We start from the raw sequence: 144,179 nt of genomic DNA on the forward strand, positions 1-144,179 counted from the left end.
TTTTAATGTTTTTGGCATTGTTCTGTTTTGTTGACAGTTTTTTTGTTTTGTTTTGTTTTGTTTTCTGCATAGAGGCAGCTAGTGGTGTGGTAGAGCATTAGGTAGAGCACTGGGTCTGGAGTCAGGAAAATCTGAATTCAGATCTTACTTCAGACACCTTACTACTTATGTGACCCTGGATAATTCACTTAACCTCTGCCTATCTTTGTAAAATGGAGATGATAATAGTACCTATCTTTCATTGTTATTGTGAGGATCAAATAAGATGATACTTGTAAAGGAAACATCATGATTCCTGGCACATAGTAGTTGATATTCATCTATGTACACATTTCTCATTCATTCTCTCTCTCTCTCTCTCTCTCTCTCTCTCTCTCTCTCCTTCTGTAATCATTTCATTTTAATTACTGTAACTAATTATTGTAATTAATATGGTTTACCTAATATTATATAGTTTACCTAATATTGAATAAAAGTCTGAATTCCTAGTATAAATGCAATGTTATAATTTTTAAAATATATTGTGGTTTCCTCTTTACCTACATTTGATTTTTTTCAGAAATGTTGGTCTATATGGTCTGTAATTTGTAGTTTTTTTTGCTCTACCTGTGCCTAGTTTAAACATCAGTATCAAATCTGTCTCATAGAAGAAGAGGTGTAAGATCCCTTCCTTTTCTATATTTACAAAAAATATATTCAGTGTTAGAATTAATTGTTCTTTGAACATTTGATAGATTCCACAGGTAAATCTACCTAGTCTTTGGGAGTTTCTTGTCATCTCTATTTCCATGTTATGATTGTGGGTTATTTACATTATCTATTTCTTGTTCTGTTATTCTTTTCTGGTTTATCACTTGCTTTGCTGGTCTCTGGCTAAGAACTTATATTCAGATTGTGTACAAGCCAGCTTAAGGAAGAAATTGCAGACTGCATTTGGACCAAAAATAGTAACAAAGACATAATAAAATCATAGAAAACTATAGCTAACTTATATATAGTAATTCAAGATTTTCAAATGATCTTGCACATAGTTTCATTTGATTGGAGGATAAGGGTCTTTAGAGAGTCATCTATGCTAACTTCATTTTATGGTTTTTTTATCTTTTGTTATCAAAGAAGACCAAAATGACATCATTATGTTTGAGACAAATTATTGTGGTTGATCAGTCCAATATGAACATGGAATGCTCCATCACAAGTCAGGTACAAATAGTCCATGTGAACACCTGGGGTCAGTACTCTAAACTTATGTATCTTATGTTTCTTTTGAGCTGCTTCAATTCTGTTCTTCTGATAGAGCTCAGCACCTCACTGTTGAGGGCATGCCATGCTAGGTGGTCCTGTGCCAGTGTCTCCCATGCTGCACAATCAATTCCAAAGTTCTTAAGAGAGACCTTTAGGGTGTCCCGTATGGCTTCTTCTGACCCCCTGGTGAGTGCTTGCACTGTGTGAATTCTACATACATTTTCTGGTAAGGCACTTTTTTTGTTTTTTGTTTTTATTTTTTGTTTTTGTTTTTAGATTTTTCAAGGCAATGGGGTTAAGTGGCTTGCCCAAGGCTGCATGGCTAGGTAATTATTAAATGTCTGAGGCCGGTTTTGAACTCAGGTACTCCTGACTCCAATGCCAGTGCTCTATCCACTGAGCCACCTAGCCGCCCAGGTAAGGTACTTCTAACAATATGACCACTCCATTGTTGCAATCTCTGTAGTAATGTTGGAATGCTAGGCAGTTTAACTCAAGAAAGCACCTCAGTGTCTAGTATCTTCTCCTGTGAAGTAATCTTCAGAATCTTCATTTTATACATGAGGAACAAGTCCCAGAAAGTTAAGAAATGTGCCTGAGAAAAACAGGACTAGAACTCGAATTTCCTGACTTTTGTCTTATTTTCCATTATACTAGATTTCATGATGATCAATGAGTTACCTGTACCTGAAGGCACAGGCTGAGTTAGTTGTCTGCAGCCCTATACTTCTAAGGGCATCACAAATCTGTTATTGCACTATCTTGGGTGACTGAATGCTATTTGTCACTCTAAGAAGTTGGATCACTAACTACTTGGTAACCACTTAGGGGTTGTGTAATTATTTGGCATGCCAGTGTTTATACTTTATTATCAGAATTAACCAAAAAAATCACTCCATCAACCAAGAAAGGCAAGGAACCACCACCCAAAGAATCTAGAAAAAGTATCAACCTGTCAATCCTTTCTGTGTCTTGGCTGGGTGAAGTTTCTTGTGTTGAATCAAATTAAGCCACAGGCTCCACACCTGATGGTAACCCTTCCATCAATTCTCTTAAGTTTCAGTTTAGGAAACAGCACTAAAATATATGGGCATATACGAAATATAAAAAAAAAAGTTATTTAGAGGGGGGGCTAGCAATCAAGGGGAGGAATGAATCAGGAAAAGCTTTGTATAGAACAGCTCAGTCTCTTGTGTCAAAATGCACTTCTTAGGCAATCTGGTGAATGTAATTTTTAAGTGCCTAAAATAAAATACACAGATTACAGAGATGAGCAAAAGTAGTGCAAATAAAGATGTAATTTTCCCTCTAAGTTCATAGACTCCCTGAAGTCTGTCAATGGATTTTTGGTCTATGGATTACAGGTAAAGAGTCTTCTATACAGAGTAGAGCCTGAGTTGAATTTTGAAGAAAACAGGAATCTTAAAGATAGAGGCAAGAATTTCAAAGGAATTTCTTTGCAAAGGAGAGTTACATACAATATGGTAGAAAGATAGTTTGGAATTTTAAATACCAAACAGTGAAACATATTTTATCTTAGAAGCAATAAAAATCCAAATATAAACTCCAAGAAATTATTAGTTCATAAATTCATTCGTTAATTTTTCCCCTTCCCCATTGTGAATAAAGTCACTAATTTGAAAATCTTCATCTACCCCCTAAATACTGTATTCTTTTGCCTTCTATTTATCACTATTCAGATGACAAGTCTTTACAGTTCCCTTTCTTTTTTTTTACTCCCAACCCTTTTGGTTTTTCTTGCTAGAAGCTATATTTTCAAAATTGTTCAGTAGCCCACTTATTTCAAAAACTCATTTCACTTCACTCGTCATTTATTAATGGGACTGTTTTCATTTTGGTGTTTCTTATCCCCTAGATAAATCTGAGAAAATGTTTCAGAATTCCTGTGGGTATTATTATTTCACAGTTCTTTTTTCCCTTTTTACCACAGTATTAGGATTCTTCCCTGCTTTTCTATTTCTAGCAAAGTCCTTTTTTCCCCCACTATTAATTCTCTGAAAAATCCCTTGTCAAGCTATTCTAGTTGCCTTTTTCCCCCTGGCAGATGAATTATACTCTGTTGCTACTTAACTCTAAGGTGTTTGAGGATAATCTAATCTTGCTCTATTTATCAGCCCACACATTCCTATAGCTTAGATCATCGAAAGGCTCAGACACAATTGTGAGTGTGATATTTTCCCTCGGTTTATAATTTTTTAAGTTCATTAATTGTGGAGAGTATGCTTGCTTATCCTTGCACAATATTTTTTGCCTTTGATTTCCAGTGTGCACATAGTGTCACAGAATAATAGACAAAAAATGGAGAAAAGACATTTAATATTATGTGGAGAGCGTTGACTTAGTGGAAAGAACTTCTTTGGGCAAAGTTGATTATATATATATATATATATATAATCTATAGATATAGATGTATATGTTTTTATATGTGCATATCTATAGATAAATGTATATGTATATATACAAAATTAAAATTAAATATTTCCCAAATCCATGTAAAATTTTTAGAATTTTTTTAATATTTTGATTTTTCAAATTCTCTTGCTGACTCCTGCCCTTCCCTCTTTCTTGAGAAGGTATGCAATTTGATAACAATTATACATGTAAAGCCCTAAAAAATTCCATATTAGCTATCTTGTAAAAGAAAACCCAAGAAAAATAAGTTTGAAAAGTATAATTCAGTTTACATTTGAAGTTTATCAGTTCTTTCTCTGGATGGCATTTTTTATAATGGGTCCCTTGGAATTGTCTTGGATCATTGTCTTGAACAGAGTGGCTAAGTCTATAACAATTGAGCTTTCATACAATACTGTCTTTACTGGGTACAATGTTGTCCTAGTTCTGTTCATCTCACTTTACATGAGTTTGTATAAATCTTCCCAGGTTTTTCTGAAACATCTTGTTTTATCATTTCTTATAGTACAATAAAATTCCATCACAATTATATATCACAACTTGTTCAGTCATTTCTCAACTGTTGAATGTCCCCTAAGTTTCCAGTTCATTGACATCACAAAAAAGCTAATGTAAATATTTTTGTACAAATAGATACCTTTCCCTTTTATTTGATCTCTTTGGCATACAGACCTAGTAGAAATATAGCTGGGTCAAAGGGTATGCATAGTTTTATAGCCCTTTGGACATAGGTTCAAATTGTTTTCCTGAATGGTTGAACTGGTTCACAACTCTATCAGCAAAATTTTGCAAAAGCAAAATACAAAACAAAACAGATTACTACAGCCATTTACTACTATGGATTATGTGCCTAGTCTATTCCACTGATCCACCACTCTATTTCTTAGGCAGTACTAGATTATTTTCATGATTACCACTTTATAATACAGTTTGAGATCTGGTACTGCTAGACTACCTTCCTTCACATTTTTTAAATTGATTCCCTTGATATTCTTGACCTTTAGTTTTTCCAGATTAACATTGTTGTTATTTTTTTCTAGCTTTGTAAAGTAATTCTTTACAATAGTTTGATTGGAATAGCACTGAATAAGTAAACTAACAAAAGTAGAATTGTCATTGTTTTTTTCTATTGACTCCACCTACCCACAAGCAATAATTAATTCTTCAGCTGTTTAGATCTGTCTTTGTGTGAAAAGTGTTTTGCAATTGTGTTCATATGGATCCTGGGTTTGTCATGACAGTCTCACAAGTATTTTATATTGTCTGAATTTATTTTAAATTGAATTTCTCTTTCTATCTCTTGCTGCTTGGGTTTAAAGTTTTAACATTACAAAAAAAATAACAGTCACAATTTGAAAATTGGAAGGGACCTCAATGGCCATTTCATCTAACACCTTTTCAAAACAAATACTCACAACAGCATCTCAGACAGGTGGTTTTTTCAGGCTCTTCTTGAAGACTTCCAAGAAGGGGAAACCTATTATCTCTTGAGGTTAACTATTCCACTTTAGCACAGTTCTAATTGTTAAAAACTTTTTTCTGCCATCAAGTCTGCATCTTCCTCTTTGTAACGTCTATCCATTGCTCCTATTTCTACTCTCTGAGACTCAACAGAACAAGTGTAATTTGCCTTGTATATCCTTTAATACTTGAAGACAGCTATCTTGTGCCCTTTGAGTTCTCTTTTCTATGGATAAAATATGTCAAGCTTTTTCAACTGATCCTTATTTGTCTTGGAATCAAGGCCCTTCACCATTCTAGACACTCCCCTAGACATTCTACAGCTTATTTTTATCCTTCCCAAACTATGGCTTCTTGTACTGAACACAATAGTAGATACAACTTCTACTTATGCATGCTTGCCTAATTTTATAATTCTGAAGTTGATTTTCCTAAATATAATACTTTATATTTATCAATATTGATTATTATTAGGCTCAACTCAATATTAAAATATGTCAGGATCCTGTTGGACACTGATTGCTATCTAGCATTTTAGTTATCCCTTTTAGCTTTGTGTCCTCTGTATATCTTAATCCAAGTCAAAGATAAAAATGTTAAACAACACAAAGCCCAATACTGATCACTGTGTTACTCCTCTGGAAATCCTGTCACATTGATATTGAACCATTAGAAGCTATTTGGAGTCCAGCCATCAGATTATTTCCTAATCCAGTGCTTCTCAAAGTGTGATCCAAGAACCTTTGGAGGTTACTTCTTAAAGTCAAAACCATTTTCATTTGACTTCTTGAAGTCAAAACCATTTTCAAAATGTCCTAATTTCCAACATGTTAAATTTTGATAGATATGAACTACATAAATCAAGGTTCTTTTGGATTGGTGCACTTTAATTTTTAGAGTGAAAAAGGAACCTGAGAGCAAAAAATTTTGAGAATTATTGATCTGACCCAAACTCCCCTTCCCCATAAGAATAATATGAGATACTTTATCAAAAGCTTAGTTAAAATTTCAAAAAACTAGACAGTCTTCTCCTCATCTTCAAATTTACCTAATCTTGTCAAGAAAAGGAAATTATATTAAACTGATATGATGTATTCTTGATAAATCCACATTGACCTTTTTTTTTGTTTGTTTTTTGCAAGGCAATGGGGTTAAAGTGCTCTATCCAAGATCACACAGCTAGGTAATTATTAAGTGTCTGAGATCATATTTGAACTCAGGTCCTCCTGACTCTGGGGCCAATGCTCTATCCACTGTACCACCTAGCTGCCCCTACATTGACTCTTTAAAATCATTGATTCCCTATCTAAATGTTTGACAATTCTCTTTTAAATGATCCATCCTAGAATTTTTCCAGATTCGACATCGAGGAAATTGGCCTATTTGTGAACTCTTTCCAGGAGTTGAACTCAGGTCTCCTGACAATAAATCCTAAAGTCTTTTTGTAATACTTCTATGCCTCTCTATGTAAATGAAATTATGTGAACACACATATGAACCAGTGTGTGCATATGTATGTATATGTTCATGTACTGTATTGGGAATCTCTGTGGGCTACAAAATATAATTAAATCTACAAAGAAGTATAATCGGCAGCCACCCACACCCTGTGATTTGAAGGATACAGAAATGTCTTCCAGTTTCCATAATATTCTTTGCTTCTAGATGCTGGGGCCTGAAATTTCTACTAGTAGAGACTTTTGGTCCATATTACAAAAACCAGATCTTAGTTCAAAAGGCCATAGCTTAAATATATGCTATAAGAGCTCACTAGTTCTTATTAGTACTGTCTTAATGATCATAAAGTTTACCAATTTTTCAGAAAGATAGTTACAATTACTGACTCTTTTTTTTCTTCTGTTCAAATTGTGAGAAAGAAGGAACCTGGAAGAGGTGTAATGGCATCATGGAGTAGGTGCTCAGGGTTCTATGAAATCCGACTGATATGATTCATGATCTCTAACATGAAATCATTATGATTCAACCCTCTGACATTCCATTTGCCCAAGACTTTGGATATTAGCCTCTGGAAATGCCAAGCTTTATAAATAGATAACTTTCAAACATCATAAAGAGAATGTCAATAGCCTTTGATTGATAGTCACTCCTCTTCTTGGGCTATAAAGGTTCAGTTAGTAGTTATGGTGAAATTGGCTTTTGGGGGTGTGTGGAGTGATTGAACCAAGTTTAGGGGAAGAGTTCAGTATTACACTTTGGTTAGTGGTATGAATCAGAGAGAAAGAATGAAGAAAGAATGGGGGACTGTGTCAAAATTGAGGGAAAGTAAATCAAGACATTTTTGAGTGGTGTTATATTTAGTTGTAGATCACTGGAAGTTTGTGGGTAATACTGGGTGTAATTTAGGGGGTTGGAGATGGTAAGAGGCAAGGTAGAACACAGAGATAATTGTCCCCAACCTATACCTAACCAATGAGATTGAATGGACATACCTGTTGGCAATGATGCTAATCCTTGAAGATATCATCTCTAATAGGTAGAGTTCTGAGTTACTAACATTCTCTACTCAGCAAAGTGAGAGAACTTTGGGTACAAAAGAACCTTGTGATGATAGTGAATTTGAGGTCAGTGAGAGTAGGAGTCTCTGGATGGCACGGGGTAGGAAAAGCCACAACAGATTCCTACAACTACACTTCTCTGCCACACATAGGTTTGTTGGCATCCTGTTCTTTCTCATTTAAGGATATTCAACTCTATTAAATCAGTAAAGTAGTTCATCCTTCATACATGGCATATAAGTCCTACTTCTCCCAGTATTAATGGCTCTCTCTCTCTCTCTCTCTCTCTCTGTATCTCTGTGTGTGTGTGTGTGTGTGTGTGTGTGTTGGCTGTAGATAGTCCCAAGGTGGAAGGAAGCCTAATGCTTTTGTCAGGGCTATGGGCAAAAACTCATCCCTCGTGATTTTCTGTTTATAGGAACAATAAAACAATCTCACCACGGTGACCTACCTGTTCAAAAGTATTTCCTAGTAATTTTCCATAGAGACACATTTGATTAATTCCCACACCCAAAGTTTCACTTAAGCTATTCAAGTTTGGGAAGTTTGAAGAATAAAGACAAAGTAACATCTACTTTAAATTGACTACTGGGTTCTTTAAATGACAACTTTCTCTCTAGTAGAAGAACACTCATAAAAAGGGGATTAAAGACTTAAGAGCCCTTTGCCTCACTGCTACTCAGTGTTCCTATTTTGGCCTATTTCAGAGAAATGAAGCCAGATAATGTGAGTAACTAAATCTTAAGCAATATTTCTAGACTACTTACTAAGAAGAACCAAAACTGTGGTTATATAGTGAAGAAAATGAAGTAAAACTGGCTTATGCCTAAAGGCACCTGTTTGAGGGAGAGAAATTACTAAATTTGCAAAGGAATGTTGATTAAATTAGAGTCAAGGAAGAGGAATACCCAGGTTGGTATAAATTCTTTGAGCTTGGTGGCTCCACACTTTGCCTTCACCACATAGCTGATTGCTATACTGACTTTCCTTTCCACTCCATAGAAAGTGAAAAAAGGCCAAGCCCAAAGCAGCCTGAGGCACCCACTCATAACATGCACTGACTCACACTCCTTCAACTTTCACAAAGTCTCACGACCCTTTACTCATGGTTTCTGACTCATACTGCTAATCACTCCAAGCACAACACTAACTTTCCATCCACACTGTTTTGAACACCAAGGACTTTAAATCCAAAGAGTCAATTTTTATCAGAACTGCCTACTTCATTTTTATATGTAGCCCAGGGAGAGATGATAGCTACCAATTTAGGTAGACACCATTGAAGGACTATGAATTGACTCCAGAATTAATTAAAGACATAGATTTAATTAGGAATTTTCACTTCTGAACCAAGAAGTAAAATGAGTACTTTCAGATTGTGGCAAGTATGAAAGACCCTGGGAATGTGACACAGTGTGAGGAGAGAAGAGAAACTCATACTTTGGTGCTTATCTGGCAGCTCTCAATCTAATACAATCCATTAAGCATTTATTGAATAATAAATATGTGCAAAACATGACACTTAGGTTCTAGGAATGTAAAGACAACAACAACAATGATCATCAGTTCTTGCCCTTATGTAGCTAACATTGTATTGGAGTATGCAATATATACACAAAGAAGTATAGATATAATATTGAGGAAGAAGAGAACACTAGCAACTGGAAGGGTTACGCTAGATGACACTGAACTGAGACTTTAAGTAGCAAGTGACTCTGAGAAATGGAAATGAGGAGGAGGGCATCTCAGACATGGAAGAAAAACCTGCACAAAGGTGAGAGACAGAATGGCAGATTTGGGGAAGAACAAGTAGGCTGGTTTGGCTAAAATATAGAGTGTATTAAGGATAATCTGGAAAGGTAGGAGGAAGGTAGATTATGAAGGCTTTAAACACCAAGAAGAGAAGCTTGTACTTTGTCATGAAGACAATAGGAAAAAGTGAATTAAGAAAGGAAAGAAAGAAAAAAAAGGTATCAGGAACTCAAAAAGATTAAAAAGATTAAAGGAATTAAATGATATAGAAAAACTTTAACAATCAGGAGTCAGGAAGGAGGAAGATGATACATGGGCTAAATCCTCTATAAGGGCAGTTAACTGGAAATGGGGATGGGGAGAACTTTGGAACAGATTAGCAACAAAATAGTGCAAGCCACTCATAAGGACAAAGTACACACCTTAAAAAAAGAAAATTTAAAAAATCAATGCACAAGAAATAAATGGAGGAAAATGCAAGTCTAATAATAAAAACATTAAATGTGAATAGATAAAACAGAAGAGTGGCAGATTTTTTTAGCTTTATAATTTGCTGTATACTAGAAATACATTTACAAATTAAAGAATGAAAATGAGAATCTGGAGCAAAATTTATTATGCATCTGATAATTCCAAAAAAGCTGGAGTTAGACTTTATAAAAATAGTGAAGTCATGGTGGTAGAGTAGAGGCAGGACTCATCCCAGCTCTCTCCCAAACCATGCCGAGTATCTTTAAATAATGACTCTAAACAAATTCTAGAGTGGCAGATCCTACAAAAAGATGGAGTGAAGCAATTTTCCAACCCAAGGCAACTTGGAAGATAGGTGAAGGGTCTTTGCCTTAGGGTAAGAGAGAGGGCAGTGTAGTAAGGGCTAGGCTTGCATGGACCAGCCCCAGCAATCCAGGAACAGGCAGAGGGGCAGCTGGGTCAGTGGCAGCAGTGGCAGGTTGCACACCTCTTAGCCTAGAGATTACTAAAGGCAATTACCAGGAACAGGCCTTGGGCAACACTGAATCAGCATCTGCAACTACTTCTGGAGCTCTTGGACCAGAAAGAGTAAATGGGTCAAAAGATTACCAAAAGATTGGTATCACTGAGTCAAGACTGCTGCTTTGCCCATATTTGGATTTGGGTAGCAGTCTGGTCTCAGTTTCAGGAAGAAGAGGAACAATAGCACAACAAAATTTACTGCCACTGAGGAGTGGGGGAACTTCCTCACAATTCCAGGACAAAAAGGTTGTGGTCACCCAAAGACCAGAGCACAGGCCAGGAGAGTTGTAAAATCCTCTCCTTAGATTATACCCCACCTTGGAAGAACTGAAAACATGCTTGTCCCTAGAAGTATCTCTGAAAACAGCTGCAAAAAAAAAACTTAAAAAGCTTGGGACAGTTCATCTTCCATTCTGGAAAGCAGAGCCCTACTTTAACAAATAGTTAAAATCAAGTCATAGACTGGGGAAATTAGTAAACAACAGAAGAAAAAAAATCTGACCATAAAAAGTTGGTGTTATGGTGATAAGGAAAATCAAAACACGCTTTCAGATAACAAAGTCAGAGTTTCTATATCCAAAATGTTCAAGAAAAATATGAATTTGTCTCAGGTCATGGAAGAGCTCAAAAAGGATTTGAAAATCAAGTAAGAGAGGTAGAGGAAAAATTGGGAAGAGAAATGATTTATATGGGAAAATTATGAAAACAGAGTCAGCAGCTTGGTGAAGGAGACACAAAAAATACTAAAGAAACTAAAATCTTAAAAATCAGACTGGAGAGATTGCCAAGGACAATTTGGAACATCAATAGGAAAAGTCTCTCTCACCAGGGTGAGAGTGGAGCACAGTCCAGTGCAGACCAGGACCTGGCAGACCAGGAACCACTGAATCTGTAGCTACCGCTTCCCAAGTGCTTAGCCCACTGATGATAGGAGGGCTGGGGATTGGAGGAGATTTAGAGAGGTATCTTTGCTATCACTGAAGCAGGACTTTATTGCATTATCCATTCTCAGATCTGGGACATAGTCTTGAGTACCATTCCCAGGAAAAGGAGAAGCACAACAGAGCTTACTGGTGTAGTGGAGCAGGTACTCTCCTCATAGTTACAGGGTGGAAAGCAACTTAGTGAAGAAGACACAAAAAAAACTACTGAAGAAAATAATATCCTAAAAACCAGACTGGACCAAATGGAAAAAGAGGCACAAGCCAATGAGGAAAAGAATACTTTTAAAAGCAGAATTGGCCATATAGAAGAGGATTTACAAAAGGTTATTGAAGAAAATAATTCCTTAAAATATAGAATCAAACAAAGGGAAACTGATAACTTTATGAGAAATCAAGAAACAATAAAACAAAATCAAAAGAATGAAAAACTAGAAGAAAATATGAAATATCTTGTTAGAAAAACAACTGATCTAGAAAATAGATCCAGTAGAGATAATTTTTTTAAATTTAAAATTTTTTTATTTTTTATTTTTTTGCAAGGCAATGGGGTTAAGTGGCTTACCCAAGGCCACACAGCTAGGTAATTATTAAGTGTCTGAGGCCATATTTGAACTCAGGTACTCCTGACTCCAGGGCCGGTGCTTTATCCACTGCACCACCTAGCTGCCCCACAGTAGAGATAATTTTAAAATGATTGGATTGTAATGGCTAAATGGCACAGTGAATAGAGCACTGGCCCTAGAGTCAGGAGTACCTGAGTTCAAATCTGGACTCAGACACTTAATTACCTAGCTGTGTGGCCTTGGGAAAGTCACTTAACCCCAATGCCTTGCAAAAAAAAAAAAACTAAAAAAAAATGATTGGATTACTAAAAGTCACAATTAAAAAAAGAGCCTAGACATCATCTTTTAAGAAATTGTCAAGGAAAACTGCCCTGATATTCTAATAGCAGAGGGTAAAATAGAAATTGAAAGAATCTACTATTCACTTCCTGAAAGAGATTCCAAAATGAAAACTGTCAGGAATATTATTTCAGAGCTCCCAGATCAAGGAGAAAATAGTGTAAGCAGTCAGAAACAATTCAGTTATCATGGAGCCACACACAGTCAGGATTGCATAAGATATAGCAGTTTCTACATTAAGGGATCATAGAGCTTGGAATATGAAATTTTGGAAGGCAACAGAGAAGTGATGTCTGAATACAGATTGAAGCAAACATTTTTCTTTATTTTTATTGAGATTTTTATTTTGGGGTAAGGTGGGGAGGGTCTCTGTTTACTTTCACATCATGACTATTATGGAAATGTTTTGTATGACTACACATTTTTCTTTTTTTTTAATTATATAAATATTTTATTTGTTTTCCAATTATGTATAACAGTAGTTTCTACCTATCATTTTTTTTGTTTGTTTGTTTGTTTTTAGGTTTTCGCAAGGCAAATGGGGTTAAGTGGCTTGCCCAAGGCCACACAGTTAGGTAATTATTAAGTGTCTGAGACCGGATTTGAACCCAGGTACTCCTGACTCCAAGGCCAGTGCTTTATCCGCTACGCCACCTAGCCGCCCCTCTACCTATCATTTTTAAGTAAGGTTTTGAATTTTACACTTTTTCCCTCAACCATCCCTTCTCTTCCCCCACCCCCATAGAAGGCAATCTGATAATCTTTACATTATTTCCATGTTATGCATTGATCGAAATTGAATGTTGAGAGAAAAAAACAACATATCCTTGAGGAAAAGATAAAATATTAGAGATAGTAAAATTATGTAGTACATAAGCAAACTTTCTAAAAGAAATTGAAAGTAATAGTCTTTGGTCTTTGTTTAAACTGCACAGTTCTTTCTCTGGATACAGATGGCCTTCATTCTCTCTCACAGATATCCTAAAATTGTCCCTGATTATTGCACTGATGGAATGAGTAAGTCCATTAAGGTTGATCATCACCCCCATGTTGCTATTAGGGTATATAATGTTCTTCCGGTTCTGCTCATCTCATTCGGCATTGGTTCATGCAATGACTACACATTTTTAACCATATTAATTAACTTGCTTTCTCAATGGGGGTTGGGGTAGGATGGGAAGAAGAGGGAGAATTTTGAACTCAAAGTTTTTAAAATGAATTTCAATATAACCAGAGGAAAATAAAATAAAATATATAAAAGTTTTTTTAAAGGAGGGGTTATAATCATAAAATCATATAAAGCAAAAATGAAAAAGTTCCACAAAATGAAGAGAATAAACAGAGAAATTAGGCCACGTTCAAAGGTACCAAGGCAATTAATATCAGTACTAAATTAGTATTATATATATATATATATATATATCATTTGCATAGCATCTAAATTCATAAAGGAAAAGTTAAGTGAATTGCAGAAAATATGTAACACCATATAGCACAAAATAGTAATCATAGAAGATTTTAATGTTCCTTTCTCAGAGTTAATTAATCCTAACAAAATGATGTCATAGGAAAATATATAACAAAACAACCTGTTGGAGAGATTGTATCTGAAAGACATTGCATTTTCTGAACAGGAATATTAAAGACCATATAAATTTTTCAGCAAAGGTATTTTCACAAAAATATACTTTGTGGTAGGGAACAATTTTTTAAAAAAGCAAAAACAAAACCTAGGCACTTATTTTATTGGTCATATCACAAAATAAAAATAATAATACATGACTATAAGCAAATTATACCAATAGAGATGGAAAAATAATAATGACATCCTGAATAAGTGGATCAAAGAACAGTCATAGAACAAAGTCATAAAAACAATGACAAAATCAAAGAGAATGATATGATAAAACAGCATATTCAGGGGCAGCTAGGTGGTGCAGTGGATAGAGCTCCGGTCCTGGAGTCAGGAGTTCCCGAGTTCAGATCCGGCCTCAGACACTTAATTACCTAGCTGGGTGGCCTTGGGCAAGCCACTTAACTTCATTGCCTTGCAAAAACTAAAAAAAAAAAAAAAGAAAACAAACAACCCCCACCCCCAGCATATTCACATTTATAATATGGTTATAGAAGTCATTGCAGGGAGTGTCTCAAAAAACTTATAATAATTAGCAAAATAGGAAAGGGAAAAATAATTAACTGAGCATATATTTTAAATGTTAGTAAATCAACAAAATGAGACAAAAAATAAGCAAAAAAAGAGGGTATCTTGAAAAATTAGTGGAGAAATAGACAAAATAAAAAGACAATAGAAATGATAAAATTAAATCCAGTTCCTTGAAAATATTACCTACATTAATATATATTTAATCTATTTTTAAAAAGAGAGGAAAATAAAATTACCAAAATAAAAGTCAAATGTGAAATAAAAAAATAGTGAAGAAAAAGATCAGAACTTACGGAAGCAAAGAAAGAGAAGTTACTCAGGGAGTGGCTAGGTGGATAATGCACCGGCCCTGGAGTCAGGAGTACCTGGGTTCAAATCCGACCTCAGACACTTAATAATTACCTAGCTGTGTGGCCTTGGGCAAGCCACTTAACCCCGTTTGCCTTGCAAAAACCTAAAAAAAAAAGTTACTCAGGAAGGTCAATGATTATTGTCATTACTCTTTGATCTTTTTTGAGATGAAAAACTTTATCTTAGAAACTCACATCATTTCCATTTATAGAAGGATGCAGGGGGTGGCTAGGTGGAGCAGTGGATAGAGCACCAGCCCTGGAATCAGGAGGACCTGAGTTCAAATCTGACCTCAGATACTTAATAATTGTCTAACTACGTGACCTTGGGCAAGTCACTTAACCCTATTGCTTTGCAAAAAAAAATTTAAAATAAAGAAGGATGCATGCTTCTCTTTGCTGTAGTTCTCTCTCTTAAACTGTTTTCACTTCTGGTATCTTAGTTGATAAACAGCCAGTTCTAATTTGTTCTTATAATAATAAATTTCTACATTAAGGCTGAAATATGGATTAGTTCATTTTCAAGGCTAATGCTAAGAGAAGCAAGCAATTGCTTCTGCAGGATTTTTATTACTTAGTTTCTTGAGAGGTTGCTTTCTTAAAGGAACTTCCCTCTAGTCAATGTGTCCTATGTATTCCTTTATTCAGATTTCTACTGTTCTGGATTTTTTTTTATACCTTTATGTCAATAAGAGAATATTTCTTTTTTGTTTCATTTTAATTCAACTTCTTTCTTTTTTTATTCTTTCTTTTCCTCCCTCCCTCCTTCCTTCCTTCTTTCCTTCCTTTCCTCCCTCCCTTCTCCCTCCCTTCTTCCTTCCTTCTTTCTTTTCTTTTTCTTTCTTTCTTTCTTTCTTTCTTTCTTTCTTTCTTTCTTTCTTTCTTTCTTTCTTTCTTTCTTTCTCTCTCTCTCTCTCTCTTTCTTTCTTTCTTTCTTCTTTCTTTCTGGTTATTCTGTTCAATTTGGTACTGAAAGACTTCTGAAGAGCATTTCTTTTTGATTTGGTTCTGTGGCAATAAGAGTTTTCAAAGTAGATTCCTTTCCTGTTGTTTCTCTTAATTTTTATTGAATTTGTCAGATCTTTGGCTACCATTTCAGTTGTAAGTTGTGAGTAAGGTTCACAGTCCTCTTTGATGAAGAGATTCTTGAACTAGGAAGGCCATTGATAATGTTATTGATAAAATAGTGGATCTTGTCCAATTCATTGAGTTTCTCTTTAGTGAAGTGGATTATGGATTAAAAGGTCCCATTTTGGCAGAGAAGCCTTTCTTATGGCTAATAGATTGACTTCAGCAGGCAACTCCCTAGATTCACTTGTGTGAAATAATTCTGTGAACTAACTGAAAGAGAAACTCCCACTTTGATAGTATTTTTTGTTTTGTTTCGTTTTGTTTTTTGGTGGAGAGTGAGAGGGGAGATCTTCCATGGGTTGCACTGTGGCCATTTTATTAGTGAACTTAAAAGAAAAATAAAACTGTACTTGGCTGCTCCCCTAAATTCACATGCAAACAAACCTTTCTAACCTTTCAGAAGTAGCTAAAACTAAAGTAAGCTGTAATCTCCAGCTGCTTATTTGGAACAAAGAATAAGTGTTCAGCCAGCTTAAAAAGTTTGAATTTTTGTGAAATCCTAAACAATTATAACTAGCCCTGAGGGGGAAAAAAGCCAAACCCTGCCAGAATTGATACTGGAATACTGAAGCTATCTAAAATCTGGCATGGATCTTAGAAGAGGAATATTTTCTGTGTGAATGATTTTGTGAGACTAAAAGCATCCTGTCTTGTCTTTCATTTGTGTTTGTGTGTGTTATAATTAATCACTTCCAGGCAGCTAGGTGGCACAGTTCAAAAATCTTTCCTCAGACATTTAGCTGTGTGACCCCGGACTAGTCATTTAATCCTGTTTGCCTCAGTTTACTCATCTGTAAAATGAGCTGGAGAAGGAAATGGCAAACCACTCCAGTATCTTTGCTAAGAAAATCCCTATAGGGGTCAGAAAGAGTCAGAAATGACTGAAAAACAACAGGCAATCATTTCGGTGAGAATGAGGAAAGAAACCAGCATTGATTCTAAGTACACATTATATGCCAAGAAGCATTTTACAAGTATTTTGATCTTCACAACATTTCTCTCCCTTTCCTCCAGTTATAGTAGTTGTCAAAAGTTTTTTTAAAATTATTTCTTGAAATATGGATTTCTAGCTATTTTTTAATGGGTAATGATTTTTAGGAAATTCAGTGATCCTTGTTATTTCTTCATGACCTGTTTTCCAGCTCAGTGGTTTACTCTTTCTTTCTTTCTTTCTTTCTTTCTTTCTTTCTTTCTTTCTTTCTTTCTTTCTTTCTTTCTTCCTTCCTTCCTTCCTTCTTCCTTCCTCTCCTTCTTCCTTCCTTCCTTCCTTCCTTCCTTCCTTCCTTCCTTCCTTCTTCCTTCTTTTCTTTCTTTCTTTCTTTCTTTCTTTCTTTCTTTCTTTCTTTCTTTTTGTTTTTTGCAAGCCAATGGGATTAAGTGACCCTCCCAAGGTCAAACAGTAAGTACTAAGGATCTGGGGCCAAATGTGAACTCAGGTCCTCCTGTGCTCTATCCACTTGGACACCTAGCTGCTCCTTGCTTTTCTTTTTCTTGAGGTTGGGAGAGGAATGGAATGGAATAATCATTTAAATATGCCTCCTATGTGCTAAGCATTTTTACAAATATCCTCTTATTTGATCCTCATAACAACCCCATTGAGGTAGGTGCTATTATTGTCTTCATTTTACAGTTGAGGAAACTGAGATAGACGAGGTTAAGTGACTTGCCCAGAACCATCTAGGAACTAAATTTCTGAGGTCACATTTGAACTCAAGTTGTCCTGAATCTAGATCTACTGTTCTAAACTCTGAGCTCTCAAGCTGGAAAGAACAGTAATTTATCTTGTAGCAAGACTGAATTGGCTTTTGGGGATTAATCCATAGATCATGCTCAAGTTGCCCTTTCTGGCTCTAATCTATTTTTTGGGATTTTGGAAACTGTTTCCAGTCTTGTAGGGACCCAGAACAAAAAGGACTTTGATTCTTGGATATGATCCCTCTCCCACCCAGTGGAAGCAGACTTGTTCTTGGCTTCTCCTCTCCTGTGTGTACTCTGAATCTAGATTTCTTGTGAAGGGGGAGGGATTGACTATGTTTTTTTCTCCCAACTCCAATGCCACTCCAATGCCACTCCCCTGGCATGTACTCAGGTGGGTAAGCTAGTGCCTGGGACCATGGGAATATTTTCCACTTTATAGTTCATTTCCTGAAAAGGTGAGTTGTTTTGTTCTCAAGGAGGATAGTTCTAGTCTTAGAGGTGACTTTTAGAGCTCAAGAATTGTAGAGGTTCTGAAACTTACTGAATTAAAACTAACTAGTGGTCTGGGGAGGAATTCCCGGCAAACATTCTAACACACTTGCAGAAGACAATTCCCAATTGGTTTACTATGGTTACAAGATTAGCAGTATCTGGTTTTAAAACAGTAACTCCCATAAGAACTAGGGAAGAAAGAAAAAAACAGACAAAAAGAGAAAACATTCCATTTGTTCCACTGTGTAGTTATCTTTCTTTATGTGTGAATGATTTTGTGAGACTGTTGGCTCGAGCCTGGCTGCTTTACAAGACTGCGTAAAAGTTGTTTGGGCAACTGATTCTAGGTGAAATATAAAATGGATACTGGGAATTCTAAAAATTGCTGTATGTTCTGATAAAGTTGAAATATCAGCTTGACAGGAAATTGTAACAGGATTACTATGCTATCAAATCCTATTTTTTTTAAACTTGTGTTTCCATGAATGCACACTTGTGATCCTTATGATTTAGCATTCTTTCGCGTGCAGGAATACATTCTTTGACCCTTGCTGGATTCAAAGTGTGCTCCAAGCATGCTTTTATCCTCCCCCCCCCCCCACCTCTTTCTCTTTCTGTCTCTGTCTCTCTCTCTCTCTCTCTCTCTCTCTCTCTCTCTCTCTCTCTCTCTCTCTCTCTCTCTCTCTCTTAAATAAAACTATATTCAAAAATCATAGATATAAATATGGTCTAACCAGGGTTGTAAGAGTGGATGTAAATGAGCCAGAGTGTGATAAAAAGTAATCCTTGTCTCCCATTAGAAGACAGACTCTAGGGGCGGCTAGGTGGCGTAGTGGATAAAGCACCGGCCCTGGAGTCAGGTCAAATCCAGTCTCAGACACTTAATAATTACCTAGCTGTGTGGCCTTGGGCAAGCCACTTAACCCCATCTGCCTTGCAAAAACCTTAAAAAAAAAAAGACAGACTCTAATGAAATCAGGATGAACCTAGAATGAACCATTTTCTCGGAGCCAATCATTTTGGAATAAGGGTTAGTAAGAAGTGAGTGGGATAATTTCTGGTGAAGTCCTCTCAGGGTTAAAAGAAGTATTTATGTTAAGAAAAACCTTGCATTCCAAGGGACCCAAGACATCTTGCTTTTGCAATAAGACTATTTAGCTAACTGAGGCAATCATGAGAATCCTACTTTTTCCAGTCAAAACAGTTATGAAGCTTATCAGAACCTCTAAACTAAGAGGGTCTGGTCCCACCATTTGGTGAAATACATATTTTGAAAATATTACATCCATTTCTTTGCATCTATTGCTGGGGTAGATTTTCCATGAATAAGTTGTACCTCTGTAAACCCAGCCTATGGGTAGAAGGAGAAGGGGGGTTAGGGTGGGAAATTGTGGCCAGAATCTATATAAACCAAATTTGCTGGGCTTTCAGCACTGTCTTGGTGTGCCTGGGAATCCACCCTTTTCTACAGAAAAGTAAAAAAAAATTCTTTTGCTCAGACCTAGTTTCTGAGAATGTCTTTTAGGGTTAAAATTATCCCATATGGAAGAAATAAAGGAAAAATTCTTTTTCCTGGATTTATCACATAAAATAATAATTGGAACTGATTTAAAAAAAATAAGAATTCTCAAATTCACTTGACTGGGAGTAGAATCCTATCTAGACAGAAATCATTTTTCTTTCAGTCTAAGCCATGACAAAAAGCAGAGATAAAGAAAAATAATTGCACAGTGGAATGAATGGAATGTTTTCTCTGTCTTTTTGTCTGTTTTTTCTCTCTTCCCTTGTTCTTATGGGATTTATTGTTTCAAAACCAGATATTGCTAATCTTGTAACCACAAAAAATTAAACATAATATTAAATGTTGTGGTTTGAAGTATCTGGGCCTTAATTTTAAATTGAAAAATCAAGCAACCTTGAGAAAAAATGTATACTTCATCTTATGTATTCTCAATTTAGGATTAAAAAATAACTCAGCTAAGTTTGGAATATTACATTTTCTTTAAAAATGATTCTGTAAATATTTGGAACCCCAGCAGGCCATGAGTTTTTGTAGCTCCATTAAGGAGTGAGGGAAAGAGAACTACTTGAAGGTTAGTCAACTTATCAAACCCTATCTATGTCTGAGGAAATACCTGTGAAAATTTCCTTTAAGAACCTTCTCCCCCAACTTATCAACCTCTATCAGAATGTGAATGGAAAGAAGCTTTTGTGAATTTTAACCTAAACATAGACATGATAATTAGAAAATTTGATTAAAGTTTCAATTTTATATATTATTATCAAAAGTGTTGGGTTTTTAAAGTTTTAGCATTTAAATGAATCTCTTTGAATAATTTCCCACTATACAATGAGGCTTCTATATGTCAGAGCCACCAGATGGGGGGTGAGGGACTACTGGTTCCTTAGAGACTTACTTGGAAACAGTACAGCTCTTAAAGATTGAGAATATTTGGAATATAATGAAATTGTAAGAAATGTGATTTATGCAATATTTAAATGATTTATTAGGTACTTATCTGCCTTTAATTATACTGACTACTGATATATTTTTGGAATTATGCATGATTATGCTTAAATGTGGGGAGGGAAAAGCTATCTAATGTGAAGTGAAGACCATTCAAAATAACTTATGTAGCCTCAATATTATTAACTTTATTCTGAAGTCTTTTCTTAAATTCTCTACATAATACATGAAATAACCAACTCTTCAGAAACATTTAAGACAAAAACTCAATTATATGACCACCAAACTGCATTTATTGCTTCGGCTATTTGAACTCTAATATTGAACTCTAATATGAAATTATATTGAAATCTAATTAACATTAACTTTATCAAACTGTGAACACAGTCTCCTATGTCAATATAAGAATAGAACTGTGAGAAACAAATTGTCCTTTGCAACTAAGTACAGATCTATTAAATGGTTTCTGGATGATATCAATCAATCAACCAAAAAAATATCAGCTAGTATTTATGTAATGCTTACTATGTGCCAGGCATTGGCACATATATTTAAATATTATTGAAGCGTACAATGGTAAAATTTGACTGCATTTTTAATCTTTCCTACTAAACCTAAATGAAGTTGAATAAAGATAACTTTATCTTCCATTTGGGAAGATTGAGACGTAAGATGAAAAAAACTCTTTCCTGAGCTCTGGTCATACTCTGGAGGAGTTAGCATTAGAAACTTACAATTGTTTATTTCAAAATAGATGTCCCAAAGACATCTGCAACCCAATATTTCCAAAGCAGAACTCCTTATCTTTTCCCTAACTTCTTACCTCTCCAATTTTCAAACTTCCCTACTTCTATCCACTGAGATTTGTAACCTCAGAGTTATTCTTGACTCCCTATTCATCTTCACCCCACATATCCAAGTAGCTGTCAAATTTAGTTATCAGCAATGTCTCATATCTATCCCCTTTTCTCTACTCATACAATCAATCCTCCAGTTCAGGTCCTCATAACATTCTTACCTGAACTATTGCAAAAACTGCCTAATTGGTCGCCCTTTCCCAAGTCCCTGCCCATTTCAATTCAACCTCTATATAACTGTCAAAATGATTTTCCTGAAGTACAGGTCTGACCATGTTGCTTCATCTACCTAGCAAATTTCAACAAGCCCCTGTTGGCTCTAGGATTAAATGTTGCATGATGTCTCTTTTTAGTTTTTAAAGTCCTTTACATCCTGGCCCCAATCTGCTTTATCAACCATATTTATATTATTTCCCTTCCCACACTGTTTCCTCACATGACACTACTCTACGTCCTTTTACTTTGGCTTTGAACCTACTATAATCTGTGTCTGGAATGCGCTTCTACTTCATTTCTCTTTCTTAGAATTCCTGGTTTCCTTAAAAACTCTGCTCAAGTAAAACTTTTTTAAAAAGGGATCCTATATAAAAATGTACTTGACTTGGGTTCCAAGATTCCCCAGAGACAGATTTCAGGGAATTCATGTAATTGAATGAAATAAAAATGACATCTTTATTATACCTCTAAATGAAATTTAGTATTTCTTTGAACTATTTAATGGTTTAGAACTTTTTTTAATCTTATGGTTATAGATATATTGGATTGCTTCCTTTGAGAACTACTTTTCACCATTTATTGATTGACAAGTGGCTCCCATTTATAATTTTGAATCAGTTCATTATTTATCTTGCAAATAAGAGCTATATCTGAGAAATTCCTTAAGGTCTGTAAAAAACATCATCCCCCAAAAGGCAAAGGGGTCTGTGATGGCATACACAGAAAAATGGTGAAAAAGACTTGGTACACAATAAAACCTTTCCTGTTCCCCTCCAACTTCTACTGCATTCCTTCCAAATCAAGCCAGTTTTTATTTTCTATGTATATACACGTTGTTTCCTCTGAATAGAATATAAGTTCCTTGAAGACAGAATGTCATCTTCTGGTCATATAATGCTGAGAAACAAGGTGAAATAATGAAATAATAACTTTGGCATGTTGTATGTAATATGAAATGGTGAGTGGTGATAAAACACTGAAGGAAAATATGTCAAAAGCATTTAAAATACCTTGTATTAGCTCAATAGGAATGAAAGAAGTTTTCAGTGTTCTATTATGTATTGTGTTGGAGTTGTAAAACAATTCCAATTCCTTGCACTATTAATATTAAAACAATAACTATAGCCTACTTTAAATTGTTAGCAGTGAGTTTTATTATGTGAAATAACTTGGGACTGTAAAATTTGGTTTATTATTTGTGTTTTTAACTTTGATCCTTGTAAATATCTTTTTACTGACTTGTCAGCTATCTGCCAAGCATGTTTGCAGCTCCCACAGTGTAGCGCTTCCCAAGGTTAAGTTATTGCCAGGTGGATAGAGAATTTTAGAAATTGGATTAAACAATCCTGTGAAATCAGTGACATGATCATTTTACTCCATTTCCCCATTGTTTTGCTTCTTCCCACTGAATGGGAAAGCTGTTAGATCATGGGACCTGGCTTTTATACCCCTATTTAATATGAAGTTAAAAAAATAGGTGTTTTAAACTTTCTGTCCTTTTCTTAAGAGCAATCAAAACTGAGAAAAAAATTTGGAAGCATTCTATTTTTTTCTTTTGGCCATATAATTATTTTTTTTTTCTAACTACATGCAAAGATAGTTTACAACAATCATTTCTTTGTAAAGTTTTGAGTTTCACATTTTTCTCCCTTCCTGTCTTCCCTCCACTCTGCCCCTGACAGAGACAATCAATAGAAGTGATACATGTATAACTATGTTAGATATTTTCATATTAATTATGTTATGAAAGAAGATTCAGAACAAAAAGGATAAAAAGCAAGAGGGAAAACCCTAAAACATGAAACAAATTAATAAAATTAAAAATAGTAAGCTTTGATCAGCATTCAAACTTTAAAGTTCCTTCTTTAAATATGCATGGTATTTTCCATCACAAGACTTTTAGAACTTTTATTATTGTACTCCTGGGATAAGCAAATCCAACATAGTTTATCATCTCACAATGTTGCTGTTATTGTGTATAATGTTCTTCTCACTTCTGTTCACTTCACTCAGCATCAGTTCATGCTAGTCTTTCCAGGCTTTTCCTGATATCCTGCCCTTCAGGATTTCTTAGAGAATAATAGTTCTCCATTATATTCATATACCACAATTTGTTCAGTCATTTCCTAATTGATATATATTCCCTTAATTTGCAATTCTTGGCCATTACAAGAGCAACTGTAAATATTTTTGTACACATGGGTTTTTACTATTTTTCATGATCTATTTGTGATACAGACCTAGTTGTGGTTTTGCTGAATCAAAGGATGCTCATAGTTTTATTGCTCTTTGGGCATAGTTTCAAATTGCTCTCCAGAAAAGTTGGATCAAGAACTGAGAAAGTATTGCTTCAACATGCTTTATGGGAAGTCAATCAGCAACTTTCAGACTCATATCTGACAAACCAATGTTATATTATAATGATGATGATGATGATGATGATGATGATGATGATGATGATGATGTTGATGATGATATTGCTAATGCTTATAGCTAACACAGATAAATCTAACTTTAAGTTACTAAATACTTCCCTTCTATTATTTTATTCTCAAAACAATCCTGGGAAACAGAAATGAAACAAAATCAATAAGTAGTTATTAGTTGTCTACTCTATCCCATATATGTCTTGCTTACACATAGTTGTTTGCATATTACAACAGGGTTAAGTGACTTGCCTAAAGTCACACAGCCAAATTGAGGGTACAGCACTGACCTTGGAATCAGGAGGATGGGAATTTGAATCCAGCCTCAAAAATTGAGTAGCTGAGTGACCTTTGTCAAGTCACTTAACCCTGATTACCTTACATCCAGAACTATCTAATTCCCATTTGGCCACTGGACCAGATGACTCAGAGGAAAAAGTGAGGTTGATGACTTAGTACAGCATCCTCTCACTCAAATCCAATTCATGTATTTGTCATGGCATCACTTCCCTGTTATCATGGTCTTTGAGAATGAAGGACAAAAATTACTCTATTATAATGTAAGCTCTTTGATCTTAGGGACTGACTTTTCTTTGTATCCCAGTGCTTAGTGGTTGCTTAATAAATACATATTGGGGACAGCTAGGTTGCACAGTGGATAGAGCACTGGCCCTGGAGTCAGGAGTACCTGAGTTCAAATACGGTCTCAGACACTTAATAATTACCTAGCTAAGTACCTAGCCACTTAACCCCATTTGCCTTGCAAAAACCTAAAAGAAAAAATAAATACATACACACATACATACATACATATTGACTGACTAGGGATCCAGACAGTACCTGTAGGTAAAGAACAGTCCCTGCTTTAAAGAAAATCACAGACTAGTGGAAGTCACAACTTGTCAAAAACTATGCACAAACAAGATATATAGACAGGACAAATTGGAGATAACCTCAAAGGGAAGCTACTAGAATTAAGGGGGATTGGGAAAGGCTTGTTGCTTAAGGTGGAATTCTAGCTGAGACCTGAAGGAAATCAGGGAAGGTAGAAGGCAGAAGGAGGGTTTAGACTCAGATTTCCTTAATTTCAAGTTGAGTTTTCTATTTACAACATTGCCAATCTGCTTCAGTCACTTTCTACCTTTATGACATGCAGTGTCACTCTGTATTCCTAAATCCATGGTGTGAGAACACAGAAGTGAAATAACTTTCTCATAAGAGTTGATCTTTTTTTATTTGTTGTAGGGACCAAGATTTAAGTGATCACCTATGCTTAAAGATATTAATGCATGGAATGGTATGTACTCCATTAAAAGAATATTGTGCCATGATAAATATTTCCCCAAGAAAAAAATTAGATCCTTAAATCCTGTCCTGATTCCAGGGCACGTTTACCTCATCCTTCCTTCAGAATTATACTTTACAAATTATGTGCATGATAAACAAAGAGGATAGGGGTGTTTGTGATTATGGCTAGAACATAGAGAGAACTATAGTTGCCATAAATTTCTTTTTTTAAGCCCCAGATAATATTCAGCTGCCCTACCAATGAAATAGATTCAAAGACCATCAAAAGTAACTTCAGGAGGATTTTTTGCAAACATGTGGACTGATTTTTTCTAATGCTAGATGTTCCTCTAAATTTGTTTGAAATGGTTTCCTATTATTTAGGATGAATGGAAACTTTCCCATGAAAGAAAGCTGATATAATTAAAGTTACTACAAGGCTTTTCAAGGAATTTACTCACTTATTTGGCATTCCTCCTGTTCACCAGTACCACAGAGGCAACCATTTAATAGAACAAATTGTCAGAGAAATTGCAATACCTTGCAGATTCGACAGCATTCTTGCTGCCTACAAAACCCTGAGTCTGCAGGGTCAGTAGAATGGTAAGATGGAATTCTTAAGAATAAGGGAGTTAAATTTTGTGCTGAGGATGGACTTAAGTGATCTTATGCTTTCATTTCCTCCATGTGTATGGGGAATGCTCTGAACAGGAAGCATTACCCAACACCATATGAGTCTCTCTTGGCATCTTGTACCAAACAGAGCCCCAATTTACATATGACCCTTGCATTAATCATGCTCAGGCGCTAATAAATGTATGCAGTCTCTTCAACAGGTGTCAAATGCTCTATTTTGACTGCCTGATATCCTTCTGTTACAACTTCTAACTGGAAGATTAGATCCATCAAAAGGAAAGAATGATGATCAATTGTTCCAGAGGCATTTATCCCAGATACTGCTCACCACCAATTTTGTGATTTCATCCACAGTAATGAGACTCAAACTGAAAAAGGTCTTCCAAAACTGTTTAGGGGAAAAGGAAAAGAACCTCTAAGTTCTAATATGTTTACAGCAGTTCTCTTTGTGGTAGCAAAGAAATGGAAAGTGCAGGGATGCCTATCAATTGGGGAATGACTAGACAACTTCAGCTATATGATTGTGATGGAATACTACTGGGTTATAAGAAATGATGAACTCAATGGTCTTAGAAAAACATGGGAAATTTGCACAAATTAATGAAGAGTGAAATGAGCAGAACAATATCATACACAGTAATAGTAATATTGTTTTAAGAATGGCTGACTGAATAAATCATTTTGACTATTATCAATATTAAAATTAACAATAAAGGACATATGAAGAAAGAGTCTATCTTTATCCAAAGAAAGAAATGATAAATAGAAATATATTTAGAATAATTATACACATACACACATGTCTATATCTATTTCTGTCTAGTGGTATCCATTGAAGGGAGAAGGATAAAAAGAAAACAGAAATTTATATAACTATTATATATTTTAAAAGGATATAAAATTGGACATGATAAGATTTGCATCTTCATGTTCATCTTTTTATTATACTGTGTTATGGAAATGCTCTTTTTATTCAATAAATTAAAAATAAAATAAATAAATTAGAACTCAATAGCTCTGCCTCCTGTTCTGCAGTCTAAGAAAAGACACCTTAAAAAGAGCTTACTCTCTGGGACCTTTTGCTCCTGTACTACATGGACATCACAGACATGATCTAGACCTATTCTCCAGATTTCCTGGCCTCATCAAGAATAAAGCTGTATTCATTTGTCTCTTCCCATTGTTCCATGCTTTTCCAAGTGATGGACCAGAAGTTGTCATCCCTTGTCCATTGTTACCATCTAGTTATTACTTTTACTCATATTTTGAGAATCTTCAGTATTGCTTTAGCATTTTTAGAGCTGTCCAAGATACATAACAATGAATGAAGCTAAAGGAATTACAAAATGGGGAGTCAGTAAGCAAGAAAAAAGGCACAGAGTATACAGACTATCACCCCTCTTTGATGTGAGGGGAGATCTTAGAAATTGGCCTATATTCCAGTCAAAGTGAGGAGGTATGTTTTCTTTTGTTACACTTCTCTTAAATCCTCCCCACATATGATCTTATTTCTAGGCCTACAATCTTATTTTGGCTAATAATTAAAAAGGTTTATAGAAAAGGTTTAAAGGCAGGTTAGTCCATTTGCAAAACTAATGTTAATAGAAGGTAGCTATTGTCCCTGAGGAGTATGTAAGATTAGGTCAGATCCTGTAAGGTAAGAAAGGAGTGCTTTCTTAAAGCAGTTTTCCTAGGGTGCATATGTTTCTGTTTATTCTGTGTTCCTTAAAGTATTTATGAAAAGATGTCACAAGCTATTAAGCAAAATTGCATGTCAGCAAAATAGATTTACTTATTTATTTTAAGTTTTTTTGCAAGGTAATGGAGTTAAGTGGCTTGCCCAAAGCCACACAGCTAGGTAATAATTTTTATTAAGTGTCTGAGGTCAAATTTGAACTCAGGTACTCCTGACTCCATAGCTGGTGCTCTATCCAATGTAGCACTTAGCTGACCCTAACAAAATAGAGTTTTAAAGAAATGAAAGATTATCAACAAAATATAAAAATCTCTCAAATTATTAGAATATGAAATAAAGATCTTAGCCCAATCCCAGAAAATGAAATTGAACAAGCTATAATGGAACTGTAAAAGGAAATATATATATATATATATATATATATTATAGAATGATATCAGTAATGAATTTTGAGGTTAAAAATATGAATAAAATTGTACAAAAAGTATTCATTATGACTAAGCCGAAATTATACAAGGGTTGCAAGAAAAATGATTATTATACTTAATCATACTAAAATGCAAACACCCTAAACCACATTACTATATCAATAAATGGGCAACAAATTATAATATCAACAAAATATAATATTCATATGTATTAAAAATTCCACAAAGCATAAGTAAAAAAGATCATTTTAATGTGGTAAAATATACATCTAATACTAAAAGCAAGCATTATTTGCCATGGGGAAACATTAGAAGTTTTCTCAATAATTATAGGAATAAAATAAGGATACTCCCCCATCCCATCAGCAGTTGATATTATTTAGGAATAATAATGAGAGTGATAAGGGGAGAGAAATAAATTTTGGGCAAAAACAATGACCATCAGAAGGTACAATTATCCCTATTTGCAGGTAAAATGAGTTTCCTTATAAAACTCCAGAGGATTAGTAAAGAAATTAGTTTTTAAAATTGACAGTTTCATTAAAGTAGCAAAATGCAAAATAAGTTCAAAGTAATCATCACTATTTCTATAAAACAATGACAAGGGGTGGATAGAGCACTAGTCCTGGAGTCAGGAGAACCTGAGTTCAAATCCGACCTTAGACACTTAATAATTACCTAGCTGTGTGGCCTTGGGCAAGCCACTTAACTCCATTGCCTTGCAAAAAACCAAAATGAAATGAAATGAAATGAAATAAAAGAAAAGAAATACTAGAATGAGAAATCCTATTAAAATAGTAATAAATGAATAAATTGGGGTGTCAATCTACCAAAACATAGTCATGATTATATAAATATAATTATAAGACATTCTTTATGGAAATAAAGGAATAGAGATGAGATCTGTGACTATTGGTGTTGTGAACTGACATGGAAAATTACTTTACCAATTTAATTTAGTGCATTTGCTTCAATTTATTGTCTTAGAGGGTCTCCCAAAGCCTTGAGAGATTAAGTGATTTGCCAAAGATCATACTACTAGTATGTTTCAAGGGTTAGATTTTTCTGGTTGTAAGGTTGACTCTCTTCTATGCCATATTACCCCATCAAGAATAGTAATTAGTTGGATGGGATATTTTTTGCTTATGATTGGGATATACTTGCTATAATATAATTATGATTTCATTTATAGATTTATTGCTATGTTGCTCAACCACTAAGTGGGTGTTTCATTGATCCATATAAAATAATAACTAAAATTCATTTGGAGAAATGAAATACTATCAGACTTCAAATTATATTATGAAATAGTAATCATCCAAACTATTTGAAATTAATTAAAAATAGAAAAGAAAATTAGTGAGACAGAGTAGATAAGCAAAAATCAGAAAAAATAGAACTGTATTAGCCAGTCTTCAACTAACCTGAGAAAATCACCATCTTGAGGAGGAAATCTCTATCTGTTTCTCTTTTTTATATAAAGTTGGAAAGCACTTTGGTAAACTTGGGTTCAGATCAGAAGCTTATACCATATATCACTGTAAGTGTCAAATGGATTGTAGGATCATAGATTTATAATGAAAATATAACTTAGAGGTTATCTGGTGCAATCCCTTCATTTTATAGATCAGGAAAACAAGGCTTAGATAGGTTGAATGTCTTGTTTATCCTCACATAGGTAATAACAGAGGCAGGATATGATCACAGGTACTCTAACTCCAAGTACTCTTTCTACTGAATCACATAACCTTCAATACTCAACTTAAATATTAAAGGTCACATCATAAAAATAAAATTATGGAAATTAATGGAGATCTTTTCCATAACTCTGCTAGAGGGAAAATTCTTACTCAAAGAATGAAGGCAATCACAAATTAAAATTTCCAAATTCTTTTGCATAAGAAAGCAAAATCTGTGCAACCAGGATACAAAAAAAACCCAAGATACATCCTAACAGCAACATGGGAATGATGTTCAACCTTGAAGGACTTGCTCATTCCATCAGTGCAGCAATTGGGAACAATTTTGGGCTGTCTGCAAAGGAGAGTACCATCTGTATCCAGATGAGGAGCCAGATATCTTATTGTCTGATCTTGTTACCTCTTAGACTTCTCTTCTCTTTAAGAATATGATTTCTCTCTCATCACACTCAATTTGGATCAAGGTACAACATGGAAACAAAGTAAAGACTGACAGAGTGCTTTCTGGGGGGGGGAGGGAAGCAAGATTGGGGGAAAATTGTAAAACTCAAATAATATCTTTAATAAAAATAAATAAAAAACAAGATAAAAAGGCAAGTGTTGATTAAGGGAAATGGCTTTCATCAAACATCACTGTTAGGTTTGCTTTCCAAGGCATATAGGGAATTAACAGAAATGTGTAAAACCAAGAATTATTTCTTAGTGGGTAAGTGGTCCAAAGACATGAAGAAACAGTTCTCAAGAATTGCAAAATATTAGCAAATATATGAAAAATTGCTCCAAATCATTAATAAGATAAATGCAAACTAAAAACACCTCTGAACATTTAGCCTTATATTCTGGAAATTGGCACATAAGATAAAGAATTAAAGCCGTCAGTTTTGTAGGGGCTGTGGGAAGTCAGGAACATTAGTCTACTTTTGAAAGAACTGTGAATCAGTTTAACTATTATAGAAAGTAATTAGACATTATGCTAAAATAATGACTAAATTGTACATTTTCTCTGACCCAAATACCCCACTGCTAAGCAAGGCATTCAAAGGCAGTAAGAAATGTCTTACATATACCAAAATCTTCACTGCAGCACTTTTTTTATTATAACAATGAACAAAGTAGATATCCAATAATTGGGGAATGCCTAAACTAAATTTGGGTTATAATGTAATGTAATATTCCTTCTCTCTAAGGAGGACATAAAGTTCTACTCTGATGATTCATCAAAGTGTGGAGGTGACCCTGAGTTTTCAAAGGATATAATAGTGAAGAATAAATTTTGACAGATTCTGTGAAACTATAACGTTTTCAAGAATGGTACCAGCAACTGTATGAGTCTTTTTTACCCTCCTAAGAAATGTCCTACCTAAATATGAAAAGGATTATCACTAGTACATGATTATTTTGTCTTGGTGATTATTTTTTTTATCAATAGTAGCTTGTTTCACACACACACACACACACACACACACACACACACACACACACACAGACACACACACAAAGTGCAAAATGACCCTTAATTGTATGTGGCTCTTTCAAAATTCTGAAGTTCTGATCAACTTCAAATTCTGAAGTGACAGAATTGATAGGGAAAAGAGGCAATTTTTAAACCATCTTCTAACTGTAATTTAATCACTGATATTGTGCATGTGATACTTTGTCCAATGGCCAATGAGTGGACATATTTCTGGATGAGCTGATTCACATTAATACTGATATTCTTGATGTAATTAAAGCCAGAATAAAAACCAAAGTTGCAAAAAAACCAAACAAACCCAAAAACCCAAAGTTGCAGTTGAATAGAAAAACTGGCTCTCAGGAAAAGAATTTGGTAAAGTGGATTTTAATGTATGACAAGAGGCATCAAAAATATTATTTCATTGACAATTGGGTTATCATAAATATTTGCAAAAAAGGCAACCAAGGGGCAGCTAGGTGGTGCAGTGGATAGAGCCCCCCCCCCCCCCCCCCCCCCCCCCCCCCCCCCCCCCCGCTCTGGAGTCAGGAGTACCTGAGTTCAAATGCAGCCTCAGACACTTAATAATTACCTAGCTGTATGGCCTTGGCCAAGCCACTTAACTTCATTTGCCTTGCAAAAAAAAAAAAACTAAAAAAAAAAGATCACCAAGCCAATGATTGTAGCTTATTCATCAACACTTGTTCCTAAGGATAAAAAGATAGAGAAATTTTGTGAAGATATTCCAAATAAAATTGACATGCACATTGTTCCATGGTGATTTCAATGCAAAAGAGGGGAAAAAATAAGAATTGGAGAAACATTTGGGTAACTTGGTTCAGGAAGAAGGCTTGTGAGGTCAAAGGTTTTTAGATTTATAGAGAAAACTCACATATTTATATAATGAGTCCTATTTCTGAGATAGATTGTTTTATAATGGATATGGCAAACACCAAATCACATTAAAAAAGAAATAGATAATATTTTAACAGAAAAGTCTTATTATAGTATGTTATTTTGGAATTAGTTGTCTTTATATACTTAGATCATCAATTCATAAGAGCTAAAATCGGAATTAAAAGAAACAAGAAAGTAATGAGGAACATATGATATACAATCAAAATAGCTATATTATGTTCAATGTAAACAAGTGATAATAAAAATAGAAAACATAAATTTGATTGACATTGATCATAATTAGATGTGGATCTTTAACTAATGTAATTTAATTTGTAAAATAAAAGTCTACAAAAAAAGACCAGAAATCACCTTAGTCAGCTAACTTAATTGCAAAGTAGAGAGAATAAGATTCCAAATGTAACAGTGGATTAGATTATAGACTTGATTTTAAAATTTTGTGAAGAAAAATGATAGATAATTATGAGCAACATCACCTCATAAAGCAGAGGGTAATGAAGGGTAAAAACAATGTAAAGAAAGCTTGACTATGCCAACTTGTCCCAAGGACATTCAAATATAAAAATGGAATGGGAACAATAAATGGAAGAAAATTGGAAAAAATTTATTAAGATTACCATAACAAACTCCTTTCTCCATCAAGAACAATTTAATCATCACTGTTTTGCAAGCCACAAAATTTATAAGGTCATTAAGGGATCAATATACAAAGTATTTGAAGGAAGAGAAAAAACTAAAGGCATGTTACCTTATTAATACTGAAAAAAAGTAACTGAGAGGACATTAATAACCACTAACCTTTAGGCTTACTCTCTCATATATACAAATCTTTATGAGCCATATAGTCATAAATCAGGGACATATTTGATAAGGTTATTAGTGGGTAATAAGCTTTAGTAAATGACATTCAGCAGTGGACCACCTATTTACAATTTCACTATTTACTGAAAGAGTAAAGTTCCAATTATGCTTCTTTTTTGTTTATTATGGAAAACATTTGATTCAGTAGAACAACATCGTGCCTTATAAAGTCATTTGTAACAAGATGTTTCCCACTCATACACTGAAATCCTTCAAGATTCCCTTAAAATGTATAAAAACATAAATAATTCTATAACAACAGGGCATAAAACAGAGAATATTCACCACTGTGATTTAGGCCAGCAACCTATTTGAAGAGGAATTCCCAGTAGATGATGAAATTCTCCAGGTAGTACTATTTGAAAATGTTCTAGAACATTGAAGAACTGCATAGAACTGATTGGTACTGCCTGGAAGAAATTTGGCTTGCTCATCTATCTAGAAAAGACTAAATTAAGAAAAATGCTCCCTGACCAAATCACAGTTTACATTTGGATGGAGTTCAAATCTGGCTTCAGATACTTGACATTTACTAACTGTGTGACTTTGGGTAAGTCACTTAACCCTGATTGTCTCATATACAGACCCATCTCCAGTTGTCCTGATTCATATCTGGCCCCTGGACACAGATGACTCTGGAGGAGAAAGTGAGACTGATGACTTAGCACCCCTCCCCCCCCCTCAAATCCAATTCTTGGGCCTGTCATACTATCATCTCCCTGATGATCTTGGTCATCTTCAAGAATGAAGGACAAATTGTGTAGTGCTTTTAATGACCTTAAGCTTATATCTGAAACAAGAGCCTATATTTTAATATCTGTATTCTTCCAGTGATGCTATGTGGCTGTTCATCACATAATATCATAGTCTCTAAAGAACTAAAGTTGTGATTCACCCAAAGAACAGTGGACAGTCATATGGTGGTTATGAATAATAATAGCATAGTAATATGCTGCATATTGCTAATGAAAAATCATGTGAGAAAAATGGTAAAAAGAATATTATCACAGAAATGCATGATGGAGGTAGGAGTATCATAGAGTGAAAATGAGGAATAATTTATGGACAGGCTTCTTTCCTCAATGGTATCTATGTAATGTCAGTATATATAGCAGAAGGATTTGCTATAGTTTGCCTATGATGAGAGTTTGAGAGGATAAGTGACTCACAAGATGAAAAGATATAGATGGATTGGGATCTGCTCAGTCAAAAGGTATGTTCAAATCCATGAGAGAGATCCAATAAGATATTAAATTAACTCAACTGAATTAAACTCTTTTAAATTTAATATTTTAAATCATTAGGAGGGTTTAATATATTAATTACCCATACCCAGAGATCAGGTATTAGACATTAATAAGCCAATTTCTTAATTTTACCATGGGGGAAATTGGAATATTGATGACTGGCTCTTCTCCTTCTTAGGATATTTATGTGAGACATATAAATGAGAGTACTCTTGGACCAGTGTTTGTGAAGTTGACACATTCTACTACTTTTTCAGAGCTGATTCACTTCAAGAGGAGAAGGAATAGTGACCTAGATGAGATGACTTTGTGGTGGAGCTTTTTGATTTCAGAGGTATGTTATTTCTAGATGTCTTTTTCTACATGTCTCTGTGCTCCCCGTATTATACATGTGCCTGGAAAAGTCTCATTTTCTGGGTCATGCTGTGAATTGTCCAAAATTTCAAAGACAGAAGAGTTTTCAAGTACTGAATAGTGTAAGTTCCTGACCTAGAGTAATGGGCATATTATTACACATCTTTGTGGGAAGGAGAATGGTAGACAAAATTAACCATCTTCATATTTAGGATTGTTTTAATGAATATGTGCTTCTCTCTTTACTACTTTTCTAACTCTCACTCACATTTGTGGTCTTTATTCCCCCCAAAGCAGATGGATATTATTTATTCAGGGATCTTGGGTAATCCTGACAACCTGGAATTTCTAGTAGTCGTTTCTGAGCCCCCACCAAGTTACTTGGCTGTATTAGATTTGAGAAGTTGAGGATAGCAAGAACATTTGGTACAAAACATTCATTCATTCCCCTTTCTGGGGGAGAGAGAGAGAGAGAGAGAGAGAGAGAGAGAGAGAGAGAGAGAGAGAGAGAGAGAGAGAGAGAGAGAGAGAGAGACAGAGAGACAGAGAGACAGAGACAGAGAGACAGACAAAGAGACAGACAGAGAGACAGAAATAGAGACACAGAGAGAGAGTTAGAACAGTACTGTTCTAAAGTAGAAATGATAAGAAAAGAAGAAAGAAGAAAGACAGAGAGACAGTGAAAAAAAAGAAGAGATAGAGAAAGAAATAAAGACAGAGAGGAAGAGAGAAAGCGGAGGGAGGAGAGAGAGTGAGAGATGAACTTCACTACAAATATAAACAGGCGAAGAGTGTAGTAAAAATTAGAATACAATGATGATGAGACACTTGTAGAAAACACATGTGACTGAAGGGTAAATTTATAACTCCTGTTTATTGGAAATCCTTTCTTGAGTTCATATCTGCTAATGGGCTACTTACTCTTTTTGAAGGTGCATCTTCTCTCAAGTTGCTGACTTTCTGTATCCACCTGTGTCTGTGTTTGTCTCTTACAACTTCTGGTTGGATTCATTGTTTTCTACTAGTTTGGTTTCTCCAATAACAAGGTCAATGGTGGGAAGAATGTAACATCCTCTCTGAGCTCACATGACCCCTTCCCATTTTCTTCCTTCTACAATTGAAGCAAGTGTCTTCCTCTTCAAGATATTCTGAGTTGACAATACTTCATCACTTAAATGAACAACTGCTAACCTGAGCTCACTGGTGCATTATAGCTGTTTTTTTAATTGTAGTTCAAGAGTTGTGATTTGATATTTTCCCCTATTTACAAGATGCTTTCTATGTGGCATCATCTTTCTTTCATCCCAAAGTCCTATGATCCTTTCCAATTGTCTAAAGACTTGTTCACCCATTGTCATGTCTTAATTGTTCATTTCCCTTGCATTCAGGACTACCTTCCTTTTTTGAAGTTTTATTTACAATCCAAATTCATATTGTTTTTTAAAAGTAGTTTTTTTCTTGCCAGTTATGTTTTAAAATTTAATCAATAATGAAAAAATTAGAAAGATTTATTCTTATTTAATGAACCACCAAAATGAATTAGTTTTTCAAATATAGGAGGTGCTTAAGAAATGCTTGTTCACTATTCCTGAATGAGTGAACAGCTCCTGTTACTACCCTGCTCAACTCTTCCTCTTTGTAGGTCTCTGATATGATATAGAGGACCAATGAAATAATAAACAGATAAAAGGGACAAGCAGGTTATTTGTATATACTAGTATATGATTCTAGTTGTGACAAGGGATGAAATACTATACTGCCTAGAGGCATCATATTGATTACAAAACAACAAAAATAATCTTGGTTGATCTCCTTTTTAAGATGAATATTCATCTTCTGTTTCTTGAAGTGGGTTCTAGGGATCCTTTGTACTTTCTCAATGAAAATATTTAATTGATTGAAAAGTAAGAATGAGAAACTAATAGAATGCATCCATTCACATAGGAAAGTATAGAGGAAACTAGTGAAGAGAAGCTATTTTGAGATCTGTTGTTCAGTCATTTTTCAGTCATGTCTTACTCTTCCAGATCCCATCTGGGAGTTTCTTTGGCAGGCATACTTCTCCAATTCATTTTACAGACAAGGAATTGGAGGCAAATGGAGCTAAGTGATTTGCCTAGGATCACTCAGCTAACAAGTAAATGAGGTCAGATTTGAACTCAGGATGATGAGTCTTCCTGACTCTAGGTCTGGTTCTCTAGCTGAGACTAGTCTAAGCAATTTGAAAATATAAAAATACTTTAATCAACTTCTGTATCAGGGAAAGGCAGTAATTATGTTATACTCCTAACAGATTGAGTGTCAACTGGAGTGGGGTAGTTAAGAAAATTTAGCACATCAGACTGCTTGGATACTCCATCTGGTTACCTTAGAGAAACTTTTTTTCTCATTGAATGTAGCCAACATGGCCCCAGCCATCATGCTTTCACAATAATGCCATTAATCCATTATAATCAAGCCCCAGCATAATATTGTAATAGCTTACTCTTATCTTAGGTGGCTAAACAACCATTTATAACATGATTGACTGTATCCTGTCTTTTTCTGCAGAAATAATAAATAACTTTAATTGGAATTATCTGTATTTTAGAACTCTGAAACATAATGAACAGGATGGACCCAAAGTTATTCTGTAAATCATTTCACCAGCATTGTGTTTCAGCAGTTGTAGAATATCTTAACACTTTTAGTAGATGATGGATCAGGTAAGGATCTGATGGCCAGCATCAGAGTGTAACTTTAAAAACAAGTTAGAAAATTCACTTTGTGGAATTGTAAAGATTTCTTATTAGTGGCTGAAAATTATTAAGAACCTGCTGCTATAAAATTTAGCTTTTATCATGGAAGGAAATGTCTAAGAGAATGTAGACCTGTAGAGAGATAAAAGGAGCAATTTTGGATCCTGAGGCAAGAAGCATAAAATTTTCCCTGAGTGATCAGCATTAATTGTGTGGAATACTCTGATACTGATCCTAAGGGGAAGACCCAAGCATACTGACCATTGTGGAAGATATTTAGGACACGACTCTATCAAGGCAGAATCTGATATAAAAGGAAGATATTGCTAAAAGACCATCACCAGGGAAGGAGCAAGATGATCTAGGCTGTGGAGAAACTCAACTAGTGTGCAGTCATTGATGAGATGATTGATGAGTCATTGATAATTTCCCTGTTTTTTAGATTACTTCTGCTATTTAGTTTCTGTGCTGATGAAGGAGTTAAAGTGCTGTCACAATAAAAATGCAACACATTCTAATATTGCATAATCTTTCCAATCCTTATTTAAAATTTTTGTGACCTCTAAATTTCAGTGCCCTAGGGCAAAGTCCTAGTTGTCTTGCCCTAGTTATTGCTCTGGACATGGTTAAAGCAATGTGCTGAAAATGACTGATGCTATTCTATAATTTTTTGGCAAAAGGACCTTTTCTCTATACTACAGAATATTTCTAATGCCATATTTCTCCTTTTTATCTCCCCCTGTTGAACTAGGATTCAATGCTTGCCAAAAGTTCTGGGAGATTTCTCTTGGGATGATTTAATTCTGTTGATGACCTCAATATTCCAGAAGATGGCCTGGTGAGATTTGGGTTTACCTATTTGACACTAATTTATACTGAACTCAAGTATGAATGAATTTTGTGAAAGTAAATGTCATCTGGAAGAACTTAGTAAGGGAAACATGCAACCTCTAGTTAAAATCCAATTCAAGTTAAAGTGACAGACTTTCATTGCTATCAGAAATGATTTGACTTTTAGGGAAATGATAACTTCTGCTACTTTGTCCTGGAGAAGCAGTTTACAATTGAATTAACTTCTGGCATTGGTTAATAATAAATCCACTCATCCCTAATGATGATGGTTTCTGACTTAAAAATATAATCCTCCCCTCCTCCTTAAAGCAAATTTCCTTTTGGAAGGGAGTAGGAGATGTGATATGAAGATAGGAATTTGTATTTGGTTGCTTTTGTAGAAAATTTATTTTTTCTAAAGAGCAAATGTTAATGTTGAGAGGTAGTGTGATATAGTGCATTGACAACTAAAGTTAGGAAAGCCTGAATTCAAGTCTCACCTTTGATACTTCTGCCTTTGTGCATTCTTTTTCTCCTAAGCAGAAATACTGTAGATGGATTTATAATTATTTTTAATAAAATTTTCTATGGTAGACTTTAGCATCAAATTCAGAGTTCAGAAATTGTCCTTCACAAGATATAAAACCATAATGATGATCACAAAGAAAAAAATGAGAAGTCATATTTTTGTAGGATGGGATATCTTTAAAAAAATTATAGATCAGATTTTTGAGGTCTCAGAGTATTTCATCGTGCTCCTGAGTGAGATCTGGGGAAGAAACCACTTAACAGAGTCATAACTGGGTAGGGTAACAGCACCATCCCAGAGAATGCTTCTCTTTTCCCAGCAAGCACTTCTCTTCTCCTGGCCAGCCATTGCCCCTCTCTCCTCCAAATGGAAGCTAGTTTTTCAGTGGTATAGATTTTCCTTCTGGTACATCTACTTTCTTCCCATTTTGAATGAAATCCAGATATTCCACATCTACATCCTCTCTAACCTTTCCCTGTCCTATTTCCCTCCTGTGCACCATATGCACAAAAATTGCTAGTTATAATAATGACCCTTGTTCCGTGTTTTAAAACCTTGTTATATTAATTTAAAAAACTTCTAAAGTTTCCTCATTCTCTCACAGGAAATGATTTCAACAACATCTAAATGGTCTTTAGCAAAATTGTTAATTATTTTATGTTCCAAATGTAACCACAGAGTGATTGAGGCTCAGTATGCTGTGAAAATTGAGTCATCAAAGCACTGCAATATCGAGGTGCCCCTTGTTTGACTAATTTTAATTCTCATTTCCAAACATTGACAATGATTACATCTTATCTAGTATTCCAGAGTGAGAATGACCACTTAGAACAACTCTACCTCACTGAAATCCAATTCATCTACAAGTCAAGATATCACTTCCTGATGTCAATAACAAAATCAATAACAAAAACAAGAAATTTGAAAAGAAAAAATGCAAAGGAAAACTGGGAATTCTTTTCATCCAAATAGAAGAATTATAAAGCTTATAGAATTAGGGAGGAGGAGAAAAAAGGAAAAAGAATGAGATTGAGAAGAGGACTGAGATATTTCTAACAACAAATGACAAAACCTTTAAAAATCATCAAAAAGTGTTTGAATAGAGATTTGCTTCCCTTTCCCCCCAGACTTTATTCTGTATCTCTGTTATATTCAATGGCCAGAGAAAGCCAAAGGAAGTGCTCATTGGATCAACTTGAATGACTTGAAATTTCCATAGCAGAGGTGAGGTTCCTGCTCCCTCTAGTGCTGCAAAATGGCCACACAGGCTATCCATCATGCGTAAAGTTCTACTGAGGGGCAGTGTGGTGTCCAAAGGATGCTGTGACTCCTCTGTAAAGCCCCACTTTAAGTTACTACTTTGCTAAATTGACCTGCTTTCAGATACACCAACATAAGACATGGGACAGAAGCTAGCGAACTTCTAGACATGACCATATAGTCAGAGGAGAATGAGATTCTCCTGAGGTTGGAGAACACTACCCTACACAGGGGCTCTTTCATCAGGAAGATTTTGGTTTTTGGACATTGCTTCTCTTTAGGTAACCTCCATCTATGTTTCCCAATATAGTGAATCATTGTCATGAATATGCTAGGAAGAACCTCCCTGCTTCATTCTCTCCCTCCCCATTCATGCTCTGCATACCAATAAATGAATGTTTCTAAAGCATAGGTATGACTATATCACTTTCCTGTTTAAGAAGTTTTCCTTAATAATTCTAGAATAAAATATGCCTGCCTCTGTTTGGAATTAAAAATTCATTCTAATCTGTCTCCAGGCCATTTTTTCACATCTATTCCCTCATCTGCCTTATATTCCAGTTGAACTGACCCACTTGGAGTTTTCTGTATTTTTGTCTCTCACCTTTATGAAGGCTCCTCTCCACCACACACATATGTTTTTCCTCCTTAACACTGCCTCTTGGAATCTCCTACGTCTCAGTTCAAATGCCATCTCCTAAAAACAGTCTCTCTAATCCTCTCAGTGATTTTAAAAAAGTATTTTCTAATTACTTGGGTATATATTTTTTCTTTTTTATTATTTTTTTAAAGAGGCAATTGGATTTAAGTGACTTGCCCAGGGTCACACAACTATAGCATCTAAGGTTAGATTTGAACTCAGGTCCTCCTGCCTGAAGGGTTGGTGCTCTATCTACTGCACCATCTAGTTGCTTAACATCTGTATATGTTAATTCCCTCAATAAGAAAATAAGTTCCTATTAATGGAAGGCACTTGGACTGGAAGAGAGAAGGGATATTTTTGACTTTGTATTTCCAGGGTTTAGCACACAATTCTAGACACTTCACAAATGTTTATTAAATTGAAGAAGAGAATTGGAGAAGGGAGGTAAAGAAATCACAGAAGTTAAAGAAAGGACAATACATGGCTGGGAAGAACTTTGGTCATACATTTCCAAGTGGAGCAGGAAGCAAAAATACTATCTTGCCTATTGCAGGATGTCTGACCATCTTGACCTCTGCATGCATATGAGTGGAAACATGGATATGTAGTCACTAGAGAACTATTGCTGCTACTTGAATTTGCCCTTTGTTGTTTTCCCTCTCTGAAATTAGAATAAATAGATGAGAAATTGTGCAGCTTGCAAAACTGATTAACACATTTATCCTTATATTCTATTTGGTCATGCAAATAGCAACTTGTATATTACCAAAAAATCCTATATATATATTTTTAAGACCTAGAGGTCATTTGGTCTAAAGGTCTCATTTTACAGTTAATGAAATTAAAGCTTAGAGAAATAAAGTGGGACTTTTTCAAAGTCATACACATGCAAGGGCCCAAACAGGGAACCCAGTTTTTTTTTTTTTTTAACTACAAAGCTCTTTCATGATAAAGGGCAATATTTCTCTTTCTTGAGATCTTGAACTGGATTTGCTAACAGGCTAATCTTCCTTAAATAACATTTTCATCATTCCATTCTTTAAAAAGAACCCTTTAAAAAAACTTCCCTATTTCTTAAGATATTCTTAAAATATTCTCCACATTTTTTTGGAGAGTAGATGTACTTTTTTAAAAAAAGGTTTTATTTATTTTGAGTTTTACAGTCCCCCCCACCAAATCTCTCTTCCTCCTCCCCCATAGAAGGCAGTTTGCTAGTCTTTACATCATTCCCACAGTATGGATTAATCTAAGTTGAATGTGATGAGAGAGGAAAACATATCCTTAAAGAAGAAACATATAGTATGAGATATAGCAGAATTACATAATAAGACAACATTTTAAAAAAAAATTAAAGGTAATAGTCTTTGTTCAATTCTTTCTCAGGATAGAGATGACATTCTCCATCAACAGACACCCCCAAATTGTACCTGATTGTTGTCCTGTTGGTATGAGCACATCTATTAAAGTTGATCATCACTCCCATGTAGCTGTTAGGGTGAACAGTGTTCTGTTTCTGCTCATCTCACTCAGCGTCACATATTTTGTTTTGAAGTAGCATCCCTTTAATGTTTTTTCACTAGCTTTAAAAATCCATCATAATTCAGTACCCACACACACCTACTCTAATGTGTGAGAAACCATCATTTCTCTTATATTTAATAATTAATTATTGAATCAAAACCAATGATTTCCCCATTTTCTAATTCCTTATCCCAAAATCAACCAGTGTGACAAATCTTAGATGGAGATCTTAAGGTCAATTTCTAATCAGACAATAAAAGAAATTATAAGTTTGGGCTAATGGGTACATTCCTGCTCATTGTGCTTGCTTGGACAGATCTGTGAAGTGTTGATTCTCCATTTTATCAAACAGGTGATATGGAAATTGATGTCTCTGACCAAGATTTGGGTGACCCAAGTTATACCCCAAGTCCCTCTTTGTAATATAACCCACCCACTTATTGAAATATTCATTTCCCCATTACTTGTAACCAATCAGAGTTGATTGCTACCCTCTGGAATATCTAATCTCTGATGGTCAAATAAATTGAGAGCCCATCACCATGAGGGGTCTTTGGTTTAAGAGAGATGATCAGATGACTACCCTTTTATAAAAATGCTAGTATTATTAATAAAATTATTCAATTACCCAGAAATTATGTCTTTCAATTCTTTTTAAATGTCATAGTAGAAAGAGCTCTGGATTTGAAGGAAACTTTGTCAAATTAGTGACTCTCGAAGTCTCAGCTTTCTTATACATAAAATGAGACAACGACATTGCCTTTGTGTCTTTCTTTTCCCTGGTTATAGTAAGCTCTCACAAAAAAAGCAGAGTTCATACCTTTCTTCTCAATAATTAGCCTCAACTCAGTAGGGAAGAAAGAACTTCTTAATCTTCCTATTTCTTGTCTCTCCCCTTTCCTCCATTCATTTTCTTCACAGTTACCAAATGGATATTTCTTTTTTCTACCCCCCCCCCACCATTTCTTGCTTTAATTATTTTTCCAATGACATGTAATGGTAGTTTTCATTAATCACTTTTCTTCACACTTTTCTGCTTCTCCCCTTCTTCCCCCAACAGAAAACAATATAAAATAGGCTCTAGTCTATAAACATACTAAACATGAATCCATATTAATCATGTTGTGAAAGAAGAATCACATCCATACAGAAGAAAAAAATTAGAGAGAAAAAAATAATTCATTAGTTTTTATAAAGTGAAGATAGTAATCTTTGATCTACATTTAAACTCCACATTTCTTTCTCTGGATATGAATGGTATTCTCCATCCATATTTTAGTATTGTCTTTGATTATTGTACTGCAGAAATGATTAAGTCTGTCATTAACCCCATGTTGCTATATTACTATGTTCTTCTGGTTCTGCTCACTTCACTCAGCATCGGTTCATGCAAGTCTTTCCCTCATGATTTCTTTTTTTTTCCCCCTGCAAGGCAAATGGGGTTAAGTGGCTTGCCCAAGGCCACACAGCTAGGTAAATATTAAGTGTCTGAGACCAGATTTGAACCCAGGTACTCCTAACTCCGGAGCCGGTGCTTTATCCACTAAGCCACCTAGCTGCCCCCCCCCCCCATGATTTCTTATAGGGCAATAGTGTTCCATCACATTTATATATTGTAATTTGTTCAGCCATTCCCCAATTGATGGGCATCCCTTCAATTTTCAATTCTTTGCCATCACAAAAAGAACTGCTATAAATATTTTTGTATGTGTGAGTTTTTTACTCTTTTTTGTGATCTCTTTGGCCTAGAAGTGATATTGCTGAAACAAAGAGTATAATTCCAAATTGCTCTCCAGAAAAATTAGTTCGGTTCACAACTCCACCAACAATGAATTAGTATTCAGTTTTCCCACACCCCCTCTAGCATTAATTATTTTATTTTTTACTCATATTGGTCAATCTGTTAGGTGTGAGGTGTTAACTCAGAGTTGTTTATTTTCTTTTAGGTTTTTTTGCAAGGCAATGGGGTTAAGTGGCTTGCCCAAGGCCACATAGCTAGATAATTATTAAGTGTTTGAGGTTGGATTTAAACTCAGGTACTCCTGATTCCAGGGTCAGTACTTTATCCACTGTGCCACCTAGCCGCCCCTCAGAGTTGTTTTAATTTGCATTTTTCTAATCAATAATTATTTAGAGCATTTTTTCATATGCCTTTAAATAGATTTAATTGAGAATTTCTTTTCATACCAAAGGGGTATTTCTTTTTTTATATTTAATTTATTTATTTTGAATTTTACTATTTTTCCCTTGACCTCACTTCCCTCCCCCCCTCCACAGAAGGCAGTCTGTTAGTCTTTATATTGTTTCCATGGTATACAAGTGACCTAAGTTGAATGTGATGAGAGAGAAATCATATTCTTAAGTGGAAAAAAATAAAGTATAATAGCAAAATCACATAATAAGATAATTCTTTTTCTAAGTTAAAGGTCTTTGGTCTTTGTTAAAACTCCACACTTCTTTCACTGGATACAGATGGTATTCTCCATCGCAGAAACCTCTGAATTGTCCCTGATCATTCCACTGATGGAATGAGTAAGTTCATTAAGGTTGATCATCACCCCATGTTGTTATTAGGGTGTACAATGTTCTTCTGGTTCTGCTCATCTCAATCAGTATCAGTTCATGCAAATTCTTCCAGGCTTCCCTGAATTTCCATTCCTCCTGGTTTCTAATAGAATAATAGTGTTTCATAACATACATATACCACAATTTGTTTGCCTTTTCCCCAATTGATGGGCATTCACTCACTTTCCAATTCTTTGCCACCACAAACAGGGCTGCTATGAATATTTTTGTACAAGTGATATTTTTACCCGTTTTTGTGATCTCTTCAGGGTATAGACCCAGTAGTTGTATTGCTGGATCAAAGGATATTCATATTTTTGTTACCCTTTGGGCGTAATTCCAAATTGTTCTCCACAAAGGTTGGATGAGTTCACAGCTCCACCAACAATGTATTAATGTCCCAGATTTCCCACATCCCTTCCAATATTGATCATTGTCAAAAGGAATATTTCTAAAACTCAATATGACTATATCACTTCCCTGGATGTTGCTCCATATTCACTCTAGAATAAAATATGTACTACTTTGTTTGTCATTTAAAGACCTTCACTATCTGTTTCCAGCCCATTTTTCCAAATTTATTCTATATTCTTCCCTTCATTTGCCTTACATACTGTTGTACTTGCTGTTTCCGTATGTAGTAAACATCTCTCTTTTCTTTACCTAAATCCTACTATTCTTCAAGGTTTTGTTCAAATTCTACATGTTCAATGTGTATTAAAAATGATTTCTGCTGGGACCTGGGGACTGGGGATACTTGTCTTCTGTCTCTGTGCTACCAAATTTCTATTAGCTCTTAATCTAAGCACTAACATGGCCCAAATTCAGTCCTGGGGAAAGGTGATCTCCCAGAAGAAGAATCAATTTCTTTGTTCAGGTTTTGACTCTTTACACCTTCATCCTGGAACCTCATGGGAAAAACTCCAACAGGTGCTAAAGTACAAGCCTAAGGTTTCTTCAAAATGAGGCAGAGGAGAAGGCATCCTTTTAAATGCCTTCTATAATTAAAAAAATAGAATCTTGATACCTGAGTTAAAAAGGGAGAAGAAAAACCATAATCACTATCCTAATGAATATTATGAAAAAAACTTAAATAAAATAGCAGTGAACAAGCTAAAAGAACTCATCACAAAGATTCTGCACTAGGACCAAGTTGGATTATGTCAGGAATGCTGGATTGGTTTAATATTTGAAAAAATACAAACATAATTGACTACATTAATAATAACAACAAAAATTATATGATTATGTTAATAGATATAGAAACAAACTTTGAGAAAATACAGTTGCTAGTCTGTTTTGAAAAAAACACACTAGAAAACATAAGCATATATCAATCTATTCTTAAAATGGTAAATAGCATATATCTAAAACCAGGACAGCATTATATATATAAAGACCTTTGCCATAAAAACAGGAGTGAAGCAAGATGTCTACTGACACCATGATTATTTAGCTTGGTGCTACAAATCCTGGATATAGCAATGAGACAAGAAAGAGAAATTGGAGGAATATGCATAGACTATATGCATGGACTAAAAGCAAAATTATTGCTTTTCATAGATATGATGGTATACTTAGAGAACTCTAGAGAGACAACTAAAAATTAATTGAAACAATTAATAACTTCAGTAGAATTGCAGGATATAAAATAAATCCAAATAAATCATTGGTATTTCTGTATATTACCAATAAAAACCCAGCAGGAAAAGACAGAAAGAGAAATTCCACTTGCAATAACTACAGAATATATAAAATACTTAGGAGTCTAGCTGCCGACATAACATATACACACACACATATATATATATATATATATATATATGTATATATATATATACATATATATATATATATATATATATATATCTTCAAGTTCTGCCAAGCATTTTACAAGTATTATTTCATTTGATCTTCACAATAATCCTGGAAATAGGTGCTAATATCATTCCATTTTCTAGATAAAGAAACTGAGGCAGATAGAATAAGAGACTTGCCCAAGGCCACATAACTAATACGTGCTGGAAATCATATTTGAACTCAAAGTTTCCTAACTTCATGTCTGGTATAATATCCCCTGTGTGACCTAACTACTTCATAAACAGAAAATATTAGCACAATCACAAAACATTTTATGGAAATAAATGCAGACCTAAATAAGTGCATAAATATTAAGTTCATAGAGTTCATAGAAAATGACAATAATACCTAAACTAATTTACTTATTCAGTTCCATACTTATCAATATGTCACAGAATTATTTTATAGAGACAAAAATTAAAAATAAAATTTATTGAGGAAGAAAAAGTAAAATTATAAAATCTCATGGTACATAGTAAAAAGAAAAAGTGAGAATGGAAAAGACCTAGTAATTCTAGATATCAAACCATAATACAGAACAGTAATTATCAAAATAAATAGATACTGGTTAAAAATAGAAAAGTTGATTAATGGAATAGATCTTGTTCTCTACCCTGGGTACCTTTCTTCCTTCTTCTTTCTTCCTTTGCTTATTGTCTCTCTCTCTCTCTCTCTCTCTCTCTCTCTCTCTCTCTCTCTCTCTCTCTCTCTCTATTAGATTCTAAGAAATTTAAGGGCATGAAGTGTCTTTCTTTTTTTATACTTATATTTCCAGAGTTTTGTACAATGCCTGGCCCATAATGGGTACTTAATAAATGTTTAGTGACCAACAACATAAAAAAATTAATAAACACAGTAGCCTACTGCTTTGACTTTCAAATTCTATCATTCCCTCCCCCCTTGAGATGTGCAATCATATAAAACACTTCCATATCATTAATTTTGTACAAGAAAAACTACAACAACCACAAATGAAATAAAGTGAAAAATAGTCTGTAGTCTTTTCCTCTAGAGGGGGAGACCATGTTTCATCATGATTCCTTTGGTATTATCTTGGATCATTGTATTGTTGAGAATACTTAGTCATTCACAGTTCTTCAATCATACAATATTGCTGTTCCTGTATACAATAATCTCTTTTTTCTGCTCACTATAGCATCTGTTCATGTAAGTCTCTCCAGGATTTTCCTGAAGTCATCTTGCTTGTCATTTCTTATGACACCTAATATTACATCACAATCATATACTACAGCTTATTCAGCCATTCCTCAACTGGGGCAAGGACTCAAAATTGACAAAATCTGTTGGAAAAAATGGAATAGAAGTCTGGTAGAAATTAGGAGAAATTAGGCTTAGATTATCATCTCACACTAAATACCAAGGTAAATTCCAAATGTATACTTGACCTTGATTTAAATAGTCATATCCTAAACAAAGAGAAAGAACAAAAAAAAAATACCTTTCAGATTTAGGAATAAGGGAAGAATTGATGACCAAATAAAGAATAGAGAAGATCACAAAAGATAAATTGGGCAATTTCATTCTATGTAGTTAATAAGTTTTTGGACATACAAATCCAAAGGAGGTAAGATATGAAGGGCAGTAGGTAACTGATAAAAGATATATAAGATAAAAAATATATAAAGAACTGACACAAATTTAGAAGAATAAGAGCTATTCTCAATTTGGTAAATGGTCAAAGGATATGAACAGAAAACTTTCTAGAGAAAAAATCTAAGAAATTTAATTTGTAGCCACATAAAAAATATTCCAACTCATTGGTCATTAAAAAAGTGCATATTAAGACAACTCTGATGTTCTACTTTGTGCTTGTCAGATTGACAAAGTTATCAATAAAGGAGAATGATAGACATTTGAGAAATTGTGAGAAAATAGACCCATTGATGTGTTGTTAGTAGAGCTGTGAACTGGTCTATCTTTACTGCAAAATAATTTCTCACTATACTCTAAAATTCACCATTTCCATGACCTTTGATCCAGTCTATGTATGAAAGAGATCAAAGAAAGAAGAAAAAATTTTATATATTCAAAAATATTTATATAATATCTTTCTCTCTTGAAAAGGAACTGAAAACTAAAAAAGGATCCATCAATCATGGAATATGAATGTAATAGAATTTTCTTGTGCTATAAGAAATAAAGAAAGTTAGTTATGGAAAAGCCTTTTAAGACTTTGTATGAACTCATGTAGAGCAAAGTGAACAAAATTAAAAGAACTATTTATGCTATATTATCTATATGGTAAATTGAAGAATTCTAAAATATTTAAGGATTCTTATCAGCACAATTATCAATCATGATTTTAGGGGATTGATGATAAAGAATGCTTCCCACCTCCTGACAGAGAAATGATGGAAAAATTTGGAGAATGAGATTTTTTTTGGATGCTGCCAATATGGGATCTTTTATTTATTTTTGATTATGTTAATTTATTACAAATGTTTTCCATTTCTTTGTGGGGATTTTTAAATGTGAAGGGGGATGGGAGTGAGAAAAAATGAATGCTTGGTAATTGAAAAGAGTTAATTAAAAGATAAAGAAGTGATTCAACATAGGAATCTGAAGAGTCTGTGCAGGTGTTTGAGGCAGCTGGGCAATTGAGACCCCAGAATGAAGTTATAATTCTTTCTTGTTTTATAGTCCATCAGACCAGTTCCCTTCTGTAGTTATCTATGAGCTAACTGCTACTCATCATGTCAGACCCTGGAAATCTCCTAGACTGAATTTTATTTTTAACATATTTTTATTTGTTTCATTAAATATTTTCCAATTACAAGCAGAAAAATTTAACCTTTTTTAATACTATCCCTCATCCCTTCTTGAGAAGGCAAGCAATTTGATTTGGATTATACATGTGACATTATGCAAAACATATTTCTTTTAGCCATGTTGCAAAAGAAAACACAGATAAAAAAATTGAGAAAGTAAAAAATAAGTATTCTTCAATCTGCATTCTAAGTTCATCAGTTCTCTTTCTGGGGGTAGATAGCATTTTTTCATCATGGATCCTTTGGAGTTGTCTTGATTAGAATAACTAAGTTCTTCACAGTTGATCATCTTTAAAGTATTGCTTTTTTGTTGATTTAAAAGTCATTTTCAGTTGTGTCTGACTCTTCATGATCCATTTTTTTGAGGTTTTCTTGGCAAAGATACTGGAATGATTTGCCATTTCCTTCTGCAACTCACTTTATAGATGGAAAAACTGAAGTAAACAAGGTTAAGTGACTTGCTTAGAATCTCATGCTACTAATTTTATGAGGCTGAATTTGAAGTGAGATCTTCCTAACTCCAAGTCCAGCACTCTGTGTATCATGTTTTCCTGATTGCACTCACATTACTTTATAGGAAAACTTTGAGTGAAAGACAGAGACAATTTATGTATGAGACATAGTACTCAGAAAAAGAAAATTCCATTCCACAAAGCTTTGTACTTAGTTAAGGTGGGAATTAAGGTTTATCAAGTTTCATGTAGACTTCTAGACCTATATGGGAAATTCACACTAAAAAATAATCTTATTTCCCAAGTTTTCAGATGATTGAAATGTATAGCTTTAAATAGCAGAATAAATGATTTAAAAATTAGGAAAATGACTTTTATTGGTACTGCAGAGAAAAAATAAAACCTTTGTAATCAAAACTGATAGCCAAGAATTTGGAGGTACATTTTAAAACAAGTATCTGTCTATTATGCCTTGATGACCTAGTAGCTGGTTCAAAAAACCCCAGTCTTGATCTCTTGAGCCAATCAAATCACAAGGATTTGTTAAAAGGAAAAACTTAGCCTAACTTTCGTGGGATGAAATTGCTGGATCCCCCTAGACCCAAGGTAGGGAACTTTGGAAGGAAATATTGTTACTGCTAAGTGTTTATAATGACTATTCTCTTGCCTTAAATTTATTTTCTCCTCATGACCACCTCTTAAGAGAATCCCTAGCTTCCTTTAATGTCTAGCTAGCTGAAGTACCACCATCTTCTAAATATGATTTTTTCTGATCCCCTCAGCTACTAGTACATTCCCTCTAAAATTATCTTATGCCTATTTTATTTATGTCTATATACAGAAATATATTGTTCCCCCAACTAGATCTGAAGCTCCTTGAAGGCAGGTAGTCCTTTACTTTGTGTTTGTATCTTTAGGCTCTAGCATAATGCTTTGCATATAGTTGAGGCTTAATAAGATTGTGCTTCTTTTGGAGATAAGTAGTTCACTTTTACTCATCTATTGAACTCTAAATTTGAACTACATAAGATATATTTTATAGCAGATTTCCATCTTCTCTCTCCTAACCATTTCACAAATTTTCCCCAAGTCTATGTAAGAAAAAAGTGGTGAGCCCCACGTGTCCAGAGAAGCCCATATGTGGTGAGGAGGCCAGTTCTTGTGTGGTTCAAAGGTAAACAAATGCATCTCCAGTGTCTTCTCCCCGCCTCTCTTCTTCAAGGGAGACTTTTATTCCTGCCAGGAGGGAAAACAGGTCAGAGATCACCCTACTTTCCTGAACTAGAAATATATTTTGCTTCTTCCTTAAAAATTGTCAACCTAATAATGCTTTGTATTTGGGAGGATAGGAGACTCCAAGCTTTTTATATACAAGGCTTTATCCGTTCCCCACAATGAATACATGTAGCAAATAACAAAGAAATCCATTTTTTCAAAATGTAGTGAAACAGAAATCAGAGAGAACTGAAAAAATATTTTGGAGCTAACCTGTTTTCCAGAGCTACGGCCCAGCAAGTCTTGGATTGGCATGATCTCACCCTCTGGCAAAGTGTATTGTTTGGCCCCTTGTTTCTCAGGGCCATCTATCATCCCTTGTTCAGAATCCCTGTTGCTTGTCACTGAGAGGCACAGCACTCCTGCTTCTGGGCCCCACAGGTTGGCCACAACCCAAGACTTGAGACAATGGGTTCCCATAGGACCCAAGATCACCTATATTGTCTCAGTGGGAACTCTCAAATTTTAAGAATGATTATGTTATGGTCCAGCCTAGTATGTATAGAAGACCTACTTTCTGTCCAGCATATTAAGTCCTCCTTACGAGGGAGAGCTTCCATTTGTAGGCATCATTTCCTCACTCTAAAATTAATTAAACTTTTGTTTGTGTCCTGACACACCTGTCTCTAACCTGCTCTGATTTAGCTCCAACCACCCATAGGTTTAGAGGCCAGTTCTGGTCCAGTTGATATATACCAGACAAAACAGAATGAAGGAACCCTCCCACTGAGAGGGAGATAAGTCAGTTCAATGGAAAAACAAAGTCCTAGATCTAATCCAAAGTCTTAAGAGTAGAAAGATAAGGATAGGGACAAGACTGCCTGCTCTTTTCCTTGAGTAACCTGAAGTGTTGTTGACTTCTTCCATCTTCTCTCTTGTAACTGGTATCCAAGGAGCACTTAGAAGACTTGAAGAGTCCCCAAAGGAGATTGGTGAAGGTTGGAGCTCTCTTGTTTCTCACCAACTCTGCCCCACTCCTCAGGTAGGGCAGGGACCTTATCACCTTATCATACTAATAAGGAGAGAGTTTCATACCTTACCCACATATTTTTGAGTCCCTTGCTATCTTCAAGACCATATCCTTTAAGGAAGATTTTTCTTTTACTCCCTTTTAGTTGTTAGTATTCTTTTCCTTCTCTCAACTTACTACGTATATATTTATTTACATGTTGAAGTTTTCTAATAGAATACAAGCTCTTTGAGATCAGGAACTATTTTTCATTTTTTTATTTATTCTCTGAGCCTAGTGAAGTGCTTTTTCACATGGTAACCACTTCATAAATGCTTGTAATTGAAGGAATGGTTTAAATTTTACTCCTCTGAATATTCTGTTCTAGAAGCAAACCTTAGGGGAAAGAACACATATTGTCAATCATTTATTGATATATGTTATAGGTAAAAAGCTTTAGTTTTGTTACTTAATTAAGCTTGCATTATTTGGGTACCTCATTCCTCAAGAGAACTAAGAAATTGATTTTCCTGATTCTCATTAAAGTGTTGAGATGAAATTCATAGTGAAAATTTTCCCTGTTCAACCTCTGAGCCATTATTTTCTAATCTTAATGCAGATTTTTTTCTTTGACTAGATAAGACTCTTTTTTTTTAAAGCTTTTTTTTTGCAAGACAATGGGGTTAAGTGGCTTGCCCGAGGCCACACAACTAGGTAATTATTAAATGTCTGAGGTCACATTTGAACTCAGGTACTCCTGACTCTAGGGCTGGTGCTCTATGCACTGGGCCACCAAGCCACCCCTTAGATAAGACTCTTCCAGTCTTAAGTAACATATGAAAGACTAGGTGTGATTTTAAAGTGTGCCATGTTATAACTTCCATTGTTTTATCCCATACAACATAATATTTTTTAAAAAGATAAAAATTCATACAGTTGAAATAAGAAGTAATTTAAGGATACATAATTAATATCTCTAAGGGAGTCCTTTATCCACTGACTCATCTGTACCTTTGGATTTTCAGTTTATGATTATTCTCTTTAATCATTTGATGAATAGCAAAGTTGCACAGAATTACATTCAAGCATGAAAAATAGTATGGTCTGGGGTTACTCTTAAGATTTGTTATTGTTAAGTTAGGTCTAATTCTTTGTGATCCTATTTGGGATTTTCTTGCCAAAAATACTTGGAATGGTATGGCATTTCCTTCTCTAGTTCATTTAACAGATGAGAAAACTGAGACAAACAGAGTTGGGTGACTTGCTAATGGTCACAGACCTAGTAAATATCTGAAGTCAGATTTGAACTCAGGAACATGAGTCTTCCTGATTCCCAGTTTGGCACTCTATCCACTGGGTCACTTAGCTGTCCCCCACCCCCCAGTTTGGGGCAAAACCTGAAGGGAATATCTAAATTTAGCCCAATTACTGTACTGATAAAAATTCACTTCCCTGAATGTAATGAAACTTAATATACTATTTTTATAGATTGCAATGATATTTTATGCATAATAAAATAATCATAGATTTTATATTGTGACAAAATTTTCAAGTTATTTAATCTTACCTTTTGTTTAGTCAAATGTTAAATAATAATAGTTAATATTTATATAGCACTGTCTCTTTGTCAGGTACTGTGCTAAATACTTTACAAATATTCATCTTTATAACAATCCTGGGAGACAGGTGCTATTATTATCCCTATTTTGCAGTTAAGGAAACTGAGGCAAACAGAGGGCGAGTGATTTGCCCAAGAGATTTGTAAGATCCTACAGAGTTCATACAGTTAAAAAATGGTTTTAAATTCACATCTCTCCGACTATAAGTGTAGTACTTTATCCACTATGTCTCTAACTACCCATCATAAATAACATAGCTTTATCTGAGACAGAAAACTGAAATTGGAAGACAGAAAACTTTTTCCAAGGAAATTTTTTTAAAGGACTGAAGGTGCTAATATGAAGAAAGTACTTGTCTTTGGCATTAGAATTATTAAAGAGGAAAATGATGATCTTAGTGGGAGGCAAAGCATAAAGATTATTTAATTTGGCATTGAAAGGAACTTTTGTAGTCATCTATTCCAACACATGAGCCCCTTATCAATATCCTTAATGTTTCTTCTTCTAGAGTCTGATAGGACACTTTTAATGGCTAAAGGAAGATCACTGAATTTTCATATAACTCTAATGTTTTTCTTAGATTGGTTGACACCTGTCTCTTTGTAACTTCAAGCCATTAATACTGGTTTTGAACTCAGTAGATGAAAATAATTAATCTTATAAAAATAGAAGAAGGGCAAGGGTTAGTATAGGCAGGGTAGTGTAATAAATAGAGAACTTGTGTATCTTGGATTCAGGAAGACCAGAGTTTGAATCCCACCTCATATATGAATTTTGTAATATATATGCATATATTTATATATGTTGATGTATGTATATGTGTGTATAACCTTTAAGTCCTATATTAAAAATGAGTTACATGAGCTTATTAATGGACAAAAAGTGCAGAAGGCTCATCTAGCTGGTGCCAGTTCAGGGAGAAATTAAAATGAAGGAGAGCAATTGTTAAGTGGATCTTAAAGTCTTTGGGGAGACTGCAAAGTTGTTTAAAAATACACTATACACTTAGTCTCAAAATAATTGCATTAAATTACACAAACATATAATTATATATAAAGACTCAGAATATAGAGCAGCACTGAACAGAGTCATATGTTAGTTGATGCTGGCTACTACACCTTGGGCACTAAGGGCCTAATTAGTTGTTACAGGAAGGTATGCAGGTATCAGTCAAGTCGGGAGTAAAGGCTGAACAGGAAGATTAATAACACTAGGATATTTTAAATTGATGAGGCCTAAGGCAAATTACAAAGTAAAATTTTCAGATAAAGCTAAAGAATGAAGCATGACTTGTGGATGACATAGGATATTCAGTTTATACTAGTTTCTACAAGTAAATATATATCTCTTGCTCTTGATCCTATAATCTTTTTTTTAAAGAAAGATTTTATTTATTTTGAGTTTTACAATTTTTCCCCCATTCTTGCTTCCCTCCCCCCAACCCCCACAGAAGGCATTCTCTTAATGTTTGCACTGGTTCCATGTTATACATTTGATCTCAGTTGAATGTGATGACAGAGAAATCATATTCTTAAGGAAGAAAAATAAAGTATGAGGTAGTAAAATTACATAATAATATCATGCTTCCCCCCCTAATTTGATGGTAATAGTCTTTGGTCTTTGTTCAAAGTTCATAATTCTTTCTCTGGATACAGATGGTATTCTCCATTGCAGATAGCCCAAAATTGTCCCTGGTTGTTTCACTGAAGGGATGAGCAAGTCCATCAGGGTTGATCATCAACCCCATGTTGCTGTTAGGGAATACAATGTTTTTCTGGTTCTGCTCATCTCGCTCAGCATCAGTTCATGCAAATCTTTCCAGGCTTCCCTGAATTCCCATCCCTCCTGGTTTCTAATAGAACAGTAATGTTCCATGACATACATATACCAGAATTTCTTAAGCCATTTCCCCAATTGAAGAACATTCACTCAATTTACAATTTTTTTCCACCACAAATAGGGCTGCTATAAATATTTTTGTATGAGTGATGTTTTTACCCTTTTTCATCATCTCTTCAGGGTATAGACCCAGCAGTGGTATTGCTGGGTCAAAGGGTATGCACATTTTTGTTGCCTTTTTGTCATAATCCCAAATTGCTCTCCAGAAAGATTGGATGAGTTCACAGCTCCACCAACAATGTATTAGTGTCCCAGATTTCCCGCATCCCTTCCAACATTCTTGATCATATAATCTTTTTTTTTCTGCAAGGCAAATGGGGTTAAGTGGCTTGCCCAAGGCCACACAGCTAGGTAATTATTAAGTGTCTGAGATCGGATTTGAACTCAGGTATTCCTGACTCCAGGGCCGGTGCTTTATCCACTGTGCCACCTAGCTGCCCGATCATATAATCTTAAAATTGAAAATTACCTTAAAAATCATCTAGTCTAATTTCATTTTATGAAGTCTCGGAAGTGAATGAATCTCTCAAAGTTATTGATTAATAAATAACAAAACTGGACTTCAAAACTCAGTTCTTCCAAACTCATGTCCAGGGCTAACATGTGGATGAGGTTAATATTTGAGAAATGAGTTTTGGACTGCTTTGCAGACCCCAATGAAAGAGATACTTAATTCTTAATCTAAAGTGTTTATGTCCCTTTAAATGTCAGTTCCTTTACAGCAATTAAACAGGCTCCTAAGGCTGGGAATGGGGAGACAAGATGAGAAGGGAAATCTGTAAAAGGATGGTGAGGGAGCACTAGGGAATGCATCAAGGAAGAGGTAGAATTTGATTTGGGCTTTAAAAGATGGGCAAGAATTTATTAGATGAATAACTGAGTCATAGAGAATAACTAAGAGAGATCAATGCATTTTCAGAGACAGAAAATAGTTCAGTTTGATTGGAATACGGAATGTGCAAGTAATATGAGATAAGGTTGGAAAGGTAGGATGGTGACAAATTGTGGAGGGTCTTGAATGCTAAGCAAAGGATTTAGAACATTACTAATTAAACAATAATAGGAATACCGAAGAATTTTTTTTTTTGGAATGGGCAAATCTATATGTAAGGGAAACTATTTTGGAAGGGTTATTAAGGATAAATTAAAAAGGATATATATAGAGAGAATAGGTGGTAAAATCACTTGGGAGGAAAGGGAGCATGACTATGTGCCAAACAGGACTAAGTATTCTACAAATATAATTTCATTTGATTCTCACAAGAATCTTGTTGAGTTAGTCACTATTAATAATAGTTCCCATTTTATGGTTGAAAAAACCAAAACAAACTTGCAGCTGGAGAAAGAAGTGGATCCTGAGATCAGGAAAAAAGTTCAGGTCTGGAGATATAGACTAGGGTGTCCTTTGCATGCAGTTGAAATCATGAAGACTGAAAGAATATAGACAGAGGGAAGAGGGTTGATATTAGATCCTTGGGGGGACATTCACATTGAGGTCTTGGGAAGATTGTTGGGAACTATGATAAATTCAGATGAGAAGTGTTTTCAAAGCTATGGGAGGAGAACATTCAGTAGAAGGGTTCATTCAATGATATCAGAATCTACAAAGAGGTCAAGGAGGATGGATGGCCAATGGATTGAATGGTTTAGATATTATTGATAGTTTTTGAGAGATCAATTTCAACAGTGTTTTTTTTTTCCTTGTGTGTTCCCCCCTTCCCCATATACCCCTCTCTCCTCCACCCCTGTCAAGGTCTAAAAATTTTCTAAACCTTTTGAATATGTATATAAATGTTTTAATGAATAGCAATGACTTTTAGATATCTGTAACCCAAATAAGAGAACCATTGCTTCTTAGATTGAATTCCTTTAATAAACTTTTAATTATTATTAATTAATAATAATTTAATAGACACTTGAGATAGCAATAAAAGATGTCAACACCAATAAAAGGACATTTGCACATATAAAAGAGAAAAAAGAGGACTACCATGTAGTTTTTACCATAGTTTACTTCTTTTTACAAATTATGTAACAAATTCACACATTACTTTCCAAGCTGTCCTATTTGACTGTTTCCTTCTGAACTTCCTTCTAGTCTTATTTTTACTCTTTTAAAAAAGTACTTCAATGATTCTTTTTCATTTGTTTTTTTGGCAACATTATTGCAGACCTGTTTTTCCTCCAAATCTCACCTCCAATGGAAAAAAAAAGCCTCATAACAAATAAATTTGCCATGTTGTTGTTACAATATTGTTTTCCAGATTCTCACTTCCTTTTATATCTCACTTCCTTTTACATCCTTTTACATTCCTTTAGTCTTTGTTACAACACAATAATGTTCCATTACAGTAGTTTATCATAATTTGTTCTGTCTATTATAATCAGTAAATGATATGTTTAATAATTTTTTGTGAAAATTTTATTTACTAATATGTGATCAATTTCTATTAAGGTGCCATACAATTGAGAAAAATATAAATGTAACATGTAAATGAAAGGGCATAAGAATTTATTAGACACCTCTTATATGCTGCACATTGTCTTTTTTTTTTTTTGGTTTTCTCTATCATATTTCTTTTTTTGTTTTTGAGCCTTTCTTTAAGCTTTTATTTATTTTGAGTTTTACAATCCCTGCCCCCCAATTTTCCTTCTCTCCCCCCCCAGAAGGCAGTCTGTTAGTCTTTAAATTGTTTCCATGGTCTATATTGATCTAAGTTGAATTGCATGTTGTCTTAAGTGCATTACAAATATTTCACTTGATCCTCGTAGGATGCTTAGAGGATCATCTTTAAGGTAGGTGATCATATATGAACACATATATGTGTACATACTTATATTTGTGCTTATATATGTATTTACATATGTACTTATATATATATGTATTTTATATATATATATATATATATATATATATATATATATATGTATATATATTTATATACACTTCTTTCTGTTCTCCTCCAGTAATTGTCAGAGATTTATTACATTTAACATTTGTATTTTTTTTCAGATCCTTAACTTCCTTCTTGTCTGTCTTTTTGTAGGTTCATCTAGGTCTGGAAAGGGGGTGCCTTGAGATCCAAAACAACCCAAAAAACATTTATCAAGCACCTTACTATTTGCCAGGCATTGTGCTAAGCATTGGGGATACAATTAACAAAAAGAAAGATGGTCTCTGACCTGAAGGAGTTTCCAATTGAGGAAGACAGTACAACAAAAGAAGTCAAGAAAGTAGGAAATTGGGGAAAAGGAACACCAGGGAGTCCTTCATGAGGGGACAACTTGTTCCATGGAATTCAAACCAGGTAAAACAGTAGATTAGAGTAAATCAAAAGATTTAATTTCTGCCCTCTATAAAGAAAAAACATTGGGAGGGGTTTATTATTCTACCATCCAGTCCTCTAATCAGAGGGGAGAACTCATTTCTAAATTATTACAATTTTGCTGTCTTTTTCTACATATAATTTAATTAATTCTATTTGAAATACTTCAATAGGTATGCATACTAGGAATAAAATCTTAACTCCCATGTAGATTGGGTCAATTTTTCTTTAAGAGTCAATGAGGGGCAGCTAAATGGCGCAGTGGATAAAGCACAGGCCCTGGAGTCAGGACTACCTGGGTTCAAATCCGGTCTCAGACACTTAATAATTACCTAGCTGTGTGGCCTTGGGCAAGCCACTTAACCCCATTTGCCTTGCAAAAAACAAAAACAAAAACAAAACAAAACCTGAAAAAAAAAAGAGTCAATGAGATAAGAAGGGGAGGCTAGGTGGCACAGTGGATAAAGCACTTGCCCTGGAGTCAGCAGTACATGGGTTCAAATCTGGTCTGAGACACTTAATAATTACCTACCTGTGTGAACTTGGGTAAGTCTTTTGCCCCATTGCTTTTCAAAAAACCAAAAAAAAAATCATGAGTGACTAGATTTCAGAAAGATTGTATGAAGTGATGCTGAGTGAAGTGATCAGAACCAGGAGAACAGTGTACATAATTAACAGCAACACTGAATAATGATCAACTATGATATACTTAGCTCCTCTCAGCCATTCAGTGATCCAGAACAATTGTTAGAGATCTGTTAAGGAAAATACCATCCACATCCAGATTTTTTCAAAAAAGAAACTATAAATGAAGAGAAAGCATAGTACATTTACTTTTAAATTTTACTTTTATGCTGTTTCTTTCTTTCTCATGGTCCCCTTCCCCTTTAATTCTAATTCTCCATTCATAGTATTGCTACTGTAGAACTGTTAAACATGATAGAGCATGTACAAGTTATATCAGATTGTTCACTACCATGGGGAAGGGGGTAGGGAAGGAAGAATGATAGAAAAATATGCAATTCAAAAAGCTTGCAAAAGGGTGAATATTGAAAACTATCTTTGCATGTAACTGGAAAAAATAAAATAAAAAAGATAATCAAAATATAACAGAACCATTCCTACCTCTTATGTTTTATTTAATCCCCTTTATGACCCATGAAGACAGTGAGGGAATACTATTTTATTCTTCCTCCTCCTCTCCATTTTGGATGTTTCTTGAAATTGCCCCTTACAGTTGCTCAGATGTTTTTATCTTTGTAGATTTTTATTGACTTGAATTTGTGCATTTCAAAGTATCTACTCAGATACATCAGGAATGCTAAGAAGTTCTATAGTTCTTGAAGGTCCATTTTTTTCCAGATAATAGAAAGAGAAAGCATTTATTAAGGGCTTACTCTTTGCTTGATGTTGTGCTAAGTTCTGGGAATAGAAATACAAGCAAAAAAAGACAGTCTGCCCTTATGAGCTTAAATTTTAATAGATACAAAACAAAACACATAAAAAGAAGCTGAAAATTGGTGTAGAAAGAAAATAATCATTTATTTAGCAACTACTATGTATTTTTAAAATATCTTATTTTATTTGATCTTCACAATATTTATACTTGAGGACAATGAGGTAGAAAGAGGTTGCACTAGAAAAATATTCTTATTTCTTCTTGGATTTCTTGATTACTGGGTCTGTAACTCTCTCTGTCTTGCTCTCTGTCTCTCTGTCTTTGTCTTTCTGTCCCTCTGTCCATCTGTGAGTCTGTCTGTTCCACTGATTTAACCATCCTGGCTGGAAGTCAGTAATTAAATTTCAAAGTTTTTTCCATTCAAGGAGTTTTCTATAGAAAATTCTTGAAGCAAATAGAAAATTCATTTTTTGATAATTCTCAAGGCTCACTGAGGAAAAGAGAGATTGGCTTAAAGCACCAGGGAGTTTTTCTTTTTACACATAAATATTTATGTGTGTAAAAGGGTGTGTGGTTAATTATAACCAACCAGGGGGGAGAGTGACAGATGCTCTGATCCTCTGTCCCCACGGAGAGACAGACCCTGCCTGCTGGAGTGTAGTGGCACATCTTGTGGTCTGTGTACTGAAATGCTGATTTAAATATTGCAGCATCTGGAGTGAAAGAATATCAGCAAATATTACAGAAGAAATGAAACAAGTATGATGAATGCTAAGTAAGAACAAAAATCAATTGCTATATTGCTATGTTGGGCAAAAGAGTTGGGTAAGTATGTGTGGTCCTTCCAATTTTATGCCTCAACATATTGGAAAAAGATGAGTGGGATGGGATAAGATGGGTTTGGAGGTGTAGATGGAACCAAGACCACTGAGATAGATTTATAACCAGGAGATACACTATTATATTCTCTTAGACCCTGAACAGATTAAAAAGCCACTGTCCTGCCAAGATGAAAATCTTGACTCTATCTCTGTGAGATAGAAAGTATTAAATTAAGTCATACTCCATAGTTTGTTCATCTATTCATTCATTCATTCAAAATTCATTAAGCATATACTATGTGAAATGCACTGGGTTTATACTGGGAAAAATACAAAGATGAATAAGTCATAACTACTGTTCTCAGTGTTTGGGTTGAGCTGTGTGAAGTAGTATACCCATTCTTTTCTGACTTTTAATTTTATTCCTTTCACGTCTCAGCAGCTACAAATCACTTGTGTTTCTCTTACTCTTCCAGTCTCTTTTATTTTTCTTCTCTCAAATTCAGTTGGAAAATTGGAATCTTAGTTTCAGGTTAGGAGTGGGAAAAAAAGCCCCAACCCAAATTATAGAGTAGGAGTTTACAGTGTAGGGTCATGAGCAAAAGGTATCAAGTATCAAAGAACTTTTACTTCTATATAAGGATCATCATCCCATCTCCAGTTATCTTGATTCTTATCTGACCATTGGACCCAAATGGCTAGAGAGAAAGTGAGGCTAGTGGATATAGCACAGCACCCTCTCACTCAAATCAAATTCATGTGCTTGTCATGGCATCACCTGGATTTTGACATTTGTGCATGTGGGTATTTCTGTATCCACCAATCAAATCACTCTGCTCTAGAACCTCCCTTCTGAGTTAAATCCTCTTCCATCCCTTCCATTTGCATTACATTAAATTGCTTTTACTAAGGCCATTTTAAAAAGAAAGTGTTTAAGGAAGCAAAAGAATGCATAAGAATGAATGAATCTCAAACCTTCAGCCTCCTAAGCAAAAAGATTAGATGAAATCTCAGAGATCCAATTTTTGATGAATCTCAGCCAGGAAGTTAGCAAAGGCAATGCACTCACATTAGGTAAGGTCACTCAGATTGTGCAGGTGAATGCAGTAACTACAGGATTCCCTAGTGACTTATCAGTCTCACCTTTTTTGGTTTCAAATTCAAGATGAGTTCATTTACTTCAGTCTATAATCCTGTCTCCTTAGTAGTAGAACAAAATATGTTAGATTTCTTGAAGGGAAATAACATTACTTGGTTAATAAAGCAAATGAGATAAAGTAGTTTAAGTAGACTGTCTGGTGCCCAACTGCCCATGCATCCCTATCCTGTTTCTCAGCATTTCTTCTTTTAATCTCCTGCCCCTGTGTCTCTCATCACCTACAACTTTGGAATATTTTTTTTACTTTTGAACACTAACATACCTGCCATATAAAGAAACATTTCCTCATTCCATCCATCTCTAATTCCAACTACCTTTCTTATAGATATGGAGCTATAGAGGAATAAGGATGATGTAATGAAGATAACTTAATAGGGAATTGAAATAATAAAAGATATGTTGAAGAAAAAATAATATTGTGATGAGACAGCATGGGGGAATGGAAAAGGGAAATTGGGGATTAAGGTTTTAGTCCTAGTTTTGCTGCTAATTAACTGTAGGTGACCATGATCAAATAACTTCCCATCTCTTGGCCACAATTTCCTACCTATAAAATTAAAGGGTTGGATTAGATTATTTTTGTTTGCTTATAACTTTAGTAAGCCTATTGACTGATAATATAAAGAGGCTATAAGAAAGTCTATGAACTTTGCAAGCTGGACACCTCTTAGCCTGCCACATTATTATACAGGCTAAATGATAATTCAGTAATATGTTTGGATATTTTTCCTTAAGTAGAATAGGTTTTTTCTTTTCTTTTCTTTTTTCCTCAGTTACATGCAAAAACAAATTTCAACATTCTCTTTTAAAACCTTGTGTTCTGAATTCTCTCCCTTCCTCCCAGCCCAATTCTCCTAATTGAGAAAGCAAGTTATTTGATATAGGTTAAAAATGTGTAGTCATGAAAAATACTACTATAATAGTCATGTACGCATACCCCTCCCAAAGAGAAACCTCAAGAAAAATAAAGTAAAAAAGAATTTGCTTCAATCTGTATTCAAACATCATTGGCTCTGTCATTGGGATGGATGGAATTCTTTATAGGTCCTTCAGAGTTGTCTTGGGTCATAGCATTGCTGAGAAAAAGTAAGTCATTCACAACCGATAATACTATAGCATTGCTGTTAGTTTTTATATAGTACATTTCCCATTGTATCTGTTCATGGAAGTTTTTTACTGAGAACATCCTGTTCATCATTTCTTTTCTTTTGCAAGGCAATGGGGTTAAGTAGCTTGTCCAAGATCACACAGCTTAGTAAGTATTAAGTGTCTGGGAGGCCAACTTTGAACTCAGGCCCTCCTGACTTCAGGGCTGGTGCTCTATCCACTGCGCCACCTAGCTGCCTCCTGGTCATCCTTATAACAGAATAACATTTCATGTTAATGACATACACAATTTGTTCAACCATTTCCCAACTGATGGGCATCCTCTCAACCAATTCCTTGCCACCTGAAAATAGCTGCTATAAATATCCTTCTATTTATATGTACTTTTCCTTTCTCTTTTGCATCTCTTCTGGAATATAGACTTAGTGGTCTTATAGTCTTTGATGAATAGTTTCAGATTGGTTGAACATTTTGTTGAAAGTCATATGTTAAATTTTGAATCATTTCAACTCCTCCGACAATGCATTCATGTCTCATTTTCCCTACTTCTCTTCCAGTATTTGTCATTTTCTCTTTCTGTCCTAATTGTTCCAGCCTGAATTTCTTCTATTGATAGGGAGTTAGGACACTTTAAAAAATTATTTAAATAGACAGCATTGATGACCTCATCTGAAAACTGTTCTTATCTTTTGATCACTTATCAATTGGGAAATGGCTCTCTCTATATTTTTAATAAATTTGGCTCAGTTCTCTATGTTTGAGAGATGAGGTCTTTATCAGAAAAACTTGTTTTAATATTTTTCCGCCTCAGTTACTATTGCTAACTGTATTTCCCTCCATCCCGTTCCTCCCACCTCCATTTAATCTATTCTATCTCTCCTTTCCCCCTGACCCTCTTTAAAAGTGTTGCATGTGACTATACTGTCCCACAATCTTCCCTTCCTTCTATCATCTGCCCTCCCACCCTTTTCCTCCCATTCCTTTCCCCTTCTACTTTTCTCTGGGGTAAGATAGATTTCTTTATCTAAGGGAGCATGTATATTCTTCCCTCTCTGAACCAAGTCTGAGGAAACTTAAGGCTCACTCCCCACCCTTATCTTCCCCTCTTCCACTCCACTGCAAAAAATTTTTTCTTGCCTCTTTTATGTGAAATAACTTAGTCATTCTACTTTCCCCTTTCCCTTTCTCCCTGTATATATTCCTCTCTCACTTATTAACTCCATCTTTTTAATATATTATCCCCTCAAATTCAACTCCCTGATTTTAATTGCCTTAATAAATGAGAAAGTTCATATGAGTTATCAGTATCATCTTCCTATGTAGGAATATAAGCAGTTCAACATCATTAAATCCCTTATGATTTGACTTTCCTGTTTACCTTTTAAAGTTTTATTTGAGTCTTATATTTTAAGATCAAATTTTCAGTTCACTTCTGGTTGTTTCATAAGGAAAGTTTGAAAGTACCTTGTTTCTTGAATGTTCACCTTTTCTTCTGAAAATGTCCAGTTTTGCTGGGTGGTTGATTCTTGCTTGTAATGCAAGCTATTTTGTCTTCTGGAATAGCATATTCCAAGGCCTATGATCCTTTAATGTAGAAGTCACTAAATCTTGGGTTATCCTGACTATGTCTCCATGATGTTTGAATTGTTTCTTTTTTTTGTCTGCTTGCAATATTTTCTCCTTGACTTGGGAGCTTTGAAATTTGGCTATAATATTCCTGATAGTTTTCATTTGGGAATCTCTTTTAGGAATTGATCAATGAATTCTTTCAATTTCTATTTTATCCTCATCTTCTAGAATATCAAGGAAGTTTTCCTTGATAATTTCTTGAAAAATGATGTCTGGCTCTCTTTTTGATCATGACTTTTAGATAATCCAATGAATTTTAAATTATCTCTCCTGGATCTGTTTTCTAGGTGAGTTGTTTTTCCAATGAGATATTTCACATTTTCTCCTAGTTTTTCATTCTTTTGTTTTTATTAGTCTCATGTTTTCTCACAGTCATCAATTTCCTTTTGCTCCATTCTATATTTTTTTTTAGGTTTTTTTGGCAAGGCAAATGGGGTTAAGTGGCTTGCCCAAGGCCACGCAGCTAGGTAATTATTAAGTGTCTGAGACCGGATTTGAACCCAGGTACTCCTGACTCCAGGGCCAGTGCTTTATCTACTACGCCACCTAGCCTCCCCTTCCATTCTATATTTTAAGGATTTATTTTCTTCAGTGAGCTTTTGTATCTCCTTTTCCATTTGGCTGATTCTGTTTTTTAAGGCATTCTTCTCCTCATTGACTTTTTAGACCTCTTTTTCCATTTGACCCTTAAAATGGTTTGGTCTTTAAGGTGTTACTTTCTTGAATATTTTTTTATATCTCCTTCACTAAGTTGTTGACTTGGTTTTCATGATTTTCCCACATCACTTTCATTTCTCTTCCCAGTTTTTTCCCTACCTCCCTCACTAGAATCTCAAAATCTTTTTTGAGCTCTTCCATGGCCTGAGAACAATTCATATTTTGCTTGGAGGCTTTGGCCATAGAAGCTCTGATTTTGTTATCTTCTTCTGAGTGTATATTTTGATTTTCCTTATGACCATAGTAACTATTTTCAAATTTCTTTTTTTTCTTTTATTTGCTCATTTATCCATCCTTTCCATACTTGGCCTTGTTTTCACCATAGAAAATCAAGAGTCAAAGGGATGAAATGCCTTCTTCAAGGTATCACAGCAAATTAATGGCAGTCCAGGAGAAGAATTCAGTTCTACTAAATCCTAATTCTGTCCTTTTCATAGATAATGCATTCATGTAGATAATGCACAGGTATATATTGAATTTCAATTATCTAACACACTCAAATTTATATGATTGTTGGCAATTTGGTATTATTATTATTCTTATGGTATTCCATACTCCTATAATTCTCTGAATTATGGACTTGATTTTAACTGTTTGTTAAGATGGGGCTCTGCTTCCAGGGTGGAGGGTGCACTGGCCCAGGCTTTTGAAGGTTTTATAGCTGTTTCCTGAGATACTTCCAGGTATCCACAAGTTTTCAATTCTTTCAAGGTCTTATGAGATGTTATAACTTTTCTCAAAAATTGTTTTACTTCATTTTTTGTGGATTTTATTATTCTAGAATTTGTTTAGAGTCATTATTTGAAGTTATTTGGAGCAGTTTGGGAGAGAACTTGGGTAAATCTTTGCCTTTACTCTGCCATCTTGGCTCCACCTCCTGGAATGAGGATTTCTTAAGAGGATGGGTTCCCTATTCTTAAAATTCATCAAGCAGGGACTAGAGGGTCATTTGTCAAGGTTATTAAATTTACTTTTGGGTATCATTTGTATTATTTGGTCATTATTATTATTATTTGACTACTCTCAAATTTTGTAACTCTATGAGTTCCTCATTAACTAATAAATTGTAACCTCTTTATCATTTATTCTTCACCTAAGTTGGAACTCACCCACAACAGTTTATGAAATATCATTTAATAAAGTGGAGAAACTTATTTCCCTCTTAGCAATTTCTCTTATCTCAATATACCAAAATGTTATATCTCTAAGGATTTGCTCATTTATATGTATATATATTATTATTATATATGTTTTATATATAAATTTATGAATAATGTTGTTAGCAATACCCTGAAGAAACAACTATTTATAATATTTTGACTCTGAGAAAGATCAGAGCCATTTACCTCTAACTATCAGTGTAAATGCACATGACTTCTCCCTACTTCTGGAAATATAATTCTTCTATTAATTTCTTTCAAGATACCAGGCAAATTTTCTTCTCCAGAATTTTTATAATCTCTTTGCTATATAAAGGTGAAAACAGTTCCATTAAACAGTTCATTATCTTTGTTCTTTTTCTCTTCTACAATTTCCCTCAAATCATATCCACTAACCCTCTCTTCTCAGACTCTTTTGAGCCATGACAACAATTTCTTAGAATGACAGTTAAAATGATTACTTTCTAATCTTTCTTATCTCTTAAAAAAAAAGTAATAGTATCTATAGGCTCTATAGGAGATTCTATGGAAGCGTCCTACAAAAATAGCATAATTTAAAAGAAAACTGTTTCCCAACTATTGTAGGACTATTGCTTCTTTCCAGAAGTGTGCAAAATTTTCAGATTATGGAAAACTTGAAATAAAGCACAAGTGACCTTCTTATGGCAACTTTCAAACTCTAAAATACAAAAGGAATTTCTGAGATTATAAAAAAAAGACACCTCAGAATCGTTATGGAAATTGTTGTGTCTGGGATTGGTCTCACACACTTATTACTTTCCTATAGCCAGGGAAACTGAGACTGGTGGATTGATTGAGTTTGGATGTTCTGAGCTGCTGCAGAGCTAAAGTCAATCAAGAGTCTGTATGAAGTATATAGCACAATATGGTAAGCACAATAAATGATGGGCCTCTAGGCTGCTTAAGGAGGAACAGAGCAGCTCAGGTCAGAAAAATAGAGTAGATTAAGGCTTCTATATTCATCAGTGTTGTGACTAGGACTGTGACTTCCAGACTTCCAGTCTGAGCTAGATCGAAGATTTAGTTAAGAGAGGGGGGAGAGAGAGAGAGAGAGAGAGAGAGAGAGAGAGAGAGAGAGAGAGAGAGAGAGAGAGAGAGAGAGAGAGAAATTGCAGTGATAGATATCAATCACTGGCCTCTACAGTAAAGTTTAGTGCTGCTCAATCCTTTAATCCCTTGTGTATCTAAGTAATGACAGATTGATGCCAGCAAGTGGTATGACTTCCTACTTCAGCAGGGAAGAATGACTTGTATTCCACACTGCTTCATGCATTATCATCCAGATGGTTAGCTCTAACAAAGCCAGTAACTCTGAGTCAAAGGTAAAAGAACACAGCTGGATTTTCAGGTTTAAGTGGCCAGGAGAAGGGAGTGTGTTATGCTACCAGTTTGGGGGTAAATTGCCTTTGGATTGGTGAATTGAGTCAACTAGAACTGAAGCAATAAATCCCACAGAAACATTTTCTCACAATTGCTTATCTGACTATGAGTGGTTTTTACCCTATATCTTGAGCCTGCCAGAATGGATAGTGTCGCCAATAAGTTGGTTATTTTGTGCCAGGGACTGAAGCATATTTTAAACATGACATATCAAAACCTCCACTAATTCCTGGCTACTATGATGTATCTTCCATCATTCCTGTGATTTTCAGAGAATTGTCACTAACCAGTATTTGTAGGGGTAGAGAATAGCAAAAACTTATTGCCAAAGAGCAAATAAATTTGAGTGTGTGTTAGATAATGGAAATTCGGTGCATACCTGTCCATTATCTATGTACACATACTATCTATGAGAAAGATGGAATTAGAATTTAGTAGACCTGAGTTCTTGTCCTGGATTGCTATTAACTTGTTGTGATACCTTGAGTAAGGATTTCAGCCCTTTGACTCTTGATTTTATAAGCTGAAAATGGGAATATATGGAACAAATATGATGATTCTTATTATTCCTTCTAGCACTAAAAGTCCATAATCTTGAACTGAGGACCAGAGCTTGATTGAACAATTACTTACAGATAAGAGACAACTATGTTTATGTAGATTTATATCTAGGCAAAATTTCTTCTATCCACAGGAATATCAATTTAACCAAAATAAGAAAGGAAGGTGATTGATTAGACAATGAATATACCACTCAAGGGTGGTATCACACTAGGTGATCCATTCAATAACTCAATCAATTAACAAATATTTGGTAATCTATTTTGTTCCAGGACCTATGCTATGTATTGTAGATAGAAATATAAGAATCAAATGGTCCCCACCCTCAAGGAGCTTGTACTCTATCTGGGAGACAATGGCTACACATAAATGTGTTTACAAAATATATACTCCTTTTCAGAGGAAGTACTAGCAGCTAGGGGATCAGGAAAGATCTCATGCAGGAGATAGCATTTAATGTGAGTTTTGAAGGAAAGTAGGAATTCTAAGATAGTGGAGTGAGAAAAAAGTGCATTCTGTATCTAGTAGCTTGAAAAATACTTGTTGATGGATTCTAATCATATGAGACAGTTAATATAGAGGTGATTAAATGGGAGATAGAATCTCATATATATGAGGAATGGCAAGAAATTTAGCTAAATAATGGAAATAATATATAATAAGCCTTACAACTTATCTAGATTTTGGGTTCCTTTTAACTACCATTGCTTTTTATGACTGAAAATAAAACACTTATCTGGATCTCTGTGCAACCAGGAATATATTGGTTTTGAATCCTCTAAGTTCCCAGACTCTTAGTGTGTTAGAAATCAATTCATATTCAATTTCATTTGTGGAATTTGTAGAATTTCAACTGTGTAATTTTAATGTGAAAAGTTTAAAAATTACAAACAACAATTCATATTTGAAATGGCTCAGTTCTCATTCCCTAACTTCCTAAATTCATGTGACTCAAAGGATTGTACCCTAAAATTGTAGATCAGAGTACGTTTACTATATATAATTGAAAGTTGAAAAAATATGTTCTTAAAATTTCTGATTAATTGGTATCCCACTGCTTCTAGTGGGGTCTGAAAATATATAACATACATAATAAAATTTTATATAATAAGATATGCATATATGTATATATAACTATATAGATTATATATCTGATAACATTTATATATACATAGACTCTTTAGCAAAATGTCCAATAAATGAACTTATAAGTACCAAATTTAATTCTTATCAGAGATTCAAGATTAAAATATTAGGTAAATGATTATTATAATTAATTTAATAAACAACCAATTGTAAATCACATGAGTATGTGCAAATAGATGTCAATAGTATTTTGTTAAAAATTAGAAAACATAGACATGGAAGAGCCCTCTAATATTATAATATATATTTTATATATGTGTATATATTAATATATACATACATATACATATACCTGTGAAAACCAAAAAGTATTACATTATATATAATGGAGAAACACTAGAAATTTTCTCAGTATAAATGATAGTAAAGCAGGGATATGTCCTTGCTATCTGTTATAATTCTTAAAATGCAAGTTACAGCAGTAAGAAAAGGGAACAAAATTCAAAGTATATTTACAAAAGAGAGAAAAATTCATATTTATAGTTAACATGATGGTATGCTTAGGAAACCTCAGTGATCATCTAGAAATTAGTTAAATAATAGCTTTAATAAAGTAGCAGAATACAAAATAAATTCAAAAATTTTTTAGCTTCTTATGCATCATTATCAAAAATAAAATGAGCAATACTAAGAGGTTCATTCAAAATAACTACAAAATTCATAAAATACATGAAAGCTTATCCATCAAGCAATAAGCAATATAAATATATCATATATTCATATACATGAATGAACTATAAAGCATTATTTACAGAAAGAATGTAAAATTTAAGTAATTGGAGAAAGAATAATGTTCACCATTGTATCTTATTATTTTCATTGTGATATAAGGATATTGTTTACTGCAATATTACCTAAATTAATAAAATAAATAAGATAATATCAAAATGAATTTGAAAGAATAATAGAGCTAATTTTCAAGGAAAATGTTGAGGGAAAAGTATAAATGAATGTGGAACTGAATGATGAGCTCTCAAACTATAATATAAAATTATAGTCATTAAAAAAATTTTTGTCTGGAACCAAGGAGGTGGATTGCCAAACTTTGATCTACATAAGATCCAAAAACAATCTGAGAAGTATAATTAGGTTGATCTTCATAAATAAAGTGAAATCCCTCACTGAGGGAAGTTTGCACTGAAGCAGAATTGTCCAATTGAACTACCTCATTTCACAGATGGTGAAATTGAGACTTAAGGGAGCCAACTGACTTGCTTAAGGTCATACAGGTAGTAAGTGCGAGAAGGAGGATTTGAATTCAGGTCCTCTGACTTCAAAAGGAGGAGTTTGCATTTGCTCCTAGAGGCAAAAGGAAGACAATGGAAGACACAGTGATAAAATCAGATTTGTGCTTTGGGAAGATTGCTTTGACAACTGGACAATTCATAAAGCCTTTCCAGTTTGGTAGAAATTATCACAATTTGTGCTTTACTGGTATTTCCTTAGAGCACCAAGGGTTTCCTCTGTGCCATAATGAGCCATTAGAAAAGAATTTTGTGAAGGAAAGTAAGTCAAAGGGGAAATAGAATGTGATTTATACGCAATTTTCCAGATACATCTGTCCTATAAAGGACAGCATGAGGCCAATTTAAGCTGAAGAGGTATTCTTGTCTAAGTGTTTATGAGAAGATACTATTGTACTAAGTGTAAGAGATAAAGAGAAACTACAAAGTACATTTTAAAAGTGTCCAAGTTAATATTTTTTACCTTTATCAGGATTCTTCATCCTTGAGGATTTTTCCTTCATTCTATGTTTTACCATCTATAATCATTTACCTCATACTCCATAGGCAACTGATTAGAAATTCCTAAAGCCATTTGGGAACACAGACAAATACTAAGGATTTGTAAAGAAGACTTTGTATAGAAAAATCAATATTTAGTATATTTTTTGTTGAATTAAAACTTTATTTTCCTGAAATGTAGGTGCTCAGATATAATGAGAATAAAAGAGAAGATAAAAACTTATAAAGGGATTAAAAATTTGCCCCTAAATTATAAGGGCTTACTAAAATATGAAAATATGCATGATTAAATAAGGCCAACCACTGAGACATCAATTCTGATAGATACTTTGAATATTCAATTAAAAACAATTTTTAGTTTTAACTCATCTGTAGTTTGGGTCCTCTTTCTTACTTTTTCATATCTAGGTGTATAATAGGAAATGATATCAAGGAGGTTTGAGATGAAGAGAATGGAAGAAGAGGGAACTTTTTTTTTCAATTAAGAGGCAAGGTCCTTACTGAGAGAGGAGGAAAGGGAGCTTATTCTTTTATTTAGTATATTTATTTCATAATATGCTTTTGATGATGGATTATTAGGCCAACCTGTTCTTTGACAATAGTGGTAAATTATATATCTCAGAAGGACTTTTAGGAAAGAAAGTATACACACACACACACACACACACACACACACACACACACACACACACACACATATATACACTTTATATCAGGGAAGGTATAAGAAAACTCCCCAGTGATATTTCCAAGTCGCTCTAGGCAACTTCCAGTAATTCTGGAGATATAAATGAAGTCTCTGATATCAGGGGTTGATGTAATTATTGTCAGTTGATAACTGGGACAACATTTCTCTGGTTCTCACCTGAAGGAAAGAAATCTATTCTTTTACCCTCTCTCTCTCTCTCTACCTTTCTTCTACATTAGAGAGATTGTTGAAACTTTAAGTGCTTCACTGTCCCTTATAAGAGCTTAATGGAGCAGTTGAATAATCAATATAATTCAGTAAATTGGATGGATAGGGGGCGGCTAGGTGGTGTAGTGGATAAAGCACCGGCCCTGAAGTCAGGAGTACCTGGGTTCAAATCCGGTCTCAGACACTTAATAATTACCTAGCTGTGTGGCCTTGGGCAGGCCACTTAAACCCATTTGCCTTGCAAAAACCTAAAAAAAAAAATAAATTAGATGGATAGGTAGAAACAAGAAGTTTGGTGTAATAAAGGAAGGAGAGAAACTTCACTGGTTGCATTAAACCACATATGTTAGAATAAGGTATTAATTAAGAAAGCCTCTTTAATTGACCTGGACCTGCCACAGTAGTATGGTAGCTCAGATTCAGGATTCAAATGGAATGAAACGTAAGTTGTCTACAGTTTGCAAAAGATTTACTTAGTAATAAAAATAAAAAGATATTTAGGCAACTCATTCCATGCTTCTCTAAAACCTGACCATTCATGTTTTTCTTATAGGACAATAATATTCCATAGTATTCACATAACTTATTCAGCCATTCCCTAGTTTATGGGCATCACCTCAATTTTCAAATTTTTATCACTACAAAAAGAGTTGCTATGAATATTTTGGAACATGTGGGACTTTTCCCAATTTTTATGATTTGTCTGGATATAGGCTTAGAATTGGAATTGCTGGGTCAAAGGGAATGAACATTTTTATTGCTCTTTGGGCATAGTTGCATATTGTTCTCCAGAATGACTGGATCAGTTCACAACTCCACCAGCAATTCAGCAATATCCCAATTCTCCCACAACCTCTCCAACATTGATCATTTTCCCTTTTTTCTCATCCCAATCTAATAGGTGTGAGGTGATACCTCATAGTTGTTTTAATTTGCATTTCTCTAATCAATAATGATTTGGAGCATTTTTTCATATGATTACATATACTGTAATTTCTTCATTTGAAAGCTATTCATATCCTTTGACCATTTATCAATTGGGGAATGACTTCAACCTTATAAATTTGATGCAATTCTCTATATATTTTATAAATGAGCCCTTTATTAAAACTAAAGATTGTTTCTCAGCTTTCTGCTTTCCTTCTAATTTTGGCAGCATTGATTTTATTAATGTAAAACCTTTTAAATATAATATAGTCAAAATCATTCAATTTGCAGTTTATAATGGGTTCTAATTCTAGTTTGCTCATAATTTTTTTTCCTTTCTATAGATTGGATAGAGTATTTCTTGGTCTATTAATTTATCTATGGTGTCACCCTTTTTGTCTAAATCCTGTACCCAACTATTGGGTTGTAATTTTATATTCTTTTTAAAGGAAATAAACAAAATCAGTTCTCATAGTGGTAACTCTTAGCTTCTTAGTTTTTAAGTCTGTTTTTTTCCACAATTATTCCATGTTACATAGTGAGCTAACAGTTAAGTTATGTATGATTCTAGGATTTGACTTTACTATACCTGGAATAATGATAATAATGAGGAGGAGTAGGAGAAGGAGGAGGAAAAGGATAATGATGATGAAGATACTGAGAATGATGGTGGTAATGTGGATGATGATAAGGACTTTTTTTTTGTTTGAGATCTATGATTTATCAGTATAAGAATACCTACCACCAAAGAAGCATGACAACTCTTCTATAACATATCCTTAGACAATTGTTGTAATCACTGAGAAGTTAAATCACTTGTCATTCATCACATGTATTTGTCAAAGGCAAGATTAGAACACAGACTTTCCTAACAAGAAGACTCTAGGCTGCTTCTCAATGATGATGATCATATTAATAATAATAATAATAATAATAATATTGGATATTTATCTCTCATTTTATTATTTTTAAAGAAGCTTTACTTGTGATCATGTTAGTTGCTCTCATGAGTAGTACATTTCTGTCTAGATTTCAATTATGGAAGAAAGAAGCAACAAAATAAACAACTCATTAAGTTAAAGCTGATTTTAATCCTCTTTTTAGGGGGCTGCTTTTGTTAATAAAGCAACTGGCATGAGATTTTGGCAGATTTGTGATAGAAACCACATTATGTCTGATGAGATGCATGCCCCTCTTTGAGCTATGTCCAAAAAGGGGCAGATGGAAGGCTTTTACAAAAAAAATCCCAGTTAGCATGAATCTGGAATTCATAATTTTATTTTCTTTTTTTCCCCTTTTAAGCAATAAATAGGTCTCAACAGATGGAATAACATCCTAGTTAGAGACATGATTTCAAAAGTTACAAAACTGTAAACAACTTATTCCAATCCATAAAGAGTCAAATATATGCAAATAAGAGGTAAAATTGGTACTTGGAGAGCCTAGAATATCGCACTCTCTTCTGAGTGGCACCATGTGGTTTAAAGATACTGACAAATCCATGATCACGAAGCACTCTCTGTTACATTTCTGCTGTTGCTTGTTTTGATTATATGGTTCTTTAGCAGATTATTAATGTAATTTATTTTCAGCATTTCATTGTGACTTTCTAGGTGGAAAAGCTCTGTGGTGTAGCTGAATGTGCCAGATGGGGTGAAGGAGAACTCACATGCTCAAATGCAAAGTTCACCAGGCATAACCCTTGCAGATGTTTTATCTACAGTGTTACCAATTAGACCAGATGTACCTAGTTAGGAATCATGGGTCAGAGACCTTCAAATTGGTTATCTTCATCAGATTCCAATGACCGTTCTTTTTGTTCCTAAATTGAGATTATATTGCCAGAGAGGCATGGAAAAACAGGCTTTAACCAGTTTGATGACAGTAAGAAAAAGTGAAACTTGGGAAGAACATTCAAAATGTGACTTCCAAGATATCTGTAGAAAATCCCATGAATGTGTGGTTCTTTCATTTCTTGGGTACAGTGGTATTTAGTCCCCTAATGTAAACAGGAAAAATGCAGTATGATGAATTCCATTTGGGTTTTGCTGAGGGTCAGAGCTAGGTAAATTCTTGCCTAGGTAAAACTGTGAAGAAAATAAGATTGGTGTGCTTCTTTGCCCCCACCAGTTATTATTCTCTCAGCCCCAATGTCATTGATCTGGATTTTAGGTTGGGCCTGCCCTCCTCAGAAAATGCCAGTTCTCTTCTGCAGGGTTTTTTCTGTTATGATATTTTAAAAATAATTTATCCCATCAAAGTCAAGGTTTCTCTTCCTTTCAAGTTGACAGTTTCCTGAGAAACTAATGCTTGCTAAAAGATTAAAGCCAGTGGATAAAATGATTGCCTTCCCTTCCTCCCTCAATGGAGAGACTTTAACAATGATCATTTCAGACCACTAGATAAGAAGGTATGGTAGTATATGGCACTGTGCCAGGTATCAATAAAAAACAAAAGACAGGCAAGCTCTCAATGTGACTGCAAAAATGACTCTGTTTAGTCTCAAGTTAGAATTGGACTAGATCCTTAAGCTATTGAAACTCAGAAAGTACAAAGGAATTATATTACTTCATCCTGTTCCAGCACTCCCTATCATCCATACAGAATCTAGTTTCCAAATTAAGTTTGCCTTTAACCAAAAAGGTCAAATGTACCTTCTGTGAGTTTACTTTCTTTTTAATACAGTCTGTACTGTGCTGCGTTACCACTTTAACAGCTATAATGATTAGAGACATTACTTAGCAGTATATTTCCTTTTTGACTGAAGACAGCCCATGTCTGTCTACTGAACTGATATCTTCTTTCTCCTCAGGATCTAGCACATTAAATAAATCCTGAGGTTACATGTAGTTGAGAATATGGAAGGTTTTCTTTGAGTGGTTAATATGCTCCATTTTTCCTTGCCCCAAGTGCTAGTCCAACCAGTCTATGTCGAGATTTCAACTGGGTAATTTTCCTTCTCTGGGATCAGATTTTTTTTTTTTTTTGCAAGGTAAATGGGGTTAAGTGGCTTGCCCGAGGTCACACAGCTAGGTAATTATTAAGTGTCTGAGGTCACATTTGAACTCAGGTACTCCTGACTCCAGTGCTGGTGCTCTATCCACTGTGTCACCTAGCTGCCCCACTGCGCCACCTAGCCACCTGGATCAGATTTTTTACACCAGATAAACCAAAGCAGCTGATCGTTGAAAGGAACCTCAGAAGCCAGAGTGTCAGAGTGTTGGTGTTGAAATTAGGAAATCTTGGATCCAAGTCCCATTTCTTCTGACCCTTAACTAACTGGGTGAACCCAGGCAAATCATTTAACCTTTTTGAGTCCAAAGTTTCCTCATTTAAGAAATGGGGATAATAAAATCTCATAGGATTGATGTGTGACTCAAATAAGATAACATATGTAAAATAATATATAAACCTTAGTAAATTCTGAAGTTCAACATTTTTAGTATAACCTATAGTAACACATTTTTGAGAATTAGGAAAACCCTCTATAAGAATCCTTGTAACGAGGGGCTAGGTGGCACAGTGGATAGAGCACCAGTCCTAGAGTCAGGAGACTTCAAATCCAGTCTCAGACACATAATAATTGCCTAGCTGTGTGATCCTGGGCAAGTCACTTAACCCCACTGCCTTGTAAAAACTAAAAAAAAAAAGAATACTTGTGATGTTAATCATTCAATGTTTACTTCAAGGGCAGAAATGGGAGATTCAATTCTACCTTATGGTAGAACAGCAGGGGCAGTTATAAGTGGTAGGAAGTTTTCCCAAATACACACAAACGCACACATATATATCATACAAATATAAATTATATGTCTCTGTAATTTTAATATAGATATAAACATACATGTATAGATACACATGAATAAACACACACATGCATACCTATGCATACACATGTGTACATACACACAACATATCTTTTATATGTATATAGCTATATCTATCTCTATCTCTCTCTGTCTCTGTCTCTGTCTCTATCTCTACCTCTACCTCTACCTCTACCTCTACCTCTACCTCTACCTCTACCTCTATCTCTATCTCTATCTCTATCTCTATCTCTATCTCTATCTCTATCTCTATCTCTATCTCTATCTCTACCTCTACCTCTACCTCTACCTCTACCTCTATCTCTATCTCTGTCTCTGTCTCTGTCTCTGTCTCTGTCTCTGTCTCTCTCTCTCTCTCTCTCTCTCTCTCTCTCTCTGTCTCTATCTATCTGTAACTTTCACCTACTGGTCCTACTTCTCTCCTTTACAACAAAGAAAATAAGTCTAGTTTCTCTTCTAAGAAATAGCCCATCAAAAATTGGAAAGCTATCACAATCCCCACAAATTTTTTTCATTAAATATCCAAAGTTCCATCAAATGAGTTTTACTTGCCAGGATTTTAAATCCTTTCATTATGCAGCCTGCCCTCCTTTGAATATGTTAGTTTTTCAGTGTCCTTCTTTAAATGCATGAAGAATGGCACACAATGCTGCAGAAGCAATTTGACCAGGTCAGAGAATGGAAGTTGTTCCTTTTGTTTTAGAAACAATGCTTCTATTATATAGTTCAATATTACATGAACTCTTTTTGATTGCCAGGTCACATTTTGGACTCATGCTGAACTTGCACTCCTCTAAAACTCTAGACCTTCCTTTTTCTTTTGTTTTTAGCATTTTATTGATCTTTATTGTTTTTCTGTTTTAGACTCTGGACTCATTTTCCAACAACAAAGCTCGCCCTCCACTAATATGACCCTTTTTTCTAACAAAGAAGTACAATTAAGTCAAACAAATTGGTATATTCACTACATCTAATACTAAATTCCTCATTCTGCATCTATAGATTTATTTCCTCCATACCAGGAGGAACAAAATATAGTTCATCATCAATACTCTGGAGTCGTTAGTCATTGGTCATTAGTATTGATCTAAATTCTGGTATTATTTTTGGTTGTTTTCCTTTACATATGATTATTATGTACATTCTCCTCTTGCTTCTGCTAACCTCTGAATCATTTCATACAAGTCAGCCCAATTTTCTTTGAAAACTATATAGCCATTATTTCTTAAGGTGTGATGATATTCCATTACTTTCATATGCCTCAATTAGTTCAGTCATTGCACAATGAGCACCCACATGTGTTTCCACATTGTTACAAAAAGTGACAGTGAGAGGTGGCAGGTGGACACCAAAGATGAATGGGAAACCCTGAAAAGGACTTAAGAAAACCTCACTTAGTCCTCTCTGAACACTGAAAACTTCCTTGTAAAAACTTATCAGAAGATGGGCTATACCATGGACCACAAAACTGTCAGAGAATTAGGGAAATATCTACCCCAAGTATGTAAAGACTTCTTGGCAGAGTGGAGGATGAGAACAATTTGTTCCAATTGCTACAAAGGTGGCAAAAGCAAGTGCTGTGGATTTCTTAGAACTTGGTCAGGCATTGAAGACACCACGGTCATACAGCATGTCCCTGGTCATCACCAATTCTTCTGACTTTGTTTTGCCATTGAATTTAGATGACTCAGAAAGAGAGCATGAAACTGATGACCTTATACAATTATGGCTCTCTTAAATTCAATTAATGCATAAGTCAAGATATCACTCCATGATGCCATAGGTCCTCTTGAAAAACAAGGGATGTACAAAACAATTACAAAAAGTATTGGAATAAATATTTTGATGTATAGATAGGATATTTCTCTCTGTCTTTTACCTTTTTTAGGATATATACCTGCAAAGCCTAAAGAGGTTTCTCCGGATTAGTGAAACCCCAAGTTCCTTTCATTTGAAACCTCCTGGATTTCCTGGATTCTTTTAAGTATAAATTAAAGTCTTACCTTTTGTAGGAAGCATTTGGCAGTCCTCCTTAATTTAGTGCTTTCCTGCAGAAATCCATTTATATTGCATATATCTTATTTGTATATAATAGTTTGCATGTTGTCTCCTCTATTGCATTGTGAGGATCTTGAGAGCAGGGACATTTTGAATCTTTTGTCAGTTCTTTGTGTTCACTCACGCTTAGTACAGGAACTGGCACAGGTGGTTGTGGTTGTTGTCATTCAATTGTTCAGTCTTGTCTATTTGTGACTTCATGCACTGTAGCACCCCAGTACTTTCCTTGAGGTTTTCTTGGCAAAGATGGTGGAGTAATTTGTCATTTCCTTCTCCAATGGGTTGAGGCAAATAGAGATTAAATGACTTGCCCAGTGTCATACAGCTAATACATGTCTGAGATCGAATCTGAACTTAAGTCTTCCTGACTCCATAATCTGTTGCTATATCCACTGAACCACCTAGCTCTCTCTATCTAGTATATGTTGGTGCTATCATGTTTAACTTCTTGTGACCCCATTTGGAATTTTCTTTTTGCAAGGCAATGGAGGGTTAAGTGACTTGCCCAAGGTCACACAACTAGGTAATTATTAAGTGTCTGAGGCCGAATTTGAACTCAGGTCCTCCTGACTCCAGGGCCGGTGCACTGCTCCACCTAGCTGCCCATATTTGGAATTTTCTTGGTTGTGATACTAGAATGTTTGGCATTTCTTTCTTCAACTCATTTTACAGATAAGGAAACTGAGGCAGAGTTAAGGGACTTGTCCAGTCAATAACAGTTACTGCCAGTCAATAACAGTTAATAACAAATTTGAATTTAGAAAAATGGGTTTTCCTGACTGCTGACCTGGTACTTTATTCACTGTGTCATCTAGCTTGACATGGTACACATTTGATAAATGCCTATTGATTGACTGAAGTATTCCTGGTCATATCCCCTTTTACTTTTTCTTTTAATTTTTTTCAACCCAATGTGAGTTAAATTTCATCTTATTAAGTTCAATTTGTTGTTCGGTTTGTCATTTTTTTTATAATCTTAATTTTGTCATCTAATAGATCAGGTTTATTTTAATTAGTAAATTTAATAAGCAGACCATGAGAAATTAGGGGCATTTAGCCTGGAGAAGAGAAGATTTAAGTGAGAAATGAAAACTGTCTTTAAATGTTTGGAGCTGCCATGTAGAAGAGTGATGATATCAATTCTGTTTGGCCTAAAGAGGTTGAATTAGGAGGAATTCACAGAAGATATCAGAATGCTCACTCTCTCAGGGAGGGCAGAGGAAAGGGAGGGAGGCATAGAATTTGGAGTTCAAACTCCCCTCAAAATTTCAATATTAAAAATTGCTTTTATATGTAATTGGGGGAAGAATAAAATGTTACTTAAAAAAGAAAAAATCCTAACAACTTAATAATTAGTGCTAAGAGCAGAAGGCATCAGAAGGTAGTGGGTCCTTTTTTAGGGGAGATCTTTAAGCAAATGCAGGATGAATACTTTTCAAGTGTGTTATAGAGATTTTTCAGGTATAGGTTAAACTGGATGGCCTTAAAGTTCTCTTCAGACTAAATTCCTCTGACAGTCTGTGATTCTGATTTCTGCCTTCTTTCTATTATCTTTTCATGACAACCTTATCTCTTCTCCATATCCTTTTTTGAAAGAGCATTTACCCTACCAATCAAAATTCCAAAAAAATTACTTTGAGTTAGAAAAAATTGTAAGTAAATTCATATGGAGAAATAAATTGCCAGGAGCTTAATGAAAAAAAGGTGCAAAAGAAGGTGGCTTAGCCCTACCTGATCTAAAATTATATTATAAAGCATCAGTCATCAAAACTGTTTGGTATTGGCTAAGAAATAGAGTGGTGGACCAGTGGAATTGACTAGGTGTAAAAGCAGGAGATGATTATAGTAATCTGCTGTTTGATAAACCCAAAGTATCTGACCATTGGGATAAAAACTCCCTCTTTGATAAAAATTGCTGGGATAATTGGAAGTTAGTAGGGAAGAAACTTAGATTAGACCAACACCTCACACCCTTTACCAAGATAAGATCCAAATGGTTACAGGACATAGACATAAAAAACAATACTATAAGCAAATTAGAAGATCAAGGACTAGTCTACCTGTCAGATCTATGGAAAGGGGAACAGTTTATGACTAAGGAAGAGTTGGAGAACATCACCAAAAACCAATTAGATGATTTCAATTACATTAAATTAAAAAGCTTTTGCACAGATAAAACCAATGTAACCAAGATCAAAAGAAATGTAGTAAATTGGGAAACAATCTTTACAACTAATGATTCTGACAAAGGACTCATTTCTAAAATATACAGAGAACTGAGTCATATTTTTAAAACAAAAAGCCATTCCCCAATTGACAAATGGTCAAAGGATATGCAAAGGCAATTTACAGATGAGGAGATCAAAGCAATCCATAGCCATATGAAAAAATGCTCTAAATCATTAATTATTAGAGAAATGCAAATTAAAGCTTCTCTGAGGTACCACCATACACCTCTCAGATTGGCCAATATGACCAGAAAGGATAATGATCATTGTTGTAAGGGATGTGGAAAATCTGGGACATTATTACACTGTTGGTGGAGCTGTGAACTCATCCATCCCTTCTGGAGAGCTATTTGGAACTATGCCCAAAGGGCAACAAAAATGTGCATACCCTTTGACCCAGCAATACCACTACTGGGTCTATACCTTGAAGAGATGATGAAAAAGGGTAAAAACATTACTTGTACAAAAATATTCATAGCAGCCCTGTTTGTGGTGGCAAAGAATTGGAAATCAAGTAAGTGTCCTTCAATTGGGGAATGGCTTAGCAAACTGTGGTATATATATGTATACATACATATATATATATATATATATATATATATATATATATGTATATATATGTCATGGAACACTATTGTTCTATTAGAAACCAGGAGGGACAGAAATTCAGGGAAGCCTGGGGGGATTTGCATGAGCTGATGCTGAGTGAGATGAGCAGAACCAGAAAAACACTGTACACCCTAACAGCAACATGGGAGTGATGTTCAACAATCGGGAACAATATTGGGCTGTCTGCAAAGGAGAGTGCCATCTGTATCCAGATAAGGAGCTGTGGAGTTTGAACGAAGTTCAAGGACCATTCCCTTTAATTTAGAAAAAAAAAACAGATATCTTATTGTCTGATCTTGTTACCTCTTAGACTTCTCTTCTCTTCTTTAAGGATATGATTTCTCTCTCATCACACTCAATTTGGATCAAGGTACAACATGGAAATAAAGTAAAGACTGAAAGAGTGCTTTCCATAGGGTGTGGGGGGAGGGAAGCAAGATTGGGGGGAAAATTGTAAAACTCAAATAATATCTTTAATAAAAATAAATTAAAAAAAAGAAAGAGCATTTAAAGACTCCGTTTATTTCTTCAGCATTCATCAAAGTTCCTTTTGAGTTTGGGGTATGATTTTCACCCTTGATCCTATACAGGAGTAGAACAAGAATGACTTTGTCATGTATTGGGTTTGAGGCTTCTAGAGCTAGAAGACAAGGAAAGGCTGTGGCTCAAATACTTTTTGTCAGGGAAGACTCAGAATCCTCAATTTAGTTTTGGAGTGCCAGTAACTCATGATGAGGAATATTTTAGATGCTCTGTAAAAATCAAAGCAAGGAAAGTCAGAATCTGAGGAGCAAGGGATTAAGGATAAGGAGTCAGATCTGGGGACCAAGCAATTGGATCTGGGAGAACAGAGAAAATTTTAGTTGAACACAGACTTCAACAAAATTTTCAGCACTGATTTTCTTGTGATCTTGTATGTGTTTTTATGCCAGTATACCTGAAACTGGCTTGATCTTTGATGTTTCTCTAGGGTTACCTTATCTGAGAAAACAGCTGCTTTTTTATTTGTTTGTTTTTTCAAGGCACTGGGATTAAGGGGCTTGCCCAAGGTCACACAACTAGGTAATCATTAAGTTTCTGAGGTCAGATTTGAACTCAGGTCCTCCTGACTCCAGGACCAGTGGTCTAGCCACTTCTAGAAAACAGCTGCTTTGAAGTAGTGCTGGATATTATCTTTTGCTCGTGGAACTGTTGCATCCTATTGCAATTTTCCTTAGTTACCTACTCCTGTTTCCATTTCTGCTTATGCCTTTTTAAAAACCATAGTTGCCTGTTGAGTTTCCTACATAGCTGCATCAGGGCCTTTAGACACTTTCTCCTTTTGGTCCTCAGAATAACCATTTATTCAGAATTTCCTTTTGTAAATTCTACTGTCCTTGAGTTGACATCTTGTAGAATCTTGGGCCATAGGATCTTCTTTATTCTCTCTTGGAACTTTTGAAAAATCTATTCTGTCGAATTTAAAGACCATTTCCGACCCACCCACAAATATATGCATCCTAAAATGTGTGCATGTGTGGATGTGTGTCTGGGTGTCTTGCAAGAGACTGCTTGAAATAGCTATTATAGACATGGAATAAATACAATTAGGTCAGAGGAAAAAGTTGATTATATGTTGGATTTGGAATCAAGAAGATCTGAGTACAAATCACAACTCTAACTTTTACTAATTTTGTGACAATAGGCAAGGCACTAAACTCCTCTGTCTCTCTTCATCTATATGTAGCTATATGGAATGCCATTTGTAGAGAGATTCATCTATGATGAGAGGCCTGTCCTTGTGTGACTCCTGGGGAGACAAAACTGATATCTCTATCTTCTTCTCCCCTACTTCCTTCTCTAAGAGAGATTCTCCTGCTTGGAGAGGAAGCAGAAAGTTGAAGCTTAAGACCATAATTCTGTTCTCTTCATGGAGAGAGGGTACCAGGCTAGAAGTATAGTGACATACTCCCTTGAATCTTATTAGTTTAGGGAATAAGTTCTAGTTCCATCTAACTTTTGACTGCATTGTCATTTTTGGGGAAGGGAATACCAAGTTTTATATCCAAGACTTGTCCTCTTTCCCACTTAATACTAGTTCTACAATGAACATATATAGAGAATAGCAAAAAAGCTAAATCTCAGCATAATAGAAACCAGAGAAAATATATACAGGAGAATGCATACTAGAATATACAGAGTGAAGGAACTCTTCTATTGGAAGCAAAGAAATTTAAGTCAACCAAGAGAGAAAGTCCTAGATCTCAAACAAGGGAAAACTCCCCAAAGTCTGGATATGATGAAAGAGGTCAACTCTCTTTAAGCTGTTGAAGGAAAAGACTCTGGGAAGGTATGAGAGGAGTGGGCAGTCTCCATCTTTTCTCTAGAAGTTGGAAGTCAATTCTACTCTTCTCTTCTCTTCTCTTCTCTTCTCTTCTCTTCTCTTCTCTTCTCTTCTCTTCTCTCTCTCTCAAAAAAGAGGTAAAAGGTATATAACAGCAAAATAAAAACAAGCATACTCAAATATGCAGTAATGCACCACAAATATAAGGTATATTCCATATGAGTATTCTCTCATATTATCATCCTAGAGAATGTGTAACTGTATCTTCAGGTTTAGCCATAACACTATAGTTTAGTCTGATGACTAGTCTAAATAAATCCAGTTTTCCTGTCAATGATAGATCTCTTATCAATTATACCTGACTTAATAGTTGGTATGAACTGACCAATAGATCATTGTAGATTTGTGTCTACACTGGGCTGGCAACCATTCCAAAGTTTGCTATAAGTATTTTCTAGTCCTATGAGTTGAGATTGTACCCTATGAGGCTGTTGCTGTTTTGACCAGGAAAGGACCTATCATTACCCAATGATAATACCATTACTTTCACTGGATACATCACTTCCTGAAAGCCTTCGTACACTTGGAAAATAATGTCTAAAATTTTCTTAGCCTTTTCCTAGATAAGTGTACATCAATTCTCTCTACCTGTTTATTAGAAAATACAATGAACTCTCTTATAAGCAATAGGGGTAACCATGAATAATCTTGATAGGACCCTCTAATTCTCTTGTGCTATTTTACAAACAGGAAAGTTGTCAAGTCTTTCAATTACCTTGGATGATTTAGATATCGTTAACTAACTTGTGAGTCCCTTGATGAAAACAGTCTTAACCTTGCCTTCCTCACACATAAGAAGCTGATAGTATCCACGGCACAAGTCCAGGACTGAAAACCACTGGATGCCTAGCAAGCAGTTTGGGACAATATAGCATCCTGGTTCACTTTAGTCCTTTTGTTTAAAGTTCAGTAATCCATGTAAATCTATGTCTTTCCATTTTTCTTAAACACCATCATGGATGATGGTGATCATCATTATGAGTGATTTTTAAAACTATTAGATTCTGTGATAATGTCATGGTTTATGAGATCCTCCATCAAAGATGGAAAAATCCTCCTAAATCTTTCCCCGAAAGATCTGAATTGCACCTCCAGCACATCCCACACTCCATATGTGCATGAGAACACACTATTGATCTTCTTGGGAGTTCTTGCCTCAATGTATCCTTCCACTCTTGTGATTAAGGAGTCTCTAAAGTTAGATATCACAAAGTCCAGTTCAGGGGATGAAACTTGGGACTCCTGCGGTGCTCACTAGAACTTCTTGCCTCTATCCTGCAGTATCCTGCTAGAATTTTGAAAAGACCAGAATTATTTTTAAACAGTGCTGTGTGAAAAATATTTTATTACATGTTAATATTATTTGAACTTAGTTTTATGGTGCTAGAAAATTGTCTAACCCAAAGCTCAGGTTAAGTTGACTGCAGAGCTGCTCTGAGGAAGCCAGATGACTCTAAGAAATGTTTTATGTCCACCCAAAATTTATGTTTGGATTACCCTAATTTGAATGTTTACATTTACCTACTGAAATTCATCTCAGCTTGCCTTAGAATCTCCATTTTTTTGAATTAAGCAAATATTCTTGTACTCTCATCTGAATTCTACAGAATGTAACCTCACAAAGACTTGAAAAGAGAGACACATTCTTTCCCCACCTCTCTTCTTTGCTAAATAAATGATCTAATAAAATTCTTCCTATTCCTACTTCAGATCTTGGAGTTTATTCCCTTAATAAGTACTGATAACTGACACTCCAGTGAGCACTGGAAGATCTGGTCATACCAGAATCAGAAGGTTTATTTTTCTGCTGTCACCAATAATTTCCTTAGGCAATTTCAACCTCAATTGCATATATTCCAGATACATATCATCTTTATCACTCAAACCAACAAGTCAAAACCCTGTTAGAGGTTTTAAAGGTATTTTTACCTGTCATAAAATTATTTGAAAATGATGGTAATTTGAGATGCATTATAGTCCATAGTCTCAATTTTTTCCATCACCACTATATGTATCCTAAGCATACAAGTGAAAAAGACTCATTTATTGCAGATGACATGATGGTCTACCTAGAGAATCCCAAGAAATCATCCAAAAAACTACTGGAAACAATTAAAAAATTTAGCAAAGTTGCAGGATATAAAATAAACCCTCATAAATCCTCAACTTTTCTATATATGATTAGCAAGATGCAACAGGAAGAGCTAGAAAGAGAAATCCCATTCAAAGTAACCTCAGACAATATAAAATACCTGGGAATCTATTTGTCAAGGCAGACTCAGAAACTTTTTGAAAACAATTATAAATTTAAATTATATATAATTATATAAAATTAAATCAGATCTAAATAACTGGGCAAACATCAACTGCTCATGGATAGGTAGAGCTAATATAAGAATGACAATTCTGCCAAAACTAAATTACCTGTTTAGTGTCCTACCAATCAAAATTCCAAAAAATTACTTTAATGAGTTAGAAAAAGTTGTAAGTAAATTTATACAGAGAAATAAAAAGTCAAGAATTTCCAGGGATTTAATTGAAAAAAGTGCAAAAGAAAATTTTATTATAAAGCATCAGTCATCAAAACTGTCTGGTATTGGCTAAGAAATAGAGTGGTAGACCAGTGGAATAGACTAGGTGCAAAAGCAGGAAACAATTATAGTAATCTGCTGTTTGATAAACCCAAAGAGTTCAGCTATTGGGATAAAAACTCTCTCTTCGATAAAAACTCTTGGGAAAATTGGAAGTTAGTATAGAAGAAACTTAGATTAGACCAACACCTCACACCCTATACCAAGATAAGGTCCAAATTGATACAAGATTTAGACATAAAAAACAATACTATAAGCAAACTAAAAGATAAAGGACTAGTTTACCTGTCAGATCTATGGAAAGGGAAGCAGTTTATGACTAAGGAAGGGATGGAGAACATCACTAAAAACAAACTAAATGATTTTGATTACATTAAATTAAAAAGCTTTTGCACAGACAAAACCACTGTAACCAAGATCAAAAGAAATGCAGTAAACTAGGAAACAATTTTTACAACTAATGTTTCTGACAAAAGACTCATTTCTAAAATATACAGAGAACTGAGTCAAATTTTTTTAAAATGCCATTTGCCAATTGACAAATGGTTAAAGGATATGCAAAGGCAATTTACAGATGAGATCAAAGCAATCCATGGTCATATGAAAAACTGCTCTAAATAATTACTTATTAGAGAAATGAAAATTAAAGCTTCTCTGAGGTACCCTCACACCTCTCAGACTGGCCAATATTATCATTGTTGGAAGGGTTGTGGGAAATCTGGGACACTATTTCATTGTTAGTGCAGCTGTGAACTCATCCAACCTTTCTGGAGAGCAATCTGGAACTATGCCCAAAAGGCAACAAAAATGTGTATATCCTTTGATCCAGCAATACCACTACTGGGTATATACCCTGAAGAGATGATGAAAAAGGGTAAAAATGTCACTTGTACAAAAATATTCACAGCAGCCCTGTTTGTGGTGTCAAAGAATTGGAAATCAAGTAAATGACCTTCAATTGAGGAATGACTTAGCAAACTGTGGTATATGTATGTCATGGAACACTATTGTTCTATTAGAAACCAGGAGGGATGGGAATTCAGGGAAGAATTTGAAATCAAGTAAATGTCCTTCATTTGGGGAAATGGTTTAGCAAACTGTGGTATATGTATGTCATGGAACACTATTGTTCTATTAGAAACCAGGAGGGATGGAAATTCAGGGAAGCCTGGAGGAATTTGCATGAAACTGATGCTGAGTGAGATGAGCAGAACCAGAAAAACACTATACACCCTAACAGCAACATGGGGGTGATGATCAACCTTGATAGACTCGATCATTCCATCAGTACAACAATCAGGGACAATTTGGGGCTCTCTGCAATGGAAAATACCATCTGTATCCAGAGAAAGAACTGTGGTGTTTTAACAAAGACCAAGGACTATTACCTTTCATTTAGAAAAAAAAACCTGCTAGTACCTTTTATTTAGGGAAAAAAAACCTGATATTTTATTGTCTGATCTTGCTATCTCTTATACTTTATGTTTCTTCCTTAAGGATTTGATATCTCTCTCATCACATTCAATTTGCATCAGTGTATACTATGGAAACAATGTAAAGACTGACAAATTGCCTTCTGTGGGGGTGGGGGGAGGGAAGTAAGATCAGGGGAAAAATTGTAAAACTCAAATAAATAAAATCTTTATAAACAAAAAAAAAAAAGAAAAAAAAACTCATTTAGAATTAATGATGAGATCAATGTGACTGCCCTTGGAACCCAGTATGATCTCCTTCCCTTTCCCTCTTCCAGTTTCCTGAAGCTTGATCAGCAAATTTTAACTTCTTCATGACCAAGGCTATTCTCTTTGCCAGTACATCTGACATAATGACCATCTAATTTACAATATAAGAGAAGATGGGCTACCTGATGGAGATAGTCTTATGTCAGTCTCTCATGCTCTCCCATTCCCTTGGTCCTCTACCTCTGAAACGAGGATAAAATTGTGCAAAGTTCCATCTCTTACCTGATTGTATCAGTCTGTTGTAGATCAGCAATGGTGGTGCTATTTTCTTGCTTTGATCCTATGGACCTCATTCAAGAAGGCCTGAAGTCTGCTGGGGCTGAGTCTTGAAGCTCAGGAATCTCTCTGTCTCTCTGTCTCTTTCTTCTTCTACCTGTCCAATTCAGCTTCCAATCAGAAGTGAAAAAATAGTACCTAAAGTGACCCTCAAGGACAGCAACAACTTCAGCTAGGTCTTCTATGTAACCACAGCCCCTTTTTAGAGTATTGAGATTATAAAGCCCAGGGGAGAAGTCAATAGGGATTGTATTTATAGGTATGTGTGAATATTCATTTTGTGGATTATTGTCCTTGGATCAGAGGAAGTCTAAAATGAGGATGCAGAGAAAGTAAAGATAGCCTAGGTAAATCTTTTCTCTTTGAGGCCATTAGCTTCATTCATTCATGGATCAGAACAGAGGGATAGTTCTCCTAGCCCACACCTGGGGAAAAGTGAAAAGTTCCTTAAGGCTAGATTGGATCTAATATCTAATCTGCAAGGACAGAGTTTATTTCTTTTGGACTATTTAGGAAGGGACTCCATTAAAAGAACTTAATCCTTCTGCCATCAATGACTGCAGTGATGTCATCCTCTTGCCCCAGTTCCTGTCTTTACAAACTATTCCCTTCCCCTTTGCTTGCTGTTCTTTAATTACTATCATTTCAATCTATTTATGGAAAATTTAAAAAAAGTTAAAAACACAAAAAAGGAAAACAAGCTTGAAATATAGTTACCTCTCCATCCTCTTTTTCATCTCCATTGGTTAGTTCATAAAAGATTAAGTATTATTTTTCTGGCCCCTCTTTGAAACCCACTGGTCCAAGTTAAAATAAATCAAAACAAATTTAGTTGATAAATTCTAGGATACTATCAACTTCAGCTTTTCTTGACTTCTTAACAATATGGGCTCTTCACAAGAAAAGTCAGCATAAAATATTCAAACCATACTTATGGGCAGGGGAGAAGAGCTCTAATAAACAGGGAAATCAGTAAAGGTTCCATTTAGTAAATGCTGCTTAACCTGAGCCTTGAAAGGTAAGTATTTCAAGACAGGTATTTCAAGAGGCAGAGGTTAGATAAGAAAACTTTGCAGGAATGGGATTGAGGTAGAGGAATCAACCTGAGAAAAAGCACCTAACTGGTGAATGGAATGTCATTATGGAAACAGAAGAGATGAATGAAACCTAGAACACAAGGGAAGATTATTGAGAAGGAATTCAGGTAAACTAATTAAGATCCTTTAGAGCTCTCCAAGTGAGAGGTAATGACTTCCTAAGATAGTGGCCAAATGAGTGGAAAGACGGGGATGCATGTCAGAGATAGGTGAGCAGAATCTATAACACTTGACAACTCAGTAGATATGGCAGAATGAAGAACTGAAGATGACTCCAACCTTGTTAACCTGGGTGACTGGAAGGATTAAGTTAGGAGAATTGACAAGAGTAGAAAATATAGTGGAAAAGATAATGAGTCCTGTTTTTTATATGTTGAATTTGAGAAGCTATTGAACATTCAGTGAGAGAGAGAGAGAGAGAGAGAGAGAGAGAGAGAGAGAGAGAGAGACTGAATATGGAGATTTGGGAGTGATCTACAAAAAAGATAACTGAACCCATTGAGGTTGATGAGATTACTAAGAGAGAAATTTCAGCAAAGTCCCTTTACATAAGAATCTTAAGATATTGCATTTTTTTTGCAAGGCAATGTGATTAAATGGCTTGCCCAAGGCCACACAGCTAGGTAATTATTAAGTGTCTGAGACCAGATTTGAACCCAGGTACTCCTGACTCCAGGGCCAGTGCTTTATCCACTATGCCACCTAGCCACCCTGAAGATATTGTATTTTTTATATAAGCAACTGCTTATATTCATTTTAAAGTCCTTTTTTGAGTTGAAAGGAACCTGGTTGAATTATCTAGTTCAAACTCCTTATTTCATAGGATAAGAAAATTGGCCCTACTTTAGTTCTAAGGGGAAAAACCATATCATTCATTTGATTACAGGAAGCTCTTGAAGGTGGAATTAAAATGACTGTGACTGTTGAGTTTTAGGTATATATCTCAGTCTTAGTCACCACAATGTGTATTGTGTCAAGTATCAATAAACAAACAGAAGATGATTAGGAGTCCAATCTAATTGTGTTTTATTCTTGGATAAATTACTTTGAACTCAATTTATACATATTTTGTATTTGCCTGAAACTGTATATTTTGTTTCCTCTGATAGAATGTAAGCTCCTCGAGGGCAGAGACAGTTTCATTTTGTTCTTTGAATCCTGTGTTAAGCACCCTGGCTGATACATAGTGGGTACTTGTTTTTCCACGGATCAAAAAAACTTCTCCAGCTTAAAATCAGTCACATCAACCTTCATCTCCATATTCTCAAAGTTGGCAAGACACTTGGATAACTTAAAAGCAACTTTGGTACTCCCTGGCATGCTTGCATATCTATTTAATTTATGAAAAGCAGAACTGTATTGCTGTTGTTGCTGTTCATCAGGAGTTTGTGATATCTTTTGATGAATCCTGGACCTGCTTCTGCTACTAATCAGTAATGTCCACTTGGGTAAATCATTCAACCTAAGTCCTCAACTTATCCTCAACTACAAAATACAGGAAATTGATTGGTCTTAGATTTCTCTAAAATTTCTTTCAGCTTTAAAATATTAGGAAATTGTATGGTGTAATATATTACCACTATTGAGCTACATAGGTGAAACAGTGGGTGCAGCATGGAATTTAGTTAGAGAAACCGGAGTTCAAATTTGCCTTTTGGCTCTTACTAGCTGTGTGACCCTGGGCAAATAAATGACTTAACCTCTCTCTGCTCTAGTTTATTGAACTATAAAATGGGAACAATTATATCTTCTTTCCAGAGTTGGTATGATTATCAAATTATTTGTAAAATGCTTAGCGTAGTAGCTGGTATATGATGAGAACTTAAGAAATGCTTGGTTTTTTCCTTCCTTCCTCTACATACTACCTCAAACTGCATAAAAAAGAGGAGCCATGATTTCATTTGTGTTGGAAGTCTATGCCCTACATATTCTATTTTCAGGTAATTAATAATGTATAAATAAAAGAATCTCTCTCAGTGGAAGGTCAGACTGAATTGGGTTAGTTGCCTTTCAAGAAGCTGCTGGTAGAGGAAACTAAAAACCTGAATGGCTGCAACCTTGATACTATCCACCCATTCAGGGAAGGATTTTTTCCCTGAACTCATTTTTCCTTATACCATAGCTTTTTTCTTTTGGCTTTTATTTTTTTTTTGGGGGGGGATTATATAAAGATGATGTTGGCAGATTCCTTTATGAATTGATCTGCATCTCTTGGGAAGCAGGGCATTTTGCCAAATCCATTTCCACATGAATTAACAATTTCATACCTTCAGGTTGACTTGCTAACTTGCTGTATATTTATATCTCAGCTGCAAGAAAAACTCACTGTGAATTTCGGATCTGTGACCAGCTGTGACCTTTGCAAATGGGGTTCTTCAAGGGATATAAACATATTCAGTCTTCCTCTTGCCTACAGTAAGAACTGATCTTTGGTTCATCTTTGTACCTTGCTCATCTATTTTCATACCATACTTTCCATTTTAACTCCTGAATGTCTTTATATTTTACTCTCCCCCAGAATACAAACTTTCTAGGGATAATGATTTCGTAATTCATATTTGTATTTTTCCCAAGTGTCTAACAGTGCTTTGTGCATAGTTCAGTAAATGTTTGTTAAATGAATGAATGGATGAAGAAGACATTTTGACTGACATTCTGGAGTTTCCTCTGAGTTATAAATAAATCTTCCTTGGGTTTTTGTTGACCTGACCTGTCACTATTTATAAACCTATTCTTCTGCTCTAGATTCTGATGCTGAATTGTAGGAAAATTCTGTTTCCTTATTAAGGGGAAAGAAGAAATTCAAAATTGTATGGCCAGGTACTAAAAATCGATGTAGAAATTTTGGATTAGATTGACTCTTCTCATGCAATCTCAGAGCTGAAAGAGACCTTTGAGATCTAAATCTCTAGGGGTGGCTAGGTGGTACAGTGGATAAAGCACAGGCCCTGGAGTCAGGAGTACCTGGGTTCAAATCCGGTCTCAGACACTTAATAATTACCTAGCTGTGTGGCCTTGGGCAAGCCACTTAACCCCATTTGCCTTGCAAAAACCTAAAAAAAAGAGATCTAAATCTCTCAGCACACAAGCAAACTGAGGGAAAGAAAGATTGATCACCTTTCTCCATGTTACGTAACTAAAAAAGTATCAGCACTGTATTTCAGGTCTCCTGGGTTTTATTCTGGCATATATATATTCAATTACCTCAGAGCTTCCAAGAAAATTTAACCTTAGGCCCATAAATATATTGAGGGAACCCCAAAATTTGAGTCCAAAAAGATCCATAATAAAAAAAAGAAAAAAGGGATATTCAGAAAGATTTTGGAGCAAAATCATGGGGATAGATGACAGAGTATAAAGGAAGATGATGGTGCATATGTAAGATAGTGTAAGGGAGATAATAGTGTATAATAATATATAGTATGAAGGGACTCTTTGATGCAGATGTTTGACAAAGGATAGTAGAGGAGATGGATGGTGAGGTTTGTATGTGATGCTAAATAAGTTTTGAGGGTAATTAGAATCAAGACGCAAAGTCTAGCACTCAATCTACTATACCATATACTGCTTCTCAAATGATGGGCATGCAACAGGTTCATTTTGGGAGGCTATGTGATCAATGTGGGCTTGATTTTGTTCCTTAATAGTCCCACTGCTTAATTCATCCTTCTACTATCCTTTTATAGTATTATAATTTTCTCATAGAACCTTATTCTCCGAAAGGCAGCATGGTATAATGACTAGAGGACTAGATTTAGAATCAGGAAGACTTGGTTTTAATAATAATAATCTAAGATAATAATGTTAGACACCTACTAGTTGTATGAACCTTGGTTTCATTATTTGTAAAATAGGAATAATAATAGTACCAATTTCTCAGAATTATTGTATGCTCTACAAATGTTAACTAGGTTTACTAACAATGTTATCTCATCTTAGCTGCAATATTAGCCATATTTTTATTTCTCCCTATTGATTTTCTATTGTATTCTCCTCAGTGTTTGTTTTAAACCTCCCATACCACCTCCTTTTCCCTCAGTAGACCTTGTATCATACTTTTTTGAGGATACAGAGGCCATTCATTGTGAGTTCTCTCCTCTAACCTCAAAACTCTTTGACTTCAATCTCTACTCTCATTTATCTGTTTTCCAGTAAAAAGCAACTCTTTCTATTTTTAGAATTGATTCTGTTTCCTCTCAGCTTCTGTAGCAGATTGTGAAAGGAACCAAGAACCTATTATGAGCTCTTTGAAACAGTGGGAGACATAGTAGGCAATAGAGTCAACTTGGTGCCTATTGGGGAACTATGGGGAATGTGCAAGAGTCTAGAATGTTATTTTCAACATCCCACTATAGCCTGTCAGGAGACAGAACCAATTCCCAACTGCTATCCTTACATAGAAAAGAAGAAAGAGACTGACTGAAACCAAAAACTCAGTCTAAGAATTTAGATTGAAAAGATGAGTAAACAGAAGAAAAATTGAATACAATAAGAAAAGTGAAAGAGAAGAGAATAATCTCATTATAATCACAAGCAAAGTCATAGAGGTTAAAAAAGTGAAAAACCTGGTAATGACTATCTAGAAAAAAATGGATCAGGAAGTAAAAAGTGAAATTTAATAGGAAATATAAATGAAATCAGACAAAAGCAAACAAAATAAATACCTTAGAGTAGAAGGTAAAAATTCTTGATTTAGTAGTGGACTCCCTGAAAAAGAATTTGAGTCTTTACAAATAGATTATTTGTTTACGAAAGTATGATGGCAAATATGCAAATATACTTTTCTAAACACGTAAGGGACATCCTCTCCTTACCACTTTGTACTATTTTAGTCTTGGGGGGGGATGAATAGGATAAGGTTTATAGCTTAACTTGGTTCCTATAGAGTCTGATTCAAGTTCCATGTCCAAAAAACCCCTTTGAACTTCAGTCCTAAGGCTTTTTAGGGTTGCTTGTATCATTGTGATTGAAATTCTTACTCCAAGGTGGCTATGGCTTGAATGATTAGTTCAGTCAGGTTTACCCTGGTACATAAAACTGAGGATAAATAACATAAAATTGAACCAAGCACTCTGCAAAGGTGCATTTCACAGAGTTGAAGTTAAAGAAGGAAGTCAGAAAGGAGTTGCCTTCTCTCACCAGTTCTATTCATGGTGTCCGTATTGGGTGCAACAGATAGGAGTCACTGAAAAGAGCATTGATGAAAGATGATGGGGAAAAAAGATAGTTAACAGCACAATCTCATCATTTATAAAGATTCAGATTGCCAGTCAAAGGGCAGGTAGGTGGCACAGAGAATAAAGTGCTGGGTCTGGAGTAAGGAGGATCTGTGTTCAAATTCAGGCTCAGAAACTTGACTAGCTATGTGAATCTGATTTAATCCTGTTTGCCTCAGATTCCCTAAATGGTTTCACAATGAACAACAAGCCAATCATAGGAGGTAACACCAATCCATATACTAGGGGCTTCAGTGGGCTCCATATTAGACAAAGCCCAGGTTGCACATTCTCTTTCTAGTTGAAATTTGCTGCCTCTAGCAAATAGAAAGCGATGCATTTTTTTTTAAAAGTAGAGTCCTTATTTCAAACATAGAATAGTTTTCTATTTTCTCTAAAGAAGCATAAAAATCCATTCACTTCCTTCCCCAATGCCATAGTGAAGTCTCAAATATCATATGCAGCCCCACATATATATAGATTAAAAATCAGTTGTCACTAAATGGCTACAAATAGCATTAATCAAACAGAACTCAGTGACTTCATGACAAATAAGAAATTCACTTGTTCAATCAATCATTCATTAAACATTTATTAAATGCCTACTATGTGTCATTCACTTTTCTAAATGCTGAGAATATGAGACAAAAGACAGCTCCTACCTTCAAAAATCTTACAATATAATAGGGAGATGATATACAAGCAAATATATACAAAACAAGCTCTATACAGTATAAATAGGAAATAATTAATAGAGGGGAAGGCACTTGAATGAAGAGTAGATTGGGGGAAACTTTCAGTAAAAGAGTTTTAGTTGACACTTAAAGGAAACTAGGGAGATCAGTAGGCAGTTAGAAGAAGGCATGGAAAGCAGTCAAAGAAAATTCTAAACTTTAGATTCTAAAGCCAAGAATGGGTCTCTTGTTTATGGAACAGTCAGGAAGTCCCTTTCATTGGATCAAAGAATGTCTGACAGAGGGTAAGAGAATCCTAGAGAGGCCCTAGAGTACTTAGAAATAAAACTAGAGAGGAAAAAAGTATCAAGGAGGAGTGATCAATAAAGTCTAAGGCTGCAGAGAGGTTAAGGAAAATAAGGATAGAGAAAAAGTCATTGGATTTTTCAACAAAGAGATCATTAGTGACTTTGGTAGAATGATAAGGTTGGAAATTGGATTGTGAGAGGTAAAGAAGAGGGAGCTAAAGAGGAGAGAAAGTATAGGTACCTATTACAGATGGCCTTTTTGAGTTTAGCTGCAAAAGGGGAGGAGAGATATAGAGTGATAGTAGAGATAAGAGTCAAGTAAGGGTTTTTTCAGGATGGGGAGACATAGGTATATTTGAGGCAATAGAAAATGAGGCAGTAAATAGGGAGAAAATGAAAATAAATGAAAGAGTGGAGATAACAGAAGGGGCAATCTGATGGAGAAAATGGGATGGAACAAGTAGAGTAATTAGTCTTGATAAGGAGTGACAGAGGAGATAGTGGTAAAAGACAACTCAGTGATAGAAGATGAAGAAGGGAGAAGAAGGACCTGAAAGCAAATGGTCTCCCTGCCCCCCACTGTAAAATAGGAGACAAGGTTTTTAGAGGAGAGAAAGGGGTAGGGAGACATGTCATTTGAGGAGAAAAGAAAAGGTTTCAAAAAGGTCCTATGGAGAATGGGATAGGGAGTTGATAAGGAAATTATAATAGCATTTCTTAGCAGCAAGGAAGACTCAGATAAGGTCATGTAAACTAAATTTGCAGAGGATCTAGTCAGAATGGTTGTGTGGTTTTCTCCATCTTCTTTTAGGAGTACTTGTATAGTAGTAAATACAATGAAAGATGAGGATTGGGCTAGGAATAATCAATGATATGATAAAGGGACTAAGGATTTAAGTGAGGAGCCCAGTGTAATTGAATTGTTATATCAAGGGTTCAGGATAGGGAGAACAGGAGAGAGGAGTTTTTACCAAAGTGATAGAAAAGAAAATAAGCCCAGAGGACATATAAACAAAAATAGACTGATGTTTAAAGTTGTTAGAGTCACAAACTCAGAAGAGAATAACTTTAGGACATCTACAAAGAAAAACATAACTTGGTTACAAGACCAATGAGAATTATTGGAAAAAATTAATTTTAATGATAATTATATATATATATATATATATATATATATATATATATATATATATTTCTTCTCCTTGTCCTGCTTTCCATGAAACTTGTTTGTCATTGAACAACCTGAAAACCATAACAACAAAAAAAGGAGCTTGGGTATTACATCTAGCCACCTAGCCACCCCTCAATCATTCTTATATTATATTTGATAACTATCATTATAAAGGAGTGGAGAAGTTGGAATATTATATTCCAAAAGACAAAAAGATATAGGTTTATTGTGAAGAATAATACACCTGGCAAAACTGAGTATAATCCTATAGAAGAAAAAAATGTATCTTTAATGATAAAAAGGCCTTCCAAAACATTTTTGTTAAAAAGACCAAAACTGCATAGGAACTTTGAAATGCAAATCAGTGAATTCAAGATAAACATAAAGAATGGGGGTTGGACCTTATTTACTTATTTAACTTTCATCATAACCAGTCCAAAGAGAACAAACACAAACACAAAGCATTTGCTGTAGAAATATATTTAGCAGAGAAATGAAAAGAGAGGAAAATGGGAAGGGGGAAAAAGGGAGAATAATAGGGAGGTTATATTCAGGAAAGGATTAATCTTAAAGTCTAATCAAAACAAACTCTAATTTCAGAGCATAAATCAAAAAGAGGAGTTTATATAGAAATAAAGAATGAGTAAGAACATATATTTGAGGCCTGCTTATCAACTGAAAAAGAAAAATATATCAATATAAAAATAAAAAATGTTTTTGTGTGTATTGACTTGCTACAATTAGAATCTTATTCTGTTACATATTCTCTAGCATTTGCATATTACATATATGTATCTTATATATGTATATACATTATATGTATATGTGATATTTTTGTGGTTGTTGTTTACCTATTTTCAGTCATGTCTGATTCTTCATTACCCCTTTTTGATGTTTTCTTGGCAAATATACTGAAGTGATTTGCTATTTCCTTCTCTAGCTCATTTTACAGATGAGGAAACTGAGGGAAATAGGGTTGAATGACTTGCCCAAAATCACATAACTAGTAAATGTCTTAGGTTCTTCTTACTCCAGGACTGGCACTCTATCCATTCTACTATCTAGCTGCCTGGCCTGGTGGTGGTGCTGGTGTTGTCGTGTTTGTGTGTGTGTGTGTGGCAACTAAGTGGCACAATGGAAAGAATGCCTGGCCTGGAGTCAGGAAGACTCATCTGACTTCACACACTTACTGCTATGTGATCCTGTCACTGAACCTGTTTGCTTCAGTTTCCTCATCTATAAAATGAACTGGAGAAGGAAAAGGTAATCCACTCCAAAAAAATACAAATGAGATCCCACAGAGTTAGACATGACTGAACAACATCAATGTTATTGCCTAGAGCAGTGGTGTTAAATTCAAATAGCAAAGGAAGCTACTAAATCCAGAAGGATCCTTGGGGGTTCATCTTGCCTTAGAAAATACACATTGTTAGTTATGTTTTATTATATTTTTATTCACTTTGTTAAGTATTTCCCAATGCATTTTAATTTGGTTTGGGTTATACTGATAAATACCATAGGCTATATGTGATCCTCAACCACATATTTTACACCTCTGACCTGGATTATTTAAAATGCTAGTGATCACACAGTATATGTCAGAGGCAGGGTTTGAACCCAGGTCATTCTGGTTCCAATGTACTCTATATATTGTTGCACTGGGTCAGCACACAGAAAATAGAATGCTTTTCATTTACCTAGAGTATTTGTAATGTTGTTAGGATCTTTGAAATCTAAGTGAAAGTCCTTTATACAGTGGTACTGCAATCCCACCTAAAGACTTCCATATAACTTGGACAGCTACAGATACCTAGGAACTTGGTGAACTATCTTCAGAAACTCAAGATTACTAACTGGGAAATTAAAATCTAATTTTGAATCAATTTTGCAAATATTTTATGAAAAGTACACATGTAGAGTTTCAAACTGTATTTAATCATTCTAAATATCTATGCAATGCAAGAAATCTAACTAGAGGATTTAAATGGTTTCATTAAGAACCTAGTAACCTAAATAGAAAGAGATATATATATATATATATATATATATATATATATATATATATATATATATAAAACTAGATTGAATCAAGTCTACCCACACAGTTTCAATATGCTTTCTATTGCTTCCAGTAAAGAAAATGTAATTTTAGCTGAAGAAATCATATGTTATTATTAGGAACATTGGAGTTTAGGTAGAGTATAAATATATAGTGCCATAAAAACAAAGGAAACATGAAAGCTCCAGTGAGCAATTGCTTATTACAAATAGCTCTAATCCCGGGAGCAGGGGAAGTAAATAAGTATTACCCTTGTAAAGTGGGAAGTCTTTGTATAAAATACTATACATGTTGACAGCACTAAGACTATCTAGAAGACTTTGTTTTTAATTGCTGTTTGTAGTGAAAATACTATAGACAACAAATAAAACTTTTAAAAGAAATGAAAGGGGGAAGGTTTTTTAACATCAGCAATATCAATTGATACATTAAAAAACCCTGAACATATGTGTTGTTTCACACTCAGAAGACCTCTCATGTTTGCAAAAGTGTGGACAAGGATATCTTCTTATATTTCTTCTTTGGAATGCTGCTTGGTCTTTGGAATTTTCAAACATTCAATTTTGATTTTTAGGGATAGTTGTTTTTTTTCACACACTTGTTTCACACATATTGTTGTAGTCATATATCCTGTTTTCTTCATTGTTTGCTTTTGAATCAGCTCATTTAAGTCTTTCCAAGCTTCTTTTTTTGACACATTTATCATTTCTTTTAGTATATTGCATTCCTATGATTTGATTGCTGATCTTTGATTAATAGACTACATTATTTCTAGTTCTTGGCTAACATAAAAAGACCACTTTTAAATATTTTGCTGTATGTGAAGGTTTTCTTTTTTTTCCTTTCTTTTTTGTTTTTAATGTTCTCCATGGATATGTAACTGGTAATGGATTCTAGGTTAAAAGATATGGGCATTTTAATTATTTAATTTGTACTTTCAAATTGTTTTTTGAAATGCTGTGGAAGTTCATAGCCCCATCTATAATGCACTAATGAGTCTATGTTCTTATAACCCCTCTAATATTGATTCTTCCTAGCTTTTATTTCTCTTACTAATCTGATCCAGGGAATACTCTAAGACTAAATTTTAGAAGGGTTGTGATTCACTTTTTTTCTTTTTAAAATTTTTTAAAAATTTCATTTATTTTGAGTTTTACAATTTTCCCCTGATCTTACTTCCCTACCCCCACTCCCCACAGAAGGCAATTTGCCAGTCTTTACATTGTTTCCATGGTATACATTGATCTAAGTTGAAAGTGATGAGAGAGAAATCATATTTTTTTTAGGTTTTTGCAAGGCAAACGGGGTTAAGTGGCTTGCCCAAGGCCACACAGCTAGGTAATTATTAAGTGTCTGAGACCGGATTTGAACCCAGGTACTCTTGACTCCAGGGCTAGTGCTTTATCCACTATACCACCTAGTCCCCCCAATCATATTCTTAAGGAAGAGACATAAAGTATAAGAGAGCAAGATAAGACAATAAGATATCATTTCCCCCCCCCTAAATTAAAGGTTATAGTCCTTGGTCTTTGTTCAAACTCCACAGTTCTTTCTCTAGATACAGATGGTATTCTCCATTGCAGACAGTCCCAAATTGTCCCTGATTGTTGCACTGATGGAATGAACAAGTCCATCAAGGTTGATCATCACCTCCATGTTGCTGTTAGGGTGTACAATGTTTTTCTGGTTCTGCTCATCTCACTCAGCATCAGTTCATGCAAATTCCTCCAGGCTTCCCTGAATTTCCATCCCTCCTGGTTTCTAATAGAACAATAGTGTTCCATGACATACATATACCACAGTTTGCTAAGTCATTCCCCAATTGAAGGACATTTACTTGATTTCCAATTCTTTGCCACCACAAACAGGGCTATGAATATTTTTGTACAAATGAGGCTTTTACCCTTTTTCATAATCTCTTCAGGGTATAGACCCAGTAGTGGTATTGCTGGATCAAAGGGTATACACATTTTTGTTGTCCTTTGGGCGTAGTTCCAAATTACTCTCCAGAAAGGTTGGATGAGTTATTGTGATTCACTTTAATAGAGGGAATTTTCACCTATAAGTTCCCTATCTAAGGACAAAAACCCTACCTCTCTCATTTTATGGATAAGAAAATCAGGGCTCAGAAAAGCTATTGACTTTAGATTGGACACTCATCTCTCAAGTTAAAAGAATGTAGATTTAATTCAGGTCGACATTTCCCACTATATTACAATTTCTTATGGAATGGTTGAATATAAGATATAAACAACAAAAAGAGCTAAATTTAGAAGAATGAGAAGCATTATTTTCAAGTAGATTTTTTTTTATTGCTCTCCCCACTCTCTTGTCCTTCTTCCCCTTTTCTGTTTTCCTGGGACCAATTCAGGATTATCCTTCTCTGTTCTTGTTTCTGTGATCCTGCTTCTATTCATTTGTCAGCTTATCCTTGATAAAATGTTGGAAGATAGAGACTTAAGGCTATATCAAATGATGCTAAATCAACAATCATTTATTAGTGTAGTGACAGACACTACATTGTGCTAAGGATGTCAAAAATAAAAGGCCAAAAAGTCCTTGTACTCTAATAACCCACAATTTAATGTGGAACATAAGACTCTAAGAACTATATGAAAGCAAGAGCTAGCATCATAGGTGATGAACCAAGTCTTTGCCCAAAATGGAATTTTATCTAGGACTTGGAGAAAACCAGAGAATCTAAGAGGCAGAGATGAGGAGGGAGAGAATTCCAGGCAAGTTGGATAGTGAGTGAAAATATCTGGAATTGGAAGATGAAGCATCTTGGTCAAGGAAAAGCAAGGAAGCCAGTGTCACTGGATTGCAGAATATGTGGAGGGGAGGTAGATATGAGAAGCCTGGAAAGACAGGACAGACCAGGTTTTGAAAGTCTTGAAAAGTCTATTGAATAGAGGAAGTGCTAAAATATCTTTCAGAATAGAATTTCAGTCATAGAGAGGTTTTTTTTGCAGAATTTTACTCATCTATTTAATCATAATATATATAGTTTGTAACTTATTTTGTCTTGTTTTGAGGCTGACACAACTAATTATGATTTGACATGGCATTATTTTTCTTCACATGCAGAGCCAAAGTGTCCACTAGATGGCATTCAAATAGAATGAATGATCCAGATTTTTGTATAGTCTCTCTCTCTCTCTCTCTCTCTCTCTCTCTCTCCTCTCCCTCCCTCCCTCCCTCCCTCCCTCCCTCCCTCCCTCCCTCCCTTCCTTCCTTCCTTCCTTCCTTCCTTCCTTCCTTCCTTCCTTCCTTCCTTCTTTCCTTCTTATCTTATCACTAGAAGTTTTCAGCTTTCTGCCAGAATTCCTCTCTGGATCCAGTTCATAACACCTTTTACAGTGACCTGTATATCTATTTTCTGACATCTGATAAAAACTACTTGAGCAAATGAATCACTTTTCATCTAACAACCTGGTTTCATATAGCTGGAAAAATGCTGTATTTAGACACAAATGAGTATGAATTAATCAGCCAGTGAGGATTTACTGAATGTGCCTAGCATTATTCTAGTTGTAATGGATAAAGAAAGAAATAAAAGACAAGGAAGATGATGGTCTTATTGGGAACACAAGTGAAATAATTATGGACAATACATTCAGGTACTAGGATGGTCAATAAATACTATAGGAGTTGATAGAAAGGAGATACCGCTTTAGATGGGAATGGTCTAGGAAGTTTTCATAAAAGATATGAGCAGGAAGTTTAACTTTGAAGAATGGGTAGGATGCATAGTAGTGGAAGAGTTGAATAGCCATGAGCAAATCTACAAAGATGGATATTCACATATCTTGAAGAGCATAAAAGGCTAGGCTTTCAAAATTAGATGTAAGGTAAAAGGGCTCATTTTCTTCTTTGAAATGTATTTTCTTTTGTTAAGGTAGGACTTTTTTCTATATTCTGACTTTTAAAACAAGAAAGGTAGCAAAAGTTTTCCTAGTTTGTAAGATGATATGAAAAGATTGATTTTCAGAGAAAAGGACTTAAAAGAAGGAAAATACCAGTAAAAGCTAAGGTCAACATAAGCAACAAAAATTATTTATTTACTCTATGCAATAACAAAAGGGGATATAAAAAGTTTTTTTAAGCCACAATGCCTGATCTCAGGGAGTTTACAATCTAGTTTCTATAAACAAACAAGTGTGTTCAGTCATTTTAAATCCTTCACACATCCTTTGGAGGATAAGTGTTCAAAGAATGTGAAAAAATAGTTCTCAAAAAAAGGAATTGTAAAAGAACTTCCTGGATGACTGCAAGTAAGAGAAATGTACATGACAACAACTCTAAGATTTTCCTCATTCTCAGAAAATTGATAAAGATAACAAAGTATGGGAATAGTCAGTGTTGACAGAGTTGTGGAAAGATGGAATACAAGAGTGTTGGTCAGGCTGTGAGTTTCTCCTGATAATCTGGAAAGAAATTTGAATCTTTGTTAAAAAATATCTAACATATACATCGACCTTAATGCTTGACATATAATTCAAAGAGCTTGAAGATACAAACTAATATATCTCATATGCATCAAAATATTCATGGAAACTTTTTCTGTCATAGTGCCAATTGATTGGGAAATGACTAAACAAATGTGTATGTTCCAATCTAATAAACATCTAAGCAAAACAAATAAATTAATAAATAAATGAACAAATGAATTAAAGATTATGTAGTTGACAGTTTGACTAAGGAAGCTCTGGAGAGAAATAGCTTAGGGAAGGGGAATATGAGTCATTAGCTCAGGTCCCATACTCTGAATGACAGATAATTTATTTTAGGAAGAATCTGTTAATCACTATTTTCTCTGCACATCTTCCAGAGTATTGAATTTCCTTCTTACTGAGAGGGGAAAAGGGGCCTTGTTCTGAGATTTAGGTGCCTTTTGAGTAATCACTGAATGTGCATTGTCTAAGTAAAACTGAGACTTTTTAAGAACCTTAGCTTCAGAAGGGTAAGATTTTATTTGGATTCATCCTCAGTCATCCTGTTGCATATTCAGCCACTGGACTCAGATGACCGCAGAGGAGAAATTGAGGTGGGTGACTTAAATTCATTTCACTAGCATGTCATGGCCCCACCTTTCTAATCCTATGTTCCTCTTTAAGAATGAAAGACAAACAACAATAAGATATTCTGAGTAGGATGTCCTCCTCCTTTAGACCACCATCAGTAGACACATCTCCACAAGTAAGATATCTTGGCCTCAGATTATGCTACTTTAAAGCCTGTATGTCAACTGGTGTCTGGGGGTTAAATTCCTTTAGAATTTAGAATCTAGAAACATGAATTCCATGAATGAAATGCAATATTATCTTATTGTAAGAAACAATAAGAAAAAAGACAATCAAACTCTGGAAAACATATGAATGATGATGCCAAGTGAAGTAAATAGAAAAGGGAAAGCAATATATTCAATGACTATAACAATGTTAAAGGAAAGAACAATAATATTAAAAACTGAATTCCATGCAATTATAAAGCCCAAGCTTAGACCCAAAGCAGATATGAAAATGAATCTCCTTTCCTTCTTTCATGAGGTGGAAGGACTTCAGGACTTTCTTGATGGATTAGTTACATTTTCTAAACTACTTTTCCCCTCTTTTCTGTTTTTTTTTTTATTAAAACAATTGTCTCTGAATAGGAAATGAACATATTGGGAAGGTATCATAAAAAACACACATTTTTAAAAGATATCAGAAAAAATTTTCAAAAGCAAAATCTTACTCAGCATGACTCTTACCTACTTTTCCAATTTTACTTCACACTATTTCCCTTCATACAGTTTCTGTTCTGATCAAACTGGCCTGCTACATGTTCTCTACACAAGATATGCTATCTCACATCTCCAGGCTTTGCATTACATAGGTCCACCAGTGCTTACAACTTCTCTTTTTCCTACCATTCACCTCAGAGAATTCTTTTATTAAAAACAAACAAATATTAAGTCAAGTGCTGCTTTCTTTTTTGAATATCCAAAGTATTAATATTTTGTCCTTCCCTTTTATATGTTATATCTCCCTACCATTCATCTAAGGAGACTATTTTAAGGAGACTATAAGGAGACTATTTTAATTTTGACTTTATAGCCTCATTCTTAGCATGATGACTTTCAGATAGTAGGAGTTTGATACATGTTTGCAGAAACTTGTTAACAAGACAACAGATGTCTAGGGCCAAATGAATGCCCCCAAACAGTGAATGCCATAGAGAGTTCAGAGGACAGAAAAATCAATGTGGGCTAGAAGAGGTTAAAAAGCTTAATAGAAGGGGGCAGCTAGATCCTAGAATCAGGAGGACCTGAGTTCAAATATGACCTCAGAAACTAAATACTTACTTAGCTGTATGATCTTGGGCAAGTCATTTAAACCCCTGCCTTGCAAAAAACAAAAACAAAAGCTTAATAGAAAAAGCAAAGGAGAGAATCACGTAGAGTAAGAATTTGAAGTATTGTGAGGAGTTCAGAGCAAAATACTATTTCAGTGTTTATTAAATAATCAGTAGACTATTGAGTTGACAGAGAATTTGTAAGAGAATGTGTAGGATAAGATAATTTGGGGGGGAGATTATGTATTCTTAATAGATGATAGTTGATTAGTAAATCATATGTGTAGAGGTGTGGGTGAGAAAGCCTTGAATACCAGATCAAAGAATTTGAGCTCTGTTTCACAGAGTAGGGAACCATTGAAGGCTTTCAAACAGGAGAGTAAAATGATCAAAGAACTGTTAGAAAGATTAGTCAGACAGCACAAGTAGGATATGAATTTCTCTGCTTGGCATTTAAAGTCCTCCATAATCTGGCTTAAACCTTTCTTTTTCTTTTCTTTTGTTTTTTTTGAGGCAATAGTGGTTAAGTGACTTGCCAATGGTCACACAGTTGGTAAATGTCTGAGGCCAGATTCTAAGTCAGGTTTTCCTGACTCTAGAGTTGTTGTTTTATCCTGGATTCAATCTTATTTCATCTGTTCTTATTATCCTCATTTTACAGTTGTGAAAACTGAGGCAGAGGTCAAGTGATTTGTCTAAGGTCACAAAGCTATTAAGTATTTGAGGCTAGATATGAGATCAAGTCTTCCTGATTATGGGTCCTGTACTCTTTCTACTCTACCTCATTGGTAACATGAGCAATTTCAATGCTGTTTCTTTTATGTTTTTTTACTTTATTTCAGGTGAATAAATATTCCAAGAGGACATTGCCCAAATGACCACAGGAGCCATCAGAGATTCTACCAGCAAGCAGAATTGGAAGTTGCATTTGCCAGAGTAGTAATAACTGATGAGAGGAATATTCTTTGATTAAGGGGGAATGAGTCCCTCAAGGTCAGAAGAAATTTCTTGGATTGTGGCCCCTTCTGATGGTTAGAAATGATGCATATAGTCTATAGATGCTAAAGAAGTACTAATTCTTATATCCCAACTGGGTGTCACCCCTTTGCCATATTGTTCTTTACATGTTTTATTACCCTTGCACTTTACATTTAATACCATTCTTTCCTATGAGAGAACTATTTTGTAACTACTCTTGTTATCTTTTCAGTAAAGCTTTTCTATAAACTAATAGAATTGTATTGTATACAATATAGAATTTTTATTCTATAAACTAATAGAATTATAACAATAGATTGATAATGTGGAGCACACTGCATGAGGTCTTGTGAGGAAAAGTGCTAGAAACCCATCATCTCATGTTTACTCCTAGAACTTCAAGGGCAGTTGTAACCTCTAGGAACCAGTGCAGGTGCCAGTTAGAATACTGAGCTGAGAATATAATAGTTAGAGACTACTGAGGGCTACAGAAGGCAGAGATCAGGTTGTGAAAAATTTTAAATGCCAAACAGGGGACTTTATATTTTATCCTGGAGATAACTGGGAGCCAATGAACTTCAATGAGTAGGTAAATACCATGATCATATTTTCCCTTTAGGAGATCAATGACAGTTAAGTGGAGGATGAGTCCAGTTGAGAGATGATGGAAACCTGTTCTCTGGTGATGGTTGTGTGATTGGAGAGAAGGGAACATATATGAGAGATGTTGGGAAAATAGAAGTAACATGATTTATTTATCTGTGTTAATTTTCCCCAGTAGAATATAAGATCCTTGAAGACATGGATTGCTTCATTTTTGTCTTGTTAGCTCCAGTGCCAAAAATGTAGCAGATATTCAATAAATACTTGCTCATTTGAATCACCCTTTAAGTCTCATTCTCCCTGTCTACCTCCTCCTCCCAAACACCCCCCCCCCACATACACACAAAGACTGGCAGAATTAATTTATTTCTATTAGTCTTCAATATGACACAAACTGATTTGTTAGACATGACAGAGAAGATCAATGACAGTAATGAGGTTAAGAAATGAAGAGTAGAGAGCAATACTTATGGTTTTGTAGCCTTGGAGCCTATAGCCCTTGGGTAAGAGGTTCCCTGATCCCCTAGCCTTGAAGTGGCAATCTAAATGTGGCATATGGATGCTCCAAAACATAAGCAACAGAAGGGGATGGCCAGAACAAATTGTGACTAGAAGGTGTGCTTCTAGTGGAGTAGAAGCACAAAGGTCTTTGATTTATAGTGACCAGCATAACCCTCGTGAACCTTTGAGTAAACCATAAGCAATTAAGAAATCATCCATTTCTAACTTTCTATTAGAAGGAGAAAAGCTGTGCTTAGATGGAGGGTTCTTTAGTAGAGTAAATTTCACCTTCTCGACGAACTTTCTTTCTTTCTGGGCTCTTCAGTTGTCTACCTCGAATTTAATGTTAATATTAATGCATTTTTGATAGAGCAAAACTACAGTTCTGAGTAGATTCTTAAAGAATTGATTGTTTATTGTGTGCAAAGGCCTGGTCATTATTTTAATCCTTCAAGTAAAGGTCAGTTTGATCTGAGATGAAGCTCATTCCTCAAGTGCAGAATGGATATCATGGTATTTTGTTTCCTTGCAACCAAATTTTGTAGTATCCTAAAGAGTAGCTCATTAAACTGAGAGCTACTGTGGAGCTATTTGCAGTGGTTTCCAAATATTTTGAGCCTAGAAGGTGGCTTCATGTGTCAACTTCTGATTGAAACAATTTAGAACACTGCAGGAAGTAAAAAGCAGACAGGCAAGGGCAAGGCAATATAAACATGGCCAGATTTACTCTAGCAATTGAATCCCAGGCTATAGGCTCCAGGATGCAGAAATAAAAATAACATTACCAATAAACCAGGATGGTAAAACTGATAAGAACTCATTTCTTTTCACATTTCAGGGCTTGAACTGATCAACTGTAGAAGAGTTGGAAATTGAATGAGAAAGAGAATTGTAACCCATATCTATCCAGAAACAACACTACCATCAGATGTATTCACATATGCTTTTTCCTTTTGCCTGAAACTGGTACCTTGGGTTACTTTGTAAAATGGACTAAACTATCTCTAGGTTATAAACATTGTATAAGCCTATAAAAAGTTCAACAGATTTTTTACTAGGTAATAACAGCTGAGGACTGTGAACATGAAAAGACTAACAAAACTGAGTTATCTGTGTTCTTCTTCACTCCTCACCATTTTTGTTTTGTTTGCTTTTAGCCCAATTTTTGATCAAGTATAAATTCCCATATGTATTATATACATTTTGCCAGATAAATTTAGCAAATCATAATTCAAAACATATAGCATAGTTCCTCAGTCTTGCACATAGCCTCAAATATTTCTAGAAAGGGAGAGAAGAAGGAGAGAGAGGAGGGTAGAGAGAAAGAGGGGGAAGGAAGGAAAACAGGAAGGCAGAGAGGAGAAGGTAGAGAAGGGAAGGGAAGGGAAAGGAAGGGAAGAGAAGAAAAAGGAATAGAAGGAAAAAGAAGAGAAGAAAAAAGAAGGGACAAGAAGGTGATAAATAGTTAGTTGTAGTCCTCAGAAAATTTAGGAACCTTCAGAATCAAGATTTTCTAAAAAGGATTCTTGGATTTTTGATCTTAACTCAATCCATAAGCCCCTTAAAAAGGGAGGTTTTTCATTTACAAAGATTGGAAATGTTAGTACACATTGTAATAGACCTGTTAGAAGAAGCTTCCATGTTAAAAAGTTTGGGTTCTACTTATAGTACACAGAGCAACATGGAGAAAGCTGTCATGATTTTTCTAATTATTTTGTTAAGTATGCCCAAAATATGAAAACTCTGAATCCCTGAAGGGGGCAGTAGCACTTTAAATTTCAGCACAGGAAAGAATTGCTGTTCATGAAGTCAGAATCTAATTGGCACATGGTAGTAGCAGTCTTGGTTTCTAGACATGAATATTTCTAGACACAATTTAGTCAATTAGTTCTCAACTATATTTGAGCCTTTTTATAGCTTAGGGCTACAAAGAGAAATTTAAGATGTTGTTAGTGAAAAGGTTTAAGCCTAAATATTTTCTAATCCTATCTCTATCAGAGGAGAAGATTTTTAAGCCCTTCAAAAGGTTTCTGTTTCTATCTCACCACAAATCCTCTTTTTACTTGTGAATAAAAATGAAGACGAATGGAGACTGCAATTCTAACCCTGATTTTTTAAATGGCTCTTTTTAACTACTAAGGAAAAAATGGACAAATTACAATTTCTATTTCCTATATTTCAGAGTACTAAATTAAACCTATTTAATTTGAAAATGTAAAGAGCATGAACCATAGGGCCTTGTCTTATTCCTTGCATCTAAATAATTTTGGTGTAGAATTCCTTTACCTGGATCAAATTTTTATTTTATATATATATATATATCTATATATAAATTTTCTTCTCTTTCTGTGTGTAGAGTGGAAGTAGTATGACTAATGAATAAAGAACCAGTATTGGTACTGACTGGTTGTGTGGACCTTGACAGATCACTTAACTTTAGAGTCTCCTGGACACTTTAACTGGAATTAGTAGAATTAATATTAAACTGTACTGCTAGAAAGATTTTCCTCACTGATAAATTTAAACTGATGAAATCATGGTTTTTGAGTCAAACAAAAAAAAGAATGTAAGTTCTTTGAAGGTAAAGACTGTTTGTAGTCCTAAAGCCTAACATGATGCCCAAAAGATTTAGTAGGTGCTTAATAAATGTTTGTTGAATTCTTGAAATTGAGTTGCTCCGAAAAAATAGAACTAGGTAAAAAAATAAATATCTAGAACAAAGCTACTGGTCTGGTTAGATTCTTAAGGAATTAAAGTATTTCTTCTTTCACAACATGACAAATATGAAAATATGTTTTACATGATTGTACATGCATGGCATATATCAGATTGCTTGCCATCTTGGGAAGGTGGGAGGAAAAGAAGGGAGAGAAAAAATTTTAAACTAAAAATGAATATTAAAAGCTATCTTTACATGTAAGTGGAAAAATGCTATTAAGTGCAAAAAAGAGAATTAAAGAATTGATTATTTAACAAATGCAAAGTGATTGTTTTATTAATAAGCTGATATAAATGTAGATTTTTTAAAACCTCATAGTATGCTAATGGCATAGTATGTTTGGGAGTGTAGATGCAAATTTTATCAATGTTATACCCTCTCTACTTTAATAATAATTCTATTCTTTAATATGTCATTCAAGTGATTATCCAGCTTCCACTTGAAGACCACCAGAAATGGAGAACTCATTTAATGAAAGTATCTATTATTACAACAGTAATAGCAAGTAGATTTGAGTTAAGGGGTCAATAAATAATAGCTCAAAGCAGTACAACCTCTCTTCCTGAGATTGTTTGTGGTCTGGAGATGAAATGAATCAAAAGTTGAAAACCTGAACTCTTGTTTTAAACTGATCCATTATAGCAGTACTTTTCCTGATTGTCCATAAAAGAAATAGGTGAGAATTCTTCAAGGTGGAAGAGTATAACCGGGCATCTTCTTGGGTGGCTTTCTTTATTCTTCTGCATTGGATTTTTTCCTAGAGCAATTTTGTGTACTGTTCTTTGCTGTGAGCTGGCTAATATCTTAGAGACATAGATACACAATAAATTTGGGTAATGATGACTATTTTATAAAATCTTGGGGAAGGGGGAGGAAAGGAACGGAGAAAGAGAAATTTGAATGTCCTTCTTGATCTCATTTGCTTGGAAAATACCTATATAAGATCTTGGCAATTAGAAAACATATAATGATACCCAATTCATTTTTGGACAAGCTATACTTATTTTTTTGAATTTATTTCATTTTATTTTTTCTAATTACATTCAAAGATAGTTTTCAACATTCATCTTTTTGTTAGTTTTTGAGTTCCATATTTTTTTACCATCTTCCCTTTCCTTTTCCCTCCTCATGACAATGAGTAATCCGATAAAAGTTATACATATACCTTCATGTTTAACCTATTTTCGTATTAGTCATGTTGCAAAAGAAGAATTAGAACTAAAGGGGAAAAATATGAGCAAGCAAGGAAAAAACAAATTTTCCCTTTGGTTTGCATTCAGGCTTCATAGTTTTTTTTGCTGGATGTGGTTGGACAACCTGAAAATTTTCCTCATGTGGATCTGAAATCTGTACCCTTAAAATTTTGACTAGTTCTAGGCTTGCTCTCAGTAGTCAAGCAGAACTTTAACTATGGAGTGGCAAGGAAAGCTAATCAATCAATAAAGTGGCAGGGTATGGGGAAACTTTTAACCAGGTTTCTTACAACTATTTTGACAGTTTTCTGAGTTCTAGTCTAGTGTTCCACAAAATGAATTGTCCTTGCTGGATTATAGCATTAATGTGTCTCTGGTTTAATAATGGTTTATTTCCTCTTGGTTTGACAATGGAAAGAAAACTAGCATTTTGGGTATCCTGACTCTTTATCCCATTCTGCCTTTTCAAAATGAATCTAGAAAATAATAAGTCAACCTGAAAACAGCTCATTGGTTCTCCTCATCTTTGACATTTTCACCCATCCTTAATCATCTAGATGTAGTCTAAAGTCTTGGGTTTAAATCCCAGCATTATCATTTACTACTTTCTTGACCTTAGAAAAACTATTCTACTTTTCCAGTTTAAGATTCATTCACAGAAATCTTTACTATTGAGTGTAGTATTTTATTTACATTATCTCTAATATAGTATCATCTCTAAAAAATGAGGTATTAGACTAGATGACTTTATTCAAGGTCCTTTTATCTATAAATCAATAATCCCTATGATCTTTATGGTGAATGAGAGTGAGAGTGAGGCCTCAGGATACCGTCTGAACCCATACTGATTTCAGCTGACTTTGTATTTTTTGTTAGTTTTGGGGTATCATATCCCTGCTATAGTCTGGTACTACCTCTGACTTTATGGGAAGTATATAGCTGTATTAATATAGGACTGTTATTTTTCTCAAGTCAACCTATGTGAATCACATTGTCTTTAAAAATTATTGATATCTTTTGTTTTTCATCACTTTCATTTTCAGATGTGCATTCCTCTCACTTTCCTTATGTAGTGAACCATCTCTTACAGCAAAAATTTTAAAAAGGAAAAGAAAATATTTTTTAGCAAAACCAACCAATCCATCAATTGAATTGGACAGTACATCCAACATTCTGTAGTTCTTATTCCCCAACTCTTCAAGTAAGAAGAAAAATCACTTTTTCTCTTTTAAAAATTTAATTGATATGTTTTGTTTTTACATGACCTATAGTTTCCAATGTATTTTCTCCACTTCTTTTCATTCTCCAAAGGAATCATCCCTTATAGTGAAGAACAAAAAAGAGGAGAAAAACAGAGATGAAAAGTCTGACATTATATGCAATGATCTCATCCCTTTAAAGAAGTAGGGAAGGTACCATTTCATAGTTTTTTTTTAGGTACAGAACTTGGTAATTCTAATTTCACAGTATTCAGTTATGATTTTTCTTTTTGTTCTTTCCATTTATATTGTTGTAATCATAGTGTATATATATATATATATATATATATATATATATATATATATTTTCCTGTTTCTCTTTATTTTATTTTCTATCAGCATGTCTTTCTGTGCTTCTCTATTCATCAGGCTCATTTCTTTTTTCCCTTTATATAGTATCTTATTTTTTCCAATCACATGTGAAGACAATTTTTAACATTCATTTAAAAAATTGAGTGTCAAATTTTCCCCTCCTTCCTCCCTAAGAAGGTAAATGATTTTATGTAGGTTATATATGTGAAATCAGGTAAAACTTATTTTCATATTAGTCATACTATATAAAAAGAAACAGAACAAAAGAAAAAGCTACAAAAAAATAAAGTGAATAATAATATGCTTCAACGTACATTCAGACTCTACCAGTTCTTTTTCTGGATGTGAATAACATTTTCCATTAAGAGACTAATCATTCCTTATAGCCCAATACTATTCTATTATATTCATGTATCCCAATTTGTTTATTATGATGGTTGTGTTCTACTAAGCTATGGTGATAAGCAGGACCATCTTTCTTTCTTACTTGTACCTATCCTTGCTATGTCAGTCTGCTCATCCCCCATCATTTCCTTGGCTCCTTTCCTCAGGAATTGTAATTTTTCCTGTAAGCCACGGATGGGGAAACAATGGCTAATGCCTCAAATGTTATTTCAGCCTGGTTAATTATAGTCTCCTCCCAGCCAAATTGTTGACTCATTGACTTAGGAGAGGTCCTGGAATATGTATTCTCTTTTTCTCTCTCTCTGCATTTGGAATTTATTTTAAAAATGAATAATAATTCTCTTTTTACAATTCTGAGGAACTCACTAGAAAACTGCCCAAATATAATATACACTATAGTTGCAAAAATATATTTTTCTCTGCAGCACAGAAAGAGGCACAGAAAACAGAAAGAAGGAAAAGAAAATAGAGACATCACCTTTTCTGGGTCTACGTAAGGTTTTTTAGCAGCACAGTACATTCCCACATCCTCAGCTATAATCTAAAAACATGGCTCTAGACCTGGAATATGTGAACGAGAATTTCATGCTAGATTTGTGTCCTCCCTGGATCTGTTCTCTCAGTATCCAATATGTTGGTTCTTCATGGTGACTTCTTGGGTATTTGTATATATCCGTATGTTTGTCAGGGCTTCTCATGTCATGTTTTTATCTCAGTGTCATGCTTTTCTGTTTTTATCAGCCTCTTTCCACTAACTCTGGGGTAGCACAAATTCTGTGGAGAGAGTGAAAATCAGAATGAGATGCTGATATGACTTCTACTTATATTAGTAGGTAGCTACCTTTAGCATCTAGAAATTTTTGGGAAGGATAAGAACTGCTTCATTCACATGATGAGTAGCTACATTGTTTCAAGTTCTTTGCTATTAACTAAAATGTGAATGTGTATGAGACCTTTATTTTTATCATTGACCTTGGCAATGATAAGACCTTCCAGGCCTAAGTATATGCACATTTAGTAATTTTCTTTGAATAATTCCAGATCAGTTTCTAGAATATGATTTTTTTCCCACCTCTACTAAAAGTCCATTCATGTGTACAACTTTGCTCAACTCCTGCAACATTTACAATTCTTGTGTCATCTTTGCAAATTTGTTGGATATGGGGTAAAACCTTGGAGTTAATTTGATTGACATTTCTTTTATTATTAGTAACTTGTAGCATTCTTTTTTATAGTTGTTATTTACAATTCTTCATTTGTGAACTATTTATTATCCTTTGACTACCAATATATTGAGGAATTACTTTTGATTGTATATATTTCTATTAGTTGCTTATCTTGTATTTCTTGGATATAATATATTGATTAGATATTTACTACAAAGATTTTTTTCCTACAACTGATCCTTACCCTAATTCCTATGTGTTCATATTGAATGAATGAAAAAAAATCATCTATTTACTCCTTATTATATTAGAAGCATTAGGTTTAGGACTAGGAATAGAAATAGGAAATAGTTCCTGTTCTCCAAGTTCTCATATTCTAATTGGGAGAGTAACAACATATAAGAGGTTTCAACTGCAAGTCAGATGAAAAGGTCAATGGTCTTTAGGATGCAGCAGCAAAGAAAATGGTAATGCAAGGATTATTGCTTTTTGCTTCCCTTTTTTTCAAATTGTCTTTCACTTAAATATATTTTAAATCTTAACATAATATTCTCTCCTTGCTTCTGTGAAAGACTCCACTATGAATTCAGACTTTAAAATTCTACTAAATATTTCTGCCATGCAGGCCATAAATTCTGCCATTTGTTCTCTTTTGATATCTTTGAATACTCTGATTTCTCTCTTGTACTGCTTGGGAACATCTACTATAATTGCATGACCTCTTGTGAAATTGCAGGATCCTCAGTTTCATTTCCCTTTGCATGAAAATATTTATCTAGAGATGTTTGCCATCATTTAGATATTTTGGTAGCTATCTTTCCTTAGATTTTTAATATCTCCTTTGTTGATTTATCTGCTTATTGCTAGGGTTTTTAATTGAGTTTTCTTCTTTTGGACATCTTTGGTGGTTTTTGTCTTCCTTTCCCTTATATTCCTCATCATGTGCTGTCTAACTCTTTCTTTCTTTCTTGATAGAAAATTTCTCCTTGAAGGATTTCAAAGCTGTTTTAAAGCTGGGGAATATTTTTTTCAATATGCTTCAGTCCTTGTCCCAAGAGACTTTTGAAGAGATATGACTAGATTTAACTGAATGCCAATCCTCTTTCCTTTTAGACTTGATTTATCCTCACATGAACCCAATGGAAGGTAGTGATGACTGAAATAGACTTCTTCCTAATTTTTCCTAGAAATTCTTGTTGAATAGAAAATTTTTTCAGTTAATTTTAATTTTTTTATTTCTTATATACTAAGTTATTGAGCTCTCATTTTTGATTCTTTCTTATTTTGTTGTTTCATTGATCCACCTTTCTATTTTGACCAGTATTAAGGTTTGCTGATAACTGCTTTATAATATAGTTTGAGATTTAGAAGTGCTTAACTCCATTATTACTTTTTTTTTAGTATCCACCTTTATAATTTAAATCTTTTGTTTCTCAGAATAAATGTGGTTGTGACTTTACCCAACTTTGTAAAGTAAAATCAAGTCATTTTTACTAAAGTGGCATGGACCAGCCTTGAACACTATGTCTGGTTTTTAAGTCATTAAAAAAATTTCTTTAGAGAACATTTTGTAACTATACAAGTTTTGTTTGTGCAACCTTAGATTGAGTCTCAGATATTTTATGCATTTTACAGTTATTTTGAATGGGAATTTTCATTCCTAATATTTTCTTATGGATTTGTTATTGCAATGTTGAAATTATTATTATTAGTAGTATTAATATTATTGGTTTTTGCAAGGCAATGGGGTTAAGAGACTTGCCCAAGGTCACACGGCTAGGTAATTATTATTATTAAGCGACTGAGACCGGATTTGAACCCAGGTACTCCTGACTCCAGGGCTGGTTCTCTATCCACTGTACCACCTAGCTGCACCCTATGTTGAAATTCTATTAATTTCTGGTTATCTTTTGTATCTGACTACTTTACTGAAGCTATTTTCTTTATTTCTTTGCTGTTTTTTCTTTTAGGATTTTTTAAAGTGGACCATCATGACATTAGCGAATCTAAATAACTTTGTCTTCTTTCTTACCTGTCTTTATGATTTTAATTAGTCTCTTTTGTCTTGTTACTAGCACTTCTTGAACTATATTGAATAAAGGGAAAGAAAGGAACTTATTCATTTTACTCCTATATTTATTTGTAAAAATTCTAGCTTCCCCATTGCATGTAACACTAATTTACTTTTTAAAAAAATTTTATTAAAAATGAATTTCTTGCATATTTGTTGTAAGATTTTTTATCTAAATCAATGTTGTACTTTGTTAAAAGTTTTTCTGCATCTATTGATTTAATCATGTAGTATTAGATATTTTCATTTCTAAGGTTTGTTTTTGTTTAGTTTTGCAGCTGTTGTTGATTATTTTTCCACCTATGAAATATCCAAATATAAAACTGAATTGGACCTTTTAAAGACTTTGAACTAGCCTGACTAGTAGGGCAGCGGTTCTCACTACTTTTTAAACTTTTTTTTAAATTTTTTTTATTGGGGTGGCTAGGTGGTGCAGTGGATAGAGAACCAGCCCTGGAGTCAGGAGTACCTGGGTTCAAATCTGGTCTCAGACACTTAATAATTACCTAGCCATGTGGCCTTGGGCAAGCCACTTAACCCCATTTGCCTTGCAAAAACCTAAAAAATTTTTTATTTATTTAAGGCAATGGGGTTAAGTGACTTGTCCAAGGTCATACAGCTAGGCAACTATTAAGATTTGAACTCAGGTCCTCCTGACTCCAGTTGGTGCTCTATTCACTGCATCATCTAGCTGCCCTGATCTCACAATTTTGAAACAGCTTCATCGAGGCTAATGTGACTTTCTATAACAACCTGGTCCAGGTTTTACTATCAAAACTTGGTGAAACTTATTAAACTGGTTTAAACTTGCCTTCAGAAATAATCACTTGCTATATAGACTACCTCGCCTCCTAAATTTAGCATAGTTTACTCCATAATTAAGGAAGTAAATAACTTGTGATTTACTGTTCCATATATCTATCTAACTACCCAGGCTTAGTATATATAAAACTAACTCTGGTTATAACTCTCTTTGTGCATCTTTTGCCCTGAATGGCAATTTCTTGACCCTGAATAAAATGTCTCGCTATTATTTCCTGATCATCTTTTTGGTCTGATTTTTTTTAAGTTGTCACTTGATATACATTCAATTTGTCCAAAGTAAGTGATTTTGGGGTAAGTTGCTGTAATGGACATTCATTGATATTAGTCTTCAGTTCTATTTTTCACTTTATCATTCTTGGTTTTAGATATTAGAACTATATTTCATTATTGGAGATTGGTAAAGTGCCTTCTTTCTCAAATTTTGAAAATAATTTATTTTGTATCTGCATTTATTGTGCTAAAGAAGTTTCCTTTGGACTAGATTGCTTTCTTTCATAGATCTTTTATCTTTTATGTTCTGCTTGGTAATACAATAATCTGGGTATTTTATATTCTTTTTTTATGAGAAATGTCAAACCCATGGTTTCAAGCAGTATGCAATCTGCAAACTCCCAAGTATAATTGTAATCAGATTAAAATGTAATTTAGGAATATTAGTTAAAAGAAATAAAAATATAATAGAATATAGATGATCTTTGTATTTGGTTTTCTATATCAATATGCAACCAGTTAGGATCCCTATGTATGGTTTAATTCCTCCCCTTTCTATTTGAGCTTGATACTACTATTTTAGATAATCTTTTATCTCTTTTGAATTCTGTTTTTCTGTTGTAAGGTCTGATCCTTTTTATTTCTTTTACTTTGTTGTGATGCAGCCTTTATTGTGTTAATTCTTCTTTTTAATCAATTTGACTAAAGGTAGGATTATATCCCCCAGCTCCTAGTCTTATCAGTTCTATTGGGCTTTTCCCCCAATTAATCTATTTTTCTTTTATTTCAAAATTTTTCTAATTTTAAGAGTGCATATTCAGCTCATTAAACATCTCTTTTCCTGTTTTATTGATGTAAATTTAAAAAATGTTGTCCTTTTTCTATAGTTAGGAATAATTTTTTCTTATTATAGAAGACTGCATTCCAGATATTTTGATATGTTATCTTATAATTAACATTTTCTTTCACATAGTTATTCATTATTAATATAATTTTCTTTAACTCATTCATTATTCACTTATGATTATTAAATTTTCATTTCTTTTCTTTCTTTTACTCATGCTCTTTTACTAATGATTTTTTTTTAAAGAAAAAGCTTTGTTTTGGTTTGTAAGGATGCATTTAGTATTTTTTAGCTACAATTTATACTCAACATGGCTTATTTTCAAGAAGATATCATTTGATGCTGAGAAATATATAGGTATGTATATATAAATAAATATATATTATAGTTATCATTCTCCCCTAATGTACTGTCATCAAAATGATTACATTTAATCACTAGGTGACTTGGAGTTTGAAAAATGGATTTTTGTTGTCTTGGAGGTTATCTGTGAATTTCTTCAAATGATGCATCAGTCTGTTGTTGGAATTTTTGAAACTTTTCTTGTACTATTTACTGCATTATGATATTCACTTGTCTCTACCTATTAAGTCATTAATAAGCACTTATTAAGCATTTAGTTGCTATATGCTTAACTAATCACAGGAACTGCTAAGTACTGGGAATACAGAGAAAAGAAGAAAATAATCCTATCTTCTAAGAACTCACAATCTAATGTGAGATAACATTCAAACAATTATGCACTATGTACACATGTATATATGTGTAAAATTATACATATATAATAACTTGGAGGTAATTTTAAAAGGAAAGAATAAACATTAAGGAGTATTGGGAGAATGCTTTAAGAATGAGAAATTTTGATTGACTTAAAAGAAGCCAGGAAAGGCAGAGGAAAAGTTGAAGCAGGAGAGCATTCAGCCACAGGGGGCAACCGATATCCTTTCTTCAAGGTCCATCTCTTTGGTTTTCAGTTCTTCTAAGGTTATTCTTTTGATTTTCTTTTGCGAGATATTTCTCCACTCCAAAATCTATTGAACTCTCTCTTTTTTTGCTTCCTAAAAGAAGTTTTACATTGTAGATTCAATATGCTTTTTTTTTTCTCTGCAAAGCAACTTTTAAAATTCTGCACTGAAAGTTCTGAGTTCTGACCTATATTTCATTCTTCATTTCTTCTTGTATAGATTTAATTTCTTCTTTGAACTATTTCATTGTTTCTTGTTTCATGTTATTTTCAGAGTCTATGATATTTCATATTTCAGTAGGCACTTTCCTTTTCCTTTGATATTAGTTAGGATTAAGGACTTATTTATTCTCCATTTTGATTTTAGAATTATTTCATTTTTTGAGTAGCATCTTTTTTTGTCCATATGCACATGTATATTTTCAAATTACAAAATTTCCTTCCATCCTCCCCACCCCACTCCCCTCAGTGGCAAACAGTCAGATTAGCATTGTACATACATATTTTTGAAAAATGTATTTATAGATTAGTCATTTTCAGTATGAAGAATTAGGATGAAGGGAAAGAGATACATAAGAGATATTTTTTTATCGTGTTCTTCAGATTATGGAGGGTTTTTTTCCTTCCTTTGGATGGGGATAATTTTGTCCATAGCCAGTCTAATATGATTGTCCTAGCTCTCTGAACTGCTAAGAGGAGTTGCTTCCATCAGGGTTGATCATCTCACAATGTTGTTGTCAATGTGTACATTGTTGTCTTTGGTTCTGCTCCCTTCACTCAGCATCAGATCTTGGAAGTCATTCCATGCTTCTCTAGAGTCCGACCGTTTATGGTTTCTTATAGAACACTAATATTCTATAGTATTCATGTATCATAACTTGCTTAGCCATTCCCCAATTAATGGGCATGAATTATTTCTATTTTCTCCTAGATTACCAAACTTTTATTGAAACCCATTCTCTCAAAATATTTGATAACTCCTTGTCATTTATTTTCTGGCTCCTTGCCCCTTGCTGGTGGGCAAACTTCTGAACCAGAGCTGTAAGATTGCCTGCTCGTAATGTCACCCATTGTGATCTAATCTTCATTTCTCACTTAACTCTTCTTTCCTTCTTGTACTTAAGCTGAATCAGCAACCATTGCTCTGGTGGAGGACAGGAGGGAGTGGGTGGTTCTATTGGGTTTTTGTAGTCTTGGGAATCTCTAATATAGGATTGTACACCAGTCAAAAGGCAGTTTGTATAGAGACTTATGGTGAAGAGCTACAGAATAAACACTTAAGAGCATTAGAGTTCTTTGGCACTAATTCATGAAGATTTATCTCATCTAAGTTTTGTCTTCTTTCTATTATAGATTTGGCTGTAATTATTCTATATCTTACATGTGTTTTTATTTTGAAATTTCCTGTGTTCAAGGAGTTTGGGAAAGTGATTAAGATGTCATATGTGTTTATTGTCTATCTCACCATGTCTTTAAATTTATGGTTGTGAACATTTGCCTAGTTCTCTAGGTTTGCTGATTTGCAGACTAATGAATGCTTAGCTATCTACATACTATATTATTTTTACTCTGTTGATTTCCATCCTTTGTCATTGAAAGATTTCTTCCTGGTGCATTAACTTTCATTCCTTAACTTCTCACTAATTTCTAACATATGGAAACTTCTACCCCTGCTGAATCTACTGAACAAGACCAAAAAAACCCAAAACAACAAACAAAAGCTGTATACAGTCAGTGCCTCTTCTTTCTCACTTTTCACACTCATTGATCCATCTTTGTATTTTTCTCCCTCTGAACTTCAGTTTTGAGTCATCAACTGCCTATAGAATATCTTCAAATGGCTATCCTATAGTCATCTCAAACTCAGCATGTCCAAAATGGAAATCATTACATTTTCACCCCAAATACTCTCTTCCTAATTTTCCTATTTCTGTTGAGGACAACTTTATCTCTTTGGTAACTTAGCCTCAGGACCTCAGAATTTTACTGACTGCTGTCCTTCACTCTTCAAATCCTAACATTGCCTTTCCTCACTTATTTTACTTCCCCATTATATCTTGCAACATATCTCTTTCAGTTTCTCTGCTCACAGCCTCTTCCATATTTCAGGTCATCATTACCTGACATCTAGACTATTAAAATATCCTCCAGATTGATCTTTCTCTCAGACTCTCTCTTATAAATTCTGTCTTTCGCATAGCTACCAATCTGTTATTCCTAAAGTATTAGACTGAGCATTGTATGGCCCTACTCTAGAAAGTCCAATGATTCTCTGTTGCCTCATATTCTTCTTTGGCTTTTATATTCTTTCTCAAACTGGATCCAGTTATATTTTGAGTCTTATTGCATATTACTTTCTTTCATGAACCACATGGCAGCAAAATTTTCCTGCTTTGTCTTCCCTTTTCCAACATTCAATTTCCCATCTCTGTATCTTTGAATGTATTATTATTGTTGTTGTTATTTGTCCTTTGTTCTCAAAGAAGACCCTGACATCAGGGAGATAATGCCATGATACTCATATGAATTGGGTTTGAGGGGGTGTTGTGCTAAATCACCAACATCATTTTCTCCTCTGAAGCCATCTGTATCCAGTGACCAGATATGGATCAGTACAACTAGAGATAGTCCTGGGTAAGAGGCAATCAGGGTTAAGTGACTACCCTGAGGTCACATAGTGTCAAGTGTTTGAGACACAATTCGAATTCAGGTCCTCTTGATTTCAGGGCTGGTGCTCTATCACTGTGCCACCTGGAATGTACATTCTTCTTGCTTTTGCCATCTTTTATAACTTTTATTATATTTTATTTTATAACTAAAATCTTCATTGGTTGGTTGATTGGTTCTTGTCCTTCATTATCGAAGAAGACCAAAATGACATCACTATGTTTGAGACAAAGTATAGTGTTTCCAACTGTGGCTGATGAGACCAATATAAGCTCAGAATGTTCTTCCCCAGGTCATGCACAAATAATCTTTGCGGACACGTGGGGTTGGTATTCCTTTTTTATTTTTTTATTTTTTTAATTTTATTTTTTAGGGTTTTGCAAGGCAAATGGGGTTAAGTGGATCGCCCAAGGCCACAAGGCTATGTAATTATTAAGTGTTTGAGATAAGATTTGAATCCAGGTACTCCTGACTCCAGGGCTGGTGCTTTATCCACAGTACCACCTAGCTGCCCCTATTGGGGTGGGTATTCTAAACTTACATATGTCATGTTTCCTTTGATCTGCTTCAATTCTGACCTCCTCATAGAGCACAGTACCCTCAATGATAAGGGCACAACATGCTGGGCAGTCCTGTGTCAGTGTCTCCCATGCTCTACAATCAATTCCCAGGTTCCTAAGAGAGATCTTCAGGGTGTCCTGCTATTGCTTCTTCTGACCCCCTTGTGAACCCTTGCCCTGTGTAAATTGTTCATTGGTTAGTCTTTTTGGCAAGGCTATTCTAACAATATGACTTGCCCATTGTAGATGCACTCTCTGTAGTAATGTTAGAATGCTCTGTGGTTTAGCTCAAGAAAGCACCTCAGTGTCTGGCACCTACTCCTTCCAAGTGATCTTCAGAATCTTTCCTGACATGGTGCTGGTAGACTGTCTAGGCTTCATAAACATAGAGCAATGACATCAGCACAACAGCTCTGTAGATCTTCAGTTTGGTGGTTAGCTAAATACTTCTCTCCCACACTTTCTTTCTTTTTTTTTAAATTTATTTTTTATTCTCATTTTGTACAAATGTTTTTTTACATTAATAAAATATTCTTGTTTACAAATAAACAAAAATACCCCTCCCCCCATGAATATAGACAGACTTGCTTGGGCAAAAAAGGGAAGGGGAGAGAAAAAAAATTAAAATAAAAAAATAATATTAATAATAGTAGGTATGGCCAGGTGGCTCAATGGACGAAGCACCAGCCCTGGAGCCACGAGCACCCGAGTCCATATCCAGCCTCGTAAACCCAACAATCACCCAGCCGATCCCCACTGCCCTGCAGAAACCAAAAAGAAGAAAAAAAAAGACCCAAATAAAATAAAATAGTAAAAATAGTATGGGTGGCTGGGTGGCAGACAGAGCATTGGCCCTTGAGCCAGGAGCACCTGGGTCCAAATCCGGCTCCAGACACCCAAAGATCACCCTGCTATGTGGCCCCAGGCAGGCCACCCAGCCCCACTTGCCCTGCACCCTCCCCCAAATAATAATAACAAAAAAATGTGCTTCAGTCTTTGTTCCAACACCAACAACTCTGTCACGGGTGGATCACATTCTTTATGATAAGTCCATCACAAAAGTTACTTCCATATTTTTCCAACATTGCCATTGCTGATCGCAACTCCCTCCTTTCTTATTTCTCCACTACCATGTACTATATTTTCTCTCTCCTTTCACTCTGACTCTGCTGTAGGGTCGCTGAGTGACGCAGCAGACAGATCTCTGGACCTGGGGCCAAGAAGCCCTGAGCCTCCATACCACTCCTTAGGCCCAGAATCCACCTGGCCCTGTGGTCCTGGGCAGGCCTTCCAATCCCAGCCCCTTGCAAGAAGTAAAAAAGAAAATGTGTTATATCTGACCACTCTCCCCCCATGGTCCATCCTCTCCTCCTTTATTCACATCCCCACCCCTTCCCCCTTCTCCCCCCCCCTCCTTCTTACTCCAGATGTCTATACCCCATTGAGTATATATGCTGTTTCCTCTCCTAGCCATCTCTGATGAGAGCAAAGGTTCCCTCATTCCCCCTTGCCTCCCCCCTTCCATATCATTGCAATAGCTCATTGTAATAAAAAAATCTTATTATGTGAAATATCTTGGACTATTCCCCCTCTCCTTTTTCTTTCTCCCATTCCATTTTCTTTTTTTCTATTGACTCCCTTTTTACACCATATTTTATCTTCGAATTCAGCTTTCTCCTGTGCTTCAACTATAAAAGCTCCTTCTACCTGCTCTATTAACTGAGAAGGTTCATATGAATATTATCAGTATCATTTTTCTATACATGCAGTTCATCATCATTAAGTCCCTCATATTTCCCCCTCTCCTCCAATCTCCATGCTTCACCTGAGTCCTGTATCTGAAAATCAAACCTTCTGTTCAGCTCTGGCCATTCCAAAAGGAACATTTGAAATTCCCCTGGTTCATTGAAAGTCCATCTTCTTCCCTGGAAGAGGACATTCAGCCTTGCTGGGTAGTTCATTCTTGGCTGCATTCTAAGCTCTTTTGCCTTCAGGTATATTGTATTCCAAGCCCTACGAGCTTCCAATGTAGTTGCTGCTAAGTCCTGTGTGATCCTGACTGCAGCTCCACGATATTTGAACTGTGTCCTTCTGGCTGTTTGTAATATTTTCTCTTTGACTTGGGAGTTCTGGAACTTGGCTATAATATTCCTAGAGGTTGGTTTTTTGGGATCTCTTTCTCGGGGGGATCGGTGGATTCTCTCCATTTCTATTTTGCCCTCTGCTTCTAGAATATCAGGGCAATTTTCCTGTAGTAATTGTTTGAAAATGATGTCAAGGCTCTTTTCCTGATCATGACTTTCAGGTATTCCAATAATTTTTAAATTATCTTTCCTAAGTCTGTTGTACATATCAGTTGTTTTTTCAATGAGATATTTCACATTTTCTTCTAATTTTTCATTTTTTTTGGTTTTGAAGTATTGATTCCTGATTTCTGTTAAATTCATCAATCTCCCTGAATTCTATTCCTTGTCTGAAGTATTTGTTCTCCTCAGAGAGTTTTCTCATCTCTTTTTCTATCTGGCCAATTTTGCTTTTTAAAGCATTCTTCTCCTCAATAACTTTTTTGAGCTGTTTTATCCATTTGACCTAAGCTGGTTTTTAGCATGCTATTTTCTTCAGCATTTTTTTGGATTTCCTTGACTAAGCTGCTGACTTCATTTTCATGTTTTTCCTGCATCACTCTCTCCTTTCTTTTCCCAGTTTTTCTTCCAACTCCCTCATTTGATTTTCAAAGTCTTTTTTGAGCTCTGTCATAGCCTGAGCCCAATTTCTGTTTTTCTTGGAGTCTTTAGATGCAGGAACTTGTGCTTCCTCATCTTCAGACTGAATATTTTGATCCTTCTTGGGCTCATTTGCAAAATATTTCTCAATAGTCTTCCTTTTGTTTCTCTGCTTGCTCATTTTCCCAGCCTGGGCCTGGTTTTGGGGTGCTTCCTGATCTTTTGAGACACTCCCACAAGGGTCTCAGTGTGTGAGGCTCTGTCCTCCCTCCTGGTCTGTGAATGACCATAAGTGCCCCTCTCTGCCATGGGGCCAAGGTGGGGGGGGCCTGCTGTTCTATGGGGGGGGCCTAAACTGGGATCCGGATCTGAATGTGGTCAGAGCCCCAGAGTCCTGTTTCAGGGGCAGAGGACAGAGCTCAGCAGTCTCTCTCTCTTCACTCCCCTTCCTCAGCTCAATGGGCTCATGCCCTGGGGGCTCCTGCTTACAGGCTCCGCCTGCTTCTGTTTCCAGATCTGGGCTGCAGAAAGACCAAGCTGCTCCCTGTGTTTCCTGAGGGCTGGACTCCACAAGCTGGCTCTGGCAGAGGTCCCCCGCTGTTCCCCCACTTTTTACCCGGTGCTCCCCGGGGTGCAGCTCAGGAGACTCCCCCACTGCTGTGAGCCATGGCTCCCAGCTCCCTGGGGCTGCTTCCGGTAGGCTGAAGTTCTTTCACTTTGGCGGGCAGCCCCTATGGCTGGCCGCCCCTCCGACCCTGGGGAGCAGAGCCTTTCTGCTCTTTTCCAGGTTACCTTGAGTAGGAGAACTGTCTCTCTGGGTCCCTTTGTGGGTTCTGTCTCTCAAAAGTTTAGTTAGAGTCCTTAGCTTATGAGTTTTATCAGAGAGCTCTTAAGACTCGATCCCTTCTTGTTGCCATCTTCCCACACTTTCTTTCAGAGCCTCCTAAATACTAATCTAGCTCTGACAATGAGTATGTGAACCTCACTGTCAATATGTACCTCCCTGGAAAGAACATTTCCAAGGAAAGTGAACTTGTCCACAGTTTTCAAAACTTCTCTATTTACTATAATCAGTGGTTCCACATATGGATGGTGTCGGGCTAGCTGATCCAGCACCTGTGTTTTCTTGGCAAATGAAGGCCAGTTTACTGAAGCTGGAGCTGGATACACATTTTTCTGGAGTGGCTGCAGTGAAGGGGAGGGGGCTGTGAAACTGGGGAAGGTTTTGCAATCAAAACTAATCTAGTCAACATTTTTGAATGTCTACAGAAAGGAGTGAAAAACAGACTCAGGACAATGAGATTGCTACTTCCAGGAAAGTGCCATGCCACTCTCATCAGTGCCTATTCTTCCACCATGACAAACACTGATGAAGTTAAAGAAAAGTTTCATGAAGACCCAGAGATCCTTATCATCAATGTAAGGACAAGCTCATAATTCTGGATGACTTTTAATGCTTGAGTAGGCTCAGATACAGCATAGATACCAGATTTGACAGGGAGTCCTTGGGAGGAATGGAGTTGGAAACTGCAATAGCAATGGTCACCTACTATTAAAGACATGCATCTAATGACTTTCTCAATACAAACACTGTCTTCCATTTACCTAAACATAATAAAACTTCCTAAATGCACACTTATAGCAAAAATTGGCATCTATTAGCTATGCGATCATAAAGAAGAAGAGACAGATAGGATGTGAGAGTGACAAAGGCAATGTATGGTCTAGAATGCTTGATTGATCACAGATTTATCTATCTTCTTTAAGTTAAATATTCACATTCAACCAAAATGGCAGCCCCAAGGCAAAAATGACTACTATTAACTATAATCTATTACTTATTCCAAAGTTTACTTTAAGAGTCATATTCAAAGAAAATACATTCTGATCTCTATAGATGCTAGTGTTGCCCCATTACAAATTACTTTGTATACATCTATATTTAATTTTTTATGCATAATTTGCTTTCTTCAATATAAACTTTATATAGTAAGATCTATTCTGTTTTTGTCTTTTTATCCTTAGTATCTAGTACACTTCTGGCATGTAGTAGTTAATTAAAAATGATTCTTGAGTGAATGGTTATTATTAATCATAATTCAGACAAGGTTATCAGAATGGATTTGCCTGTAAATCAGCTTTGTTCTCAGGTTACTTGTTTATTAGTGAATATCTTTTCTAGATTCTGAATACCTTTCTCTTGCTATGGCTAAACAATCTTCTATTTGATTTCTGTTAGATGGACTATGAATATTTCATTTCATTCTTGAATGGTTTTTGAATCTGATCCACCAGCCTACTCAAAATTGGCATATTACTTATATTTCCAGTGATAGTTGCTCAAGTTTATGGCACACTTCCGGGGTGGAGCAAAAATCTCAGTGAGAAGCTAGCATGCTCCTGGAGCTTTTTGGGACACAACTTTAAATGAAGCCTCTATATAGACCTTAAAATTATGGATCCCAGCAAAAAAAAGGAGCAAAACAAGTTCTCAACTCAAGATAGCATGAAGGATCTTCAGTAAAGTTCTGTCTCTTCTAGGTAAAGGAGAAATAAAACCTAGTGTAGGTGGGAAAGCAGGAAAGTCAGAGGGAGGCTCTTAGTCATAGTACCGCTCAGGTCCCAGCTCAGCAAGCCAGCTTGATAGCAGACCAATAGGGAGGGTCTCAGTCCCAGTCCCAGCAAAGTCTGTGACATGGAAATACTGGGGCAACTGACAGGACTGGATTTGGAACAAACCACAGCATAGCAAAGCCTGAGCATAAAGGAGAAAACAAACCTCTGCATAGGCAACATCTGGGCTGCATAGGCAACACTTAAGCAAACAATAAGCACAAAAACCTTGGGACTACATTTCCTGTACTCCAGGAACAGAGCTCAACCATCAAAATAAGCAAAAAACTAAAAAAAATGTTAACCATAGAAACCAAGTTAACCATTCAGTTAGCAATGATAAAAATGCCATCTCAGAAGAAGAAGGAAGTGACAAACTGCTGACATGTAAAGTTTCGAAGGAGTTTATGACTTGGTCTCAAATCCAAAATCTCATGGAAGTGCTTAAAAAAGATTTTTAAAAACTAAAAACCAAAAAAGAGGGGAAGAAGAAAGTTGTCAAAAAGAAATGAGAGTCCTGCAGGAGAATTTTGAAAAATTGGTGAAAGAAATCAACTCCTTTAATGGTAAAAAATGGCCAACTGGAAAAAGAATATAACTTATCAAAAAGTAAATTAACCACTTGGAAAAGGAAAAACAAAAGCTAGCTAAAGAAAATAAGCCCCTAAAAATTAGAACTGGACAAAAATGGCTCTGAGACAATAAGATTCCATCAAAACAAAACCAAAAGTCTGGAAAAATAGAGGAAAATATAAAATATCTTTTAGTACAAAGAAACAACTGGAAAAATAGAACCAGGAGAGATTATTGATCTATTGGAAAGCCTCAATTGAAAAAAGAGTCTGGAAAATATTGTTGCGGAAATTATCATGGAAAACTCTAATATCCTAGGACAAGAGACAAAATTCTCCTTGAAAGAATCCACAGAATTCTTCCAGAAAGAGACCCCAGAATTAAAAACTCGGGGTGGGGGATATCATAGTCCAATTCCAGAATTCTCAATGAAAGGAAATACTGCAAGCAATCAAAAAGAAGCAATTTAAATACCAAGGAAGCACAATCATAATTACACAAGACTTAACAGCTTCAACATTAAAGAATCAGAGGGCAAAGGACCTTGAATTACAACCAAGAATTAACTACCTCAAAAAATTCAGCATATTCTTTCAGGGGAAAGATTTTCAATGAAATACAGGGCTTCCAAAATTTTCAGATAAAAAGATCAGAACTGAACAGAAAATTTGATCTTCAAGAGATCCAATAAAAGGTAGATGGAAAGGGGGAAAAAAAGCACTAGTCAAGAACATTAAACTGAACTGTATACATCCCTACATGGGAAGACATACTTGTAACTCTTTAGAATTGTATTTCTCTTAGGATAATAAAAAGAAACATACTTAGAGAGAAGATATGGGTAAAGCATGATCACAAAAGTGTTGAACCTTTAACCTATACCTTAGCTAATGAGGACTGAGTATAGTTGTAGGGATTGTACTTAGAGGGTATGGGTATAAATGAATTATCAAGTGATTTTGGTTATGAGGATTGTATTTTCTATTGAGACAGGGAGGAAGAATACTTATAAGGTCTGTAGGTAATTAAATCATGATGTGATCTTACTTTATTAAATACTTTAGTTGAGGAAAGTTGTAGTACTATAGGGACAAAGGGAGAGATTTACTTAGAAGGGATGAACATAAATAGATCATGAAGTGATCTTGTTTTAGTCTATCCTTTAGTTATCTAGAGTTGTAGTACTATACAGTTGAAGTACTATAGAGACAGAGGGAGAGAGTGTGACTAATATTTTAGTTAAGGAGGGTTGTGGTGCTATGGGTAGAGTACTATAAGAATGGAGGGAAAGAGTGTAATTAGAGGTCCTGAATATGAATAGGTCATGAAGTGATTTTGCTTTGCTTGATGCTTTGGCTACAATTAGAGGGAGTGTGCTTGGGGGTGGGGTATAAATGATTCATGAAATAATTTTGCTTTGCATGATGCTTTGACTCAGGAGAATTGGGTACTTGAAAAGAGAATGTGGTATAAATTGACTATAATTTGATGTTATTTATAATTCTTGGGAAGTGTATTTCTAATGGGACAAAAGAGGGGAGCATACTTAGATAGTGACTATGATGATTATCAAACAATCATCCAATCAACCTGGAGGAAGGTACTTCTATTAGGACAAATAAAAGGAATATATTTTGACAGAGGAGCTGTAGGTAAACAATTAAGTTAAAACAATTAAGGGTATAGCTCATAAGAGACCAAAGCAGGATTGAAGAATCAAATCAATAGACACTATGAGGGTTTCTATGAATCCTCTATGACAAAGAACTCAGAGTTGTAAACTATGAAATAATATCCACATTGCTGAGGTTGCTTAGATAGGGTCAGCAGGTTTGAGTCTTGTTAGTTCAATGACTTCTTGTATCATCACTGCAACCTATATGGGAAAAGGTCCACTCCAGTATTTCTCAGTATGTACTGCTGTGAGTGGAATTTACTTGTTTCCTGAAAGTGTTAAAGCTCCCCAGGGCTAGACTGAGTCAGCACCATGACCAATATTCTATTTTTCTGCTTAGCTATGTTAGCTACTTAAGCAAATATAAGAAGCTAATATTCTGACAATTTTTCTAAGTGGGACCAATCATGAACACAGGCAAAATATCTTACTGCCTATAAGGCATAGTATGAGAAATATCATGCTTATTATTAAATTTTTCTTTTGCTAATCTGCTGTTTACTTTCCTATCATAGAATTACTCACTTGACTTCCCTGGCTTTTTTCAAGATTCAGTTCAAATCCCACCTGCTGTAAGGCATCTTTCTCAACCTCTCTCTCAATCATGCCTTCCATCTGAGATTCTTTCTCATTTTTCCTACACATATTTTGTTTATACATGGTTGCTTGCCTACCCCATTAGAATATAAACTACTTCAGGGCAGATATCATACTTCTGTCTTTCTTTATATCCCCAATGCTTATCATAGTACCCCATATAGAGCAAATCCTTAATGAATGCTTGTTGATTGATTATTTTAGACAATAAAGGTAGAAGCCAACATAGGCAGTAAATGAAAGTTTTGGACAAAAGGATAAATTTGGAGAAGAAAACATTTCATAGGTGAGTCACAAAACACTAAAGGGGGAGGTGTATGTAGAATTTATTTTTAATGTTGGATTGATTCCAATATAAGATTTGACTCTTACATAATATTTGGAGGATCATTCTGGAATGAAATTCTTAAAGACGATATTTGACTTTTAAAGATTTTACATTTTCATGGCTATGAGGGTCCTGTGATTTTTAATTTCCAATGTCTTTAAGGCACTGATAGAGCCAAGAATATAGTGAAGGGCTCCTAAAGTGTTAGCAGGAATACAACAATCAGAATTTCGTCATTACCTAGGCTTTTAGATGAATGTTGTATTTGAAGACCTTCAATAGCTTGTAGCATACCACACAGTATGACATACTCCCTGGAGATACTCACCACCAGAGGAACACAGATACACTTGGGGAAAGGCAGAGAGATTACTAATCTTCTTAGAGTTACACTTTTCTGCTACACAGATGTCTCACCTGGTTCACTTGTCTCCTGTCTTTATAATCAGCTCTAAAGATAAGCCCAAGTTTAGAAACAATGCTTTGGAAGACTGGGTTTGTTTTAATTTCATAGGTTGGATATAAGCAGACTTATAAGAGAGAGACTGATGCCCTGATCAGAATTATTCACAACAGTAGCTTCCTTCCTACTCCAAAAATCAATTGTCTTTCCTTACTGATAGTGATAACAAGTTGCTTTAGAATATCAAGTAGGGTAATGAATGTGGGTGCTTAATGGACTTTCAGTTTGGGTTCAAAATATTCACATTTTTGTACCTTGTTAAAATCAGGTCAAAGGTATTCTGATTCAGGAAAGGAACTAGTCACTTAAAGTATAGTTTGACTGAGTAAAGAACAAGAGGTCACTTCCTGTTCATATTTTTCAATTTACAAAAAGTGATTCTATAGATGACAGAACAGATAAATTATTGACTTCCTGTCACAGTTATGAAATACATATTTTACATATCATTTTAGCTATAATTAGTAACATCTACAAGAGCCCCTTATATATAGTCTAGCTATTTTTTTCTCTAAAAAAACCCAAGAAAACTGTCTCTAAGTCTTGATTGGTTCAGGGGGATAAGGTTTAAGCTATGTTACTGTCTGCCTTGCTTCCAGGTCACTTAATAACAATAAAGACATCAGCTCACATGGAGTCAGTGACCTTCAGCCTTGGCAGATATACCCTCATTGTACTAAGTGGCAATCACCACATCTTTCCAAATGAGGAGAGCATGTTTATAAGGAGATGAGAGGGGCATTTACTTAAGCCAAGTGCTCTACTCTTGTGGCTAAATAAATTTCCTTTAGGTCACTGCTAAATGTTCAACTAGTATCTTATATTCCAATTTTGGCCCTCAACTGCCAAGCTACCTTAACGTGGAATCTGACATTTTGGCAATAGTTGGGGCAAAATGAGAGCAAAATGGCATGGTGACTGACATTATTGTTGAAGAGAAATAATGGTAATATAGATATAGTTAGGGATAATTCTAAGTTGAGCATTCCCTGGTTATTTTTTTGATGTTTTCTTTTTCCAGTTCTTTCTTTTCATATTTAATCAACATTTATTTCAACATTCAGTTTTGTAAAATTTCTCCCTCCTTTTCTTCCCTTCCCCATTCCCATGACAGCAAATCTGATATTGGCTAACAAATAATATATTTCCATATAGTCATGTTGTGAAAGAAGAATCAGAACAAAAGGTACAAACCATGAGAAAGAAAAAACAAATTAAAAAAGTATAAATAGTATGCTTTGACCTGCATTCAGGCCCCTAGTTCTATCTTTGCATGTGGATGGCATTTTCCATCATAAAACCTTTATATCTGTCTTTGATCAACTTGCTGAGAAAAGCTAAGTCTATCATAGTCGATCATTATAACAATGTTGCTGTTACCATGTACAGTGTTCTTCTGGTTCTTCTCACTTCACTCAGCATCAATTCATATAAGTTTTTCCAGGTTTTTTTCCTAAAATCTGCCTGCCTATCATTTCTTATAGAACAATAGTATTCCATTACATTCATATGACATAACTTGTTCAGCCATATATGAATATCCCTATTTAGAATTTTTTGGCACCACAGAAAGAGTTACTATAAATATTTTTGTACATATGGGTCTGTTTCCCTTTTTAATGGGCTCTTTGGAACATTGACCTAGCAGTGGTATTGCTGAATCCATATGCATGGTTTTATAGCCCTTTGGGCATAATTCTAAATTATTCTCCAGAATAGTTGAATCAGTTCACAACTCCAGCAATGGTGAATTAGTGTACTAGTTTTCCTACATTCTCTCCAATATCTATAATTTTTTCCTGTCATATTAGTCAGTTTGATGGGTGTAAGTCAGAACTGTTTTAATTTACATTCTCTAATAGTGATTTAGAACATTTTTTCACATGACTATATTTAACTTTAATTTCTTCATCTGAAACTACTTGTTCAAATTACTTGACCTTTTATCAATTGGGGAATGACTCAGTTCTCTCTATATTTTAGAAATGAGTCTTTTAATCAAAAACAGTGCTGTAAAAATTGTTTCCCAGCTTTCTGCTTTCCTTCTAATCTTGGTTGCATTGGTTCTGTTTGTGCAAAATCTTTTCAGTTTAACGTAATCAAAATTATCCATTTTGCATTTTATAATGTCCTCTATCTCTTGTTTGTTCATAAATTCTCCTCTCCATAGATCTGATGGGTAAACTCTCCTAATTGGTTTATGGTATCACCCTTTATATCTAAATCATGTACCCATTTCAATCTTTTTTTGATAAAGGGTATAAGTTCACTGATTATTTTTAACATTTCTAGTGAAAATAGATCAGAAAAATGAAAGTGACCTGTTTCAACATATTCAGCAGCCAGATACAGAATTCTTAGTTTTCAGAGAATATGTCATCAAAGCAGAAAATAGTTGTTATAATTTCTAAGAGCACAAATAAATAGGTTTGGAGAAAGGAACTATAGAGGGAAATATGACTTCAGTCCCAGAACTTTTCCTATAAAAATGTATTAAGTTGGGGGTAAGCTAGGTGGTGCAATGAATAGACCACTGACCCTGAGTTCAAATCCAACCTCAGACACTTAATACTTCCTTAATTGTGTAAATTGGGCAAGTCACTTAACCCCATTGCCTTGCAAAACCTCCCCAAATGTATTAAGTTTCTCTGAGAATAAAGATATAGGAGAAGAAAATAGCAGCAATAATGAAGATGAGCATTAGGGATGTGATCCAATAGTAAGAACTTATCCAACCTCATAAAATAAGAGAGCAGTCCCTAAGTAGAAGGTTTTATAGAAGTGATTTGCTACTATTCCTTGTTGGTATTCTATCTGACAGGCTGAAACACACTGAGAAAGTTGAAGTGTAGGGCAAAGATTTGTAACAACACTAACTAGGACAGATTGCATGCAATAATGAAATGATCTGTTAGATGCTTCTACTTTATTTCCTCTTAACACCTTACAATTTTGTTATCTCATCATTCTAACAAAACTGCTTTCTCCAAAATTACCAATGATGTCTTAATTGCCAAATCAGATGACCTTTTCTCAGTCCTCATTTTCCTCAGTCTCACTACATGCAGTCTTTGACACTGTTATGTGCTGTTTCTCCTTGATACTTTCTTTAGCCTATGTTTTTAAGACACTACTCTCTCTGTTCTCCTACCATTTGATCATTCCTTATCAAACATGCCCTTTAACCTTAGGTGTCCCTCAAGGTTCTGAACTAGTTCCTCTTCTCCTCTTCCACAATATGACTTGGTGATTTCATCAGCTCCCATGGATTTAATTACCATCTCTATGCTGATGACTCTCAAATCTACCTTAACCTCTTTGCTGAGGTCTAATCTCACATTTACAACTGCCTTTCAGACATACTGAATTGGGTGCCTGGATATCCAGCAAACTTCTCAAACTCAAAAAGTCCAAAACTCAACTCACTATCTTTCCCTAAAATCCTCCCCTTCTCCTCCGCATCTTTCCTATTATGCTCAAAGGCAGCACCATTATCCCAGTCCCTGGTGGAAGGAGTCATTCATGGCTTCTCAATACCTCTTCTCACAGTTTCAAATTCAATTTAGTTACAAGGCCTTTTGATTTCATATTTTCAACATCTCTTTAATATGTCCCATTTTCTCTTCTGAAAGTGCCCTTGGTCTTGTGCAGGCCCTCAACATTTCACACCTAGACTGATGGAAAAAATTGTAAGGATATATTTCTAAAGTTCCTTTCAGTGCTAAAGTTCTGTGACTTTATTATGAAAGAAGAGATCAAACAAGAACATTTGTTGAGGAGTTAGGAAACCTGGGTCCTTGTTCCAGGTTCTTTTACTTGTCCTTCTATAAATTATGTTATCCCAGTTGTGCCCCAGTTTCCTCCTCTTTAAGAGTGTTGGAGTAGGTGAAATCCATGTATCTGTCTGAGAGTTCAGCCATAAATTGAAAGTTTTTTTCCTTTAAATAATTCAAATACAAAGTTATCATTATTTTGCAATGATATTCCCTGTTTACAAATAGATCATATATTAGATTTTAAATTTGCAGACAAAGTGATTCAGAATAATGCATAGAGTTAGTGTGAGAGATAAGAAAGAAACCAGGAATTCAGTCTTCCAAATCATTTATAGCACATTTATAACACCTGTGCTGTATCTGTTTGAGGCTTGACTTCTCAGGCAAGATGACATACTACTGATTGAAAAGAATGTTTGCTGCTTTTCTCTGAATTTTATTTTTTGCTGTTCCTGGTCATTTCAAATGGACAATTGAAAGTTGATTATATTTCTTCCTTGATCATTTTCAGAATCTTTAATTAGTGGCCACTAATTTAAATCCAATTTATGTGCTTGTCATACATCACCTCCATGATGTTAAGGTCTTCTTCAAGAATGAATGACAAACAACAATTGGTAGACAATAGTAAAATATCAATGATGATGATGATGATCATGATGATGATAAAATCAATTAATTTGTCAATTTTTGCCTATTAAGTTAGCCAATGTCAAATTGATGTTGGAATTAAGAAGATTTAGACTCAGGTCTTGTCTGTGATGCAGTCTAGCTAGATCACCACTCAACTGACTCAGGAAATTTCAGATATGATTTGGTGGATGAAGGCTTTACAACTGGGGGAATGTTGTACATAGATGAAACCATGGAGTTAGACTACCCCCAAAGCCCAACATATGCATGTTGTGATTCAATGTTTTAACAATGGAAGTTTTTGGAGTCAGCAGAAAAATATGGATGTGCAAATGGAGCAGTCTTTTACAATAATCTTATTTCATCCTTTAAAAATCCTTTCCAGATGCTCCTCTGATAAACTGAAAAGGTGAACAAAGGAGAATTGTGCCAAGAACTACACAACAAAAGAATTGGGGACTGCCTAGAAAGGTACTTTTGAAGAAATATTCTTCAAGAAGAGCAATGGGAATTGGTGACTGAGTTATTTTCAGGTCTTGCTTTGGGCACTTATACTTGAACTGTCTTGTTTTGTGATTTTAGACAAGTAATTTGATTTTTCTGTTTCATTTGTAATAGAGTGATATATTCTAATATTCAATAGAAGACTGTTACTGAAGAATTAGAAATGAGAGTAAAATATTTTAGGAATATGCAATACTATGAAATACTAGAAACAATGACATAGAGTATAAGGAAAGGTATTCACTCTCCTTTGCCTAAAAGATGCACATGCAGACTTCTAGGAGCATTAAAAAGTCACTTTTCTATTTTTGAAAAAGCAAAGGGAATGGAATTAATGATCTTTCATTGTGGTTTTTGTTTTGATCTGAGTATCTTCAAGGATTTATTAATGCCATACATTCAGATATGCAAAATGAAAATTTTTCCCACTGACTCTTTTTTCTTCCTTGAATCTCAGTTTAAATAGAAAGAAAAATTGGGACTTTTTACTTGTTAACCAACTTCAAAGGTAGCTTTAGTTTAATAGACTGTAGCTGAATTCTACTAGTGTAGCCAAATTCTCTCTGCTTGAGAGCTGGCAAGAGTGATTCACTCTCAGTAGGAGGTAGAGAAGACACGTGCTATTTTCCTAAAAACTGAAGCTAAAGCTGTGAATCTGACAGGTGGTTACACCAGCCCCATTGGCTGTGGAATAAGTCTGCTGAGAAGATTTTTCTGTCACTATTTTTGAAGTGTATGGATTAATTCCTCCTGTGGAATTCCTACAGTAGCATTCCATGAGGCAACCTGCCTAGAATGATCTTCTGGCAAGATCTCATCTTCTTTTCTTGTTTTGGTATTGATTCTTGTAGGGGATAATGCAGAGCAAAAGGAAGTAAGCCTGATTAAAGTCAGGTCCTGAAGAGAAAGTAATTTCCTAATTAGTAGGGTTTACTTTAAAAAGACAAGAAGTTTTCACTGAGGAATCCGGTTGAACAATAGAATTCTGGGTTCTTGTGAACTCTGCAACTTTGGATATTATTCTCTGATTGATACCTAGAAATTTCACAGTGTGGAAATTACTATTTTCTGCATATTTTAACTTTACAGGCAAGAATTACCTATCAAAGATATATTTGACCAAAGCTTTCTACTCCTCCTACTTCCATCTTAGAAAATGCATCTGGACTTATAAACTTGCATGCACCTGTGTCATCAATCTGTTGGTTAAACAAGAGATGCTTTGGTAAATTTTTTTTTTTCATCATATTTACTTGACCCTGGTCTTAGAAAACAAATAGAGAAAGAGAATAGGTGCCTATTCTGTAGTATGCTCAATATCTCACCTGATTGTTAGCCTTGAATTTTTCTTTAATGTGTAGTTGATATGCTAATTTCTCTCCCCCACCATGTTTCTTCCCTGATTCCACATAGCTCCTTCTTCACAACTCAATAACAATTCTTCCCCCCTCTTTGCATAAGAATTGATATGCATCTTTCTTGTGCATTTATATATCCAAAAACAATTCTCTGCACACAGTAGGTGCTTAAGAAGTATGTGCTGAAGTTTTCTGACATTGATGTGAACTATTCAAGGTGATGCAGAGAATTGTGAATGTGGGAGATTTGTGGTTGGAAATAGATTTTTGTAATCTTTTGTGCTGTTGGGTTTTGTTTAGGTGTAAAATGTTGTCTGCTCCTGAGTTGTAAATTGGCTCCTATTATTTCACTGTTAAATGTAAAATTTATCCATCTCCTCATTCCCAATGCCCAGCTTCCAGCCTTCTACCTGGTTTCAGTCATGAAAGGAGGGAAGGATTTCCCCTTTGGCCTCAATGTCCAGATAATGGGCAAGGCTATAAAAATCTGACCTGGACCCCAGCTTAGGTAGGGCTGGTTCCCTCTCTGGCCCAGTCAGCTCTGCCCGACTATTTTCCTTTCTCTCTTTCTCCTTATCTCTGTCTTCCAAGTAACCTCTTCTAGTCTTTTGTAATTCATTTAATCTGTATACTTTGCAATATTTTATAATGAATCCTGAGCAGTTTTTGAAATCCCAGGGGCACAAGAATTCCTTCATTTTTCAGTAACCTACATCTTTATCTTTAACTGGCTACCCTAATTTTCATTGACAACAAGAGTAAGTCAGATAGAAGTTTATGGGTGGTATTTTATCTTCATCACACATGGAAGACATCTTCCACAAAAGCCGTAGTAAAATGTCTTATTATGGTGTGGAGGTCGCAAGGGAATTGTAAACCTTGTTAGTGGAGAATAGGCTCTAAATTACAGGAAAGGCTTTGAATGCAGTTCAAAGAAAGAGTATTTCCTGCTTAATGTCAGTCAGATAGTCACTAGATGTTGATTTTTTTTGGTCATTGCAACTTACTGAAGTGATGAAAATGTATAAGCAGCTTCACTCCTGTTTGGACATCTTCTATATCATCATTAGTGTTGATAAAGTCACAGAAAGGGCTAGGAATGATGAAGTTTTTAGGCCATCTATAACTATTGATTTATTGATTGGTACTTTGAATTTATTTAAGATTTCTCCAATGATTAATGAATTGATATAATACTAGAAAAACCAAAATAAACCAAGTTGGTGGAGAAGAAGGAAGCAGCACTACCTAGCTCCCATTCACAACTATTCTGCAAATATCTAGAAATATATCAGACTGAATCTTGATTGGGAAATTAAAGAAAAAAATAGCAGTGCCATTTTTCCAATTTAAGTTGACATAAGGAAGGAGAGAGAGAGAGAGAGAGAGAGAGAGAGAGAGAGAGAGAGAGAGAGAAATCTGTGGACTCTGAGTTGTAGTCTAGCCAAGAGAGCACCATGTGGAGTCCAGAATGAGGACTAGAATAAAGAATTACCAGTTGTGTATTAGAGCAAGAAGATGTCCCTGATCTAGCACAGACTATCCTGTTGGTATGTAGGAGCAGGAAGAGGTATTAACTGGCAGCTTTGTTACTCTAGTCTCAGAACAGGATCACAGATTCAGTGCAGACTAAGGGAGCTCTGGTCTTAGGGATGGTTGACCAAGAGAAGTAGTAGTAATGTATAGTAGGATGAGTAGTAATGGGCAAGGAGTGGGAAAAGGATCTGGCAGGAGCTGTATGGCTCTGAACCTGGAAGTAGAGTAGCATTTCAGATCCAGACCCCAATCCAGTCTGAGACCTGCATTGTGAGCCTAGACCAAATGAAAACTTGTACTTCTGCCATTCTGAACCTTGCAGAATTCTTTAGATAGCTAACAATAGTTGAGTCCGGGAGCAATCTACTGGAGCTTCAACCAGAATGAAGCACACACATATTTTTCCTCACACCTAACCCAAATTGGTACTTGCAAAGCTCAGACCAAGAGGGTGTACTGAAACTTGTAGATTCTGGGAGCTGTGTCTGAGATACTTGCATGAGATGATACTCAGTACCCTAAGGAAATATCACCTGGATCCAGCAGAATTCAAAATAGAAAAGTCTAAAGTAGTAAGCAAGGCTGAAAGAAAGAGCAAAAAAAAGAATCCTCACACATTCAGAACAGAATAATTATAAATCAAATATAATAAAAAACTCAAAGAAAAATAAGACTCGGGTACAATTTCAATTAGATTTTTTGAAGAAATGAGGTAGCTGGGTGTCAAGTAGATCAAGTGCTGAACCTTGAATCATGAAGAAATGAGTTCAAATCCTGACACTACTGGGTGATCCTGGACAAGTTAATCTATTTTAGCCTCAGTTTCCTCATCTATACAATGGAGAATATAGCAGCATTTTCTCCCAGAATTGTTATGAAGAGCAGATGACATAATAATTTTAAAGTTTACAGTGCATTATACAATACATTATAAATGCTATTATAAATTGAGAATTAAAATGATTTTATGAATAGTAAATAGTATAAAATAGTATATAGTAGAATAAAAGTATTATTATGAAAGGTCATTCTTTAGAGGCTTAATGGAATCATCCTTGGAACAACTCCAGTATTCTATAGGAAAACAAAGATCATATGCATGTTATTTAATTCTGGATTCTTTTGATTTAAATTTCTGAAAACTTAGTATTTCATGAACCTTGGGAATAATAACACCTATCAAAAACATTATTTTCAATTTTTTATGGATAAATGTTATTTCCAAATGATCTTTGGCAATAATTTGATCTGTGACAATGGTAATATTTTCAGTATAGTTTATTGATGTCATTTTGTTAGGATATTTTGAGGTTTGTACTGAGATTTGTCATTGGTTAGTCAATGAAGGATGGTGAACTTTTGATCTAAAATTCTAGTTGCCAGGTAAATTGTTACTTATTAATAGGTGCTATATTTTTATAACATACCATGATCGATTAGTTTCTCCCATTTTGCTGAATAATCTACATTGATGAACAAATTCAGACTTTTTAAAAATAGCCTTTTTAAGATTTAAAATGGCAATAATTGGATTTTGAATTGCTATCATATACACATCTGTTTCCTCAAACACATAACTCAGAATTTGTTTGACTCTTCTTTTGATATATTGTTGTCTGAGTTAATGAGAATGTTACTGATGGAGTGTCCTTTGATTCTGTACTTGGACCTAAGCCATTACATATACTCCATACAGAAATAACTTGGTTACATTGAATAAATTCATTGGTGTGTAGCTTTAACCTTGGTTTTACTTGCTTAAATGATGTCTGCTATTTCAAAAATACTTTTGTATGATTTTGATATTTGCCATTTTTTCTTTCTCCTTTTGGTCCTTCCTGACAGTAGGGGAAGAGGATGATTACCATCAGGAAGATGAGTAAAACTTCTGTTCTGGTTTGCCAGAAAGTATGAATGTAATATGAGTTATTGGGTCAGTGTAGAGGAAACATAAAATGTAAACTGCCTGTTCTTCAGTCCCACAAAATACTTTATGTGTTGATGTTTAAGACCCACTTTCCAAGAGAATGTGACAGAAGTTTACTATTGTTGTTGCTTGCTTCAAGTTTTCATGTTAATCTATGCTTGTGATTCTTATGCATGTTAAAATTTTCTTTTGTACAGAGTAAATAAAGAGCACTTCTATACCTGATCTAAAATGCTGTTCAAGCACCTTTCTACTTCCTTTTGTTGGAGAAAACCATGAACCAAATGTAAGGATTTTGTGTTTTTGGATTTTCCGGGATCTAGTGGTGGAGATGCAAGGATCCAAAGAGTTTGAGGAACAACCTAGTCCCTCTCTTTAGAGGCTAAGTTTTCACAGGACTGAAATCAGTTCACATATATGGCTCTAGAGTAAAGAGGGATCGCTTAAAAGAAAATGGAAAAGGCAAACATCATCATCTTCTGGTCTAGTAATGGTTCTTGTTCTTATTGATCTCTCTCTCTCTCTCTCTCTCTCTCTCTCTCTCTCTCTCTCTCTCTCTCTCTAACTAGCTATCATATGCAACACATTTAAAAGTGATAAAATTGTTCCTGGGACTTGATGGGCCCAGAGACTAAGGATCAAGCTATGACTACCTTAGCATGACAAAGTACAAATTGAAGTGGCTTCCTGATTACCTGAGGCTACAGAAAACTCTACTTATGAGAATTTGGGATTTTTAAGACTTGAAAACCTTGCAAGATGCCACATCTTGTCCTACTGATCATGTGGAGGTAAGGGGAGAGCTGAGGTATTCTTGTTGAATATACTGTCTGTGCTTATGGATAAACACATCATTTTATTAACCAACTAAAGAGGACTTCTTTATTTCAATATCAAATCTGACCTAATAGGACACCATTCCAAAGTATCACTGCCCATCACAACTCTTCTCCTAAAGTTGGCATGCAGTCTCTTCTTTGTTTGTGCTTACTCTCATCTTTCCCCCTTTTCTTTGTCTCATATCACCTAGACATCATTCTCCCTTTTATCCTACTTTACTCCAATCCCTGATGAAGAGGATAACTATTTCCTTGCCCTCTTCAGGCACATTTAATCCTATTTCCTACTATATTCTCTAGGTGATTCTGTATTCCTTGATGTCTCTGTATCTAACCTGATTCTCTGCTGCTTACAAAGATGCTCATACCACATTCTCAAAAAAAAATTCATTTAATACTACTATTCCCACTAGCTGTTATTCTATATCACCCTTTCCCTTCTTTCCTAAAATGTTTGAACAATTCATTTATACTTGTATATATGGTTTATACACACACACACACACACACACACACACACACACACACAGTATTTCCTTTTCTAACTCAAACTTCCTGAATTCTTGCTTCTGATATCATTAAACTGAAACTATTCTCTCCAAAATTAACAATGACTTCTTAATTGTCAAATTTATTAATCTTTTCTCAGTTTTCATCTTAGATTTCTCTGAAGCATTTGACATTTGTTGATTTCTTTCTCCTAAGGAATGTTGTCTCCTCTTTGATTTTTCATGACAATATTCTCTTGGTTCTCTTCCTTTCTTTTTGACTGTTTTTTTTTTTCACAGTCTCCTTTGCTGGATCTAATATGCTTGTGATTTCAACTGTGAGTGCCCTGGAAAGCACTGTCCACAGCCTTGTTCTCTTTTTGATCACTTGATGATTTCATTAGCCACAATTGATTCAATTATGATTTCTTTAAAGATAATTCCCAGATCTAGTTATCCAGCCATCCTCTCTCTCTTTTTCTCTCTCTCTCTCTCTTGAGATCTAATTCCACCATTGCCTTTTGTGTTATTCCAAACAGGATTTCTCAAACTCAACATATCTCAAACAGAGCTCATTAATTTTCTTTCTGGTCATGCTTTCTGGTTTTAACCATCTCATTTCTCTCTCACCAGAATCTGGTCTCCATCCTTGATTCAGATAAGTGAACTTTTCCCACTTTATCTTGATCATTTCTGTTATTTCAAAGTCATGCCACAGATGAC

General features: G+C 34.9%; 2 long non-coding RNA genes across 2 annotated transcripts; both read left to right on the forward strand.

Annotated features, from left to right (window-relative positions):
- Positions 1–31,840: 31,840 nt before the first annotated feature.
- On the forward strand, positions 31,841–109,552 carry LOC141522572 (uncharacterized). The gene is made up of 5 exons (XR_012478238.1): positions 31,841–34,607; positions 38,117–38,203; positions 58,605–58,865; positions 106,989–107,139; positions 109,067–109,552. It is a non-coding gene; the product is annotated as an uncharacterized LOC141522572 (long non-coding RNA).
- Positions 109,553–127,394: 17,842 nt separating this feature from the next.
- On the forward strand, positions 127,395–142,914 carry LOC141520420 (uncharacterized). The gene is made up of 5 exons (XR_012477616.1): positions 127,395–127,565; positions 137,190–137,275; positions 138,398–138,533; positions 142,327–142,415; positions 142,699–142,914. It is a non-coding gene; the product is annotated as an uncharacterized LOC141520420 (long non-coding RNA).
- The last annotated feature ends 1,265 nt before the right edge of the window (positions 142,915–144,179 follow it).

The sequence above is a fragment of the Macrotis lagotis genome, chromosome 4, assembly GCF_037893015.1.
Source record: "Macrotis lagotis isolate mMagLag1 chromosome 4, bilby.v1.9.chrom.fasta, whole genome shotgun sequence".
NCBI lineage: Eukaryota > Metazoa > Chordata > Mammalia > Peramelemorphia > Peramelidae > Macrotis > Macrotis lagotis.